The 144179-nt window shown below is 38.3% G+C and overlaps 1 long non-coding RNA gene across 1 annotated transcript; it reads left to right on the top strand.

Annotated features, from left to right (window-relative positions):
- The first annotated feature begins 25464 nt into the window (after positions 1 to 25464).
- On the top strand, positions 25465 to 90583 carry LOC126816500 (uncharacterized). The gene is made up of 4 exons (XR_007678422.2): positions 25465 to 26584; positions 55983 to 56037; positions 86869 to 87061; positions 90480 to 90583. It is a non-coding gene; the product is annotated as an uncharacterized LOC126816500 (long non-coding RNA).
- The last annotated feature ends 53596 nt before the right edge of the window (positions 90584 to 144179 follow it).

The following is a 144179-nucleotide window of genomic DNA, read 5'->3' on the forward strand; positions in this document are numbered from 1 at the left end:
ATTTTGTAAGCGATTTTGTCATTTATTTCGTACTGACTATGAAATCTGTGACATATTGGTTTGACAATAACAACCAGAATACAAACATGAATAACGGATATTGAATATAGTCTAGATTTCATTCAGCGTTTATTAAACAAATTATAAACAGTATACAATAAATAAATAAAATCCTAATACGGCATTTAGTAATTGAACATATAATAAAACATCACAAATTTATATGGAAAACAAGCTCTGATTTTCTTTCACACTACGTTTCAACAGGTTCCTCTTGTCGTTCTCAAGTAAGTACATGTAATAGAAAAAAAACCCCAAAAAACAAGAGGAACTTGTTGAAACGTAGTGTGAAATAAAATCAGTGATTTTTTCCATATAAATTTGTGTTTTTATAATAAATAAATAGTTTATTCCAGTAGTTCTAGGACCTATAGTTACAAAATATAACTATGTACAGCAGTGATTTAAGAAATACGAAAATAGGAGAACTATGTGTATACATAAGGGGAATTCTAAATGTAGTTTGATCTATAATTTTAATTCTAATATTTAGAGAGAGAGAGAGAGAGAGAGAAATGGGGTTTAACGTCCACTCGACACACACTAGATCATTTCGGGATTAATATATGGTTTCATTTTAATTCTATAATTCGCTTGCGCGTAGGGGTCTTTAGCAGTGGGAGGAAACAGGAGGACCCGGAGAAAACCCACGAGGTTGGACAGGCGACCCTACTCCTTGTCACGTACAGTCGACTCAATGATAGACTTTATGATACAGCGCGCACGCTAACCATGAAGCCATCCAACCCCTCTGATCGATAATTAAAAGCGACATTAATAAAATGAGAAACTGAAATTAAATGAGATTTATATTTAGTTGTACATAACTCCAAGAACATTATATCTATTATTGTTCACATTATAACAAATTTTACAGGTATCTATATTTACATCTAATATGACTTGATTTATTACATACACATAAAAAAATGAATATTATTATCTACATCGCTTATCTTACAAAAAGAATTATCTGTCATCTTTCTATTATACAAAGTTGTGGCTAATGGTAAAAGATTCAACCTTAGTTTTGTATTATTCCTTTTAACTTTTAAATTCATATCAAATGTTAAATATTCTTCTAGACAAATAACATATTTGACAAATTGGAATAATGTATTTTCATGTTACCGTAAGAAAGCCCCGTACGTGATATCTGTTATATTAAATTAAACATTAAATCGAGATAAGTATGTTTTTAGATCTGTGAAATAATTATTATAATTGTTATAATTAATATATTTTACAATCTGATTTAAATACCGATCTAGATTTCGTTTCGTTTTTTTATACTTTCGATGGCCTCTACTACACGAAGATCTGACCAGTGGCGGTCGCGTCAGGGGTCATATGAGTGGCTTTTGACCCTATGATGTCAGACATTTGATTAAGCAATCAGCGTTGATGTTTCTAGTAGGATACCCACAGTTCCGTGAACCTCACGCCAAAAACTCGCCGTAACGGACCGTTTCATTGGCTAATCCCTCACATCATCCAGCATGTTGGTTATATAACAACTCTTCCAGATCCTAGTGTAGTACAGACAAGTAAAATGATATTATGGACTATAAAAAACGAAACGAAATAAGATCTGTGTTTTAATTAGAATGGGTATTTTAAGAATTTGATCAACAGTACTGTTATTGAATAGGAAGAGACCATAAAAGTGTTAATTTAATTAAATTTGATGTATTAATTTTTGTTTTATGAAGTGTATATCTGCCGTTTACATTTAAGTTTGTGCTCTACTAATTGAGGGGAGCCACGGTGCCTAAGTGAGCAAATTAAAAAAAAAACAACAAACGAAACGAATGCAGATCTAAAATTAAAACCGGAACGAAATAAAGATCTAGAATCAAAACTAGAGCGAAAAATGATCTCAGATTAAAAAACGAAACAAATTAAAGATTTCAAATTGAAACACAAACCTAAAATTAAAAACGGAACGAAATAAAGATCCCAAATTTAAAAAAAAAGAAGAAAAAAATGCAGATCTAAAATTATAACCGGAACGAAATAAAGATCTCAAATTAAATAAAAAATTAAAAAAAAACGAAACGAATTCAGATCTAAAACTAAAAACGGAACGAAAAAAAGTTCTCAAATTTAAAAAAAAAGAAGAAAAAAATGCAGATCTAAAATTATAACCGGAACGAAATAACGATCTCAAATTAAATAAAAAATAAAAAAAACCGAAACGAATGCAGATCTAAAACTAAAAACGGAACGAAATAAAGTTCTCAAATTTAAAAAAAAAAAGAAAAAAATGCAGATCTAAAATTAAAACCGGAACGAAATACTGACCTAAAGATCTAACAGGTAGATGACTAGTACATATTTATAAATTCACCTTGAAAAAAATCGCCTTGAAGCAGTTTCAGTTACACATAGTATGACTGGGTTGAATACAGAGGAATGTCAAGGAAATTGTTTAAAAGTCATAAAACTTTTGAAAACTGTACACATCAAACTGAAGGTGGAATATTTAATGAAGTAAAAGCAAGGGTATCATAGTACATCTATAGACTGATACACTCTCCCATACCCCGCTGGCTCTTACTAATATAAACCCTGCTTATAGTAAATAGGGATCCGTAACTATAGGGTTACTGGGAATATAGGCTCCAACGACCTACTTGCTGAAGACTGGGACACGTCATTGAATGTGCGAAGAGGAAATATTGCCCGGAAAGAGAAGTTTCCAATTGTTAAGGGGTCTTTTCCGTGCATGCCAATGAGTACACGTATAATCCGAACGACAAGACGCCGTTCCTTGCCATGCACTCCTTTTTGCACTTCTGAGAGGGAGAGAGAGAGAGAGAGAGAGAGAGGTGGGGGAATTAACGCCCCACACCCCTTGTTGTCGTTTGCTACAGAAATGTGGGACGTTAAACCCAATGTATTTTATTTCAAGACACGTAGTTATATGACCCCCCCCCCCACTCACACACACACACCTACCCCCCACACCTGCTACTGCTACCTGTAATCTATAGTTTATCGATAAATCAAACAGATATTTTAAATATCTTCTCACAGGTCGTTCTTTAAAAAAACAACATAGGAGTGCCTACATGATTAAAGAAAGGGGTTGGTTAGCTATTCAAACATAGACTTATCTTATCAAACTGGGCACGACTTGATGCACGTTAAGATAAGAACCTGTCTGCGATATCGCTCAAGGCGGAAGCGGACGTTAAACCGGAAGGAACGAACGGGTGATAGTGAGCGTTAAAGATCCTTCGTAAATGACCGAAGTACTGCCTTGGCGAACACTCTATTTTATTTTCTGCGGGACGTGTCTCGTGTAATGGGAACCACGGTGGCTAAGAAGTGGGCAAGACGCTGGCTCGCTAGCCTGGAGGTGCAATGTCCAAGAAAGTTCATCAGGATTTTCCGGCGTGGTTCTCCTTGTCAGTGATGCAAGCACAGCCGTCTAGTCGCTCGGATGGGACGGAAAACCGAGGTCCCGTGTACACATTGGCGTGAACGTAAAAGATCTCTTGGCAATTGGAATTCAATATAAGAGTAGGCCGTAGTACCGCTACCCGGGCAAAATTTCCCTCAAAGCACACTGTATGGTATAGGTCCATTAGCCCAGTCGGAGCAGAACAGTAGGACATTAAACTCTGTCATTTCAGTCTCATGTAACGGTATAAGTTCCCTTTATATTTGACCGGTGGTCACTGTTACGTCATACTGACTGACCAGTCGAGAAACCATGTGAAATAACTTGACGAAGCGCTCTCTCCGAGGTCAGGTTGTCTGGAACATGTATTAACGTGCACTAACCGGGATTAACCTTTAAGACCAATAAACAAACTCCCAGTTTACCTGATACTCTTCAGGTTTTCATAAAGATTATAACTCTTCACCGGCAAACATTTTTTTGACTCGAGTACAAAGTCGGGAGTTTGCTCGTGGCTTTGGTTTGCTCGTGATGTCTGGATAGTTGAAGGACAATTGTATCGAACACGCCCCTCGTGTACCTGGAATGTTCTTCCACTTTTACATAGAGGATTGGTAAAGAGTTGAGAAGTCTAAATATTATGTCTTGGGGATTTAAGGAAGTTTAAGCGGTTCTTAGATACGGATGTGTGACGGATTCATAGTTTTGTTTTATCTGGCCTTTTAGGGAACGTTTCTTCCACGCTCAATTTTGTACTCAAGTTTAATTGATTTTTGTCTCTGTTCCTTACAAGGTCCTCCGTTCTACACAACTGATCAGACCGGTTTCTTTTGCCAGATCTTCCGTTCTCTCCAACAGACTAGACCCTCTTGTCTCTGGCCCCCCCGTCCTATCCAACAGACTAGACCCTGTCTGGTCCTGGGCCTGTTTGTTAGTGAACGATCGGCCTTACCTCCTGAACCACCACCAGGTGAGCTATGGTTTTAAAATACCAAATGAATTAGTTTAAGACAAATGGGACAAGGGTCCACCTTTTAGCTATCTTTCATTAATGTTGGGACACATTTATCCTAGCACGTATTAAAGGTTGCGTCAGGGTTTAAAATTCCAGCGTGTTGAATAACAGACGTCCACCCCTTTAATCTGTTTAGATCATCAGTTATTCTATACTTAGTCTGACATTAATATTTACTTTTCATAATTTTATCGCCGAGCCTTTTTTTGTTACAAATATATTATCTCGATAATTAGGTATTTCTAATTATTTTGTCGTTAATCATAAGTTAAATTGTGATTTACAATTCACTGGGTGGATATCTCCAGACTCGTCGATCTCGCCTTTATATTTAAACCTATGATAGGGTCTACTATATGATAACTTACCACCCACACATATATACATAATTGATGTAAGGTCAGAATGTAAGTCTAGTGGAAGAACCCGGGAAATCAAAAACTAGAAAGTGGACCTGCACATAGAACTGGCACAAGATGTTCCTCTGCTTCAACAACGACATTGTAACCCCTACGGTTATAGGACTACAATACAACCACGTTGGACAAGATTTTATGGAATACAATTACCAAGCGCGGATCGTAGGGGGGGGGAACTATTTTTGGTGGTGGCGAACAAAGTTTTATCCCATATATTCTCGCGGGAGAGGAATTAACAGTCAGTTTAGGTTGGAAATCGTAATTTACTCAGAAACGAGTCGGTTGGTGACTTGGTTGATTGCCCGCCAGTCCGCCCACCGAGGGCCGGGCTTCGCACTCCCCCCCCCCCCTTTCTGAAAATCCTGGATCCGCCTCTGATTTACTGTATGAAGTCTAATAATATTAAAAGGAACGGGAGCTTTGTTGACCCCATCCTTCGTTATCCCAGTTTAATGGATGCCATTGACGCAGTTCCTCCTGTTACTGTGCCTTACTAACTAAACCATAATTTCAGTTAGGTTCGATCGTGAGATTGACCGAGAAAGTTACTTTCAATTTTTGCAACGCGGTTTCTCTTTGCCAGACGTGTAAAACGGAACAGCGGATGATACGTGTACTCATTGGCATGCACAGAAAAGACCCCTTGACAATTGGAATTCAATGAACAGCAGGTTGAAACGCCCTCTGACCGGGAAATATCCCCCCTCTTAGCACATTCAATGGCGTATCCATGTCCTCACCAAGTAGGACCTTATACCCAATTTCATATAATTTATTTCATTATTATCGAAACTGACGACACCTCAGCCATGTTGAGATTCCCTTTAACTAAAACATTCCGAACCGCCCTTCTTCCTCGAGAATGTTTGACCAAATTTTTAAGATGTGTAAGGGGTCATATTAACACGGAACGCCGAATGACTCATGTCACTCTGATGTTGTGACGGAAATAACACTGACATTCGGTCAAACGTCTAAAACATCACTATTATTATCACTGGACTCGAGAGAGAGAGAGAGAGAGAGAGAGAGAGAGAGAGAGAGAGAGAGAAATGGGGTTTAACGTCCATTCGACACAAACTAGGTTATTTCAGGACCAACATATGGTTCAATTTTATTTCAACAGTGGGAGGAAATCCATAGGACCCGGAAAAACCCCACAAGGTTGGACAGGCGATCCTACCCCTTGTCACGTACAACCGTGGAATCTAAACCACGCCAGTTGAGTCAATGACAGACCTAATGATAAATAATAAACGAGGAGTATTTAGATAGGAACAGATTGGGCAATCGGTAACAATTATTCCTCAAATAAAGTGAATGTTTTACAAAAGAATTTTCTCAGAATTAATTATTCTCCAAAAAATTAATAGAAATGGGGTTTAGCGTCCCTCTTTTTTGTACCATCCGAGTCGGCGTAACCTGTAGTTACGTTACGTCATAAGATATATTATATATAGATATTTTGCACGTGCATTTATGATCGTTTTATATTAAACATGCATATGTCATCTATTTGTGTTGATATACTTGATAAGGACTTGTGAAATCTCGATCACCCCATCAATTATTATCCAATAAAAGTGTTTTACTTGATTATGTTCCAATTACTAAATGTCATACATGGAGGGGGGGAGGGGCAAATGGTTAGTGTGTGTCGTGGTTTCGATCGCCCGTTTGAACTTGACAAGTAGGGTCGCCTGTCCAACCGCGTGGGTTTTGTCTGGTTTCCTCCCACTGCTAAAGACCCCTACACACAAGCAAATTATATATAGAAATAAAATTGAACCACATGTCCCGAAATGTCATGCAAAGAATGCGCACGTCATTGCAAGTCCAACAGAAAGATATATTGAGCAATTCATAACTTTTAAATTCCACCATACTGTAAGACAACCTGTTAAAATATGGTATGTATGTAAATAATATGCTTAAATATGAAATGTATGTAAAATATATGTTTGAGAGTTATCTATCCGTCAACTGATTATCAGATTGTAAACATTGATTAATGGCCATTTTACTCCATCATCATCAGTCAGAGCGATCTATTCCAGTAAGGTTTTGGGGATTTTTTGTTTGATTTTTGAAATTCTTTACATAAATTAAGATGTCATTATAATCATCCATCTAGGAAGACATTGTGGGACCGTTGGTCAAACATTGCTCAGGGACCCAATGATAGGGTCGGTCAGAAGGTGGGGTCGTTGTGACAATGAAAAAAAGTTAATTATTTAAAAGATGAATTGCTTGTAGTTTAAATTGTGATTGTTTAATATTCCTGTTATGTTTTCGTCTACTGTTTATCGAATTCCATGTGTGGGTCTCGAGTTTTTATATCATTCGAAGGACTAGACCTCGGGCTGGAAAGTCCCGGGGAGCTTTCTTAACCAGCACCAGGATTAAACACGTGGCTTCGTTGGTTAATAAGATCGTATCCTACTCACCAAGATCGTATCCTACTCACCAAGTCACCCTGGATTACGACAACCGGGCGGATTAACCGGGTAGCAAAAGTAGAGCATGCTTCCAGCCCCACTTTTTGAAGGCCTGTACAATAAATGCTTGCTAACTGTCAATTTGGATCTTGATGTGTTACCCTGCCTTTAAAGCGTTCACATGAACGACTGCGGGTTTTTTTTTTAATTTTAGAGTATTATCACATTCAATTGAGGTTATTAATATAATACTCTTATTAATGGGGCATTATGCAAGATTAGATGACAAGCTGGCAGTTACCACTATAATAGTTAAAAAGTAGATAATGTAAAGGGAATATGCTGAATATTTCAGTCAAATTGATGCACTCGGAACCGAGATATTAACAATTGAATTTTAGGCCTAGTCTCGATCATCATTACTAAAGTCGGTACGATAAAAACATAGTCTCGATTATCCATTTCTGGATTTAATCACCAATGAGCGTTGGGTAGTGCCTGCAGATCGGATTAAAATCCAGTGAAAATTCAACACATAAGATTGCATCGAGAGTTGATTACGGTCTTCTCGTGTTAATAAATGTCTAATTAATAGTTTACATAAGATTTAAGGCCTAAAGAAAGAAATGGAATGAAATGGGGTTTAACGTCCTACTGTTCTGCTCCGAACTGGGCTAATGAAGACGGGCATACGCCATACAGTGTGCTATGAGGGAAATTTTGCCCGGACAGCGGCACTACGACCTACTCTTATATCGAATTCCAACTGTCAAGGGATCTTTTACGTGCACGCCAATGTGTACACGGGATCTCGGTTTTTCGTCCCATCCGAACGACTAGACAGCCCTCCTTCCTGCATCACTGACAAGAGGGAACCTAAATAGGGACATGCAATAGGTAGATTTAGCTCTAGCATAATGTATATTTAAGATGAGTGTGGTAATTTAGTTCCTCTTTATGATATATGCTACAGGCCCCACAGTAGTTTTATCCGGCCCTGTGTGGTCAAGGTTATGGCTTCAGGAATACAGACTTTATAATGTTTCCCGTGTACTCACCTGGGGTATTTCCTGCTGTAAATATTGTATATAAATGGCTATATGATATTCACCAGGTGTGTGTATAAAGGTGTAATATTTATATAAGTTTGACCTACAGGTAAAAGGTGTTCAATCTCTGTTACCTACACACCTGGTGGGACTCGGTCGTGTTTAATAGTCTTATATGTGTTCATATTGGGACCAACGCGCGGTTTAAAGAGAGAGAGAGAAAGAGGGTTTAAAGTCAACTCGACACAAACAAGGTCATTTCGGGACTAATATATGGTTTTTAATTTTATTTCAATAATTCGCTTGCGCGGAGGGGTCTTTAGCAGTGGAAGGAAACCGGAGGACCCGGAGAAAACCCACGAGGCTGGACAGGCGACCCCACGCCTTGTCACGTACAACCGGAGATGCGAAACCACGCCAGTTGACTCAATGACAGGCCTTATGATACAGCACGCACGTGCTAACCATTCGCCCCCCCCCCCTCGTGGTTTAAAGTCATTTAGTCCCGTACATCCTCGGTATGGAGCGTGGTGGTTAAGTGGGTAAGATGCTGGCTCGCTAGCCTGAAGGTCGCGTGTTCGATCCCTACATTGGCCGAGAAAGTTCATCTGAATTTTCTCATGGGGAGCAGGACGGAGGGCCTGACAAGGACAGCTGTCTAGTCGTTCGGATGGGACGAAAAACCGAGGTCCCGTGTATACATTGGCGTGCACGTAAGAGATACCTTTGCTGTAGGTTATAGTGCCGCTGCCTGGACAAAATTCCCCTCATAGCACTCTGTATGGCGTATGTCTGTTTTCATTAGCCCGGATGGTTAAGAGAAGTTGTACGCTAAACTTCATTTTATACGTGGCAAAAGATATGTATTAAACGTGACCTGGAGTAGAACTGTTGGGAGAGGCTTAATCAGGTATTAAATAATCACAGTAGATGATGTCGTTTTATCGAACACCTGTTTTTATTATTTATTGTTTTATTTCCAATTGGACCTGAATATATTAATACACCCACGTGCGTGTTTGATCGTAAAGTCTGCCATTGAGTCAACTGGCGTGGTTTCGAATCCCCGAACCCCACCGTGTACGAGGCAAGGAGAAGGGTTGCCTGTCCAACCTCGTAGGTTTTATCCGGGACCTCCGGATTCCTCTCACTGCTAAAGACCCCTACGCGCAAGCGAATTATTGAAATAAAATTAAACCATATGTTAGTCCTGAAATGACCTAGTTTGTGTCGAGTGGATGTTAATCCTTCTCTCTCTCTCCCCCCTCTCTCTCTCTCTCTCTAAAAGAAAACAATAAAGGCCAAAGCTCCGTCAATTCGAGTACAAGCGACATAAAACTTAGCATGCTTGTGCTACAGACATTTACACACCTCCCTCTCTCTCTACCTTCTCTCTCTCTCCCTCTCTCTCCCCCTCTTTCCTTCTAGCTCTCTCTCTCTCTCTCTCCTTCTCTCTCTCCCTCTCTCTCTCTCCCCCTCTCTCCCTCTCTCCTTCTACCTCTCTCTCTCACTCTCCTTCTCTCTCCCTCTCTCCTTTTACCTCTCTCTCTCTCTCTCTCGCTCTCTCTCCCCTCTCTCTCTCTCTCTCTCTCTCTCTCTCTCTCTCTCGCTCTCTCCTTCTACCTCTCTCTCTCTCTCACTCTACCTTCTCTCTCCCTCTCTCCTTTTACCTCTCTCTCTCTCTCTCTCGCTCTCTCTCCCCTCTCTCTCGTTCCCTCTCCCCCTCTCTCTCCCTCTCTCTCTCTCTCTCTCTCTCGCTCTCTCTCTCCCTCTCTCTCTCTCTCTCTCTCTCTCTCTCTCTCTCTCGCTCTCTCTCTCTGATTCTCCCACTTTTGGTTGATCTTTGCCGGGGTCTGTGTGTATGTTATCAAAAGATAAACTAAAGATGTAGAATCTTATCAAATATATTTACAACATTATCATAAACCAACAACGATACCTCCCGATTGTCTATAATTAGATTAATCCGACTCACCCCCCTGTTTAAATCTTTGCAAGGGGTGGATGTGTTTATTTACAGATATTCCGGTAGTGATTATCTATAATTTAAACATGCTTACAGGACGTGACTCGCTAAAAAATAACTCAAACAGCAGATGAGTCTAGTCATCAGTAGTTTATAACATACCAAGAAAACAGAGAGAGAGAGAGAGAGAGAGAGATTATCTATATTTTAAACATGCTTACAGGACATGACTCGCAAAAAAAAATAACCCAAAGAGCAGATGGTTCCTAGTCATCTGTAGTTTATACTATATCATGAAGCCTGACATAATCCAAACAGTGTGCTATGCGGGAAATTTGCTCGGACAGTAACGATATATCGAATTCCAACTGCCAGGGTATCTTTTACGTGCACCCAATATGTACACGGGACCATGTCAGGACCTCCGTCCTGCACGTCTGACAAAAGGAAACCACGCTGGAAAATCCCAATGAACTTTCTCGGCCTACACCGGGAGCGAACCCGCGACCTAAATATCCGAAGACAGAGAGAGAGAGGGGGGGGGGGTTGACGTGCACTCGACACAAACTAGGTCATTTCGAGACTAAAATATGGTTCAATTTTATTTCAATAATTCGTTTGCGCGTAGGAGACTTTAGCATAGGGAGGAAACTTTCTTTATACTGACAGTTGGAATTCGATATAAGAGTAGGCCGTAGTGCTGCTGTCCGGGCAAAATGTCCCTCATAGCACACTGTATGCCCGTCTTCATCAGCCCAGTTCGGGGCAGAACAGTAGGACGTTAAACCCCATTTCATTTCATATTCGAGCAAACCAGCGGACTGAGCCTTACCGCATTCCAGGTGAAACTCATATGATAAGACACGACGCATGTACTCAATGAAAGAATAAAGATTCGGATATCCAGTAGTAAAAGGAGTGAATTGGTTTGTTGTTATTAGGCTAAAGGTGCTAGAGGCTTGTGTTATGTTTAATAATCTCTTATAAACGACCATTCCTCTTCCCTTTCCACTCACCCCTTCAACATTCCTCGAGATAATAGACAGCCACAATAGTGATGGGTAAACTTGTATTTGGGGGAGAGTTGAATTTCACCATGTTTTTTATGCATTAAGCCTTACGTAAACCTATCGCTCAGTGTGTTATATTGGTTTAGTTTTGATTTTAAGACGAGAGGAAATTTTAGATGATATTCTGTCAATATTCTCGATTACCCCCGTCCATCTTTGACACGTGAACAATTGAATTCTCGCGTCACACAGAAGAATACATCCGATAAGAAAAACACAAGATGAGATTTTTTATTCTTTGGTAAAGTTTATCAACAATTATTACCCTTAATAATATTAATAATAATAATAATAATATGAAACGGGGTTTACTGTCCTACTTTCAGCAATAACCATTTGTTTGGTGGAAATGGTTTAATTAAACATACATTATACAAGAGCTAAATCTGCCTCTATCAGGGTAGGCCGTAGTGCCGCTGTCCGGGGGGGGGGATTATATTACTATGGCCTACGAGAGAGATGCAGCCAATGCGCCACCGCTGAGACCATAAGAGTCTATGGGGCTCATGAATATCAAAGTTCAGAATCGAAATGGACAGTTATGCATGAGTTTTTTTTATTGTTCCTTTGAAGCTTATATAAGTATGTACAAAAGTTTTCACTTCATCGTAATCTGCTAATAATGAATCATCTAGATATGACTGGAAAGGAAAACGAGGGGGGGGGTCGCCCTAGCACATTTTTTTCCTCTCAAGGAGTAAAGCATGATGCAAGATAAATACATAGTAATATCAGAATTACCATATCCGATACGTGGATTTGAGCTTCCGCTCCCAAAACCCTATTGATATCCCACTTAACATTCGCGTCCGCTACCAAAACCAGAGCCATCGCAGACCCGCTTGATGTGTGCTGTAGACTAGGACTTAATTCATTCCCTTTTGTGAAGTCGACCTTTTTAATGGCTTCCGCTCCCAAAACCTTATTGATATCACTCTAAACATTCGCGTCCGCTACCAAAAACAGAGCCATCGCAGACCCACTTTACCGTGTTCTATAGACTAGGGTTTAATTCATTACGTTTTGTGAAGTCGGCGATAAGTCTTAAGTAATGTGAATAACACTCGAATGTAAACGATGTTGGATTCCTTCTCTTTGATTATTTTAATGTTTCTCTTTAACAGGTAAATGTTACACATATAAACTATACCCCCTAACCTTCTTACTGTTGACAAAAATTGTAAAAAAAACCCGGGCCGTGTTTACTTAGGCTAAATACTTGAAAAGCATCTAGGCCGTGTTACATAAGATATAAGTCTTTTAAGATCCGTCTGCGTTGTCCATCTATTGTATATCTTCAAGTTGTTGGGGTTTTTTTTTCTCATAGAATTAAATTAGTTACAATTAATTGGCACAAAAGAAATATACTGAAGACGGATAGGGACTTAACAATATAATAGTAGCCCCAGGCGCCACTACCCTGGCAAAATGTCCCCCCCCCCCCCTATAGCACACTGCGGGGTCGAATAGAAAGTTTGAAAAGTTTACTCGGCTAGCTATATATTTGTTGGCCGGGTGAAGGATGGGCGAATGGTTAGCGCGTGCGCGTTGTATCATAAGGTCTGTCATTAAGTCAACTGACGTAGTTTCGGTTCCCTGGTTGTGAGTGCCAAGAAGTAGAGTCGTCTGTCCAACCTTGTGGGTTTTCTGCGGCTTTTCCGGTTTCCTCCCACTGCTAAAGACCCATGAGCGATTTACTGAAATAAAACTGAACCATATGTTAGCCTCTCTCTCTCTCTCTCACTCTCTCTCTCTCTCTCTCTCTCTCTCTCTTAGTTGGCCTTGACCTTTATCTATATATATATATATATTTATTTTAGAAAGTTTAGTCGCCAGCTGAATTCCGTACCCTAGTGCACTTTGCAAAAAAAAAAGAAAAATGAAATCCGTTTTAATGTCACATCATCATAATAGTTCGGTCATTTTGACACATACATCCCGTCTTCATTATCCCAGTCGGCCGTTAAAACTCATTTCATTTCATTTCTCTGACTTAAATACATGTTACTTATTAATGGCTATGGGTGCCATGCAGGTAGGAGGATTTTTCCCAGAAAGGTATGTTGTTCTTTCTATCCAAACGACGGTGGCACACTTTTCTTTTCTGTCCTGGAGTCGCGGTCGCTCGGTGAGTAAGACGTTGTCTGGTTAACCTGGGGATCTCGTTTTCAGTCCCGGTGTTGCCGGAGAAAGTGCATGGGATTTTCCGACAGGTTTCCCTCTTGTCCGTGGTACAGGTCAAAGGGTTAACGTAAAGTCGTTCGGATGGGACGAGAAACCGAGGCCCCGTGTACACATTGTCATGCATGTAAAACCCTTGGCAGTTGGAATTCCATATAAGAGTAGGTCTTAGTGCCGCTGTCCGGGCAAAACCTACCTCATAGCACACTATATGGCGTATGCCCGTCTTCATTAGCCCAGTTCGGAGCAGAACAGCAGGACGTTAAACCCTATTTTATTATATTTTTCCGGGGATTTAAAACCAGTGGCTCTGGATTTGTTGTTTTGTTTGTTTTCGTTTGTAATTTTTAAAAACAAAAAAAAAATATCTCGTTAGCTAAATTGAACAAACCGATGAGAAAAATTTAAAATTCTTCAGCCAAATATTTTTGTGAAAAGTGGAATTCGTGTTTCGCATAGCTAATTAGTGAGCTTTGTATTCTTTGAGTAAAAACTTGAAGTTGGTCAACAACAGTTTAACATTTAAACCTTGATGTTAAGGCAGAAAGTCACACCCACTTAAACAGAAACGGATTTAAAAAAAAAACAACAGCAAAACGAAAAAGTCTAATGTTGACGATGTTGCAAATCTCGAGACTATCTTTCGCAATTTGTGTTGTATTATTGGTGACTCTACGACCGTTTGTACCGAGGCTACCTCCAACCGAGTAGATTTGGCGTCTCAAATCCATGTATAAACTGTTATTCAATTTTTGTTAGTGGTTCGATTTACCTTAACGTCATTTTAAGAAAACGAGGGGTTGGATGGCCGAATGGTTAGCGCGTGCGCGTTGTATCATAAGGTCTGTCATTGAGTAAACAGGCGTGGTTTCGATTCCCCGGTTGTACGTGACAAGGAGTAGGGTCGCCTGTCCAACCTCGTGGGTTTTCTCCGGGTCCTCAGGTTTTCTCCCACTGTTAATGACTCCTACGCGCAAGCGAATTATTGAAATAAAATTGAACCATATTTTAGTCCCGAAATAACGCGGGGAAAACCCACGAGGTTGGACAGGGGACCCTACTCCTTGTCACGTACAACCGGGAAATCGAAACCACGCCAGTTGACTCATTGACAGAACTTATGATACAACGCACACGCGCTAACCATTCAACCATCTACCCCCTTGCAGGAAATTAGGCCTGATAAAACATCTTGACAGAAAACCAAGTTACACCGGACGCGAGCAATAATCCTTAATAGACGGAAATCGATGACGTCAGGGCATCACCTCTTGACGTATACACATCTTGACGCATACACATCTTCATTATTCCAGTCGGTGCAGAAACGCAGTCCTTCTTATCTGTGATGCGTCACTGTACGAATTTACAATACTGTTGTGGAATGATCATTTGGTGTATTTCACTGATCGTAGAATTGAGGTAACCATTATTCGAGAACCGACTTTGATAATTAAAATTAGAAACAGTTTTATTACGCTTAATTCATAGAGTGATCTCCCTTATTCCATACATGGCATCGCTAATTGAAAATTGCTGCCTAATTATGTTGACCAGCCATCTCACGTCAAATGTCAACACCTAGTAACTCCCTTTTTTTAAAAACAAAATTGAGTTCGGACCAAATTTGTAGTTACTAGGGTATCTGCTTCCTGTTGTTGTACTAGATATTCCAATCTTTTGATTTTGTAAGTGGTTACACCCATGACACAACCTAGCAACTTCCTTCATTTGCCTAGTATGCCACAGAAAAACCTAGTAACTCAATAGTCAAATCAATGGATAAGCAGGGGTTTAATTTTTATTCATTACGTTTTCCTTTGTTTTCTCAAAATAAGAAAAACGTGAGTTAATTACTAGGTGTTGCCTTTTGGCGGGAGCCATGGGGTAGTCGATTTCAGAACCGCATTAAGATTTTGTCGGCCGGCCCCTGGAGCTACACGTACTGTTAGTCTCCAAGTCGAACGACAGTTAAAATAGCTGTGCGTAATTTCGTTCAAAAAAATAAAAAAACGTTCAAAAATACTTTGATTCGTCCTTCCCAAATGAAATAACTTTTCACCCAATCTCTAAAGTCCCTCTAGTTGTCGGAGGCACTTGCACTGATATGTGAATAATAAATTTAGAAAATTCTGATAAAATCCAGATAATACCACGCCATTCGATATCAACTTCTGATAAATATCGCTCAACAAGCTGTTGACACGGCGTTACACGGATAGGCCCATTCGTCACCTCCGAAACCGGAAGTGGTAGTCCGAAACGAAAGTAGCAGTGCAACGCCACCGGACCTATGTCACTCCATCGTGTAGCCGTTGACCCCGAACAGACAAACGACGGTCACAATTTTACAAAATACCCTCATATGCTTGGTTGAAAATTGGCCGAGGGGTTAAAGTGTTCATGTTGGGTCATGAGGTTTTTCATTGAGACAGGTGTCATGGTTTGGAATCCCCGCTTGTACGTGACAAGGAGTAGGGTCGCATGTCCAATTTAGTCGGTTTCCTTCAGGTCCTTCGGGTTCCTCCCTTTGCTAAAGACCTCTACACGCAAGCGAATTATTGAAATAAAATTGAACAGTAAGCTAGTCCAGAAATGGACGTTAACCCCCCCCCCCCTCTCTCTCTCTCTCTGGCCTTGTTGAAAAAAACAATGAAATACGTTATATTTTATTGAATAATCTATAAGCTCTAGAATTTTAATGTAAGTAAAATTCTTAAAGGGGTATAGTCTTCGATTTCACCGGACACCGTAAATGAGAGTGATTTTAAGTATCAATATCAAACTTCAAACCCTTATGATTATAGCCTATTTACCTCGTCAGACAAGTTCAAATCAAAATATAGAATCGTTCGAGAATCACAAGGCTACAGAAAGTCGGTATTTCAATAATTAGTTACCCCGGATAGTTGTACCGGACTAGGGTGTGGGTTTGCAATGGTCTTTCACCCCCAAAATAACCAGCTATATAAACCTATCACGGTAAATCTCTTTGTTTGATCTTTGGGGTATAGTCTATACCTGGAATAACTTGCCATCTGAAAGTATATACAACGGAATTTGGGGTTATTCTTCTGAAATTTTTTCAAACCTGTAACGGGTTATTCTTCCAGGGTAGGTTTTTATTTTCCATTCGAAAACATGAAATAAGGTTTTTCTTACAGGAATTCTGGGCTATTCTCATTTTACGTAAAGGCCTCGATTATTTCGGTTATGCTTGGGAAGAAAGACTTCAGAAAAACAAACCTCGAAGAAAAACCTCGGGTTATTTTCTTCAGTCTTTCTTTCCTCAATATAACCCCAGTCTTCTGCTTTATCCGCCACTTTTTGACTAAAATATACGCGTGGGATAAGGCACAGGACTAAAATATAGGGGGGGGGGGGAGGCCGAATGGTTAGCATGTGCCCGCTGTATCATAAGGTCAGTCATTAAGTCAACTGGCGTGATTTCGAGGCCCCGGTTGTACGTGACAAGGAGTAGGGTAGCCTGTCTAACGTCGTTAGTTTTCTCCGGGTGCTCCGGTTTCCTCCCACTGCTAAAGACCCCTACGCGTAAGCGATTTATTGAAATAAAATTAAACCATGTGTTAGTCCCGAAATAACCCCATCTCTCTCTCTCTCTCTCTCTCTCTCTCTCTAAAATATACCTGAGACTTCACCTTTAGATAATTTACCGTACATTTACCTTGATGTTGGCCCACCTGTGCAGTAAATCGTCTAGACGATTTCTCATCGATATTATTATTTTTCAAACCCATTTCCTTCAGTTCATATATTTAACCGTTCAAAAAGTTCATACTATTATATTTTAAACGCATTCCCGTTCCGTTAATAACTCGAAATTTCACGTGACGCGATTTTTAAGAGATTGTATCTAGAAACGGAAGTTGAATATCGTCTAGTAGTAATTAGACAGTAATTGATATAGACCCAAGAATCATATCGACAACCCAATACAATGCTATCAAGGCGGGGTTTCGATTAAACCATACTTCATTGGGCTCGTTTCATTCTGGCAGTGACGCGTGTCCAAATACCTCAAACGCGTATTAATAGCGGTATCAATAAATCGGCTTTCAATATTCACTAAGATATGTGTTTTGTGCTCAGTATAAATTTATGAATGGATCCAATTGTAGGTGAAATTATAGTTTGGAGTGTATCTCGGCGCCATCCACATACCGCCCAACACCTTCTCTATTCTCCTCATGTATTATCAATACACAACAATTTTTGTTCAACTTTATAATCGTTAAAGGGGCACTCCCTTTGAATATTTTATGGAAGAAATGAAATGGGGTTTAACGTCCTACTGTTCTGCTCCGACTCGGTTAATGAAGACGGGCATACGTCAGCTGTCTAGTCGTTCGGATAGGGCGGGCAACCGAGGTCCCGTGTACACATTGGCGTGTGCACGTAAAAGATCCCTTGGCAGTTGGAATTCGATATAAGAGTAGGCTGTAGTGCTGCTGTCCAGGCAAAATGTCCCTCAGCGCACACTGTATGGCGTATCCCCGTCTTCATTAGCCCAGCCGGAGCAGAACAGCAGGACGTTAAACCCCATTTCGTTTCCTTTCATTGTGGTCTTTTTCAAGACACCTTCCCTTTAAAACCGAGATCCCGTGTACATATTGATGTGCACGTAAAAGATCCTTTGGCAGTTGGAATTCGATATAAAAGTAGGCCATAGTGCCGCTACCTGGGCCAAATTCCCCCCCCCCCCTTTGCTTACAGTTGCTGGTCTATTTCCAGAAACCTTCCCTTTAAAATATGTGAGTGAATGAATAGCAAGCGAGAGTTTAATGAACCAGTAAGAGAAAAAAATATTTATTAAAATAAAATGAATTGGGAAAAGCGAAGATATGTCAGGAAATGTCTATAATCGCTGTATTTATTTCATATCTAAAGCATATTTGTTTCTTTTCAATATCTCTGGATTAAGGGATAGGCGTTATTTATTAAGTTTGTGGTCTGCCTGTGTCATATTTTGTGAACAAAACGACAAGCTGTTGAGAATTGACAGAGGAAATATTAAATGGAAGATGGATTTTCTTAGTTTCTACTTACAAGCGTAGTTTTTTTTTTTGAAAATTCACACTATGGCGCGCGATGTGGCTTTTAGTAGTAACGAATATCGTGCATGGGGCAGATTGTGCACAGAGAGAGGAGGGGGTAGGGGGTGGGGGACAGATGAGCTGATCTGTTTAAGGACCGTGAAAGTCATGGGGATTGAAACCAGTGCCTTTCTTCCCATCCTACATTCCCTTGCTAAGGACGACACGTTTTTGCAAGAATGGAAACTGTTCTTGGTATAAATGACACGTTTTCGCAAGAACGGTCCTTGGTAAGACCGACACGTTCTCGCAAGAACAAAAACTGACCTTGGTATAGATGACACGTTTCTACAAGAACGGACACCGTTCTTGGTAAGGACGAAACGTTTCGCAAGAACTGTCCCTAGTAGGGACGAGACGTTTTCGCAAGAACGAAAACTGTCATTGGTAAGGACGATACGTTTTGGCAAGAACTGTCCTTGGTAAGGACGATACGTTTTGGCAAGAACTGTCCTTGGTAAGAACGACACGTTCTCGCAAGAACAAAAACTGTCCTTGGTATAGATGACACGTTTCTACAAGAACGGACACTGTTCTTGGTAAGGACGACACGTTTTCGCAAGAACCGTCCTTAGTAGGGACGACTCGTTTTCGCAAGAACGGAAACGGTCATTGGTAAGGACGACACGTTTTCGCAAGAATTGTCCTTGATAAGGACGACACGTTTTCGCAAGAACTGTCCTTGGTAAGGACGACACGTTTTCGCAAGAACGGAAACTGTCACTGGTAAGGACGACACGTTTTCGCAAGAATTGTAAGGACGACACGTTTTCGTAAGAACAAAAACTGCCCTTGGTAGGGACGACACGTTTCTACAAGAACAGAAACTTTTCTTGGTAAGTACGACACGTTTTTGCAAGAACGAAACTGTCCTTGGTAAGGACGACATGTTTTCGAAAGAACAAGAACTGTCCAAGGACGACACGCGTTACAAGAACTTTCCTCGGTAAGGACGACACGTTTTCACAAGAACCGAAACTGATCTTGCCATACTATACTCTTGTTAGATCTTAAACTGACCAATTTTTTTTAGCAATCGAGCGTTGATCGCGGAAATCATTCTAAAACTTAATATCTCCAAAACAACAAATAATAAAAACAAGCCGCCAGTCACAATCAACAACTTGCAACATCGTCAAATTGATCTGATTTAGAATTTCTTTAGAAAGAATTGACAAGCTGTTAAATTATATTAACAAAAACAACTCTATAAAAAGTTAGAAACAATGGCCGCTTGACAAACTGACCTATTTTCTGATACTCGCTGTAGCAGACGGTTATAAATACTGTTACATCAGCAGTTGTAACTATTAATAGAACTTACACATGTTTGTTGACCTAGAGAGGAAGAAGGAAAATAAATGTTTGGCGGTAGGAATCAATATTTCGGGAAATCTGTTACAAATTTTTAAACGTATCGAGAGTTTCAGCTTGTTTGTATTGATTTAGTGTAAAGGGGGTCACGGTTGTCTGACCTGTCTCCATCATCAGTGGTCTATATGTTGAATTCGACTGGGATGAAATTTGTTTTTCAGACTTTAAGGCTTCAGTTTGTGATATTTGTTATCTGTAGAACACTCGATACCAGTTGTGAATGGAGAAATACATATAGCTACCATGTTTGTTATTTGTCCGTCTGTCAGATGACTGTATACGACATGTGGTAATGTCTGTATCGACTGGGCACATTGCGGTTAAGTTTGTGATATAATTGTCAGTGAGGAATTAATTTAATACTATTTCTAGAACATCGGATACGTCGTTTCATAGTTTGTGGCTAGTAGTAAACTGATTGCATACGACAACTGGTTGCGATCGACCGTGGAATTTGTTTTACAGATTCTGTGATAAGATGTGATGAGTTGATTACCCTGAAAAACTTCTGTGACCAATTCCCATTTGACGAGTTCACATAGCTAACAACTGGTACCACTTCTCGTTTGACGAGTTCATATAGCTAACATCTGGTATCACTTCTCATTTGACGAGTTCATATAGCTAACATCTAGTACCACTTCTCATTGGACGAGTTCATATAACTAACAGCTTTAAATCTGTGATATTGCAGTCTCTAGAATGCCTGATATCACTTCCCGTTCGAGCAGTTCACAGGTGTGGATCTTTATCGTTATCGATTCACAGTGTGAATAATTCCTTCCCTAGAACACCTCATTTGATGTCTGGATTGACCGTTATATCGTTTATCTCTAGAACATGTGATACCACTTCCAATTTGATGATAGGTTCAGTTTAAATAATTTGATGTCTGCATTGACCGTGATATTATCTCTAGAACACGTGATACCACATTCAATTTGATGATAGGTTCAGTTTAAATAATTTTATGTCTGGATTGACCGTGATATTATCTCTAGAACACGTGATACCACTTTCAATTTGATGATAGGTTCAGTTTAAATAATTTGTGATATTGTAAGGAGCTGAATACTTGATTTGATATTTGGATGGACTGTAATGTATGGATATTTTACTGTTGAAGTTAGTTATCATAGGGTTAGTTAACTGGAGGGTTTACGTAAACACCTTAACATAATATCTAGTTGTACTCACCCTAAAAATGTTGTTTACAGAGTGTTGTTCGTATGTGTGTGATTTCGTACAGTTTTAATATTAGATATAAATATCCAATTATTGTGAAGTACGTATACAATAACCCCACATCACCCATGGCATGTTGTTGTATAAAATTCTAATTCAATTAGATTATAACATTTACTAGTCATCGACAAATTGTGAAATTTATTGGATAACTTTCATAATTTCAAAAGGTGAACACTGTGAAATAGAATTTTAATGTCAAGCTGAAAATGTATATATACAGAAAATACTGGCAGTTCTCACTATAATAGTTAAAAGCGAGATACTGTCAAGGGAATTTGCTGAAAATTCCAGTCAAATTGATCCACTATGAATCGGAACCTAATACAATAAACATCGCAGGCTAGTGATGCCATCGAGTGTTGATTATGGTTTGGATAAGTTAATAAATGTCCAATTAATAATTTAGATAACATTTCAGACCTAAAGAAAGACATACAATAGGCAGATTTAGCTCTTGTATAATGCATATTTGACATAGAGGAGAATGAAACAAATATTTCTTTGTCGGGGTTACTTGTGCTCCTGATGTTAACACACGTGGTTCTTAACCCTTAAATATATACTTAAATGGCATTCAAGAATATTTTCAAGAAATTTTGGAAGTGACAACAATTTGCTATCCAACTTAAACCTGGCGATTGTGTGATTCCTGAAATATTGTTATTTTCGGAAAATAACCTTGAAACATTGTCTGGAACAGTTAAAACCACTTTCCATTGTGGGTATTTTAACACGGGCCACGCCCACTTGTTCTTAATAGATTATGTCGAATTCGCCCTTTGGATTAGGAGCAGTATGATGAACTTAGAACAATGACAACATCTTGTTATTTGTCAATTTAATCACACGATGCTTAATATATTAACAGAAACCAAGACTGGATAAATGTACGTATTGAATATATTTTAATGTATTTAAAATTTACTAGCAGGATACCCGGCTTCGCTCGGGGGTCATAACCCCGAAACCGGAAGTGGTAGACTAACGCCACCTGGCCTATGTTACTCACCGGTCCGAGCTACCCCTATACCCGAAATTTCAGACTCGGGGCAGACCTAGTGTAGCCGCCAACCCCGAACAGACAGACAGACAAACAGACAGACAAACGACAGTCACAAATATTAGTATATAGAAGATTGTTATGGCCTTTTTCCTTTCTAAATTTTTACTCTGTTAATATGTATTTGGTTTGGGGAACCACGGTGACTCGATGAGTAAGGCACTGACTCGCTAACTATGACATTCTGTGTTCGATCCGAGAAAGTTCCTCGGGATTAGTAGTGCGGGACGGGGGGTCTCTCAAGGAATAACGTCTAGTTTTGCGGATGGGACGAAACGCCACGGTAGCTTGTATGTTAAAGACCCACTTAACAGTTAGAAATCGCTAAAGATTAGGTGTTACGCAAAACTGCATGGCTGAGATCCGTCGTAATTAACTGGTGCAGAACATTTGGACGTTAAACCCCACTTTGTGATTATGTATGGAATTATACAGAAATGAAATGGGGTTTAACGTCCTATTGTTCTGCTGTCAATTGTACTTGACAAGGAGTAGGGTCGCCTGTCCAACCTCGTGGGTTTTCTCCGGGTCCTCCGATTACCTCCCACTGCTAAAGACCCTTACGCGCAAGCGAATTATTGAAATAAAATTAAAAACCATATTATAGTCCCGAAATGACCTAGTTTGTGTCAAGTGGACTTTAAACCCTCTTTCTCTCTCTCTCTTTAAACCGCGCGTTGGTCCCAATATGAACACATATAAGACTATTAAACACGACCGAGTCCCACCAGGTGTGTAGGTAACAGAGATTGAACATATGTTAGTCCAGAAATGACCTAGTTTGTGTCGAGTGGACGTTAAACCCCATTTCGCTCTTGCTTTGTGAACTCGGGGACTGATCTAACACCATCTATGACTTCTAAATTGTTTTAAAAGCTTCACTCCGCAAATCATCCATGACAAATCTGCGCATACGCCTCTGTAAAAAATAAATAAAGCAAAAAAAAAAACAAAAAAAAAAACGAAATTGTTTCCGGTCGCCTTCCAAGAACTTCACCTTTATTTGTATCAAAAATAGAAAAGTTGAAGCAACTATGAAATAATAGACGCATTATGGTTGTCAAGTGTTCAAATGTCAATGTCGTGAACCCGTTCATTTATAAATTGTTGGGGATTTTTTTGTTTTTTTTTTCAAAAATATGTACATATATATAATATACAGTTCAGATCCTGTTAGGGTGCAAGTCATCTTTGAATCGTTTTCATTAGCTCAGTCGTTACAGGACCGTAGGATGTTATATACACCATTTCGTTTCAGATCATCCATGATACAAAAATACACATTATGAATCCGTGGACACATGTGTGCAGCTAGGAAGGACAATTTGGCCGGGACATCGTATCCTTCACCAACGACCAACTCTCAACGAATCTTTTACGTGGACACGGTGGGGCTCAGATTTTCGTCATATTTAAACGGTGACACTGTACTTGTTCGCCCTGCGGGCGCTACCCTCGGACAAGTGGAAACCGTTATTAAAAGGTCCTCGAGATTCTTTGCGACGGCATACCCCAGGATTCAAACCCAGTACAGTTCTGAGTGTTCATGATATGCAGATGTAATGCTAGGTGTAACCGATCCAAGGGGTAAGCTAAGAGAGGGAGAGAGGGAGAGAGAGAGAGAGATGAGGTTTAACGTCCACTCGACACATACTAGGCCATTTCGGGACTAACATGGTTCAATTTAATTTCAATAATTCGTTTGCGCGTAGGGATCTTTAGGAGTGGGAGGAAACTGGAGTACCCGGAGAAAACCCACGAGGCTGGACAGGCGAACCCACTCCGTGTCACGTACAACCGGAGAATCGAAACCACGACAGTTGACTCAATGACATACCTTATAATATAACGCGCTAACCATATAGATAGCCAGCTGAATGGTGTAAAGTGGTGTTTATTCTCTGTTACAGCCCCTAATGTGAACTGAGAGAGAGAGAGAGAGAGGGGGGGAGAGGGAGGGAGAGAGAGAGAGAGAGTTACAATCCCTAATGTGAACTGAAATGAAAAGGTGGTCTAGCGTCCTAAGCCATGCATTGTGCTCTGAGTGGCATTCTGTACGTACAGGGGCGTTTTCGCCGACTGTTCGACTTGGGGTTCAACGCCCTTGGAGCCACAGTGGCTAAGTGAGTAAGACACTGGTTCGCTAGCCTAGAGGTCGCGGGTTCGATCGGGAAAGTTCATCGGGATTTTCCGATATTGTTTCCCCTTGTCAGTGGTGCAGGACGGAGTACAGCTCTCTGGTCGTTCAGATGGGACGAAAAACCGAGGTCCTGTGTACACATTGGTGTGCACGTAAAAGATCCCTTGGCAGTTGCGATTTGATATACGACTAGGTCGTAGTGCCGCTGTCCGGACAAAATTTCCCTCATAGCACTCTGTATGGCATATGCCCGTCTACATTAGCCCAGTTCGGAGTAGGACGTTAAACACCATTTAATTTCGGTTCAACGTCCTGCACCAACCTGTCCAATATTGACGGACGTCGCCTTATATTCGAAATTCCAACTGTAAAGGTATATTTACTACGCTCGGGAAACCACGCTGAAACGTCGCGAGGAAATTCTTACTCAATGTCTTACTCAACGAGCCACAGTGGCTCCCAAATAACTTTCACAGCAGAAAAACATAACATGATATTGATGATATTCCAAATTATGCAATAAACATATTTAGTATTTACCTTGAATAATAATAATATGAATTGTCTTACAAACTTCAATTAGTTAAACTATATCTCAGATACCCGACCATTATACACCCTCTTGATATAACTGTCACCGGACAAAAACTAAAATACGTTTGAGATAATATGTAAATTAAATGATAAATATTCAACAGGATGGTTACAAAATATTATAAATATACCAGAGATATAAATATGGCGGTAAATTATAGACAGAGATTATAACCGAGAGAATAACTGACACTGGCCAACTACTAACTCCATTTCATTCGTCTTCATTGTTATTCTGTTCAACCAATCAGTGAATAGGGCATATCGTGTCGCTAGATTGGTGACGGGTTTACTTCGCCAGTTAATAGTTATCGTTGAGAGCGACTACACGTTAGTTAAAGTATATACTTCGTATCGTCTTCTACCTATTCAAACACGTATTAGTGGATATATACATCGTAATCTTTTTTTAAAAGTCGAGCATATTGGATATTACCATTTATATATCCAATCTCGACAACTCACTCAACTTTTATCGACAAAAGTTTTTTTTTTCTCTATTTGCCGGCTCGTCTCTCACTCAGTATGAAAACACAAATTAGATTATCACCTAGACGTATTTCAAGTTGAACTACCATTAATCAACGTTATATTCTACTTGACGGAGACTTATTTCAAACTTCAAACGGATTACCAGGATTTCTTGCATGGAATGAACATGGATAATTATAATGTGTGGTTAAGTTTGGTTATCATCTAGCTGTGTGGTGTTCCCTTATGCGGTTAAGACGACTTAAGCCGGGTCCGCCGAGACGATTTGTAAAGTTTCTCGGCAATGTCGTTCCTGGGTGGGGTGTAATGATCATAAATTTTAGTGTAGAAAATTCCGAATTTGATGACGATAAAGGATAGACTGGTATAAAGAAAAATCAGAATTAATCCAGTGTATTAGTTGGACAAAGTTTTAAAATGGATTAGATTAGAACACGGTTGTGAACGACTAAGTAATCCCGCTAAAAATTGTGTTCACGTCTTTTTTTGTTGTTAAAGTTTGTAAAATACTTATAAATAACTACTAGTTAAGTAGTGGATGTTTATTTAATATTTTTCTGTGAACTCCGGGTTTTATAAAAAAAAAAGGAGTTTTATCACAAATATGTTTCTGTGAACGACAAGAGAAAAACAAATAAGTGATATTTTTCAGTTTATCGTCGGAGTGTACGATTAAGAATTTAAAGTTTTTCTCGGTGTGTCGCGAGTCGGTTGGTTTTAGAATCACTTTTACCTCAGTGCTTGTGTTATTTTTCTTTGTTTCGTTTCGTTTTGGTTGTTTTTTTTTTTTACTTTGTGTTACGTTTTCTATATCTTCATCATTATTATCTATGGATGTAAGTGAGGGAATTATATTGGAGTTTCTTGTCGCTTAGGATGGATATAACGTCAGCCTACAGTTTTGCGGGCGCATTATGAGGACAGCAGAAATCTCTGTGCAAAACGGCCAATACAGGTTCGTTATTTCATTTTTTTTTATAAAATATCCATAAATATGTTTTGGGGTATCGGAGGACCGAAAGTTCTAACATTTTGCCCTTGGAATATATTTTATAGTATAACATAGTATAAAGGTTTACATTTATGCTGAGAAAAAGAAACTTAAATTGAATTGATGTTATAATATTTTTTTCCGTATACATGTATATAATAAAGTTTCTTTTGGCATCTGTAGATCGGATAACCGAAAGCCCCAGCGGTTTACACGTATGCTAAGAAAGGGGTTCTTTAATTTTAAATACAAGAACGTTTCTATGAATTGAAATGGCTATAAGAAGTTCTTTATGCAATACACGAAGAGCTATAAATGACAGACGAATTCCCACTTTCTAATTATAGACATATATGATAGTAGATAGTTGATATATTGAATATGTAATCAATAAACATTCACGGATGAGGGATGTGCGATTGACACCCTTTGGTGTGTTGCTATACCCGGCTACGTTCTGCATGCCTGTTAACGCTATTATACTGTTTAACAGGAATAGAGAGGGGGACCCGCGTAGCAGTGTTGAACAGTTGTACGAAGGGCGGCGATAAGATGATGAAATTTTAACTCCTTTTTATACAGGTAGATCCGTAAATAGTATCGCTTATCGTGCAGAAAGCGCATAGCAGGGTGACTGCGTTGTCTATTAGCTAGGAAACGAGAGAAACCTCCCTTTTTATTTCTTTAAATAGACAATTTGTTTACCACGCGAATTACAGTCGATCTAGCTGGATAAACGAAAACAAAGTGTCTAGTATTATTATGCACTGGGTGTATATACTAGCCGACTAAATATGAATTAGAATTTGGTAATAGTTTCCATTTAAAACATAAATGAAATGAAATGAAATGGGGTTTAACGTCCTACTGTTCTGCTCCTAACCTGGGCTAATGAAGACGGGCATTTAAAACATAAATCATGAGATTAAATATACCTGGTATCACTTCTCATTTTAGGTGTTCACACTGGTAACAAACTTCCAACCTCGTGGGTTTTCTCCGGGTCCTCCGGTTTCCTCCCACTTCTAAAGACTCCTACGCGCAAGCGAATTATTGAAATAAATATGAACCATATGTTAGTCCCGAAATGACCTAGTTTATGTCGAGTGGACGTTAAACTCTCTCTCTCTCTCTCTCTCTCTCTCTCTCTCTGGTAACAAACTTTTATATATATTTGTAGTGTATGACCACATGCTCTACCAATTCCATTGTTTATTCATTTCTGAATACTAAAACATATCCACAAAGCTACCACAATAGCCTTAAACGATGTCTAGATTATAACGTTTATAATGATGAATAAATGTAGTTGTAGCATCAGAATGTGAACGTTGCGTCTTATGAATGATGTCTTGAAACAAAAACTGCCCTGTACTCGCAGTCCATTGTTGATTTCAATCATTATCCAAACACGCTACAGTTTAACAACACACAATCCGCCGTCGAGGCCTCGCAAGATTTTTATGCTTCGATAATCGTATGTGATGACCCAAGATACTGTTTTGTTTTGCATCTTTGTGAGACCTTATGGTGTAACCTTATTTTTAACAAGGACCCTCCGAGGTTAATCCGTCGCCGAGGCCTCGCAAGATTTTTATGCTTTTACAATCGTATGTGATGATCCAGGACACTGTTTTGTTTCGCATCTTTGTGAGACCTTATAGTGTAACTCTTTTTTTTAACAAGGACCCTCCAAGGTTTATATAATAAACTTAGGACTTCACAAAGTCTGAATAAGACGCTGTAGTGAGAACACTATATCAAGTTATGAAATTTATAAAGCCCATTCGTTCATTCTGAGTGCAAGCCCTGGATTGTACAGCGCTGTGGAGGCTTACAGCCAGCCTTCGCCCCGTGTATGATGTGTCTTGTCCGAATGTTTGCGTTTCTGTTTGTTATGTACGATTCGCTTGAAGTTTACACGAGACTTCGACTTTCTAAAACTGAGCGAATTATTTATATATTCTTCTTAAAGAAGGGTATTTGTTAGAAATGTTTCTTTTTTTATAGTCTTCATTCAATTTCTGAGCGACTGAACCAGGTAGATATTAAGCTAAGTATATAGATATATAGAAATAATATAAACGTTAAGATCAATGCCTTTAAACAGGTGAGATATAGCAATACGAGATTAGAAATCCAGGTTATAAGTTAGACTTTCTGAAACAGACGAAATATATAGAACAATAACAGATTAAAAACCCAAGTTAGGGTTAGGGTTATATATGGTAGACTTTCTGAGAAAAAAAAACGAAAACAAACGAAGAATAACATCTTCTTTTCATTTTATTCACGTGGATTTATTTAATGAATTGAAAAACTTCACGTCCTGGGTAAATTGTGAGCTTAATCAGCGTCTGTTCGTTAAGCTACTGTTCAGTTTACTCAGTGTTTTTAGAAATACTTAGATCCCGGTTAAAGCAAGGGTGAGGTATTTACATACAGACTTGTGGTGTGATGTTCCCAATCTTACAGATAGACTTAACTCGTCTATTTGTTACAGAATGACATAGAACCTAGTTATAGCAAGGGTGAGGTATTTGCATATATTCCTTGTCCATTCTCTATTCTGCCACGGTGGTTAAGTGGGTAAAACGCTGGCTCGCTAGCCCGGAGGCCCCGTGTTCGATCCCTGCATTGGCCGAGATGTTCATCGGGATTTTCTGACGTGGTTTCCCCTTGTCAGTGGTGCAGGACGGAGGGTCTGGCAAGGTCCCGTGTACATTTTGTATACATTGACGTGCACGTAAAAGGTCCCTTGGCAATTCTAATTCGATATAAGAGTAGGTCATAGTGCCGCTGCCCGAGCAAAATGCCCCTGATAGCACACTGTATGGCGTATGCCGTCTTCATTAGCCCAGTCGGAGCAGAACAGTAGGATGTTAAATCCCATTTCATTTCATTTCATTTCGCACACAAAGAACTATCTTCTCTACTTCGAGAATAGATCTCTGTATTAAATGGCCGACATATCAACAATTTATATACAGTTTTGTAATGCAGACCTGCTCCGGTTCACATCTGTTATACACACAAAAGACTAATTAAACCTTTTCAATTTTATCAATGAAAGCAGAATATATAGTTCTCGAAATATACTAAGTGTTTTCGACTAAAATCGTCCATTTAGGACTTAAAAATGTCGGTCAACTAGCTTAGTGTCTGTTCTCAAGCGGAGCTTATTGTAGATAGACAGCATTAGTTTAGTATGATTCCTGCGTAAGTTTAGTATGGTTCCCGATCTATATAGTCATTGATGTGCAAGAGTTTAGTAATACCCAGCGTAAACGCCTGGATTGTATGCCACCAAGACTCGGGAGGCCAAGTACTAAGAAATGTGCGAAAGGAAGACATTTTAAATACAGAAAAGACGTAACCAGGGGGTGTTTTTATTCAATTTTTATCTCTCTTTCGTTTCAATTCACTGAACTTATTTAGAAGTGAAATTCACTACATGCCTTAAACATGCATCGCTGAAGATACAACCCCGAACTTTATCATTCACATTCATCAACTGTCGTTTCTTTTGCAAAGTAATTTTTCGTGAAAAACACCAATTCAAACCACTTATTGAAAATTGCAACTGTCAATTTTTACTTTAATCGTATCGTCCGAGATAAAATCGCATCGTCCAAGATAAAATCGTAAACTTTATACAAAGTAGTTATTCGTTCGTGTTATTATGTAAAATATCGTTTTATGTCTTTTTTTTCAAAATTTCTTTTCATCGGGAAAAATTACATTAATAAGATTTATAGTGCCGTCAGAGACATTCGGTGATGATATTTAGTTTTAGATTTTAAACGTCGACAATCATTACGGTTTCTTTGATGAGATCGGCGCACTTGCTGCACCTCGTGTGTCTTTGTAGTTGCATTTACAGAAATTAAATTGAAATAAATCATGGGCTTAAAGGGACAAAACCACTCCTGTTGTAACAGAATAATATGTCCCAATCTTTATTCTGGTCAACAAATTGTACTATTTTACAATATTTCAATTAATTGATGATACAAATTTCATCTTAACACACCTTATTTAAAAATTTTGAAAAATTCAACATAATGGTTTGAAACGTCTAACGTAAACCTTTTCAAATGAAACTTGGATTTAAAAATATTTTCGAACCCTCTGGACAAGTAAAATAGGATGTAATGGATAATTTACACAACAGGTAGGACACTTAAACATCTAGTACTTAGATAGAGATATTATTTATTTTCTGGAGCTTTCAAGCCAGCAAGAGTGTTATTGTCCCTTTAACGTGCGACTGTTGTGCTTCAACTGGGATGATAACGGCGGGAATACGCAGTGTGATATTGAGAAAGTTTTTCCCGGAAAGCGGCGCTACGACCTACTCTTATTTCGAATTCCAACGATCAAGGGTTACTTTACGTGAGTACCCTCCCATTTAGACTACGTCCCATTTCGACTACAGCTTATGACAACAGATTATACGTGCAGCCAATAAGTCCCACCCGTCTGCGCCAGTGGCAAGGGGAAGCCACTCCGAACAATGCCAAGTACCATTCTGAGCGAAACCCCGAGATCTTCTAATTAGTGGCCTAATGGAATACTCACTGAATCAAGGTGTATACCCATTATTATTGTACATGAATCTGAAAAACCCTAATAAGTAAAATTTGGGTGAAAATTGGGTTAGACCCATATTTGGACTTAGTATATGAAATAGATTTTTCTCCTTCTTTGAAAATGAAACAAATCTCATCGTACGGAGAGGTTGAAACATCGTACTCCTGTAATCTGGAAAAACCCAGTAAGTCAAATTTTGGTGACAATTGAGTTAGACCCATATTTGGACTCAGTATATAATAATAGCGTTTTCTCCTTCACTGAAATGGCTTCTAATGATCTTCATCTAAAAAGCCAAAATAAAATAAAATTTGTTTATATTCAGTAGCTTAACCCTGAATCAAAACAGTTTTCCTTTGTTTTCTCAAATTTGCATTCAAGAGATTACAGGAGAAATGGTGTCACTGGTATTTAGTAAGTTGTACCTTGTATATAAATATATCATTAAATGAAATGTCACAAAATGATCAAGCATTTTTAAAACAACCGTAATATCTGCTTTTTTACATTTTTGAAATTTCCTTAAAAAAAATAGGAAAAATGTCATTTATGAGTCATACGAGTATGTAATATTTGATAGTTTTTTGTATGTTATTTGATGTCAGTGAAGAAATATGTAAATATTTGTAATATTAATGTTTGATATAACGATGGTGTTATGTTTTGTGGGGAAAGCTGTACGTGAGTAAAAGCTAGGTCCAGTTATTAATTCGTCTGTGACCTATTTATTACGTTCATTTATTTAAGTTGAGTGATCAACGTACCATAGTAATATTATATTGCTGTGTTGCTTCTTCAGAAGTAATTTTAGCTCAGTCAGTTGTAATTGTGACCCAGTGATTCGGGTGATGGTTCACTAAATAGAAGATCATAGGTTCGACTCCAAACCTCGTGGCTTTTCTTCAGATCCTTCGTTTGCCTCCCATTGCTAAAGACCCCTACGCGCAAGCGAATTATTGAAATAAAATTGAACCAAATGTTAGTCTCGAAATGACCTGGTTTGTGTCTAGTGGACATTAAATCCCATTTCTCTCTCTCTCTCTCTCTCTCTCTCTCTCTCTCTCTCTCTCTCTCTCCCTAGGTTCGAATCTTCCTCGGGATTTTTAGACCTGGTTCACCACTGAGTGTCTGGACAGGTAGATCATCTAGTCGTTCGGGTGACACCGTCACGTGCCAGATTATCTGATAGTAAGAAACTGTATTCAGTAATTAAACTCAGGGGCCTGTTTCACGAAATGTTAACTAAGATAAAAATCCAAATTTTAGTAATTTGATTGGATAATATTAAATTGATTTTAATGCTTAGTCAATCAAAATTGAAGTATCTACTAAAATTTGGATTTTTATCTTTAGTTAAGATTTCGAGAAACAGGGCCCTGATCGAAAACGAAGGTCGATATCATCATCGTCGTTGTCATCATCGTGTATATTGATGTATGAGTTAGGTTGTCTGGCTGTGTTTTGTTATGATGATATGATAAGAAATGAAACTGTATATATAATAAGTACGCCTGTTATCAGATAAATTACTTATATACTTATCAATATGATATTACTATAATTATACCACAGAACACCTGTTAAATACTTAAATATATATATATATATATATCACGACAGGTCCGTATAAACTTACTGAAATGCCTTGTTTCAAAACTCCCTGGTTGTACGTGACAAGGAGTAGGGTCGCCTGTCCAACCTCGAGGGTTTTCTCCGGGTCCTCCGGTTTCCTACCACTGCTAAAGACCCTTACGCGCAAGGAAATTATTGAAATAAAATTAAACAATATGTTAATCTCGAAATGGCCTAGTTTGTGTCGAGTGGACGTTAAACCCCTCTCTCTCTGTCTCTCTCTCTCTCTCTCTCTCCCTCTCTCTCTCTCTCGTGTTTCAAAATCGATCAGTGTTGTGATCAGTGTTGTGGTCGTTGCTTGCATTGTCTAATAAATATAGAGATGTAATATCATGTATTCTAGACAGTATGCATAACACTCCCTCCAATCAGCCTACGTGTACACAGGATCTCGATTTGTCTTCCTATCCGAACGACTAGGCCATTTCATTTATAACTAGACTACTAAATAATAAGACTTATTACATAAAGCGTTCACCAGTTATCAATTGCACTGTATATATAATGTCATCGGGATATTCCGACAAGGAGAGCTGTCTAGTCGTTCGGATGAAACGAAAAGCCGTGGTCCCGTGTATACATTGGCGTGCACGTAAAATATCCCTTCGAAGATAGAAATCGATGTAAGAGTAGTTCCCTCATAGCACTTTGTATGGCGTGTGTCCGTAGAACAGTAGAACGTTAAACCCCATTTCATTTCACCGTATATAATGTACCTATCATTTTACTTATAGTAAGTCTATTGATTACTAATAATCCAGGTGAAAATATTTACAAATATCTACTTGTAATATCTACCTGTAAAATCTACCTGTATATATACGTGTTTATAGGTCGTGATATAAGCAGGTTTTGTTGACTATATAAAATCTATATATTGTTGTTTTTTGTGTCTTACATCAGTGTGTTGACGTCCCGTGTGATTACTTGATCAGCCGATACAGAGATAGAGAGAGAGAGAGAGAGAGAGAGGGGGGAGCTTATAACAAACACTAATGAATTCTGATCTTCTATAACTCCTGTACACGCTTTACAAAAAAAAAACCTTGAATGTTGGAATTCGAGAGGTGAGGGTGGGAGTGGGGGTGGGAGGAGAGGGGGTCAATCAACTTATAACACTAATGAATTCTTATCGTCTATAACTCCAGTATACACATTACAAAAAAACCCTTAAAAGTTGGAATTCGAAATAATGCCGTTACGTCGCTGTCAGGTCAAAATTTCCCTCACAGCACAAGGTATCCCCGTTTTTATTAGCCCTGTCAGAGCAGAACAATGGGACGATAAACTCCATTTTATTTTCATTCATTTTGAATTGCGATCTTTATTTGCTTATCAGATATTACCGCCTATAATTTCATGCATACAAGTAGTTTATAGAATTCAACAGACCACTACATGTACTTCCAGGCCGATAAAATGTGTAGCCAAGTTTTTAAAATCGATAAAAAACAAATATGTTGACATTCGAGTAGAATATTTACCCAGCTTTTATAGTCACACATGTTTAAATCTTCTATGGGTTATATCAGTTCAAAACGTCTATAGGTTATATCAGTTCAAATCATGGGGGGTTGGATGGCCTAATGGTTAGCACGTGCGCGCTGTGTCATACGGTCTGTCATTGAGTCAACTGGCGGGGTTTCGATTCCCCGGTTGTACGTGACAAGAAGTAGGGTCGCCTGTCCAACCTCGTAGGTTTATCCCGGGTACTCTGGTCTCCTCCCACTGCTAAAGACCCATACGCGCAAGCGAATTATTGAAATAAAATTGAACCATGTGTTGGTCCAGAAATGACCTCAGTTTCAAATCGTCTATAGGTTATATCAGTCTATAGGTTATATTAGATTATATTAGTTCAAATAGTCTATAGGTTATAATAGTTCAAATCGTCTTATATCAGTTCAAATCGTCTATATATAAGGTTCAGTTTTGTAAGTTGGGGTTAGTGTCTGTAGTTGAAAACTCGTAAATAGTTTATGTAGCGATATTGTTATAAATTTATAAAAAACCAAACACTTACAGTCTTTGTATAGAATTCAAACATATTGTATTATGCCGTGATATATGGAAGGAAGGGGATGGGGGTCGTAGGGAAGAGCTGGGTAGGAGATATGGGCGAGGAGGGGTGGAAATGGAGGGACAGAATTGGAGGAGGTTGGGGGATGGGGGATGGAAAGGAAGAGCTGAGACGGGATAAATTATTATTATTATTAATCTTCTAAAGTGCTTCATTATATCCCGTGATTAACAAATGTCACATTACAGTTTGTAATAAGATTTAAATAAGTGTGTTTTTAACTCCGATTTAAATATAACAAAAAGTTGAACTTTCTCTAAATTTTTATGGTAGCTTACTCCACATATGTGGGAGGGGGAGGGCGGGGGTCGGGAAGAAGGGAATAGGATGAATGGAAGCAGGGAATGAAGGAAGGGGTTGGGAGGAGGGAAGAGAAATTGTAGGCATGAAATGTAAATCTACTTTTGCCTTATAGAAGATGTATATAGAATTGACCACGTGACAACATTAAGATAGATATTCACAATGAGCAACAAGTTTAAAAAAAAGAAAAATAGTTTTAAAAATGACAGTTGTCATATTTTAATATACCTGGTTTTATTTAAAAAGACAGGTAAATCTTAAGACAGGTAACCGGTGACCTACTTTCCATTAACTAACTGGGTTTTTTTTCGATATGCAGCATGCGTTTTAACAAGGCCAGCTCTGTATGTTACTGTATGTGCATATTCTACAACCGTGTTTTAAGACGTTCGCAAGATTTATTAGAATATTTTTGATAAAAGATTATGATAACGTTGGTCATTGTAACTTGGCCTGTCAATAAAGACCTTAAAATAATTATGATATTTTACACCTTGCGTGGGTAAAAAACACGTTAAATACCCCTTGAGATAACCCCCAAAAGGAGATAAGATGAATTAATTAAAGATGGCGTCGATAAACGTTTGAACTTCGACAAAGGAAGTCACAATTGAAGTCACAGTCATCAGATTTCTACCCGTGTTCAGTCGATTCAACAAAACTTTAAAAATTTGAAAGATGATATTTTAGACTCATCGTCGCCTCTAGAGTCTCTTCGGTTACTGAAACAACAACGTCGTGGGTTTTCTCCGGGTCCTCCTGCTCCCTCCAACTGTTAAAGACACCCTACGCGCTATCGAATTATTGAAATAAAATTAAACCATATGTTAGTCCCGAAATGACCTAGTTTGTGTCGAGTGGACGTTAAACCCATTTCTTTCTTTTCAATAATTAGGTTTTCTTTTGCTTTTTTTTACCTCTTTTTTACATTTTATTCAGTTTCGTATTATTATTACCAAATTAAACCCTGAACGCACAGGCAGCTCTCTAATGGGAAGTGATATCGGGTGTTCCAGAAAAGAGTATATTGGCCTCGTCAATAACTATATAGGGCTGTATAATGAATAAGAAGTTCGCTGTTTGAAATTCTAAACAATCTACACGAACAATCTTTTATAATAAATGATATTGTACGTTTGCACACAAAAACTAAGGTCATGACGAGTGTTTTTTGTCTAAGAGAAATAGGAATGAATTTTTTGGGGTGTTATTTGCAATGTATTTAGACATATTTGTATCTGTCTCATTTTTACATCGAAGCTTGAAATTTTGATCTTTTTTTTATGAAATAATGAAAACGGGAAATTGAGCATATATCATTGTTATATTATTACAATATATTTATTGTATTGAAATTATTCACAATTTTATTTTCTCTACTTCGGTGCATTTTGTAGCCTACATTTCTTTTTCCTCTTAATAATTTACTTTACATCTTGTTCTGCTATTTACAACCCACGATCTAGTGTATATTGAACTTAATTTCAAAGGGATCAACCCACCATTTAGTGTATATTGAACTTAATTTCAAAGGGATCAACCCACAATCTACTGTATATTGAACTTAATTTCAAAGTGATCAACCCACAATCTAGTGTATATTGAACTTGATTTCAAAGTGATCAGCCCACAATCTAGTGTATATTGAACTTGATTTCAAAGTGATCAACCCACAATCTAGTGTATATTGAACTTGATTTCAAAGTGATCAACCCACAATCTAGCGCATATTGAACTTGATTTCAAATTGATCAACCCACAATCTAGCGCATATTGAACTTGATTTCAAATTGATCAACCCACAATCTAGTGTATATTGAACTTAATTTCAAAGTGATCAACCCACAATCTATATATTGAACTTGATTTCAAAGTGATGAACCCACAATCTAGTGTATATTGAACCTGATTTCAAAGTGATCAACCCACAATCTAGTGTATATTGAACTTAATTTCAAAGTGATCAACCCACGATCTAGTGCTTAGCGAATATGATTTGAAATTGAATAACCAACGATCTAGTGTATACCGAAGTTAAGTTCAAACGTTATCTACCATAAAGTAAAATATGGGGGGGGGGGGGGAACTTAGTTTATTATCTAAAATGGTAGCCCCTGTGGCTTAGAAGGGAATTTCCATCAAAACACAATATGACGTAGGCCGACAATTTAAAAGGAAGTTAAACAAGCAATGGCGCTAGACACCAAAATGTGTTGTAACTGCCATATATGGCCATGTCTGTCAAATCCATTTTTTTTATTCGGTTTTTTTTTTTCCTTAGTAAAAATATGTGGAATATTTACCAAGTAGAAAAGAAAACATATTGGGGACCCTTTTTGTTTTGATATATTTTATAAGTAAACGGATTTTGTGGGTTTAATTCTATTTGTCTTAGTGACCAGTGGTCAGGTGATTTCACACCTGTGTATATTCACATTTACACCTTTAGTATCACCTGTCCGACGTCACCAGAGTCGAGATTTACCGCGGTGATGTTTTCCATTTTTCATGAGCCAGAAAAAGTCGGGAAATGACCTGACTAATGGTGACAGAGTATTAACTAGTTGTATTTATTTCATGATCGTTATTGTCGTGGCTTGTCAGCCCTTATTCAAATCGAAAGTAAAACCCGTGAATTACCGAGTACGAGAGAGAGAGAGAGAGAGAGAGAGCGAGCGAGAGAGAGAGAGAGAGAGAGAGAGAGAGAGAGAGAGATGGGGGTTTAACGTCCACTCGACACAAACTAGGTCATTTCGGGACTTACATATGGTTTAATTTTATTTAAATAATTCGCTTGCGCGTAGGGGTCTTTAGCAGTGGGAGGAAACCGGAGGACCCGGAGAAAACCGACGAAGTTGGACAGGCGACCCTACTCCTTGTCACGTACAACCGGGGATTCGAAACCACGCGCAAGCGAATTATTGAAATAAAATTGAACCATATGTTAGTCCCGAAATGATCTAGTTTGTGTTGAGTGGACGTTAAACCCCATCTCTCTCTCTCGTTGAGTATGGGTTGCATCCTAGCAAGATCATAGGAAATTGTCAACCTGGGTTTCGCTTGTCGTTCCCTCTCTCTCTCTCTCGTTCCCCTCTCTCTCTCTCGTTCCCCCCCTCTCTCTCTCGTTCCCCTCTCTCTCTCTCTCGTTCCCTCTCTCTCTCTCTCGTTCCCCCTCTCTCTCTCTCTCTCTCGTTCCCCTCTCCCTCTCTTTCTCGTTCCCCTCTCTCTCTCTCTCGTTCCCCCTCTCTCTCTCTCGTTCCCCCTCCCTCTCTCTCTCTCTCTCGTTCCCCCTCTCTCTCTCTCTCTCTCGTTCCCCTCTCTCTCTCTCTCGTTCCCCCCTCTCTCTCTCTCGTTCCCCTCTCCCTCTCTCTCTCGTTCCCCTCTCTCTCTCTCTCGTTCCCCCTCTCTCTCTCTCGTTCCCCCTCCCTCTCTCTCTCTCTCTCGTTCCCCCTCTCTCTCTCTCTCTCTCGTTCCCCTCTCTCTCTCTCTCGTTCCCCCTCTCTCTCTCTCTCGTTCCCCCCTCTCTCTCTCTCGTTCCCCCCCTCTCTCTCTCTCTCTCGTTCCCCTCTCTCTCTCTCTCTCTCTCTCGTTCCCCCCTCTCTCTCTCTCGTTCCCCTCTCCCTCTCTCTCTCGTTCCCCTCTCTCTCTCTCTCGTTCCCCCTCTCTCTCTCTCTCTCTCGTTCCCCTCTCTCTCTCTCTCTCTCGTTCCCCCTCTCTCTCTCTCTCTCTCTCGTTCCCCTCTCTCTCTCTCTCGTTCCCCCTCTCTCTCTCTCGTTCCCCCTCCCTCTCTCTCTCTCTCTCGTTCCCCCTCTCTCTCTCTCTCTCTCGTTCCCCCTCTCTCTCTCTCTCTCGTTCCCCTCTCTCTCTCTCTCGTTCCCCCTCTCTCTCTCTCTCGTTCCCCCCTCTCTCTCTCTCGTTCCCCCTCTCTCTCTCTCTCTCTCGTTCCCCTCTCTCTCTCTCTCTCTCGTTCCCCCTCTCTCTCTCGTTCCCCCTCTCTCTCTCGTTCCCCTCTCTCTCTCTCTCTCGTTCCCCCTCTCTCTCTCTCTCGTTCCCCCTCTCTCTCTCTCTCGTTCCCCCTCTCACTCTCTCTCGTTCCCCCCTCTCTCTCTCTCTCGTTCCCCCTCTCTCTCTCTCTCTCTCGTTCCCCCTCTCTCTCTCTCTCTCTCGTTTCTCCCTCTCTCTCTCGTTCCCCCGCTCTCTCTCTCTCTCTCTCTCTCTCTCTCTCTCTCTCGTTCCCCCTCCCTCTCTCTCTCGTTCCCCCGCTCTCTCTCTCTCTCTCTCGTTCCCCCGCTCTCTCTCTCTCTCTCTCTCGTTCCCCCGCTCTCTCTCTCTCGTCCCCCCTCTCTCTCTCGTTCCCCCTCTCTCTCTCTCTCTCTCTCTCGTTCCCCCTCCCTCTCTCTCTCGTTCCCCCTCTCTCTCTCTCTCGTTCCCCTCTCTCTCTCTCTCGTTCCCCCCTCTCTCCCTTACTCTATCTCTCTTTCTCTATCTCACCTTGCCTAGCAACTTAATGTCCTGTATATAGTTCAAGTTAACATATCTCACAGATCGATTTTAATAATTTATCAATAGTTTTACCATGGGGACAGCTCGTGGAGTAGGGTCATATGGGCCAGCACGTGAAGTAGGGTCATATGGGCTAGATTTGATATCTAGCCTGTTCCGAACGTTTAGGCAACTTACTTGTCTTGTCTGTAGTCCAAGCTAAGATGTCTTTAATAAAAAAAAACGTTTGTAGAGGGTTCGGAGTTTTCTATCTTTGAGTCTATTTACTCAGCGATTAGTCATGGCTTTAAAAAGTTTTACATTTTTAGACACAAACCAACATATAGACAAACACATACAAACAAATAAACAAAACTGAAATAATAGGGTTGAACGCCCTTAAAGGTCAGGATGTTCTTTACATTTTAACTAGAAGAAGATTTATTGCTCGGGTTGCCCTGGTGGTTTACCTTGTAGATATTAGATTTACGTACATTTAAAAAAAAAACCCCAAAAAACCCCAAAAAACACTTAATAGACCTAGGACCTTGATACACATAACCTTTTTTTATTCGTCCGTGGGGCTTATCGTGTGATATCGCGGACAATGCCTTCACCCTAAATTATTAAAACTTAAACGTATATACATGTACTAGATCTAAACTTCTATCGTTCGTTAACCTGTACACCGCAAAGATCTAAGTTAACCTAAAGGTTTAGACTTCAGCAAATTAACACCATTTTAAAAAGACGCTTAGCTACTTGGAAACTACTACCATTCTAAATATTGGAATTAGAATTGTTTTTAATTGGAAAGGTGGGTCCGCTAGACATTGCTACTTGGAAACTCACATTAAATTATTAACATTCTAAATATTATAATTAAAATTGTTTTTAATTAGAATGTTAGATCCGCTAGACAGTTTATTTTAAGGATTTTTGGTTAGGTAAGGTCTGTTTATATTTTGTTTAGCTTGTAACCTTCTATTCTAAAAGTACGATTAGTCATTGGGTGGTTATTTATTGTCAATAGAAATACTGTGTTCAATAAGACGATTTAAAATCAGCTCTTGTAACAAACAGTCGACAATTCATACAAACCATTTATACGGGTGTTAGTCGTATCGTCTACTGTGTTGTATTGATTGTTATACTTCTATAGCATATAAAAAGATCCCGTATACACGGTAAACACGAGTTGTCAAACGTAAAATAATATTAAAACATGGAATGAAATGAAATGGGGTTTGACGTCCATTTTTTCTGCACCGTCGGGGGGAATAGCTTACGCCGTACTGTGGGCTATGAGGGACATTTGTCCTGATATGGTAAAATGATCAAAATATGTCAATTGTAAAATGGTAAAAATATGTCAATGGTAAATTGTAAAAACAAGTGTTAACTTGATAATTAAGCCTTTAATATACCGTTAGCCCCCGCCTATCCCAACCCCCGCTCTACCTGTACACGTAATTGATAGTAATTGAATATTGGGCGGACACGCCACTTCCGGGACAAACCACCAGTGCATTATGCACGTGACTATAGTATATATGATTGACCACATGTTAGTCTTCAAATAACCTAATTAGACCGTGGTCTGTTATTGAGTCAAGCGAACTATTGAAATAAAAATTGAACCATATGTTAGTATCGAAATGACCCCTTTCTCCTTTGATCGACCTCGTCTTCATTAGCCAAGTGGGAGCAGAACAGTAGGACGTTAAACCCCATTTTATTTCCTTTGAGCGACCTTGACAGTAAAATAACCGTGACGTATTTTACAGTGTATACACAATCTAGTTTAGGAATCACTGTTAAAACTCGGACCAATAATAGCCCGCAGGTAGACCATAATATATACAGTGTTATTTCATCACGTTATTCAATGGTCCAACATGTTTGTATAGATATTATACTATCATGTATTTTCATATATTCACCATTGACTAACACGCATGTATTATATATAACCCACCAAGCAAGCGTTATGTTATACGTTTCATTAATTTCGCTGCTCTGACAAAAGCATGAAATAACCTTTTCATTTATGATAATGTATTTTTAAACGAGTTTTAATATGGGGAGACGGTGTTTAGAAATGTAAGGTTGTTAGGGTCATATCCACTGCTAATATACAGTTCAACCATTTTGGATCTTACGGGGCTGTTTGTTCTCTCAATATTAAAATGGCAATGTGACTATGTAAGACAGAAAAAAATGATTGTCATTAACAGACCTTTAATCAATCTAATTATTGATTTAGGTGGTTTCCATTCCCCGCTTGTACGTGACAAGGAGTAGGGTCGCCGGAGACTCCGGCTTTCTACCACAGCTAAAGACCCCTAGCCCAAGCGTATTGTTAGTCCTGAAATTACCTAGATTGTGTCGAGTGGACGTTACCCCCCCCCCTCTGTCTCTCTTTCTCTCTCTCTCTCTCTCTCTCGCTCTCTTTTATTGATTTATAAGTTCTTACAGTTTAAACTTATGCACTTGCTATATTACTGATTGATGGTAATTGCTTCCCTCTCCATAACGTCATATACAAACAGACGTAATTGCTTCCCTCTCTATAACGTCACATACAAACAAGCGTTATTGCTTCCCTCTCTATATCGTCACATACAAACAAACGTTATTGCTTCCCTCGCTATAGCGCCACATACAAACAAACGTTATTGCTTCCCTCTCTATAACGTCACATACAAACAAGCGTTATTGCTTCCCTCTCTATAGCGTCACATACAAACAAACGTTATTGCTTCCCTCTCTATAGCGTCACATACAAACAAACGTTATTGCTTCCCTCTCTATAACAATCAAACGCTATTTTGCAAAACTAATTTAAGAATTAGAGTTTTCAAACCATTTATTTGAGTAAAATGAACGTTTTTAGATTGTCTTACTTGTGTATGTAGTTGGTTTTATTTAAAGTTTGATATTAAAAGATTTGACAATCATTAATTATCTAACTATATAAAGAACAAATGAAAGTGATTGGTTGGGTGGGTTTTTTTTGTGGTTTACTAACGTATAGCAATATAAATCGAAATCGTTCGTAAGTTCGCTATTTTTGATTAATGTTCGTTTCCACCGGTTTTTCGTCCCATCCGAATGACTAGACAGCCGTCCTTGTCAGACCCTCCTTCCTGCATCACTGACAAGGGGGAACCCAACGTTGGGACGCGATCTCAGAAACCCTATTTCATTTTCTTATAATGTTGTTTAATAGCGACTGATGTGTGCAGTGTGTCTGTCACGTGATGAAAGACAGACAGATAGATATGTGACCTATATACACCGTGTATTATCTATATGGTATATATTATTAATTGCTTACATAAACCCCTGCTTAGCTGTCATATTTTAACGACGTACATAATATAGAATAGGTAGGTTAATATCTTCACAAATTCTTGGCTAGGGATTATAATTAAATTCAAAAATCGCTGTCCATCTAGCGAGATAAAGTCTCCGAATAAAACTTCTTTGAGCATTACCGGATTACGAAATTCCTAAGTTCTAAAATTACAGAACTGTGAAAATGATTATTAAATTGCGAAAAGGAATTCGATGTTCTCGATTAATGAATCTTCAAGGTTGTGATTTTTTTGATTTTTTTTAAGGATAATCCTAGGTCATATTAAGCCATTGGAACAGTGAAGTTAATCTACGATTTAGTTGTAAATTGTTGTAAGCGGACGTTAAACACTCTGAGTTAGGATAGTGGCTGGTTCTAACACCTTAGAAGTAACACGATTGAATAATGGAAATACCCAGCGTCAATCTCTTAACAGATTATGATAAAATCGGCATTACAACACCATTCCATTGTAGGACTGGATTTATTTGTTTCAAAAGTTCAGGTTAAATGTAGATGACACAGAAGTGAGAAGTGTTATTGGGTGTTCTAGAAACTTATGCGTATTTAACCACGTGTACACTTAAATAAGTTCAGAATTTACTCAAAATTGTTCGCCTTATTTCAACTAAAATATAGCCCTTTATAACCCTACTTTTTTTTTAATGTATCAAATACATCAATAAGAAAATATGTGAAAAGTTTTGTTTTTTCTGGATCAAAGATATTTCTCATAAACAGTGATTGAAAGTTGAATAAATTCCTAACTTAAGTCTGAGAACCTTTATCAACTCGGGGCCAGGTAATTTCCCTGTATTTGCATCATATAAATTACATAAACTGATATTTATCGAGGGTTAGACTTTCATTAAGTCGGGTGTTGTGGTTTCGAACCAAAACCCAAACCGCATCCATAACCTCGTGGGTTTGCTATTGCTAAAGGCATGCGAATACTGGCTTAGTACCAAAGTTCCTAGTTTGTGTTGCGTGGACATTTTTCTCGCTCCTTCCCTTAGGCGGTATATTTGTTTCCGTGTCCTTTGTGTCGGGCGTCGTACACGAGGCAGTATTCGTCTTCACGTGATACAGCGTGTCTCGGGGCGTGTAAGGGAGGGTGATATTACCCTGTGGCAATTTCGCGGATTGGACAGACTTGTGTGTGTCCAGTTATTCTTGAGTGCATTTTCATACTTTTTAGCAGGCATGTGTTAATACCACACGATTTACATAATGTTTACTTAGGTATTCAACTTAAATCATGAACTAAACTTATTTAAAACTAAATTTAATTTTAAATAGAAAAAGATATAGAGTGAGATAAATCGGCGAATCAGAAGGGATTACGGGGGATCACCATAAAACATCCATTTTCTTTACAATACTTGCCTTATTTAGATAAAGATTTAATACACGAAGGGGTGTTTTATACCGCTGTATAGCTGCGTAGTTAAGCCAATAAAACCAATTGTCTGAAACCTAAATATTATTATTAGTATAAGTGAAAGTTATAAAGAGAATAATAACACATTGAGGGGCATGTATCTGGAAGGATTAGCGGGGATTACCTGCAAGAAATAAAAATGGTTTTGAAGTTTTTACCATGTGAATAGAAGGGAGTTCGGGTGGGGATTAGGGTTATAGAACGAACAGCTCCCAACAAGATTTAAACGACTTTAATATAAACAAATGTATCTCAGTCACAATATTTAAAGTCCGATTTACAAATTTGTTTTTGTTTTTTAAAAATTGCTAGTTTGTGATGATCCTTAAGAATAACAGAAAATGTCTTCTCCCCACATTGTGTTAAACAGCATCTTAACGTGTAATTGATTTTTAAAGGATATTAACACTTTCTGTTAATTATTAAGAATAATAGAAGATATATTCCCACGGATCGTCAAAATCGTGTTAAACTGCATCTTGATTAACGTAATTAATCTAAGAAAAATGCTAATTATTAAAAATAACAGCAGATATATTCCCACGGTTCACCCAATAGGCTATAGTTAATAGTATCGGCGTTATTATACAAATATTTTGATTTTCTTAGAAGATATTCAATAATGACTTTAAAATAATTCACGCTGATATCACCCAATCCTCAAGCAGTGTGCTTTAACCAATACAGATAAAGTTTTTGAAAGATGTATCGAAACTCGGAGTAACGGATTATGCTGGTTCATGGTTCCCATATTTTGTCTTTCATCCGATTGGAACTGTCTTGTGATCGACCATTGTACGATGTAAAGATGTACCTTATTTACAAGTTTGTTTATTTTATACAGCTATGCGGACAGAGTAAGTAGTCGGTTTAATTACTTGGTTATAATTAGGTTATTTAAAGGGGCAATATGGACGATTAGATAAAGGGTTGGCGGTTCTCGATTTAATAGTTAAAAATTAGATAACGTAAATAGAATATGCTGAAAATTTCAGTAAAATTGCTCCACTCTGAACTGAGATGTTAGCTTTTGAGTTTTAGGCTAGCCTCGATCATTATTACTAAAGTCGGTACGATAAAAAAAAACACAACAAAGTCTCGATTATCCATTTTTAAGTTTAATTATTTTTCGAAAAATGTATTCCAATCCGATAAATATCGCACGTTAACGATGGCAACAGAGTTGATTATTGTCTGGATAAGTTAATAAATGTCTTAATAATAATTTAGATAACATTTCAGGCCTAAAGAAAGACCTGTAATAGGCAGATTTAGCTTTTGAATAATTCATGTTTAAGAAAGTTTTCATGCCAATTGTTGTTAGTTTATAGTGGATTATGTGTATATGATGACGTATGTTGCGATTTATAGAAATACATGTAAGTAGATTTAGATAGGATTTTACAATTCGTCCATGGAATTATCTTTATGTCGTAACACAGGGTTGGACATCTTTAATTTTATATGAAAACTTAAAAACGAAAAACGAACATTATTAGATATGTCAAATAAATGAAATGAACTGGCGTTTAACGTTCTACTGTTCTACTCGACACAAACTAGGTCATTTCGAGGCTAACATATAGTTCAATTTTATTTCAATAATTCGCTTACACGTAGGGGCCTTTAGCAGTGGGAGGAAACCGGAGGACCCGGAGAAAACCCACGAGGTTGGACAGGCGACCCCACTCCTTGTCACGTACAAGCTGAGAAAATGAAGTGGAGACCCTATACTTTACCGATTGGGTGGGTAGTCGAACGACTGGAACACTGGAATTGAGTATTATTGCATATGTGGCCATAGTAAATAAAATCGAACATTTAGTCTCAAAATAACGGTAGATACTAAACAGCAAGATATGAGATACGGGAATGCATTTGTCGTATTCTTGTCTCTTCCTTTGGGGGATCACGTGGCTAAGTGGGTAAGACGCTGGCTCGCTAGCCTGGAGGTCGGGTGTTCGATCCCTGCATTGGCCGAGAAAGTTCATCCAGATTTTTTCAGCGTGGTTTCCCTTTGTCAGTGATGCAGGACGGAGGGTCTGACAAGAACAGCTGTCTAGTCGTTCGGATGGGACGAAAAACCGAGGTCCCGTGTACACATTGGTGTGCACGTAAAAGGTCCCTTGGCAGTTTGAATTCGATATTAGAGTCGGCCGTAGTGCCGCTGCCGGGGCAAAATTTACCTCATAGCACACTGTATGGCGTATGCCCGTCTTCATTAGCCCAGTTTAGGAGCAGAACAATAGGACGTTAAGCCCCCTTTCCTTTCCTTTCATTTCATTGTTTCTTTCTGTTCCCAGTTGAACGCAGATTGGCACCCATTAAGGTCCAAATCTACATTATGTGCTTCTCGCCATGAGTGATAATAATAATATATGATTTACATCATGTAATAGTAGATGGTATAACACAAACTAGCAATCTCTAGTCTGCACGCATTTTAAATTAGTCAACAAGTTTACGAGCGACAAGAGAAGGGTTCCCGACAATCACATATTTCAAATAGCAACGAATCTGACATCTTAGTTATTTTACTTATGACACGAGCCAGCACTTACTCACTAAAATATAGTTAATTATGGTCTAATCTCCGATAGCAGACTTTTAATAAACAGACTCTTACAGCGAATATTCGGGAGTCGCTAGCTCCACTCCGTCCCGTAACACTGAACATCGAACCTCTTAAACATCGATAATACTTCAACATGGCCATTAGGCAATCAAAACATTTCAATCATAATATGGGAATGTGATAGTGTAATAACATATATATAATACATGTTGTTATATTTAAGGGGGGTTGGATGGCCGAATGGTATCATAAGGCCTGTCATTGAGTCAACTGGCGTGGTTTCGAATCCCTGGTTGTACGTGACAAGGAGTAGGGTTGCCTGTCCAACCTCGTGGGTTTTCTCCGGGTCCTTCGGTTTCCTCCCACGCAAGCGGATTATTGAAATAAAATTAAAACCATTTTTATGTTAGTCCCGAAATGACCTGGTTTGTGTCGAGTGAACGTTAAACCCTCTCTCTCTCTCTCCCCCTCTCTCTCTCTCTCTCCCCCTCTCTCTCTCTCGCTCTCTCTCTCTCTCTCGTTATATTTAAACACTGTAAAACTCTTATGATATATTTATTACTTCCTCGATTACAGTCGTGTTCAAGTTGGTTTTATTTTCACGGATCCGGTAAGCTTACTCTTTCTAGAAGACGGAGTGTAGAACACCATTCCTTTTGTCTATGCGTGTCATAGGTTATGCGAGGTCTACATAATTGTTTTGTTTCAATTTCTTTTATCCGTTATCTGTTGCCATTAAGTGATGTTGTTAGAATCCGGTTTATGTTCCAGTCTCCTTTTCTACCGGAAGGTATTTTTCATCTAAATGTTGCAGCCAGTCCCAGGATAACGTGATGGAGTCAAAATATATAGTTTTAATAAAATGATGCTATTACTGCAAATATTGTAACGTTTTGACTAAATGACTACGTTATTAAGCAACGTTTGTACTAAATGACGACGTTATTAAAGCAAATTTTTGTGTAAATGACGAAGTTATTAAATTAATTAAAATAACGTTTTCACTAAGGACGCGACGTCATTGTGCAAAAATAATGTTTCAATAAATTGCGACGTTATTATAGCAAATATTAAAACGTTTTTAATAAATTGTAACGTTATTATAGCAAACATTATAACGTTTTCAATAAATTGCGACGTTATTATAGCAAATATTAAAACGTTTCAATAAATTGCGACGTTATTAGATCTATGGCAAATATTAAAACATTTCAATAAATTGCGACGTCATTATAGCAAATATTAACAAATTTTAATTAAAAGACACTATACATTCAACTAAGAAATAATTGAATCGACACAACAGTGATATTTTCACTAAAATGACTTTACCGCAGAAAATATAGAGGTCTTCTATACCTTTTGACATAAATGACCTTAGTACCAATCAAATGAAATTTAACATGAATAAGATCAACCTTATATATACCTGTACAGGTAAACCTTATATACCTTTACAGGTAAAACGAGTAAAATTCACACCATTTCTGTTAAATATTACACATAATACGGACAACTTTAGTCACTAGTAGAAACACATCATGATAATTTACGAGGACAGACCATTAATCTAGACGGGACATAGTACTTACACTTGAAACAAATGAGCTGAAATAGTCACCACTAATATTAACATGAATTTTGTCAACTCCAATTAAACTCCAGGGTTATTTTAACGACTAAATCGTAAATTCTAAATGTGGTTATTAAAATGGCGAGTAATTGTGTTATGTTGACGAGGGCGGTATGATATATGATGTTATAACCGAGTATTATTATTCACATTAAATAGTTTTAATAAATCTTTTTTTCGTTGGACACCTGTGACTAGTCTATAGTTCGGAATGTGGGTAATTTGCGTGAAATGTATTTAGAATACAGGTCCATGTCGGCCCTATATTCAGATATCAGTAGGTTGTATTATGTACAAAAGTGCAAATAAGAATACTTCTAGAATACAGGTCCGTGTCGGCCCTATATTCAGATATCAGTAGGTTATTATGTACGAAAGTACAATAGATTGTAGAAAAATGTAGCCATAGTTTGAACTAGGATATTACAGAAGCCTGAGCGACGGGGTAGATATTTGTAGTTACATTTTGGGTCCCATCCGACATCCCGTGTACACGTTGACGTATACGTAAAATAATCCTTGGCGGTTGGATTGCTACAAAGAGTCTTCAGAGACGCCGCTGGCTGCATGGGCAAAATGCCTCTCATCGCACACGGCAAGACATATACCCGTCTCCATTAACCCGTGGCGGGGGGGGGGGGGCGACAAGTTAGCGCGTGCGCACTGTATCATAAGGTCTGTCATTGAGTCAACTGGCGTGGTTTCGCCTGTCCACTTCGTGTGGTTTCTCCGGATCCTTCGGTTTCCTCCCACTGCTAAAGACCCCTACGCGCAAGCGAACAATTGAAATAAAATTGAACCATGTGTTAGTCCCGAAATGACCTAGTTTGTGTTGAGTGGACGTTAAACCCCATCTCCCTCTCTCTCATTTACCCAGTTGGCTGCAGGAAAGTCGGACTTTAAACCCCCTTCCATTTCAATTATATAAAATGGGGCTATCTGTACAAGGATTTTGGGACAAACTTGGTCCTCGAAATTGCAAATGTGGAGTTACATATTTAACAATATCTATTAAGCGTTGTGGCAAAACCGCTTTATACGGGATCTTAACGCTTTGTAATCTATTCTGATACTATCAGGTATTTCATTTGTATTTGAAGATCTAAATACCTATAATAAATGACATACTTATATATCCAACACTTCTCAAATTAGGCAATCATAGTATATAGATTAAAGCTTTGACAGCCTTAAGCCAGATAGATTTCAATCTGTGAATGGGCCTCGTTAGCTGGTCTGAAGTAACAATGTTGAGGATTAGCACGTGAGGAGAACCGAGCCTCGGATGATGTCAGGGCGTCAACGATTCATTTACCTGTAGATGTCACCTGTCACACAACACCTGAGAAATTAGACGTCACCTTAATATCTTAGCTGAAACTTGTTTTGCATAGTTTGTAAGTTTAAGAATGAGAGAGAAATATTTTAATTATAGTTGTCGTGTGGCCTCAATTTCTCAAATGTTGAAGAGTTTTAAAGGCGAAAATGAAATGAAATTAAATGGGGTTTAATGTCCTACTGTTCTTCTCCGATTGGGCTAATGAAGACGGGTATACGCCATGCAGTGCGATATCAGGGAAATTGTTTCCGGACAGTGGCGCTACGACCTAATTTTATATTGAATTCCAATTGCCAAAGGATCTTTTACGTGCACGCCATTGAGTACATGGGGCCTCGAGTTTTCGTCCCATACGAACGACTATAAGTTGTTCCTTGCCATGTCCTCTATCCTACACCACTAACAAGGGGTGGGGGACACGCCGGAAAATCCCAATAAACTTTTACGGTCAATGTAGGGATTGAACATGTATTTAAGCAGATATGTTTATTGCAAATGGCGTTCTGTAGGACCAACATATTACTATTAAACGAACGTCCGGTTTAACTAATAGAAAAGCGCGTCTAGTTGTTCGGATAGTACGACAGCCACTGGTACCAAGTACAAATTCGAATTCACGGAAACAAATTCCTTAGCAGTTGGAATACGAAAAGGGTTAGGCGGAATAAGCCGCTATTTAGGTAAAAATATCTTCTTCGCATTGCACACGTGGCCATAATATTTGGGTAAAACTTGAGTTTGACGAGCCCAAAGCAAAGATAATCCCCATTCATTGGAGTAAAACTTGACGAGCCCTAACAGTGCCTCTAAAACATCCAATTCCTTTCTAATTTTAAGAAGTGGGGGTTGGATGGCCGAATGGTTAGCGAGTGCGCGCTGTATCATAAGGTCTGTCTTTGAGACAACTGGTACGTGACAAGGAGTAGGGTCGCCTATCCAACATCATGGTTTTTTTCTCCGGATCCTCCGGTTTCCTCCCACTGCTAAAGACCTCTACGCACAAGCGAATTATTGAAATTAAAACGAACCATATGTTAGTCCCGGAATGACCTAGTTTGTGTCGAGTGGACTTCAACTCCACTTCTCTCTCTCACTAATTTTAAGAAATTCTTATATTATTGTTCAACCACATGGAGAGACGCATTCTACTATGCTTAATTTTACCAATGAAGTTCGTATAATGTCAACCCATCACACAAATGCCTTTAATGGCCTTGAATTTTGTTTTTTGTTCACGTGTAAAAACTTTGGATATAAATGGAAACAAGAAATGATATATTTAGGAGAAGTTATAGCTGTTGCTGTAAGAGGAAAAATGACTCATATTAAGTCAAAGTTTAGTTAGCAGTGTTTACCCACATCTAAGCTTACATCACCTTCTTAAACATGATTTGACCGAACTTTTTGTCTTGACAACTTCTTGGTGGGCTAAAAACAAAACGTGATAATTCGACAAATCAAATAAAAGTTGACAAAGGACTAGACAGTGTCTTAGTCGTACAAATTGTAACCAAAACAAAGTTTTGACTCAGACTCTCTTGACATAGCTGGTAGTTTGTGTTTTATTAGAATTTGACGCGCCATGCCACTAATTTCGTTGTATATTTGATCGGGTTCCGAGGTTATTTAAAACATTCGACGAAGTATGCTAGAAATAATAAAGGCTGTCAAACAATTGGGAGGATATATAGACATTTTGACATCGATGTGTAGCTAGTAACTGACTGGTAAACATACCCAGAACTATCGCTCCTTCATCGCCATGTTTACGATTAAAGAGAATCATTCTTTCTATTGCAGAAGTCTTAATTCCTTCTGTGGTAGGTTTAACGAACATTTTGTCTCTAGACCATCCTCACATGTATTGCTTGTACTAATTAATAAGACTCTCTTCTAAAGCAGGTTTAACAAACATTTTTATCAAGACTTCCACCATAAGTATTGATGCATTGGACTAATTGATAAAATCCCAGAAAATAGACTTATTTGGTGGATTTTATTTTTTGGTCCATTTGGATTGAGTAATGCCCCCGTTATGTTTTGGAGGCTACTACACGGCCAGGTTATGTTCAGATTCAGCGCTGTATCTTGAATGACCCCCTGTGCGCATTAACAGATAAATTAACAATAGGTTCAAGAGATAAACGAAATATTTCAGCAAGGAGGAATTAATTGCATCTTGTTAGTTTAAGTTGTGAGGTCGAGGGTCGTGCCATGGTCTTGGTAATGATCTGGCGGTATGGTTATTGTATTGTATCGACGGTCATCTCTTCTCTGCGGCCTAAGCAAATACAGATATAATAGAAATCTACTACAACGCGGACAGGTAAGAAAGGTTGGCCTGTCTTTGAAGTCTGGAATATTTAGTTAATTAAAGGTACAGGTTTGGGATTATTGTTTGTGCACCTAGTTCACCTTTCCTTCTGGTCGATCACAGAATTTAAAAGTCACTACTGTGAAGATTTAAAAATCACAAGCATTATGTTTACTGTTAATTATTATGATCTGCTAGATTTAAAAACAAGCTGATGTCAGCACAGTTGCGATAACGGTATACCAATCTGACCACTCGATAAAGACGGTAACGTTTGCTACACCAAAGGCAGTCTTTAGATCATTATTTACTGGTCTTACTTTATCTCTTGTTTGGTGTGGGTTGCATCCTAGCAAGATCCTAGGAATTTGTCAACCTGGGTTTCGCTTGTCATGAGAGCCCGACACCACAAGACACCCAACTCGACCATCTTAAATTCACCAAAGTATGATTTCATCTACAATTAGTGAATGTAAGTACAGTATCTAAAATATATAGCTCTTAGGCGGTGAACTGCCATCATTGTTACAGAAAGTTTTAACTGTATACGGCGGCCCTCGGTACACGGGGACGATTAGAGTTCAGATTGAAGTCAGTCGGTGATTAAACAAGCTAAAATCACATCTTGAGACCTGAGGACCATTGAAGACAGGTGAAGTAGGTGGCTGGTTATTTTAATGTTTTTCGTGAAGGCAGCTTCTGGATAATAAAATATTACAGTGATTATTATTGTTACATTAAGGTTGGTATTGACGTAGACCTATTTCACATCTCTTATCAAATATTTTTACAAGTTTTAAAATATACACAGGATCTGATTAAGGGTCATACAAACTCATGAAGGGAGAGAGAGAGGGAGAGAGAGAGAGAGAGAGAGAGAGAGATATTAACGTCCAGTCCACTCGATACCAACTATGTCATTTCGGGACTAACATATGGTTCAATTTTATTTCAATAATTCGCTTTCGCGTGGGGGTCTTTAGCAATGGGAAAAAAACCGGAGGACCCGGAGAAAACCCACGAGGTTGGACAGGCGACCCTACTCCTTGTCACGTACAACCGGGGAATAGAAACCACGCCAGTTGATTCAATGACTGACCTTATAATACAACACGCACGCGTTAACCATTTGGCCAATCAACCACCTAAAAAACTTAGAGGAATAGCCCAACCTTGTGTGTTACAATACTTGTTGGGATATTTTTCAGTGCATGCTTTCTTGAACATATACGATTTAAAGGAGCTAAATCGCTAATATTTGGGACCTAGAAATTGACAAAAGTGGTTCGCAACACATATAATACTGTAATATGAATGTATATAAACTGATTTACATTCAATGATTTCCGTTTTTACTCCAATTTCAAATCAGTTATGTTCGGCGAAATACGCCAGCAGTCTCAAGCGAGTGCAAATTTCTAGCGTCTGGTTATTCCCGTCTACATACGCCGTTTGATTTGGTACAATGTGTCTAGCCTCGTCCCTTGAGTCTCTTGATACAACTGGGGCTGAAGCGCATCATGGTACACGATTCGTGTACCAATGGTAAAATGTTTATTTTGTCTTAAATATTGGATATCAAAAGCCCATCATTTTCCGGTAAGATCATAGCATGAATGTTGATTTAATTTGACAAATAAATCGTGTTTTCAATGTTGAAGATTTTGGATGATATTGAGTTAGAGACTTAGCTACTTTAATACACACTGCTTGCTTGTTCTTAACACAGCTCATGATTTAAATTTGCGTGATCACTTATACTTTCGTTTTGTCGAATCCTCTTCTTTTTTTTGGGGTCCATTGGAAAACATTTAGTTGTTAAATACCACAAGAATGAAACTGGTTGTAATTATAGAGCAGAGCCAGTAGAAATCTTGTAGAAATTCCGTAATACTACTTATTACCCTAAGATTTGTAGATACTGGATTTACAAATGTAGTGATTACATTCTCACATAAACCACCTAAAAACAGTTAAAATGATTCATGTTGCGGTTTCTTTGTCATTTATAGATTGTATCATTGAACACAATGGTATTTTGCAATAATATACCGTATTGAAAATACAATAAAAAGGGTTCATTGTAGTGTGTTTTTTTTAAAATACGTAGCGTGTAAGTAAAGGAACCCTTGGCAGTTGTAATTGTTATCCGGGCAAATATTCCCGCTGTATGCCCATCGGCAGTATCCCGAATGGCTTGGCAAAATGACATCGCCTAGTCCTTCGAAAGGGACAGAAACCAGGAGTACCGTTTACCCGTTGGCTTGCACGTAAGATCTTAATAATAGCACACGGTATTCAACAAGAAATTCTTCTCAACTTTTATCTATTGCACAGTTTTCTGGACGTGTTTAAAATGTTCAATCCCCGCTCCGCTCTGCTGGTGGTCGGGATGTCATCTAATAGTTTATCTATCATACAATTCGCTGGTGATTTCATTCACACGATGAGTCCCAAATCGCGGTGGTTTCACAATGAGACGGGCCTCTAAGTACATGTAAGTGCCAAACTATTGTGTAAACATGTTTGCGCAATACGGCGTCCAGTAAGTGTGAGGAATCATTGAGACGAGCCCCTTAACGCACCATCAAACAATCATGTAGCTAACATTACATAGCGAAAACCCCCAAAACTCGTCTTTTGTCCATTGAGAGATATTTAACACGGGCCTAACAAACCCACGATTCATCCCTTGTTTATCTAAGGTATTGAGGTTCTTATCACAGTCCTTCTACACAGAATGACCTCGACCAACTCCTCTCAATCAACCAGTGTTCTTCAATCTTTTAATTAGCTTCAACAAGTCTATGATTGGTAGTAATACTTGTTTGATAACAAATATATTGTGAACTATAGATAGGTCCTCATACAATTATACCAGCACGTTTCTAAACTTCAACAATACCCACGTATATCCATCATATCCCCGGTGTTCGTATCTCGCTTCGTCTACAACAATACCCAGTGCATGATGTCTTTAAGTTTTTTTTACTCCTGTTAAGGGCCTCCGTGAGTCAGTCTATCGGTGCTATTTATTGTATTAAATTGAATGATCCAATGTTGACAGAAACTCGACATATAGTTTTCGTTTATTTTATTCAATTGTCCCCTTTTCTCACAAATCACATATATGATATAAGTTTTATATACAACCTATGTAGTTGACACTATGACTAGGATCACCATCAAGGAACGATCTGGAATACACGACCTCTTGCTCACAGAACACCATCAAACATGGCTGCAGACATAGAAAACCAAAAATGTCTTTTTAAACAACTTGTGGTGAAGATATCTTTTAGTTGCTCTCCGGAGGAGGAAATTACGTGGTGCTGCTATAAAAGTTAAGAGAAGTAGTCATCTTTTTGTTGTGTCATGGCGGATGGGGTTAAGATTCAGGGCCTATCCACTGTTCCAACAAGTTGCGGACTAAACTGCGAATTATGCGGCCTTTATCAGAAAATGTTCATACTAAATGTCTTAGATATTTTTCTCTGTCGTTATAACATGTAAGGATTCGGGTATTCTTTACATGTTAAACTAGCTTAGATAATATTGTTTATATTCGTTTTGATAAAATTATTCACGAATCTTAATTTTTATTTTCAGGTTGTCGACGCTACTACTACTGCTCATACTACTACTAATATTTGGTGCTGTTACAGTAAGTTCATTTAAAATATACCTTTTATTAATATTTCTACCTTGTTACAGTTTACACACAATACGATACAATGTTCACATGGCTTACTAAGTTTAAATACACGTATATGTACTTCCACTTGGTTCTAAAGATGTCCCCAGGAATACAATTGCCCTACCAGGAATATTATGAAGTCACAGGGAATATTATGAATTCACGGGGAATATTATGAACTAGTGGATATTATGACGTCAATAGGAATATTGTGATGTCACTGGAGATATTGTGATGTCACCAGTAATATTCATTCTGCATACTGAGATCCATCTGCTACATTCTTCGAGAATAGATCTCTGCCCTAAATGACCGCCATATCCAAACATGAGTATACTCTTCTGTAATGTGGTTCTACACCTTTTCTCATCTGTCATACACATAAAGACTAAACTTTTTCAATTGTATTAAATGGAAGCAGAATAAACAGTTAAACAAAATTATCGAAGTACACTTAGTGTTTTCGACTATAGGACTTCAAATGTCGGCCAACTAGCTTAGTATATGTTCTCAAGCGGACTAAGTTTAGTATGCAGTAATACTGTGAAATAAAACATTTACTGGTTTAGCAATACATATAAATTTCAGTACACTATTATCATGAAATGATTATCACATGCATTCCAAAAATAAAAAAAATCAATGACTTGCAAATTATGATGTATTACCTTTAAGTGGCAACGGGAATATAACGATACGGAAGACTAACAAAGTTTATATCTCAAAAAAATAACATAATACCTTCTCATACAGCCACATCCTAGCATTGAATCAATATAGAATATACAAAATTGAGATATGTCTAAACTCCACATGTAGACAGCGAATTATAAACATACATATATTATTCCGTAGTAAATATATACGACAGTTCACGTTTATAGACTATTAACTGTCCTATTGCTTCTGCGTGCCAGGATTTATTCAAAATTTGTCGTCAATTTGTTGTAGTTTTACGATGTTGATATGACCACCGTGTGATAATTATTGGACTGGTGTCAGACGTTGGATGTTATCTGGTTTTATTGTTGTACAGATTGCTTCATCCACCAACAGTTTAGAATTGTGTTATTGGTTTTTACGATATTTGTCGGATATAGTTGACCATAGTGTAACGCTAAGATGTTTTGCCTCGTTTTATTGCTGGTAAAATTGATGTATTTCTGAGATATGTCTAACTATATGACTTGTATATATTTTATTCTCGAGTCTCCTGCTGGGGTAAAGAATAATATCTATCTATCTTTATGGTGGTCCAAATGTTAAAAGAGAATTACATCTCTCTATATGAAGTAAAGGGTTACATACCGCCGTGAATATAGGGACGGGTTACATTCAATCGTGAATATAGAGACGGGTTACATACAATCGTGAATATAAGGTAGGGTTACATACAATCGTGAATATAAGGTAGGGTTACATACAATCGTGATTATAAGGGAGGGTTATATACCATCTCGAATACAGGGTGAATATAAGGTAGGGTTATATACCATCGCGAATACCAGAGTGAATTTAAGGGAGGGTTATATACCATCGCGAGTACCAGAGTGAATATAAGGTAGGGTTATATACCATCTCGAATACCGCCGCGAATATAAGGGAGGGTTATATACCATCGCGAATACCAGGGTGAATATAAGAGAGGGTTATATACAATCGCGAATACCAGGGTGAATATAAGGTAGGGTTATATACCATCGCGAATACCAGAGTGAATTTAAGGGAGGGTTATATACAATCGCGAATACCAGAGTGAATATGAGCGATGATTACATTCAAGAGTGAAGATAGGGTGGTTATATACCATCGCTAATACCAGAGGGAACATAGAGGGGAGGGGAGGGGTGTAACAATCAAGCGTGAATATAGGGAGGGTTACGTATCAGCGTGAAGGTAGGAGGTAAATACCCTCGTGAAAATACAGAGGGTTAGATAGTCTCAAAATATTTGACGTAATCTGTTGACAAGACCTTCCGCGTCGTTCCTTTTAAAATATGCTACGCCATTGCTCCAAAAGTCTTGATTAATGAAAATATCAAAAACGCTATATTATCAATGTTCAAATGTTGAAGAGAAACACGTGTATAATCTTTAAATCGATTTAATTAATTTTCCTTCTAGTGAACTATAGTATCCCACGCCTTGGTTTGGGGGTTGTACAAATAATATAAAACATTTGTTATAAATAATAAGTTTTTTTTATATCTGGTCATGTATGATGGTCATTTAGATATGAGTGATTTGTAGATGTACAGGGTATGATAATGGTTATAGTTTAATATGATATGTTATATTACTCTATGTTATAAAAACTCTATTGTATTCCCTGATCACTGAATAGATCTATATGGTCTTATAAGTAATGGGGTGCAGATTGCTTTTACCAATATCAATAGCGTGGCTTTTCTATGGCCATTTGGTCAGCATTATGTCCGCCTGAAATGACCATTAAAAGTGAACCCGAACACCTATGGTCGATTTGTAACAATCTGATATCAAATATAAATTAATTTTTGTGGGCAGTTAGTTGACCGTTAGTCACGCACCCATTTCTGTCGGTACGGCCATGGGAACAAATTATTCTCTCACATATGCATTATTATATATTCTTAGCCATCTTCATTAGTCTTAGTCCAGTCGGAGTAGGACGTTAAACCCCATATTTCACTTCATCAATTCTTAACTTTATTATAATGCAGTATGTAATTTTAAGCCCAATGTCTATTGACTTTTAAAAGACATTAGCTGGAACTTCTGTCAACCACTCACCAGTGGTGTACGATCTATTCACTTATATGTTGATTGGGGGGGTTGGGTGGCTGAATGGTTAGCACGTGCGCGCTGAACCATAAAGTCTGTCATTGAGTCAACTGGCGTCGCCTGTCCAACCTCGTGGGTTCTCTACGGGTCCTCCGGTTTCCTCCCACTGCTAAAGATCCCTATGCGCAAGCGAATTATTGAAATAAAATTAAACCATGTGTTAGTCCCGAAATGACCTAGTTTGTGTCGAGTGGACGTTAAACCCCATTTCTCTCTATATATATGTTGATTGGACGTTAAACAACATTTTTATCCTAACTCAGTATATTTTGGGCTGAGTTGGTATGATCTATTTACGATGCTGTGGAAGGCCGATGTAGGATATTCACCTGTACTAACAATCTGATTATAACAAATTTCCTATTTCGTTTCGTTTTTTATAGTTCAAAATTTCGTTTTACTTGTCTTCACAACACTAGGATCTGGAAGAGTTGTTATATAACACGTGGTCTAATTGTTGTGAGGAATTAGTCAATGAAACGGCGAGTTCTTGGCGTGCTCTGCACGGAACTGTGGGTAAACCCCTCGAAACGTCAATGTTGATTGATAAATCAATGTCTGACGTCATAGGGGCAAAAGCCGGTCGTATGACCCCTTACGCGAACTTCCAGTAAGATCTTCATGTAGTAAAGGCCATTGAGATTATAAAAAAACTAAACGAAATATAGATCTGTATTTTAATATGATTGTTGTTCTAAATCCCAATTTCTTAAACTGATTGCGGAAGTTCAGAAAGCGAAACGTTTACCTCTTGATTCTGTATTGTATATATTAGTTGTGACCTCACTGACCCTCTATTACAATAGTCATCCATATTTTACAGTATCACGTAGTCCACGTCTAGATATAAGACGATCAAAGTTTTTCTTGCCTTAAGGCGACTTGTACTTTTTTTTAATGTTATTTTCCTTTCAAGAATTAATTAATTCGAGGTCTCTGTCGCCATCTGATTAGATTTCTGTGATTACATACTTGTATTTATTTATTTTTTGAAATATATCGTTTCGGGTATAATATAAGATTCGATCTCATAGTCTTATAGCCGTAGGCCGGGGAAGGCTCATTCATAATGGCAAACCTATCATCCGGGAACTGAGGTAGTCGAGTCGAGCGTTAAGGAAACTTGTCTCGTGTGTACAATATCAAGACTCATTCATATTGGCTAGTAGCAAACCTATCATCCGGGGACCGAGGTAGTCGAGTCGAGCGTTAAGGAAACTTGTCTCGTGTGTAGAATGTCCAAGGCACGATTGTCGGCGTGGACCTAGAAGACACATTACGTATTATTTGACTACCACAATATCTGAATATCTGAAATCTGTATCTACACAATGGTGTGTTGTTATTTAGCTGAATTCCATGTTTTATAAATGAGCTAATGTATCATACACCGTACTGTTAGCCCATTGTGTAGATTCATGTATCTGATGATCTTCAGCATCAACAATAATATGCTAGATCTTTTCATCGCTTTATTTGATAACTCTATAACATCGACAATGAATTGTTTTTCATTTATTCCTGTATCCGATGACCCACCAGCATCAACAATATGCTAGATCGTTTCGTTCCTGTATTTGATAACCGTTTAGCATCGACAATGAATCGTTTTTGTTTTATTATTCTTGTATTTGATCATCCTTTAGGATCGACAATTTAATAACCGTTTGATAAAGTTTTGTTGTTATTATTTCTATATTTGACGACCCTATAGAATCAACAATCAACTATAGTTGTTATTATTTCTATATTTGACGACCCTTTAGGATCAACAATTCGACGACCCCTGCGGTATAGACAATAAACTATAATTTGTTTGTTTTTTCAATTACTCTTTAAAATCGATTACATATCATGTCTTATTACATATTTCATCTTGTTAGATATACTTTTAAATAATGAAATACGAGCACTTAAATATAAACGACTAGAATTATAAAGATGTTCAGCGAATCAATAGATAAGAGAACATTAAATATATGAACACCAGCTGATTTGTGTCAACATATTTGAAATATTTGAACATTGTAATGTCGAAAATATTTGAAATGATTAAATAGATATAAAGATATATATATCTTGACTGTATGTACATCATATATTTATATATAGTCTTATCGTGAGCTTATTAATATTAAACAACCTGTATTCCTAAACATTCGTCGTGGCTGAATAAACTGGGCCTTTCCTAATAATCAAGTCATTCAATGATGAAAACTTTGATTTCCATTGGTCCATCCGTTTCTGGGGGGTGGCGGGGTGGATGGCCGGATGTTTAGCGCATGCGCTATGTATCATAAGGTCTGTCATTGAGTCAGCTGGCGTGGTTTCGATTCCCCGGCTGTATGTGCCTGCCTAACCTCATTGGTTTTCTCTGGGTCCTCCGGTTTCCTCCCACTGCTAAAGACACGTACGCGCAAACGAATTATTTAAATAAATTGAACCATATGTTAGTCCCGAAATGACCTGGTTTGTGTCGAGTAGACGTTAAACACCCCCCTCTCTCTCTCTCTCTCTCGCTTTTGCTTATGTACACCCACCGAACCAGCCTTGAATACTTTTGTCTAGTTTGATAGTACGAATTACCTGATTGGCAGAAACTCTATAAACTCGTATAACCAGGCTTATAGAAGAGACAGGCTTGTGGTTTGTGGGCTCTAAATGAAGATTTATTACTACTTCAAGTCGCGTGAACAAATATTGGTTTTTAATTTCTATTTAAGTCAATATAACACGGCCTTAACCGTGTTTATACAATCGTGTAATGAAGTACCTATACATGTATTTTGTGGACGAGAGTGACATCTAGTTCGTATCACACTCCCTCGTTGTTGGTCGCTGTCCCCACGGTTTCCGTCTCACCGCGTCATGCTTCTTCGGCTTCTGAAATCCAAGTCGAATCTGTTACCCACATTTAGTTGTATTCAATGTGACGTGTATCGTGCATGATACAGTTTGTTTACAGATCTGCAATGTGAAAATAGTGTTTAAGGTTAAGTTTATCAGTTGGGTTTTTGTGTTTTTAAATGTACATGTTATGTATGCATATCGTGTGCTTTGTATAAATTGCACTTATTTCAACATAGACTGATAACTTGTTGGGGGGATTAAATTTGACTTCATGACATATATATACATTTATACACACTCAGATAACCCCTCTGCTTCAATGCATTTAATGTCAGGGGAGGTGATAGTTGAACAAGTGGCCCAGGGGTCTTCCGTTCGTTCGTGGAGTTTTACGTCCACTTCCACCAAGGGTGATATCGTAGACAAGTGTTTCCTAACAAACTTGCCAGAGGAAGCCACAAAAATAGGCTTGATCCAGCTTTTTTGGATAAGACACAATGTCTTTGCCGGGAAGCGCCCAGGGTGATATTCATCCAAAGAAGAATCTTTGGGTGGGCCCAGCGTCTTCTTCACCTATACTTAAAGTTAAAATTTCATATTTTCTAAGAAAGTCAAAACATAATTATTTCTATGTCTGTTGCTCAATAGGTTGTCAACTCACTATTATACGATCATAGGTGTCATTCTCACACTTAAAACTCATTTACACCGGAAATAATAACACAATTACCTCCCAATTACCTCCCTTGTTTTCTATTCTCCACAATGGAGTAGCTTTTTTCAAACGTTTGAATTTGAAGAGGAAAATGATATTTTTGCCAATTTCTCAACTGGCAATAGTGAATTATAGGATTAATAGGATTATTCTTTAACAGGGTAGGACTGTTTATAGATACTATCTATTTTAAGGCTTTATTTTAATAAATTTTAAATATATAACTTAAAAATATGAAATTGAAACTTTAAACCAAAATGTTTTAAGAATGCAGTCTTTTCATTGGCTAAGTCCTCGGGGATTTTAACTCTCGGCAAATGAAGATTCAAAATCCGACCATTTTTAACTCCGGAAATAACGTAGTTGTGTTGAGTGGGAATTACGTAATTTTATTGATTGATATGACGAAGTGTTATTGAATGGAATGACGTAGTGTTAGTGAATGGTATGACGTAGTGTTATTGAATGGAATGACGTAGTTTTATTGAATGAAATGACGTCGTTGTTATGACTGGACATTCAACTCTCTGTTTTGAATCATTGTTAAAATGTACTGTGTCTGTTTCACCTCGTGTTGTGTATCTCTTATCAACTAGTATAACAATGTTAATTGAGACAGGTATTAAGGCTATCTAATATACTACATACAACAATAACACTTATAATATAGTTTGTCTCTCTCTTCTTAACAAAAACTATAGACAGAGTTGGGATGAAACCTTCTACTCACAGAGCGGATACAAATTGGAAATATTTATATTTTAAGGGAACACCGCTGTCAGGGGAAAATTTTCCTCATAACCAACAGCATGGCGTATGCTCTTCTTCATTATCCCGGTTCATGCATAAGCGTAGGACGTTAAACCTCATTTCATGCACTATTTTAAAACGTCTGTTTGCATGGTTCACACACTGTTTCATTTTCTACGCATTGGATTTTGTTTTTAGACCAGCTACTCTGCTTCGTCTATTCAGATAGTAAATATACTAACTATTGATTAACATCCACAGTTTATTAACGGTCCTGTACACGTTTTCACAAAACATTCTCAGACTTAAGTTAAGAATTTACTCAAATGTCTTCACCTTATTTTAACTACAATATAGTTCTTTATAAAACTTTTGTTGTTTTAATGTATCAAATACATCAATAAGAAACTATGTGCAAAGTTTTGTGTTTCTGGATCAAAGATATTTCTCATAAACAGTGATTGAAAGTTGAGTAAATTCTTAACTTAAGTCTGGGTGAAGTATTTAGTTTTTGATGTTAACAATATTAATCTTAATATGATTTTTATAATCGATTTAAAGGATGTATGGCTCTATTCATTGGAACCTTAAAAGAGACGAAAATTGTTCTAACAACATATATTAATGTAATATACATATAATGATTTACATGTATATTCAATTTTTAACACATTTATTGTAATTTCTAATAAATTGTGTTCGGTGAAATATGTGAGTAGACCAAACTGAACGGTAGTCGTTTACGCCTGATTAATCCATTTTTTATGATTATTTTATCGTTTTAAATCAGTCATTACTAATTACTTCCGTGTTGTCTTTGTTCTATACAAATTGAACCATATGTTAGTCCCGAAATGACCTAGTTTCTGTCGAGTGGACGTTAAACCACATCTCTCTCTCTCTCTCTCTCTCTCCCCTCCTCCTCCCCTCTCCCCCCCCCATCCTAAAGTGTACAAAAAAGCCTTAGGTTTATGGCCATACCCAATCACAAATTGTATTATACCTGTATTTATACCTAGCTTAAATAAACACAGGTACATTACATATCTATATATTACAGAATTACACGCATGTTGGTATTTTAATTAGCGCGTGCAACAATGTCTTCTGTACCTTGTAATGTCGTCGTGTATAAAAGGGATATGTATGACGGCGCACAGAACCTGGAATAATTTAATTACAAACAAACAGTCCGGTGGTGATATTATATGTCTATAGTGATTATATAATAACAATAAAAACCTAACATAGGTCGTCTTAATAATTAATTAAAAAGCAACCGATAATATTTTCAAGAAGATAACGCTTTTAAAGCAGCAGTGAAAATGCGTAGAGTAACAATTAAAAAGCAAATAAACATGAAAAAGAAATATTTTCAAGAATATGGCGATTTTAAAGCAGACGCGCGTGGCACCATTCATTCGGCAGGCCTCGTTGGGTGAGAATAGTTTACGTGACAAGGAGTAGGGTCGCCTGTCCAACCTCGTGGGTTTTCTCCGGAACTTCCGGTTTCCTCCCACTGCCTAAGAAATAATATTGAAGCATATGTTAGCGCCGAAATGACTTAGTTTGTGTCGAGTGGTCATTAAACCAAATTTCATTATCGTCATCATCATCACCACCACCATCATCAATATGATCATTATGATAAAGCACTTTGTGTCCTTTTTTCTAGGAAATATTATCCGGTATTGGAATGTAAATAAGATAATAGTAAACAATGAAGTTTATTATCTCAGATATTTTTTTTAATATTATTAAACTCTGTAAGATTGATAATCGGGTCAGGTGCGTGTTTATCTGTCATATAAATATAGATATAGATATATATAGGTTGATATGAACGTATATTCAAGGTAGGATTAAAGCGAGGAAATGAAATGGGGTTTAACGTCCTTTGCTCCGACTGGGCTAATGAAGACGGACATACGCCATATAGTGTGCTATGAGGGAAATTGTACCTGAGCAGTGGCACTACGGCCAACTACTCTTATATCTAATTACAACTGCCGAGGGGTCTTTTACGTGCACGCCAATGTATACACGGAACCTCGGTTTTTCGTCTCATCCGAACGACTAGACAGCTGTTCTTGTCAGACTCTCCGTCCTGCATCTCTGACAAGGGTGAACCACGCCTAAAAAGGGATTAAAGCAGAACTTTCACACTGCCAACATGGCTGTACAACTCAATCAGACATGTACAGATTGGAGGTCATGTCCAAATTTTGAGACAAATCTCCCTATCCATTTATGAGATATAGACGTTTAACAATTTTAGGGTGCGTACTAAATTTATTGTGGATTTAGCGAACCCTTCTCATCTAAAGTGCTTTGCTAAAGTGTGCACGCTTAAGGTCTTAAGATCTGTCATCGAGTCAAATGGCGTGGTTTCGATTCCATGTTTGTCGATTTTCTCTGGGTCCTCCGGTTTCCTCTCACTGCTAAAACACCCCAGCCAATTATTGGAATAAAAATGCTTGATATGTTAGTCCCGAAATGACCTAGTTTGTGATAGGTGGACGTTAAACAATAATCATGTCGGTAGTTCGACGAGGGATGGGTTATTTTAGGTATGGTACATGAAACATATTTTTTTTTTATCGGAAATGATAATGTTCCTTTAAATTGATAATAATCACATCATAAACATCTGGTCATATCAATGCCCGGATTTAGAACGTCAAATGTAAACAAAATGACACGGTAACATTTTTTATATATGGCGATTACTGCAAGGATTTGCAACTATTTAAACTCAGATTGAAAAGTAAAGAAAGGGATGGAATTTATTGGCGGGATATTCTGGATAAGTTCTTAATATCAAGGATGGGTGGTGTGTGATGGGATATCGCGGGTGGGTGTGATGGGATATCTTGGGTGGGTGTAATAGGATATCCTTGGGGTGTTATGGGATAGCCTGGGTAGATGGGATGGGATATCCTAGGTAGATGGGATGGGATATCCTTGGTGGACGTGACGGGATATCTTGGGTGGATGTGATGGGGAAGCCTGGGTAGATGGGATGGGATATCCTGGGTAGATGGGATGGGATATCCTGGGTGGACGTGATGGGATATCCTGGGTAAAGGTGATGGGGTATCATTGGTGGATGTGAGGGGATGGGATGTGATGGGGTATTCTGGTTCATTTGGATGGGATATCCTGAGTAGATGGGACGGGATATCATTATTACATTGTAGCTTGTGTTGGGATAGAATATAAAACGGTCTTTGTGATAGCCTTGAGTAGGCTATCTTGTTTAAAATTTTGATTTAAAAAAGGATTTGTGATTTTCTGGACGCAACCATGAAGACAAGGTTGTTTTTCAAGCAGACCTCAATTTTATGCTGATGTTAAAGGGGTTATTATGTCTTGAATTTAGTGTAACCCCTGTTAAATAACACGACCCCTTTATCAGTTATTATATATACCAGTTTCTAGGAAACCCAAATATGTCTTACCTTGTTATATAACCTTAATACGGTGACGCGATCGATCCCATTTATAATATTTACATCGCTTTTGGTGACGTAGACAGCACGTCGGAAGCAAGAGGGTGACGCAATGATTGAATAGAAAGATAATCAGAGGCACAACGAATTGCAGTATAAGAAAATGAAAATGAAATGTGGTTTAACGTTCTACTGTTCTGAACCAACTGGGAAGGGAGACGGGTATGTAATGTGTGGCGAGGGACATTCCGCGCTATAATTAAACAAGGTCTTGTTAATAGTACAAAGGCTTCGACAAATCCCTGTCTGATATTCTTCCGCAGATATTCTTCCGCTGTGTTGTCCGGGACATCCTTTACACGACTCGTAAGAAGAGTAAAACAAGATGTCGTACACCGTGTTAGATATACGAGACTTGTAAAATTACCATGGTAACTACTGTATTATCAGAGATTGTACTATTGAGTATGGGAACTCTGTGTGGGTCTACATTTTAAATAAGAGATACAAACCAGTCAACTGATAACAAGATCATCTATCCCCCCTCCGCCCTTCTGATTTTAATTCTTCGTTTGACTTCGGCACTCTCCGATACTCTTCGTTTGACTTCGGCACCCTCCGATACTCTCCGTTTGACTTCGGCACTCTGCGATACTCTTCGTTTGACATCGGCATCGTTGACGTCGGCACTCTCCGATACTCTTCGTTTGACGTCGGCAATCCCCGATACTCTTCGTTTGACTTCGGCACTCTTCGGTACTCCACGTTTGAGCATGGGGGTTTATTCGTTAAGCAACAATGTACTGATTTCCCTAGTAAATTTACTATTACTTCGGAAAAACGTATATCATACGAGGATATGGCGTCATAAGAAGACATCTTCTTCGACGACCTTCACATGGTCACTATAATAATGTTCATATCGGCAAAGAACATGTTGAACGATATGAGACTGCAAATACTTGGTCTTTGAACAAATGAGTGTTGTAAAGCCTAGCTCATCACAATTAGGTCCCTCTGTCTGTCTCTCTCTCTCTCTCTCTCTCTCATAAATTATCCCATAATGCAAGACGTGCTCCTCTCTCTCTCTCCCTCTCTCTCCCTCTCTCTCTCTCTCTCTCTCTGTTGAAAGTCAATAGAATATTACATGTTATAAAGCGATGTTCAAAGGTTTTCTGATCTCTCTCCATCTAACGCCCCCTCCCATCTCTCTCTCTCTCTCTTTCTCGTTCTCTCTCTCTCTCATCGATCATTATAGTATATACATGTTAATGTCTAACACCAGTTGTAATGATCCATGTTTATAAACGTAATTTAATAATTTACAAGTCAAATGTCAAACTCATTTATCTACATTTATTACACGTTGATTGACAGGTCTCGTGCTGACTACAATCATATGTCATCAATCACATAGTCGAGTAGATTGACTGATGAAATAAAATATCAAACATCCCTGCTCTTTTACCTCACATCAAAAATAATATATAAAAGGGGGGGGGGGGGGGTCGGGGGGGGGGGTGAAATGAGTAATTCCCCCCCCCATCCCATTGATTGCTAAGATTGCGCAGATTACCTTCATGTAACGAATTGAAAAAGGGGCTGGATAACTATTATGTAATGAAGTGAATATGAGGCTGGATAACATTTATACAAAGTGCATATGGGCTGGATTGATAACATCCACGAAACGAAAAGTGCCTAACGGGTAATAAAAGATAAAGTAAAAAAAAATGGTAGATTACCTTAGAATCAGCAAAACTATCAACTTATGAGAGGTTGACCTTGTACCTATACCCAAATTCTTCGATTTATTTTCGTTCATACATAGCTCTTTCATTTATTAAATCAACAGCTTACCAAACGTATAATCTAGTTCCCACTATCAGGATTCGTGCTACGATTGAAATCCTGGTTTTAATCGTGGGGATCCTATCAAGTCTTATCATATATTGAGGTCAGTCGTAGCAATTGTGTTGACCGTATCGAAACGTATCCGAACGTATCTGCACGTACTAGATCGTGGACTCCATAGGGCCAATCCTATTCTAACGACAGCGGGAACATCTATAGCATAACACACAGAGAGCGAGGGGGAGAGAAGGAGAGGGAGAGATCAGAAAACCTTTGAACATTGCTTTATAACAGAGAGAGAGAGATGAGAGAGAGAGAGAGAGAGAGAGGGGGCGTTAAATGGAGAGAGTGAACAAAAAACCTTCGAACATCGCTTTATAACATATAATATTCTATTGACTTTCAACAGAGAGAGAGAGTGTGAGAGAGAATGAGAGAGAGAGAGAGAGACAGACAGACAGACAGACAGAGATGGGAGGGGGCGTTAGATGGAGAGAGATCATAAAACCTTTGAACATCGCTTTATAACATGTAATATTCTATTGACATTCAACAGAGAGAGAGAGAGAGAGAGAGAGAGAGAGAGAGAAGAGACAGAGAGAGAGAGAGACAGAGATGGGAGGGGGCGTTAGATGGAGAGAGATCATAAAACCTTTGAACATCGCTTTATAACATGTAATATTCTATTGACTTTCAAACATCCCAAAACTTGACATTGTTGAAACGTTTGTCATTCTCTATAGGCTACCGGTAGAAGGTCAGAGTAGAATTCGTCATATAGAATCCATACATCGTCACAATATATAACATTGATATTCAACATGGATAAACGACTTGATAAGTTACAATTATGCTCTGAATTTCATTTTACTTTCTGTAATCTTAGGAATCAAAGCCATGTTGACATTTTAAATATTTTATTTTGGATATTTGATCGGAAAGTGTCTTGTTTAAGGTATCTGTGGTATAGTGCGTGGGAATATCTCTCTCTTTCTGTCTTACGTTAGGAAATGAAATAAAATGAAATGAAATGGGGTTTAACGTCCTACTGTTCTACTCCGACTGGGCTACTGAAGACGGGCATACGCCATACAGTGTGATATGAGGGAAATTTTGCCCTGATAGCGGCACTACGGCCTACTCTTATATCGAATTCCAAATGTCAAGGGATCTTTTACGTGCACGTCAATGTGTACACATGAAGGTGGATAAATCTATTTGAATCTACCGACAACAATATATATGGATTATGTTGTATTTTATTCACCAGGTGAACGTTGTCGTTAATCCCAGGTGTTATACAGGTGTAAAACATCAACAATGATAAATCTATTGTATATATATACAATCAAATAATTTAAACGCATTAATCCACCGCTAGTTAGTCAAGTCGAAATTTAAATGAAATGTGGTTTAATGTCCTACTTTTCTGCACCAACTGGGATAATGAAGGCCATGGAAAGCGACATTCTGCCTGGGCACTGGGCAGTGGTGTTGCAGTCAATTCTTCATTGAAATTCCAACTGTCAGTGGTCCGTTTACGTCAATGTCGATGTCTACACAAGGCGTCGTAATTTTTTTTTTTTTTTGGGGGGGGGGGGGGGAGGGAGGGCAGGAACTGGTCGTTAACCGTTACTCATCGTGTCCTTGTTCTTCTTCTTGTTCAAAAAATCCTAAGGCTCCGTCAAATCAAGTCCGATCGACGCGAAAATTGGCATGCGTCTTCTTTGAACAATTCTGCATCGATTTGGTGACATTCGCTTTTTGAATTTCATCCAACAACATGGTCAGTTTCTGGTCCATAGTACGATCGTACTTCTTTTCATAAAGGAACTTCCTCGGTAAAGGACGGGATCGAACCCCGACCGCCTTATTAGGTAACCGACGTAACTCAATGGTCAAATCGAGCTAATTGAAACGTAATAAAGGTCTATTAGCCGTGTTAGTTTTTTCTAAGTAGATTTGAGTAGGATATCAATGTTTTCAGTTGTCTGTTGCTTCCGGCGTTTGCTGCGGGACTGATTGAGTAATCAACATAAACACCTTGTCACCTGATGGGGTCGATTATGGCGGGGTTTATAATCAATTGATATGGCTAATAATCAATACTTCAAACGATTTCTTCACTTTTGTTTCTCATTCACCTGTTAAAATGTAAATCTCAACACAGTCAATTTATGACGGCATTAATTCAAAGATTGTTTGATCATTTAATAAGTTCTCATCAGTTCCGTAATAATGCAAATTCTGAATAAAATATACAATTTACTTTTATTTCAAATCTTTGTTTTCTGGTGTTGGACGTTCTTGAAATATGATTCCTTAAAGGGACCATCCCGTTGTAAACGGTGGCTAAGTGGGTAAAACACTGGCTCTGTATCCTGAAGGTCGTGTGTTTGATCCCTACATTGGTCGCGAAAGCTCGGCTAGTCGTTCTGATGGGATGGAAAACCGAGGTCCCGTGTATAAATTGGTGTGCACGTTAAAGATCCCTTGGCAGTTGGAATTCGATATAAGAGTGGGCCTCATAGCGCATGTACATGTACGTCTTCATTAGTCCAGTTGAAGCAGAACAGTGGGACGTTAAACCCCATTTTATTTCCACTCCAGGTAGTAAAGGGGATTGTAACGATTTGAAAGGTGTTAAGATAAAAAAAACACCTGTCCTATAATAAATCTATGTATATTCAATGTTCCAATCGACCGCTGACACAAACACTCTTGATTTTCTCACCTGGCCAAAGCAGATCTTATTAGTGAGTGACCTCGGGGCACGGCCAGTGAACCACGCCCTCTATAACCCATCCTTGAGCCTAGTGGATTAATAAGATGTTATTGTTGAACATGATCCACACTGACGAGTTAAAGACACTTCAATGACCACAATGATAAAGGGGGGCCGTAAATTGACGAGTATTTAAAAAAAAAAACAGTGGCAATATTTGATTCAACCTCTTCCATTAGTAGCTCGCAATTCAATGACATGTTTTACAATAGTTAATAAAGACGTCCACTTTCAACCAAACACAATAGAAAACGTCCCCATGTTTTTTTTCCATCCTATCCAATAAACGGCGGCTTAAATAAAGTGACGGGAGCCTTAGAGACTTTAAAAGGATTAACCACGGTTTGAGTTCGATTGCCCAGAGGCTAGGAAAAAAGGGGCTTTGATATCTTGAGAATACGATGGACAATGTCCATTTGGTGGGACTTAACGAAAACCACAGAAGCTTTTCTCGTGGCTATTCAAATCTAATTCACATTGTAGTGATTTCTTGAGAAAGTGTAATTGTGAAAAATTTGGAAGCAAAATGATTTCTGAAAAACCGGCTCTCACACTATTTACTCGAAACTTTATTTCATTCAGGTAAAACGCTTTGATGTTTTGCCGACAATACCTATACCTGTGTGTCTATAACAATCATGGGTTAAGTAGAGGAAACAATGGCCAACTGGTCAATAAGAAATGAAACATATTCAGTCAGGTTTTAAAATATGAATGGTCACAGCGTACAACTGTCAGAAATGAGTAAGCGTCACGATATTAGAGCGTGTGGAATGATATACGATACCTGGAGTAAAGGTGTATAATAGACCCCTAAAATATGAATATAAAATATTACCTGCACAATGTAAACCCTATTATTATATTTTATCATAAAAAAGGGGAGCACCTATCCCAAGCCCTCTTCTAGTCAATGGTAGGCTACGTTTCACACTATTAACTCGTCTACGTTCATTGTCCAAATATAGTTTAGCATGAAACATGGACACATGAGCTTAAGACGCTAAATAGACACTACACACCGTGAAAGTTCGATTTAATATCAAATTACAGTTCAAAGATCTTCACGAAACGTAGATAAAGAGTGAATACATGAGCCATGAGACTGTGTTATATTTCTTATGTTACCTCTTCTTCATAGTTATCGGTTTTTTGTATCTTGACAAACGTGTCGAAATATATAGCCTTTGTCTCCCAGATGTACAATAGAATTCTGAAATATAATGTCCAAACTATCGCACTGTATAATTATTTGTTTGCCTATGGCACAGTTGACAGATTCCTGACTCTTTGGATTCTTTAGGGCGAAAGTCCTAGAGCTCCATAGGGCTAGTTTCTTGTTCGAGAACGTCTTTTTTATTCAAAAGATTTATGTCTATAAGAACAGTAGATGCGGTTAAAGATGTTCATTATGAGATCTGAGAGGAAGTCATGAAGCTTGCTACTTGAATAAATAGGGACTACATATTATATAAAATATAGTTATAAGTACTTATGGATGTCTGTTCAAGAAGGTAGTCTGTGCTTAATTAATGTTACCACAAAGGTAACGCAGCTTTGGTTGTACGTTTACAAACCATAAAAAACTTACAATATTTGAAATATGTGCATTAATTACCGTGATACGATATACCTGTACATATAGGTGTATTATTCACCTGTATCGGTATTAATTACTGTGTAAGGGTATACCTGTACATATAGGTGTATATTCTTCACCTGTAATCTATCACCAATAGCACTGTGGAGCTTGTCCTTGAATACATGTCGGAAAGTAAACACAGTTTTTTTTTTATTTCAAATTTTTTTTGAATAAATTGTTTAGTGACTTGTTAAATCCGTTTACGTTTTTATTTATTTATATTTATTTTTCGGAATATTTATGAACTATTGAACGAGGAGATAAATCTGTCTTCTGTTTATTTAATTTTTTTCTGGGGGTGACATAACTTGTAACCTTTGTCCTGTTTAAAATTGTAACCAGGAAGTATCATTAACTACAGGATTTGTTGCTCACTGTTCGACATATTTTCGTACTGATTTTGCATATTCTCGTACACTACGCAGCATATGCTTATCAATTTATGGAACACGTGAATACGTCTTTTTAATTTGAATTGTAATAAAACAGCTTCGTTTATCGTTTTGGGGAGCCATGGTGGTTAAGTGGGTAAGACGCTGACTCGCTAGCCTGGAGGTCGTCAATCTGTTTCACAGAGAATTACCAGTCTTGTATAATATCTCTGTCATAGATGACTGCCTTAACACGTGCTGTCACAGCACGCGGTGTGAATCATTGGCTGAATGGCGCGTGCATTGTTTACATAAGACATAACTGCTTCGGAGAGAATGCTGCATTTTAGTCATTTTAATACCCATTTACACTAAATCGGAAATAATTTTTAACTACAAATACGTCAAACGCCTTTATTTATTTTTCCAATATATACAAAAAATGTTTTAGAATTTAATTTGCCGCAGGAAAATAGTTAATATTTCTAGCTCATTAAGCCGCATCAATGTCATCCTTATCAGTGATTGTCGCGGCCAAGCAAATATTCACTGCGGATCAGTGTGGGAGGTCGTGTGTGCGATCCCTGCATTGGCCGAAAAAGTTCATCGGGATTTTCCGACGTGGTTTCCCCCTTGTCAATGGTGCAGGGTGGAGGGCCCGTTAAGGAACAGTTGTCTAGTCGTTCGGATGGGGTTAAAACCAAGATCCCATGTACACATTGGGGTGCACGTAAATGATCCCTTGGCAGTTGGAATTCGATATAAGAGTAGGCCGTAACGCCGCTGCCCGGGCAAAATTTACCTCATAGCACACTTTATGACGTATTCCTGTCTTCATTAGCCCAGTCGGAGCAGAAAAGTAGGACGTTAAACCCAATTATATTTCCATTTTAAGATAGTTCAATATTGTCTCTAACTAAAATGAATTCACAAATTGACGTTATGTTCATAAGTCCTGTCAACAGAAAGTCATCTAAATAGTATTTATGTTCGTTTTAAAATGTCACTTACAGTTCTGGTACCTTCAGGTCAATCTACAAGTACATGTAGATTACAGCATATTATGATACCTTTACCTCTATTACCTGTATGTTACCTGTTTAGGCATAACGAACAAAGGTGTGTAAAAATGTGACAATGACCATCACGTAATACTGGAGAGATATGTATCACTCAAACCGGAAACTTGAGTGCAATATTGTGTAACAGGTGCGACTTGTGATATATATGAGGCTTGTGGGGTCAGGATATTTTTTAATGTAAACCGTACTAGAATATTGTCTTAAACCTTTACTTTTGAAAATTTGAAAATACTGACACGCTCTAAAATTGGATCATTAAATAATGTATTTTTTTCCAACAGAACCAAACACGTCTCGCACTCGGCAAACCTCAGCAGATTCCAGTCCGCCATTGAAACTGCTTTCAAGTTCCCGGATTACCAGCTGCGTTGCCCATGACGACGCCTTTGAAGAATGTTTTATCATACAAATATTTCAAAGTCTGGAGCTATTTTTCTTTCAAGTTTATCCAATTTTCTTCAAACAAGGGCAACTTTTCACTACACACGCTTCGAACGACGCAATTTTGATAATTTATTATTTAAAAGCGGCAAGTTTTCCTAATAAGTAAACTGGTGCCGCATCGCAATTGTATAGGCGTAGGTACATGTCACTTACAGTCATACAGCCGAGGCTAGATGTAGAGAAACGGAATCTGCCGAGGTTTGCCGAGTAATACGCCTCGGTGCGCATTGGTTGGTTCCAAGGTCGTGAAATTTCATGAAAGAATCTGGTAGGCTATATCGGTGACATTTAGCTTAGTATCAATAGCATACCGTTATTATCTTGTAAAGTTACCTGTAATGTTTTATGTTATCATGTTTAAAATTGTGAATTTACCCCCCCCCCCCTCAACACACACACATACTCCACCCCAGAAACGTAGCATATTAATTTCGTTTGTTTTTTAAGAACCTTGAATTATCTTCGGTGATTTGTTCAAAATATATTCCATTAATGGATGCATTTTTTTGTATATAAAAAATAAGCAAGTTAATTACAGGTGTGTATTTTATTTTCCCCGTGAGATAATTACAGGTGAAATAATTTCAATCAATTCATTCACTAAATATATCTACAGGTAAATAAAAATGTTGGCCTTCATTTTTTTTAATAATACGACATTTGTAAAAAGACTCTTACAAAATTACAGGTAAAATCATTACAATCAATTCATTCACTAAATATATTGAAATAAAAATGTTGCACTTCATTTTTTTTTTAAAAATACAACCTTTGTAAAAAGATTTTTTTTTTTTAACAAAATTGCGTATTTTGTATTCTCTTGTCGTTATTGAAACCATAAACGCTGTATTTGTAAGGTTTACAACTAAAGATCAAAGAAAAATATTGAATAGCGTGATTCCAGAGGATGTGGGCGGTTGACCCGGAAGTAATTATTACATAATAGTTAATGGGGGAGGGTGTGTGGGAGGGTTAGGACGATTATCGCATGTTAACATCAGACGTCATTCCTAAAACATTTTGTTAGTCGTAGAAGAAAGCGACGGGTGAACTAAAAAGTTTATAAATTATTGAACGTTGAGAAATGGTAGTGGGTGGGGTTGAACCGGAAGTAGTAAGGAAAAGCGAATGTGGGAGGATTCGGGCCGCCGAGGCCGCAATTTCCGAACAACTTCCAAGTCAAAGAATGCTAATTTCCTTTCCCGCTCCTTCAAACGACTATTTTGTAACCAATATCGAGTTGTAAATAATATATGTAGTTTTATTATATTTAGTAAGGACACTAAATAAGGATTACTTTTCTCCTCTCCATTTCCTTTCCCGCACCTTCAAGCGGCCATTTTGTATCTAATATTTTTGTAGTGGTATTATATTAAGTACGGACCCTAAAGATAGTAATAATTTTTTTCCCCTTTTGTTACCAAACTGGCATTTGTGTGGTTTCTGAAGTATGATGGCTAATATATGTCCAACTAGCAGATGTCATGCAAGAGACAGGATGTGCTCTTATACTCTCTAGAACACGTGACACTACTTCTCAATAAAATGGCTCAGTTCAAACTTTATTAATAAACACTATAGTTGTTTCTATGAATAAGTGTGCCCTGTCTAACAAAATACTGTTTCATTACTACGCCATCTCACAATCAGCCGTTTTTGTAATTATATTAAACCCGTGTGAACATCATCATCAAGATGAATAGAAAGGGGTGTAAGAGAGATAATTAGGTTTACTATTTGATTTTATAATTAAGTGTATCATATTGTAAACGCCTTGATGTGAAATGGGAATCTGGGTAGCGCATTCATCACATGTAATTAGCTTAACCCGCAATAATTACAGGGCAATAATTAAATATATTTCTCAAGTTGAGGAGTATAGATGAGTTATTTTGTGATTTTAATTTGTCTACATCTGTAAATAGATCGACTGGGTGCATCAATGATCTATATATATATTGATAAATTATGTGAGACGTACTAAGCAGAATTTTCCCATGTGGCGAGCACCCTTGATTGATTGTATACCGAATCCGTTCGTTGTTTCAGTGGCGTGTTTATGTTTGGGGCCTGTCCCCTAAATAACAGTTTAAGAATCACTTTTTATGCATGTATGTATGAAACATGTACATTTGACCCTTTCGTTGGTCAGGGTTTTGATAAGCGCACAAATCAACACGCACACCACGATTTTTCAACATTTTCCCGTAGATGGATCGAGTACGACGATCTACATATACGGCAACCTTTACAGGCCGCGAATGAAATCGGGAAACCGCTTCCGAATCAACCTGAAACAATTATTCCCACCAAGATTGTTCGCGCCGTGTACAGTGTTGGCTGCCGCCATTTTGGCCCCCCGTGACCACTGCACTGGAAAACGCAGGGAAGGAATTTGTTAACAAACTCGGAACGCACGAGCAATTTACAAAAACACAGATAAGCCTGTCTGACTGTAAAACAACAGCTCCACAAATGTGCAACGGTGAAATTCACTAAATTAAAACCACAAAAATTTTATCACAGTAGCTCGCTGCTTGAAAAAATTTCCAGGAATGCATTCACCGGAAGTTGAGATTGTCGCGCACTCGTATGTCGGTCAAGTGCCCGTATGTATCTAAACCGCATTTCATCAACACAACTTTGATTGCGTACACGTAATCTCTATTTTATTTATGAAAAGAATTAAAGATCACATCTCTAATCTTACGTATTTCTACTAAATAAGCTATCTTCGTGGCTCACTGGTAAGGTACTGAACCACAAACCAGAAAGTCACAGATTTGATCCGGAGAAAATTCCGTAGGATTTTCTGGCTTGTGATCCCAGACGGGCCAGCTGTGCTGTTTAAAGGCACTGTATAAGTGATCCCGGAGGGGTCCCAGCTGTGCCGTTTAAAGGGAAGGCTCATTTCGCACATAACACACTGTCTTTAATAATCCAGTTGGAGCAGAACAGAGCATTAATTGTTGGCTAATATGACTACTTTTTTTAATTTAGACGACCCTTTTTTCACCAAGATGATATCAGAAATGGAAAATCTCTTTGAAATGAATAAACAATGGTGATTTTTCAACCCCATGTTAAAGTTGCAATTGCAAATTTTTAAGTAATATTTTTAAAATGTATTAAAATAAAGCCTTAAAAAAGATGGTATCTATAAACTGTCCTACCTTGTTAAAGAATAATCCTATTAATCCTATAATTCACTATTGCCAGCTGAGAAATTGACAAAAATATCATTTTTAACTTCAAATTCCAACGTTGGAAAATGGCTGCCCCATGTTGTCAATAGCAAAACAGGGGAGGTAATTGTGTTATTTCCTGTGTCATAGATTTTTAAGGCTGGGAAATAATGCCCATGATCGCATAATAGTGATTTGATAACCTATTGAGCAAAAGACATAGAAATAATTATGTTTTGACTTTCTTAGATAATTTGAAATTCTCGCTTTAATGGGCACTAACCCTAACCCATAATGCACATGCAGTGTACAAAGGATAAAAGAGAAGAAAAACAAATGAAAAGATGAATGAAAAAAGTAGTCAGATTAACCAACAGCGCCCAGAAGAGTAGGACGTTAAAACCCATTTGATTTCATTTATTGTTTTAGATCATAAGGTCCGTCAGCGAGAGCGGTGTCGATACTTTATGCTTGTAGTAGTGTCACCTAGCTGTCTGACCTCATGGATTTTCTTCGGTTTCCTCTCCCCATCTAAATTCTTGAAATAAACGTTCACTACTGACATTGATTACGAGGCAAACGCCTACAAGCGGAAACTACATTTTGCCATTTGATATATATTTTTTTTAATTTTAAAAATGTTATTTGTAATATGTTTATAAGAGCCTGAGGGTTGTCAGGAAGTAATATCAGTATTTTATGATGTTGGTGATGGTTTTATGGTGATATATGTTGCACCACCTGTACAATGGTCTAACTATAGATCACATCAATTTAATGTCCTGGGAATCAAATTAATGTATGGCACAGAGATACCGATTGGTTCATTTGTTAGTCTAAATATAACCTAGAGGGGTTGGATGGCCGTATGGTTAGCGGGTACACACTGTATCATAAGGTCTGTCATTGAGTCAACTGGCATGGTTTTGATTCCCCGGTTATACGTGACAAGGAGAAGGGTCGTGGGGTTTTTCTAGGTCCTCCGGTTTCCTCCGACTGCTAAAGACCACTAGGTACAAGTGAATTATTGAAATAAAATTGAACCATATGTTAGTCCCAAAATGACTTAGTTTGTGTGAAGTGGGAGGTTAAACCCCATCTCTCTCTCTCTCTCTCTCTCTCTTCTCTCTCTCAATATAACCTAAGAAGCATTGGCCGAGATGAAAAAGTGGCTCAGTCTTTTTCAATGTGGCTCTTGATATTTGACAAAGACTTGGCTTAAACTCTTTGTTATCTCGGTGGGTGTATGAATATTAAACCCTATTTCATTCAATAAAAAAAACAAATTTATGGATTTATTGCTTCTTTTTTACTTTATGCAACTTTTTCAATACTGTTACAGGTATCTTGATCATTTCAATATTTCGTGATCCAACTGTAAAGTAGGTTGTTAAACCCTATTTCATTCCATTTCAATATTTCATGATCTATAGAATTAGGATAAACTATAAAGTTATATAATATAACAGCTACTTGTTTTCATGGCCTGAAATCCATCTAATAGAGTAGTTGATTTGATAACGAGACAATCAATGGGAGTGATTGTAGTTAGAGAAATTGAGTGATAAAACCTGCATTGAAGATGTTTTGTTCTGGATGACAACATCACACACCATGACCACATTCAGGTCCAAGATAAAAATCACATTTGATCCCCTTAAATTCAATTTAAATAGGCTATAAAAAGGGGTCTAATGATAGTCCTTAATGCCTCCATTAGCCTCGAGGCTGATGACTTCATTTTACACTTCTGTTAATTATTTGGTAACTCAAGGACCTGCTGGGGGATGGGATAATGGAGTCTATGGGATTGTGAAGATCTAATGAATAAAGCTCGGATTTTTATCTTATTTTAGTCTGTGATTTTAAGATAACAACAGTGTTATAGATGAATATGGGTGCTGAAATTACTCGCACCATTTCACCGACAGAATAAAAGTGGGATGGCTGAAGCTTCGGAAAGGCCCTTGAATGGCTTTGGATCACTGAATTGCAACCATATGCTGGCTGTTAAAACACATGACCCCATTTATTATTTGATTTTACAATTAACTTAACAATGTCGGACTTGACAAAGCATTGAATTTTGGCTGTTTTCATAGATTTAATAATTGTCGACTGCCTTGGCGGAGTTCTATGATGAACATTTTCTGTTTAGACTAAGTGACAGGGATAGTTTCATTACCTCAAAACATTTTTTGCGCAGGTATAAGAATTTAATTTGTCGATACTTTGGAACATTAATACCTTGACTAAGTTCTATAATTGAGCATATTTCATTACATTAATACCTTGACTAATTTCGATAATTGAGCATACTGGTATTTCATTACAATAATACCTTGACCAAGTTCGATAATGAGCATATTCCATTACATTGATACCTTGACCAAGTTCGATAATGAGCATTTTTGCACATTTTGCTGACCGGGGATTAAAGCAGAGTACTGTTGGCTTGACGATTCTCAACAAGAACAACAGAGATTCAAGAGAATTCAAATTTGTATGGATGTCAGACATTTCCATCACGAATTCTAACAGTACATAGCTGTATAACTATTGTTTAATATTGTTGAATTCTGTTCGATTCCTATGTCGCCTATTGTTGTTCAATTCAGTATGAGGGTTTATTTACAAGTACAACAGGGATTCAACTTGAATCATTCAAGACAATTCAATTTGTCTAGATGTCTGACATTTCCATCACAAATTCCAACAGTACATCGGCGTATAACTATTGTTTATGTTGTCGAATTTTGTTCGATTCCTATGTCGCCTATTGTTGATCAATTCAGTTCAAGGGTTTATATATATACAATGTAGCATCCAAACTGCCATTTTAACAATATATGAACTCCAACTCAAGTACGCCATTAGGCCTGTGTATTGTTACTATTTCTAGATAGATTCAAGAGCACCCATGACATGTCAAGTAGCCAATGGTCCTTTCTTATTATCTTAAAGTGGTTTTCCTAATGTGACATGCCTGTCGTGTATGCTCCCAACCAGATAACAACTCAGTTTACCACGTATCCAGCTTCTTATGATAGTCAATTCGATAACACCCCCTCCCCTCCCCCGAATCAGAGCAGTCTTCAAGCTAACCTCTGCTAACGGCACTGTTTACCATGTACTGGGCTCCTTCTTCTTATAGCCAATTCGATACCCCCCCCCCCCCGAATCAGAGCAGTCTTCAAGCTAACCTCTGCTAACGGCACTGTTTACAATGTACTGGGCTCCTTCTTCTTATAGCCAATTCGATACCCCCCCTGAATCAGAGCAGTCTTCAAGCTAACCTCTGCTAACGGCACTGTTTACCATGTACTGGGCTCCTTCTTCTTATAGCCAATTCGATACCCCCCCCCCCCCCCGAATCAGAGCAGTCTTCAAGCTAACCTCTGCTAACGGCACTGTTTACCATGTACTGGGCTCCTTCTTCTTATAGCCAATTTGATACCCCCCCCAAACCAGAGCTGTCTTCAAACTTAACGTCTGCTAAACTATTTATCACGTACCAAGCTTCTTGGTATGATAGCCAAATCGATGGTCTTCCCACACCCCTCCCTTCCTCCATGAAAAGGATCACATGTTTATTTGGGTTTCTGTTAAAAAATAAACAACCCAATTGATTATTGATGTATAATGTTTAATTTTTTAACAGAATCAGGAAATTAAATAATCCGTTAAATTTAAATTTAAACAAGTACAAATTAGATGATTTTTGGCGATCTTAAATGATTTCTATGAATTATTAAACAAAGATTTGATATTAAACAAATGCGAAAGAAATTAGTGCTAGATACACAAGATTAAATGATATCCTGGTTATAGTGTATTATTCATAAGCACCAAGGAAGAATTGACATACATTAAATAAATATTTCAGATGACCATAAACTGTATAGAAGGATCGGTCAGTGTGTTGGTTATCTCAACTGTTGGGTATGGAAACAGATGGTACTTTATCTTATCAGACCATTGACCATGGTCACTCTTTAACATTTCAAAATTCCTAGATTACACAAATTTTAGTCCATGTACTAGAAAAAGAGGTTTCCCAGGTTTTAAACACATTGTTATCTAACCTTGATTAAACAAAAAATGTCATGACCCCCTGAGGCTAGGTCACATAAAATACAGGCAATATGCCGATTTTGCATATTCTCAATGCCATTTTGCATTATGACATACCCCCCTGCTGGCAGTTATGTTTAATTGTAACCAACATTATGCTAATTGATGGGCTATTGTTTCAAAAATAGATTGTCATTTTTATCATAAAATTAATACTTTAAACTGCATTTTTAATGGAAATGTATTTTTTCATCAGATGTGATGAAGTTTGAGGGTTCCTTCTAGTGCATGAGAAGGACAGGTTAATACAGGTAACCCTGGTGGTTGCTGAATACAGGTTGATTTCAGGTGTTTATACCCAAGCATGATATCAGTCAAATTAAGCATAGACATGTTAATATTAACATGTTTTTCATATCACAGTGGGGGAGGTATACTAACAATAAAAATACACACAAATGTAATGTTCGTATTCTAGGCAGGATATCAACATTGTATAGCACTAAGTAATTCATTCTTTTATAGTCAAAACACAAAACACAGCCATTTGATGATTTGACAAAATGCTCGTGTGAAAGACGAGGCTTTAATGAAAATCCTAAATTTAGATGGAAGGGCATGTTTGTTATTAATGATAATAATTTATGTTCAATGAGGGCCAATTATTAGTATTTGGGATCAAGGTAGATTGTTCTATTGTCGGGATGTATGACAACAAAGAAGGGAGTTTTATCGAGTCATATGTGGCCAGTGAGATGAAGGGAAGGTTTAGGTGTGGAATTTGACAGTAGTTAAGAAAATGAGTTGTCATGAAGTCGCGAGCTAACCCCTGTAAACTTGACAAGTTATTGTTAAAAATTAGCTCATCTTGACTCAGAGTAAAAGAAAAGTTTGCGTTCTTTGTTTGTGGGTGTGCGTTAGTTCATATAGAGTTGCTTATTGCAAAAAACTTTCAACAGAAATGAAATGGGTTTTAATGTCCTACTGTTCTGCTCTGACTGGCTAATGAAGACAGGCATACACCATACGGTGTACAACCCGGGAATCGAAACCATGGCAGTTGACTCAATGACAAAACTTATGATGCAACGCGCATGCGCTAACTATTCGGCCATGAATGGGGGGTTGGATTGGCCGAAGGGTTAACATGCAGGCGTTGCATCATTAGGTCTGTCATTGAGTCAAGTGGCATGGTTTCGATTCTCCGCTTGTACATGACATGATGTAGGATCGCCTGTCCAACCTCGTGGGTTTACTCCTGGTCCACCGATTTTCCCCCACTGCTAAAGGCCCCTATGCACAAGCGAATTATTGAAATAAAATTGAACCATGTGTTAGTCCCAAAATGACCTAATTTGTGTCGAATGGACGTTAAACCCCTCTCTCTCTCTCTCTCTCTCTCTCTCTTTCACTAATTATATACAGATGGATGTTTTGAATGCGAACTTGTCACTTAAAGACACATTGCGTTCCGCCGACGGTTTACTTGTGTATAGGTATTAAAACACTGCTAAAGTAGTTTTAACCCTGCAATGGAATTTAATATATTTTCACCCTGGCATTGTACACCCCACCCGCTTTTTATATAACATTTTTATTAAACAACCTGTCGTTAATCCATCTATATTCATCTGTCAAATTACCTGTATAAATAGAGAAAAGGAAAAAAAATAAACGACACCGGTCAAGATGACAAAATAGAATTTTATTATTACAAATTCTAATATACGATTTATATATAATAGTGATGATAATGGCCGAATGAATGGCGAATAATTTGAATCGTTCAATGACAAAAGATTTTATTGTCAATAGAAATGTTTTGCTCGAGCAGGTATCTTTGAAATGCATTCCGTCTAAGTTATGCCCTGACTGTGTAACCTATATATCTATATATGTTCTGAAGATGGAAATTACTTATATTGAATCGAGAAATTTAAACACTTCACATCTTCCCCTCTTGGGTGTTTTTCATTTCATTTGAAGGCGGGTTTCGCAGTCATGTCAAAACATCTTTAGATTTTTGTATTTTGGTTGAAATATTTCTACTCTTTATGTATAGAAAGTTTTCGTTTTTGTTTGTCTCTTCAATGTTGAATGTAAACACGTGAAAGTGTTTGTCAGACGGTCGTTTGAATATTTTATCATGATCAAATTATAACGTAATCCACTTCAAATACATCGCACTCGCTAATCCTTTTACAATTTTTCCCTTTTTCAGGCATTGCACCGTTTTTGAATGGAAACATATTACATGCCATTACATGTGAACAGATGTTTGAGTTTACATATACAGTAAAAAAAACGGTTAGCTCTGTGAATATTTGGGGGGTTGAATGGCCGAAGGGTTAGCGCCTGCGAATGTATCATAAGGTCTATCATTGAGTGAACTGACTTGGTTTCGAGTCACTGGTTGTAGGGTCGCCTGTCCATGCTCGGGGGTTTTATCTGGGTCCTCCGGCTTTCTTCTACTGCTAAAGACCCCTATGCCCCAAGCGAATTATTGAAATAAAATTAAACCATACGTTAGTCATGAAATTACCTAGATTGTGTCAAGTGCATATTACCCCGGTCTCTCTCTCACTTTCTCTCTCTCTCTCTCTCTCTCTCTCTCTCTCTCTCTCTCTCTTTCTTTGAATATTTCAATCAGTTGAGGAGTGACATCAGATGTTCTAGATCGGTGGCTCAGCAAGTAAGGTACTGGCTCACTAACCAGAAGGTTAGGGTTTGATCCTGGCATTGGCTGGGAACTTTTTTCAGGTTTTGCCAACATGGTTTTCTCTTGTCCAGTTGGGGTTTAACAAAAGGCCTTAGAAGGAACGGTGTTTAGTCATTCCAGTAGCGCGAAAACAACTGAATTTACATAAACATCATGGTGTGCACGTAAAAGAACCCTTGTCGATCTGATACTTCCACTGCAATCCCAAGCAACACGGACATGACAAATTAATCTAGCCCAATGCCTTAATTTTATATACCTTTATTTCTTGACTAAAATTAATATATCACCCTTCTCTGTACATTCCCAACTCAAGTATTAACCCGCGGTTATGTATTTTGTTCCAAGATGTTTTTGTGAGGGGGATCTCCTGGCCTATGTTCCAAGTCGTTCGTTTGTTGTGAATGAGACCAAAGAGTATTCAGTCCCATTAACCTCCCCACTTCAACCCTTTATTTGTCATCTTGCTATAAGATGTTTTACCCCCATTCAGTCTGAACATCTCCTACTGCGCCTAGCAGGGGTTTCAATAGCTGTGGTAAACTCCTTCAATACCACTCAAGCCATTTAAACATGTTAGCCCGGAGGCCATCGTTTCTCTCCTAAATCTATTGTTTGTCAGATCATCTAGGTTCTAATATACCAACGATTAAAAGACATTCTGGAGTTTTATAGGTGGAAATTATTTGCCTTTTTAAAGGGGTTTCAACTCCTTGTATTACGACAAACATACTTAGATCTATTTGTTATGAGGGGGTTTTTTTTGTTTATGGTAGACATTAAACATAGTGTAGTAGAGAGAAAGAGATTATCTATATTTTAAACATGCTTACAGGGCGTGACTCGCTAAAAAAAAAAAAAAAACCAAGAGAGAGGGGGTTTAACGTCCACTCGACACAAACCAGGTCATTTTGGGACTAACATATGGTTCAATTTATTTAAATAATTCGTTTGCGCGTAGGTTTCTTTAGCAGTGGGAGGAAACCGGGGGACCCGGAGAAAACCCACGAGGTTGGACAGGCGACCCTACTCCCTGTCACGTACAACCGGGGAATCAAAACCCCAGCAGTTGACCCAATGACAGACCGTATGATACAGCGCACACATGCTAACCATCACACCCCCCCCCCCCCCCCGAAAGAAAGTAGTGCTAGATACATAAGATTAAATGATACCTGGATTACAGTGTTATACACCACTTGGTACTACTTTTCATTTAGATAGGAATTCACCCATATTTCATTAAAGGGATTATTACATTGCATTATGATATATCACATTATTGCATTATGATATATCACATTATTGCATTATGATATATCACATTATGATGTCTCATTTATTGCATTATGATATCACATTATGATATCTCATTTATTACATTATGATATCACATTATTACATTATGATATCACATTTTTTCGATTACAATAATTGCATTACATAACATTACTGTATAACATTTAAAACAGGACATGACATTAATATATTACAGATGGAAACACAGATAGTGTCATATACATTTAATTAAGTACATTGTTTTCAGATGGTACTAAATATCAAAACTATTATATGTTATAGAATTTTCAGGGGGGTTGGATGGCTGAATGGTTAGCGTGCGCGCGCTGTATCATAAAGTCTGTCATTGAGTCGACTGGCGTGGTTTCGAATCCCTGGTTGTACGTGGCAAGGAGTAGGGTCGCCTGTCCAACCTCGTGGGTTTTCTCCGGGTCCTCCGGTTTCCTCCCACTGATAAAGACCCCTACGCGCAAACGAATTATGTAAATAAAATTAAACCACATGTTAGTCCCGGAATGACCTGGTTTGTGTCGAGTGGACGTTAAACCCCATTTCTCTCTCTCTCTCTCTTATAGAATTTTCAACTTTAACTCCCGACAATTTAATTATAAATTGTTATAGTACGATTCAACTTTAACTCAAGACAATTTAATTATTTGTTATAGTAAGATTCAACTTTAACTCCCGACAATTTAATTATTTGTTATAGTACGATTCAACTTTAACTCAAGACAATTTAATTATTTGTTTCAGGTTCATGGTTCGCCAGCAGTTAATGATATTATATTCAGAAAGATTAAAGAACAGAAGATAGTGCTGCCACCAGGCGACTCTCTCAAATTCAACTATCAGCTTATTAACCAGTGTAGTAATAGACATGTTCAAATGAAGTACGGAGGAAAACGGGGTAGAGTCAATGGTCGGGGTCGCCCCTCAAGTAATTTCAGTAAGTTTCAATCAAATCATTATGGCTTTTCATCTTTCACTTAAAGAGGGTGAGAGGGGGTGTTGGATGGCCGAATGGTTAGCACGCATGTAGCATCATAAAGTCTGTCATTGAGTCTACTAGCGGGATTTCAATACCCCGGTTGTACGTGACAACCGTGTGGCTTTTCTCAGGTTTCCTCCCACTGCTAAAATACCGGCTATACGCAAGCGAATTAATCAAATAAAATTGAATCATATGTTAGTCCCAAAATGACCTACTTTGTGTTTAAACCCCATTTCTCTCCATCTCTTCCAAACCCTTCAAAAGTTATATATTACATTAATAATATGATACTATATTATAAAGCCCTTATTTAATTTATGCAATACCGTAAATACTGTCTCGTTATCAAAGTATGACATCGGGCTATGGTTGTGAAACACTGCAGACAACACTTGTCATCTTTACCCTAAACATCTGATCAAAACCAACTCAATTGACAAATTTCTATTCATCGTTCTCATTCAGTTATATCTTCTTAAAATCCAGTGTTTGGTAACCCGATACTCTGACTAGGGGTATTTATCAAACTGTATTCGTTATGAACTGTACGACATGACAGTTTTCAATAAAGGGCTCAGGAACACAGTCGGATGTGAATCTGTGATAAGCTTCCAACCCATCCTATTCATCATCAAGCTTTACATCTTAATCTCAGTGCAAAAAACCCCAACCACACTAAAAAAAAAAAAACGCAAAATAATTTAGGTACATTAAATCTATTAATAATTTGAAGATAGTTTGCGTAAAAGATGAACAAGGTGAATAAACAATGCGGAATATCCATTTGAAAAAAAAACCTGTGTCAATGATAATTCTTCCTCAATGACTGTAGTTCTGATAAAAAAGATCACAATGCAATTTATATTAAAACAATCACTGATTTCTACTCATATTATATCACAACGTTTCTGCAAATGTCCTCTTATCAATTTCAAGCATTTTCAAGTGTTTTCAAGACCATGCTTTCTTTCACTGACTGGGCTAATCATATCTGGAGGTGGCACAAAAATCGTTGAATCATATTCCTATGATTCGCGTATTGAATCGTGAGACGCTGAATTGATTTTTCACAATTCTTTTTTTGTCACTCGTAATTATCCATGTCACACATTATCCATAGGTACCACGGTCCTTATTTTGATCCACATCAATGTCATGATATAAAACAGTTTTATTTCATGACATTTGTTAGGCCAAATTTTATTTAGCTATATTTTGTGACTAGTGTTGTGTACAAGACATACTATGCTTACCGTCTTTAATAGCAGGGGTTGGGGGATAGCCGAATTGTTAGCACATGCACATTGCATCATAAGGTCTGTCATTGAGTCAACTGGCATTGTTTCGATTCCCTGGTTGTATATAACACAGAGTGTCGTCGCCTGTCCAACCTTGTGGGTTTTCTCCGGGTCTTCCGATTTCCTCCCACTGCTAAAGAACCCTATGCGCAAGTGAATAATTGAAATAAAATACAACCATATGTTAGTCCCGAAATGACCTAGTTCATGTCGAGTGGACATTAAACCCCATCTCTCTCTCTCTCTCTCTATATATATATATATATATTTGATGCACTTAATAACATCTGTGATGTAATAGCGAGATTAAGTAACGGCTACAGTTTTATTTATTACTTATAGCCAGGACACGCAACACGAGAAACTGATTATGTCAACATAAATTTACATAATAGGAATTTTAAATTGACATAAACAGGTTTGGAGAATTTTTAATATTAAAAATCTTACGAGATTGTTTCCGAAAATATCCCAAATATGACACAGGAATAGACATCTGACAGATTAAATAGAAACTAATATAGAAAACTTGAATTTCAAATTACACGTTCAGCTCAAGTAATAATGGGTGTTCTGTGCCATCATGATGCAGGACGGAGGGCCTGACAAGGACAGCTGTCTAGTCATTTGGATAGGACGAAAAACTGAGATCCCATGTACACATGTGTGTTTATGTAAAATAACCCTTAGCAGTTGGAATTCGAGACCGTAGTGCGCTGCCCAGGCAAAATTTGCTTCATAACACACTGTATGGCATATGCCCCTCTTCTTTAGCCTATTTGGAGCAGACGAACAGTAGGAGGTTAAACCCCATTTCATTTAATTTCTAATTACCGGTATAATTTGAACAGTTATTTCACCCACTTGTTCCGTGTTTTATTGATGAGGAAAAGAAAATGTTTTAAAGTTTTCTAAATATTTAAAACATGAAATTATGATTTATGTGTTTTAAAATTTAATTCAGTTTTACTCATTTACATATGTTGTATACTATTTACGTATATAATGCCCAATAACGTGAACACATGGTTCTGTAAATTACCACAGACTAAACGAACCCGCCCTAGTGGCAATTGCATGACAGCTCTTCAAATGTTGCTCATAAAAAATTGAAAACCGAAAAGATATTTTTAATTTACGTGCCAGGTTTGTCATATCTCTGGTGTCTACTTCATTCATTGTCTCAAATTTCAAAGTATGAAATTTGCATAAAAAATTAATTTGACATGAATCGACTGTTAGTGAACGGTAGGTGTGCTTTGTTGGTCGGAAGCTATTAGATACAAGTATACGATTAAGCTATATTGTAAGAAAATCTGATACACCATCTTTACGTCCTGTTTTGATACTGAACATAATATACAACGCCTTAACATTTACATTATAATATACAATACATGCTTGTCAGCTGCAAGGTTTCTCTTTTAGATGGGGTGACAGACAATAACAAGGTAATGTGTCTAGTTTTTCCCATGGGATGAAAAACCAAGGATCCCCTGATTAGGCCGTGATATACAATACATGCTTGTCAGCTGTGAGGCTAGCAAGTAGAGTTTCTCTTTTAGATCGAGTGAGAGACAAGAAACCCCTTGCTAAAGGTAATGTGTGTAGTTTTTCCGATGGAACGAAAAACTGAGGTCCCGCACATATACCCTAAAGATCCCCTGAATAGGCCGTTGTTGCAGGACAAAATTGTCCTTCTGAATTAGTCCAGCCGAGAAAATTCATCCAGATTTTCCGACGTGGTTTCCCCCCTTGTCAGTGATGCAGGAAGGAGGGCCTGACAAGAACAGCTGGCTAGTTGTTCGGATGGTACGAAAAACCGAGGTCCCGTGTACAAATTGGCGTGCACGTAAAAGATCCCTTGGCAGTTGGAATTCAATATAAGAGTAGGCCGTAGTGCCGCTGCCCAGGCAAAATTTCCCTCATAACACACTGTATGGCGTATGCCCGTCTTCATTAACCCCATTTCATTTCATTTCAATGAGTCCAAGTAGTCTGAGACGTTCACGGCAAGTCCCATACATATTTATTCTCTATAACTGTTCAAATGCTGTTTTTTTTGTTTTTTTCAGCCCATTTAACTTTTATCTCCTTATCAGACGGAGTAATTCGTGTTCGAGGGGCCGAAACCAAAAAATATCTCTGTTTCAACAGAAAGGGCAGATTAGTCTTAAAGGTAAGCAGGTTAATGTTTGTTTATCGCAGTGCAGGACTAAGGGCCTTGAAAGAACAAATGTCTAGTCGTTCGGATAGGACGGAAAAAACCGAGGTCCTGTGTACACATTGGCATGTAAAAGATCCCTTGGCAGTTGGAATTAGATAGAAGAGTGGGCTGTGGCATAAAATTTCCCTCATTGCACACTGTATGGCATATGCCCATCTTCATTCGCCCAGACGGAGCAGAACAGTAGGACGTTAAAACCCCATTTCATTTCATTTTGCTATTCAGGTTGACGACATTCTGTTTGTGTTATTAACAGAAACTGGTATGACCTGTCCTCATCTCATGACGGCATTCATCTCATACTTTACATTCACTTTACTTATGTAATAATATATCTGCCGTCATCTTATATCACCTACATATTTATTTCCTTAAATTTTAAACTTAATTTGCAATTCTATTTAAAGTATCATAAAGTGTATGTTTGGTAGTGGTTTCACATGTTTTGCCTATTCACAAAAAAAAAAAGAAATGTGTTTTAAAAAAAAATATACATTTAATTATTTCGCAAAAAATATAATTTGTTACCGAAAACCTGATTTCTAGGATTTCCCACTGTCAACAGCAAATTTTAAACTCTAGATGAGAGAAATTCTGCCCAATGAGTGGCGCTATGTTATTCTTATATCAGTTCGATTCCCCGGTTGTACGTGAAAAGGAGTAGGGTCACCTGTCCAGCCTTGTGGGTTTTCTCTGGGTCCTCCGGTGTCCTCCCACTGCTAAAGACCCCTACACACAAGTGAATTATTGAAATAACCTAGTTTGTGTTGAGTGGACGTTAACCCCCCCCCCCTCTCTCTCTCTCTTATATCAAAGATTCTGTTTGGTTCACACCATTGTGTACAGGGGACCTCTGTGGTTTTTTTTGTCCCATCCGAACAACTAGACATTGTTCTTGCCAGACTGTGCTCCCTGAACCATGCAATAATTTCTTTAACAAATATTCAATATCAAATCTTTGCTTGAAAATTTGTAAGAATCATCCAATTCAACAGCGTTTAATTTCCCAATCACTGTTAAAAAATAAACAACCCACTTGATTATTGATGTATAATTAAAGATTTTTGAACAGTGGTCAGGAAATTAGTTGCTTGTAAATTGGACACTCATTGGTGATTTTAAATGATTTTTACGAATTTTCAAACAAAAATTTGATATTGAATGAATGTGAAAGAAATTTATGCTAAATACACAAGATTAAATGATACCCAGGTTGCAGTGTTAATCATGGGCTCTTTTAAACAAATTGGTTTGTTATTCTTATTTGGATGAGCTGTGGTGACGCAAACATACACAAGTAATTACATTTTTAACCAATTGAGGAATTTAGTTTGAATTGGAGTAAAATCCTATTTAAGCTAATACAGGCCTACATAATGATTGTTGAATATAATGGTCATGGATCCATCTTTTAGAATAAGTTCCTAGATACCGTGTAACACATTATAAACAGTATCAGTCAATAACTGAGTAAAATCCTCTTATTACCCAATATCAAATGAAGTGTGTTTATTTTGTTGTGTTTTGGTTTCACCTTAGGTTTAACTAATGCTCCTGCATCCTTTCAACGTTCACACGTTTGTTACACAATAATACAACTGCAGATAAACTGCTTCTCACCTCGGTTTCTCACCACAATATATCACAGGATGTAAATATCAAATTAACTTCGGTTGGGAATATATCAGTTGAAGACAAACTGAATGTTCACGTACAGTAAAGTTAACCTATAACGTTCTTCATTTAAAAGCCATATAACACTGTAACCCAGGTATCATTTAATCTTGTGTATCTAGCACTATAACGTTCACATACAATAAACTTCATATATAACGTTCTAGTTTAAACAATATTTTATTCAATAAGGCAAAGGCCTATATAAGTTTTTTGGTTTTAACATCAATTTACAACGTAACAATTTAAAACCAAGGGGGCCTAACAAGGACAGCTGTCTAGTCATTCAGATGGTATGAAAAACCGAGGTCCCATGTACACATTGGGGTGCACGTTAAAGATCCCTTGACAGTTGGAATTCAATATTAGAGTAGGCTGTAGCGCCGCTGTCTGGGCAAAATCTCCCTCATAGCACACTGTATGGCATATGCCTGTCTTCATTAGCCCAATCGGAGCAGAACAGTAGGACGTTGATTTCGTTTTATTTCATTTGTAATATTTAGTAATTGAATTAAAGTACTACAGTGACTTTTCCGTTCCCTTTGAAGACTACCCTGATGCACTATGTAGATAACACATCATAAAAACATATATATATTTATCAATAAAACCCATGAATCATTGACTCAACTGGTGATTCAGTCCACATCCAAATAATACATGCACCGGAAACATCTACGTTTTTATTTTACAAAAGTATCATTGATAAAAAATGTGCACTATTCTTTCGAACTCTGATTGGCTTTCAGTTTTTTGTTGAAGGTGGGGATATTTTTTGCGAATTATCCCGATATTTCTGATTGTTGTGTGTTTCTTTGATTGTGAATATAAAGTGTTTTATTGTGATGGCATTTAACTGTTTTTTTTTGATTGTCTTGGTTTAAATCATGGTGTTCAGCATCACCTTGTATAAAAAAGATTAATATTCATGCACAATTGCACAACTATTTGATTGAAGTCGCTAAAATGGTTTCAATTGTTCTTCATTAACTTTTTTTGTAAAGGAGCCAAGTCTGTGTGCAGTTCTCTAGTTCTTACGATTGGGTAAATTAGGGTGCAAATAATAACCAAGTTTCATTATAATACAATATACAAATGCATGGTTAAACACGAGTAAGGGTAAATGGAAAGATATAATGACCAAGTCATGGGTAGGGGGAAATGGAAATGAATTGAAATGCTGTTTAACATCCTACTGTTCTGCTCCTATACTGGGCTAGTAAAGATGGGCATATGCCATACAGTGTGCTATGAGGGAAATTTTACCCAGACAGCAGCACTACGGCCTACTATTATATTGAATTCTAACTGCCAAGGGATCTTTTACGTGCACACCAATGTATACAGGAGACCTCGTTTTTTCGTCCCCATCCAAACGACTAGACACCTGGCCTTGTCAGGCCCACCATCCTGTACAATTGACATTCTATGTATAAAACCGTATTGCATATTTATAATTAAGAGAGAGAGAGAGAGAGAGAGAGAGAGAGAGAGAGAGAGATGGGATTTAAGTACACTCGACACAAACTAGGTCATTTCGGGACTAACATATGGTTTTAATTTTATTTCAATAATTTGCTTGCGCGTACGGGTCTTGGGAGGAAACCGGAGGACCCAGAGAAAACCCACGAGGTTGGACAGGCGACCCTACTCCTTGTCACGTACAACCAGGGATTCGAAACCACACCAGTTGACTCAATGACAGGCCTTATGATACAGCGCGCGCATGCTAACCATTCGGCCATCCAACCCCCTTTTATAATTAAGAAAAGACTGGTAGACAGTTAGTTATTATGACTGGATGATAGGGCCTATATATGGGAATAAAGTATACATATTACCTTATTTTAATTGAAAAATAAAATCAACATGGTTCAAAGAATCCATTTACAATTTTATTGTGGTTAAAAGAATTTATTGGATTAATTTTTTTTTAAAAAAGAATTAAATAACAAGGTTTTAAATTTACTGAGGCAGGTATGTGTAGTGGTATGTGTGCAGCTTTGACCTAAATAACACGTCAATCTTAATGTAAAAGGCATATTGTTAAAGTGTGGTTGATCATGTTACTTACCTAACAATAGAATAAACGAGAAGGTGTAAATGCATACCTGTATCTATCTACCTCCGTTTTATTTCACTTCTTACAAAAATAAAGTTTAATGTTCCCGTCAGTAAAGAAGAACACTGTCTCCCGAGTTCACCCATACTTATAACGTACAGTGCATACAAAGGTACAATGATTTCGATTTCCTAGTGTTTCAATTTTACACCTGGGAACGACACAAACTAGGTCATTTCGGGACTAACACATGGTCAATTTTATTTCAATCCTTCGCTTGCGCGTATGGGTCTTTAGAAGTGGGAGGAAACCGGATGACCCAGAGAAAACCCACAAGGTTGGATATTTGAATATGATTTTGCAGTCTTTCTATAGATATGGGGTGATTTACTTTTATTGCTATATTATTAACTAAAAACAACATAATCTACTAGATTATTTAGCAGTGCAGATTAGTTGCATTTAACCGTGAAAGGTGTCAACAAAGTTGCATGTCAAACCCAACATTTTTGTCAGAAATATGACACTAATAAGAGTATTCACAGTTTTCACAATAGCCGCATGTAGATTGCACAAAGCAACAAAATGACAATATTGATAGCACAAGCTTTAATATAACTTATGTTTCTAAACATTCAATAACATTATAACCTGCCTTCAAGGAGTTGATAATAAAACTGATAATATTGATGTTTTGGTTGTACGATTTCAATAATCAACTCCCAGTGGTCTACAGAGTCAATGTTTTCTACCGTATTTATCAGTGTTTTTTGTCACCTGTCTAACCTTGTGGGTTTTCTCCGGGTCCTCTGGTTTCCTCCCACTGGTTGTACGATTTCAATATTCAACTCCCAGTGGTCTACAGGGTCAATGTTTTGTACTGTATATATCAGTGTTTTTTGTCGCCTGTCTAACCTTGTGGGTTTTCTCCGGTTCCTCTGGTTTCCTCCCACTGCTAAAGACCTTAATGCGCGAGGGAATTATTGAAATAGAATTGAACCATATGTTAGTCCCAAAAATGACCTAGTTTCTGTCGAGTGGACTTTAAACCTCATTTTTTTCTCTCTCCCTTTCTTATTGGAAATCTGTTCGGAACATTTTAGTTGTATTCTGCATTTTAAATAAAAACGGATAGTTTATCTACAGCGTACATTAATATTCACCATCTCACTTTGTATATAATTTGTTCTGTATATGGTTTGTAAACTGTGCCCCTATATTCGTTGTCACTGTGAATTAAAAATCTTACACGCACATATAACGATATGGGTCGTTTACTAAGTGCATTATTTGCACTATACCTTTGAATGGTTTGTGTTAAAGGAATTGAAAGCGACAAATAAACTCTGTCATTCCACTCCAAACACTTCATTGTATTGTGTCAAATTCGAGTACACGGTATTGAAAATAAACTGGGCGTTATGTTTGATAAAATGAAAAATTCAGTCTTGTCGTGAAATTTAGCCAGTTTGTAATATGAATAGGAATTAGTATTTAAGACTAATCGTAGTCAATAACAATGGTATGGATAGGAAACCATGTGTTAAAATATGCTATTCAGCAATTTCTGCTATTTATTTATAAACCGTTTTTGATATTGCAAACAGCTCCGGGACACATTCGGTAATGTCATAGGCGTACGAGCTGGGGGGGCTGGGGGGGGGGGGCAGCCGCCCCCCCCATTTTGGGCACCAAATGCTGGGAAAATTTGGGCACACAATTGTACTTTGTAAAAGTTGTATAAAAAAAATATTATGTTCTTGAATGTGTCCAATTTAACAGCGAATTTATTATTATTATGTAACATACTAAAAACCTAACTACATTTTTTGGGCACCAACCACCACTGCCCCCCCAGTCAAAAATTTCCCTGTATGCCTATGGGTAATGTTATAGCTTGAGTTTAATCCAGGTTACTGAGTTTTACTGTGGAACGTCTAGTCATTCGGATGTGACAAAAAACTGAGGTCCCGTGTACACAATCGCGTGCACGTAAAAGATCCCTTGACAGTTGGAATTAGGTATAAGAGTAGGCCGTAGTGCCGCTGTCCGGGCAAAGTTTCCCTCATAGCACACTGTATGGCATATGCCCGTCTTCATTAGCCCAGTTCGGAGCAAAACAGTAGCACGTTAAACCCCATTTCATTTCATTTCATTTCATTCCTGAATATGCATGTTATTGGAAGTTTTCATTTTTATTTTCTCTCAATTTTGTTGTCATCAAGGAAGGTTTTGTCAGTAGTAAGTTTCCTGTTGTGTGTAGATGATTCAGTCGAGTGACTTTGTTGGGCTTGTCTCTTGTTTTCACCTTTAGCGGCTTCAATTTTTGTACTGTAAATGTTACTTCAGCCCAAATAGTTTATTATTATGACAGCTAGAAACTTCTTAAAGGGTCGAGGCCAAATACCTCTATGTCGGAAATTTAACAAATATATTGTGTTTGTCTTAAAATAATCTAAACTGCATATTTTAATCTCCCTTTTGGCACTAGATTTAAACTTTTTAAAAGGTATGTTCCATCATAAAATATAAAATATCAGGGGGGTAATCTGAGCACGGAGGGTCCAAGGTGGAGACAATGTCCAGTCTGGCGTTAGGTCGGGGGAAACTACCCATGAATTTGATCAATTCCGAAGTTTTGAGACAATATTTCTGCTCCTTTAGGTTCATATATGTATAGGATTACTGTGGAGTGAGCTAAAACGGGGTTATTTCCATAAATGTAGGGGAGACAGAATATTCTCTGCTCCAGCAGAGGGGGGAGCAGGGGGAATGGGAGTCTGGATGGAGGACAGAGAGCCTGACAAGGACAGCTGATTAGTTGTTCGGATGGGACAAAAAACAAGGTTCCTTATACACATTGGCGTCCTTTAAAAATCCCTTGACATTTGGAATTTGATATAAGAGTAGGCCATAGTGCCGTTGCATGGGCAAAATTTCCCTCATAGCATACTGTATGGCGTATGCCCGTCTTCATAAGCCCAGTTCGGAGCAGAACAGTAGGACGTTAAACCATATTTCATTTCATTTCATTCTTTATATGATAGGGCTTTTAGTCATGTCTACAGGTAGGTAACCAGCCCATAACAGGTGACTACAGATGATATGTCGATATAAAAGTCCTTCAAACTAACAATTTATACACAGTAGAGCGATGGGTGGTCAGCACTCTGAAAAACCACCAACAAAAACAACTTTCATGCTTACACATTAAGTTCTGACAATCTTTTAAAATTATAATAAGCTCCCATTTACCTGGGTCTATTCTTCTTCTGACAAATCTCTGTCTACCTTGTCTGTTTAAACTTAGAAAACTTGAATACATCGGGTATGAAAAACGTTCCATCTAGATGGGGGGGCTTTTGTTACCATGGCTGTGTATTGGATATTAGTTTTAACAAGATATTTAGAATATTCATAAAGTCCTCACATCAAAGGACAGGTTTCGTAGTCGTGGATACATGTTACACCTTGGAGAACAAACTAATGACGTTACGTTTTCTTATTAGTTGTAACAGTTACACTGTTTTGTTATTTCTAGCTAAAAGGTGCAATATTATGTTCTAATTTGTAGGGTTATAGTCAAAATTTCGAATCTTTATGTGAAATGTTTACTTTATTTATCAATAGCTAAGTAATGTAAACTCCCTTAAAATGTATAGTTAGCCGTAGTAAACATTATGTACTGGTTTTAAAATAGTAAAATTAACCGTAGTAAACATTATGTACTGGTTTTAAAATAGTAAAATTAACCGTAGTAAACATTATGTACTGGTTAGAAAAATGTAAAATAAACCATAGAAAACATTATGTACTGGTTTTAAAATTGTATAGTTAACCATAGTAAATATTATGTACTGGTTTAGAAAAATGTTAAATTAACCATAGTAAACATTATGTACTGTGGGGGATTGGATGGCTGAATGGTTAGCACATGTGCATTGTATCATAAGGTCTGTCATTGGGTCAACGGCATGGTTTCGAATCCCTGGTTGTACGTGACAAGGAGTAGGGTCGTCTGTCCAACCTCTTGGGTTTTCTCAGGGTCATCTGGTTTCCTCTCACTGATAAAGATCCCTACGCGCAAGCAAATTCTTAAAATAAACTTGAACCATGTGTTAGTCCCGAAATGACCTAGTTTGTGTCGAGTGGAGTTGACCCCCATCTCTCTCTCTCTCTCTCGCTCGCTCACTATATAGATTGAGTTTTTTTCTCTAAGATATATAATCCAAGCACTTAAATAAATAATCTAAAAATAATCTAGAATTATTGCTTTCCTCATCTTTTCCTCATCTCTTCCGTCATAGCTGGAATGTGCAACGTGTATTTTGGTGTCTCATCGCTCAAGTTACCTGTAATAGTTGCCACTTGATACATATTTGAGATCTCTCCGTCTTGTTGACAAGACTCCTACCTGCTTCTCTAGTGTTTCATCTGACTTATTACATTTTAAAGTGACAACAAGTCGAATAATCAGCTGTTAATAATACTAATTATTGAATATGTATATTAATTTATAATTTCTAACCCTTTAACCTCGTGGGTTTTCTCTGGGTCCTCCCACTGCTAAAGACCCCCCACGTGCAAACGAATTATTGAAAAAAATTGAACCATATCCTGGTCCCAAAATGGCCTAGTTTGTGTCGAGTGGACATTAAACCCCATCTCTCTCGCTCTCTATCATCCAAGTAATTCCAACTGTAATCCAGCAGACGGGTCATCCATCTTGATTTTAAAAAAAAATATGGAAAGTATATATTTTATTTCCGATTACACAATACCAATGCGGAAGGCCTTTTGATTTCACTGGGAAAAAACCCCGTAAAATTTCATATTTTATTTTAGGACAGTTTGGTTTAAAATCTTGAAATTGATATTGAAATGTAACATGTTGGTAATCTAGGATTAAAACTTACTTAAATACGATGAAAGACATCTGTATATTGAGATAATTGCATGTGCTAAACTAAAGTATGAATAACATAATATAGTGAAATGCGAGCATGTATTATATTATGCACGAGGCAATAAATATAGTGAATTGGACAGCTATTAAATTAACACAGTGTCACAGGACAGGAGTTGTATTATTATTTTTTGATTCGGCTTGAATTTTATTAGATATTTGATGCTATCTTCTGTAGTTGAAGAGAGAGTTCCTTTCATCCCAGAGGAAAACACCCATGGCTCAAAGGGCGACCCAACACCTGTTACGCAATTAAACATTTCTGAAATTAATTTTCTAAATGCCCCAAAAGGAATAAATACGAGAATTTCAGTCAAGAAGGCTGCTCAAACTAAATATGATACATGTGTCATCTCGATTCTCGACTAATCTTCAAACGTTTTATTACCCTACTATTCACACTGTAACCCAGGTATTATTTAAAGTAGCTAAGTCCGTAACTCAATATCATCCAAAATCTTTGACATTGGAAACACAAATTTTTTTGCAATTTAAATCAGCATTGGTGTTGTGATCTTACCTGGAAAAGATGGGCTTCTGATATCCAATATTTAAGACAAAATAAACATTTTACCATTGGTACACGAATCGTGTACCATGATGCGTTTCAGCGCCATTTGTAACAAGGTGCTCAAAGAATGAGGCTAGACATATTTCACAAGTCATGTCAAACGGTGTTATCATGTTCTTATTAATATCGGTGTTGACTGGAATAACCAGACGCTAGAAACTGACTTGCAGTTGAGACTTCTGGCATATTTCGCCGAACATAACTGATAATAATTCACAGTAAAACAGAAACGATTGAATGTAAAACAGTTTATATAAATTACTATTACATTATTATAATGTGTTGCGACCCATTCGTGCCAATTTCTAGGTCCAAAATATTAGCGATTTAGCTCCTTTAATCTTGTGCATCTAGCACTAATTTCTTTCGCATTCGTTTAAAATCAAATCTTTGTTTAAAAATCATTTAAAATCACCAAAAATCATCCAATTTGTACTTGTGTCCAGTTTAAAGCTGATCATTCAATTTTGGTAATGAGTGTCCAATTTACAAGTGTTTAATTTTTTCAATCACAGTTAAAAAATAAACAACCAAATTGATTATTGATGCATAATGACTAATTTTTGAACAGTGGTCAGGATATTAAATTTTTGTAAATTGGACACTGTCCCTCGCCAGACTCTCCGTCCTGCAACACTGAGAATGGGAAACCACGTCGATAAATTGCAAGGAACTTTCTCGGGTAACACAAGAGACCTCATGTTTAGCGATCCATCGTCTTGGGGATCACGTGGCTAAGTGGGTAAGACGCTGGCTCGCTAGCCTGGAGGTCGGGTGTTCGATCCCTGCATTGGCCGTGGTTTCCCCTTGTCAGTGATGCAGGACGGAGGGCCTGACAAGGACAGCTGTCTAGTCTTTTGGATGGGACGAAAAACCGAGGTCCCGTGTACACATTGGCGTGCACGTAAAAGATCCCTTGGCAGTTGGAATTCGATATAAGAGTAGGCAGTAGTGCCGCTGCCCGGGCAAAATTTCACTCATAGCACACTGTATGGTGTATGCCCGTCTTCATTAGCCCAGGTTAGGAGCAGAACAGTAGGACGTTAAACCCCATTTCATTTCATTTCATTTCATTTCCATCGTCTTACTCACGGAGTCACAGCGACTTCTGTGAATTGAAAGGGGTGATATTATATGATGATGTTGGTTAATGATATAAGGGTTGATAAAGTTGTATATCAATGTATCAGTGGTTATCTTGGATCTATATCAGATTATAATAAACTTAAGTCACGATCTCACCTCAAATATTTCAACTATTTTTAAAGCGACTAGTTCACGAGAACTCCTTTACTTCTGTAATCACGGAATGTGGGGGGGAAGGAGAGAGAGAGAGGGCGGGGAGGGGGTAGAGAGAGAAAGAGGGGGGCAGAAAGAGAGAGAAGGGGAGAGAGGGAGAGACAAATTGAGTTAAGCCTCTACTGGACACAAACTAGGTCATTTTGGGACTAACTTATGGTTCAATTCTATTCCAATAATTCACTTGCCTATAAGGTGACTTTAGCTGTGGGAGGAAACCGGGGGACCAGGAGAAAAGCAGTGAGGTATATGATAGGCAGGAATATCGAAACCACGCAACTTGACTCGATGACAGATCCTGTAATCTACTGTACATCAGTTATTCCTGGAAGTGACACATTAGAACCTGGGTTGTTTAAATTTGACACTTTGTAGTGGGAGAACCCATATTTGATATGCATTGTGTTAATTTCTCTTCTAATCAATGACACTTCTGGCTAATGTATGACTCTTTTTTTTTCGTGCCTTATATTAAAATAAACGAGCTTACGCATCATTGCTATAGTCATATTTAACATATAGGTAATATTTCTCACCGTCATGGATCTGGTAATAAGCTGTATATCTATTTCTGAATTATTTGTTTCTATTTTAAGAGTCAATTTGTATGTGATTAGAGGTGGTATTGAATATTGGAATTTCTTTTTAAAGGTCGCCACTAGACCTTTTTGACGTAGCTTACGTCATGAAATTGAAAGTAGAAATATAATTAGATTGAAGCTGGATTGATTAATGACGTATTTTGTTCAAATGAACCTGAGAACAATTTGAATCACCTGTGATTCACCTGTAATTACCTGTATTTTTATTCAGTCTATAAATATACTGTAGACTGTTAGTTTAGAAAACTACCGACTTTTATTGCTGGGTATAATAAAAAGGTGTAATGTATTTGCCTGAAAGTACTTCGGGCTATTTTTAACCACGGCAGTAAATATACGAGGACCAGTTTACCTTCTAATCCATGTGACCTTTCCTCGTGGATGCAACTCACCCTGCCTTGAGTCACTCCTCCTCGTTTGATTAACATTAATTCACAAGCCGTCTTGTGAAATAAAAACAAACAGTTTGATTGGTGCGAAGACGAATCAGCTTGATGATGTGGTTTTATGTGCACGGCCATGCCGACCTGAGTACGCACGAACTAATGTCGAAAAGTCCACGAAGAAAAGGTGGAAATGCCACACAGCTGCCCTCACAAAATGTCCATCATTGCAGAAAAACAGGATGTTAAACCCCATTTCATTTCAATGTTTTATATACTGATGGATGTCATGTACAAGGCATGATATGCTCAAGTCTTTTCACACATGTTATTTGTTCTGTTCATAGATTTATTCTCTACTAGTTGGTGGTCGATTTATACCATAAGGTCTGTCATAGTCTCGGGTGTTGGGTGGCCGAATGGTTAGCACGTGCGTGCTGTATCATACGGCCTGTCATTGAGTCAACTGGCGTGGATTCGATTCCCTGGTTGTACGTGACAAGGAGTAGGGTCGCCTGTCTAACCTTGTGGGTTTTCTCCGGGTCCTCCGGTTTCCTCCCACTGCTAGAGACCCCTATGCGCAAGCGAATTATTGAAATAAAATTAAACCATATCTTAGTCCCGAAATGACCTAGTTTGTGTCGAGTGGACATTAAACCCCATTTCTCTCTCTCTCTGTCATAGTCTCAATATCATGGTTTTGGTCACAGCTTGTACGCACCAAGGAGTAGTGAGTTTTCTCTGGGAAGAACTGGTATCCTCCCATTGCTAAAGACCCCTATGTGCAAGTGAATTATTGTGTCTAACACACCTTACCCTCTCTCTCTCTCTCTGTCTTCTCTCTCTCTCTCTCTCTGTCTCTCTCTCTCTCTCTCCATTATAATATTTAAAATGATGCTATAAGGTACTTCCCCTGGACGGCCAAAATCGTTGAATTGTTTACCTTTCCAACATAGTTTTTAAGATTATGATGTTGCTGTGGGTCTACAGATGATAATAATCAGTGTGTATTTGAATTAACACTTTAACCTTGTGAAACACATCACCATTAAATAAATACTAGACGGAGACGTTAACTTGAGATTAGACCACCAGCATATTACCATCTCAAGTACCCCAACAGACCAACGGCGTTATTTAAGTGTGAATATTTTAAACTTAATTCAGTCCGGGGGAGTTGAAGCACGTGATCTGACACCTTTCTCGCTGGAAAGGTAAAAAGCATACACTTTTGAAATATAGTCCACCTGAAATTATTTATTGGGTTTGAATCACAGGCTGTATTGAATTTCAAGTAGTTTAGAGTAAGTCTGGCCATTAGTTGTTCGATGGCGATGTTTCCCTTTGCCAATGGTGGAGAGAGAGAGAGAGAGAGAGAGAGAGAGAGAGAGAGAGAGGGAGAAATGGAATTTAGGTCATTTCGGGACTAACATATGGTTTAATTTTATTTCTATAATTTGCTTGTGCGTAGGGGTCTTTAGCAGTGGGAGGAAACCGGAGGACCCGGAGAAAACCCATGTGGTTGGACAGGCGAACCTACTCCTTGTCACGTACAACCGGGGAATCGAAACCTCGCAACTTGACTCAATGACAGACCTTATGATACAGCACGCACAAGCTGACCATTCGGCCATCCAACATCCCCAGTGATGCAGGAAAGCAGGGTCTGACAAGGGACTGCGTCTATTGTCCCCACGTTCATATAGGCTTAAAGGTTGGATGGAAACCCAGCTGCATGGACAAAAAGAACCTTCATAGTACACTGTGCAGCTTATGCCCCTATTAATTTATTAGCTCAGTTGATGCAGAAATCAAACCCATTTCATTTCATGTCATAATTCATTTGTTTTAAACTCTAAGCTCGGGTGTTTGAAATGTCAACTTTTTGGTAATATAGAAATAACATATCCGTTCATTCCATGGCGACATCTTGTCTGTAAAAATGACGAAGAAAGTTATAATTTAACATTGTTAACAAGATTTGACTGTCACAAAGGGTATCAACTACATGTTTACCTTGATGGATAATTGCATACAATTATTCAGACAGTAACATACAATTATACCAGTAGCGTGCATAACTCTACTTTAAAGTGGGGGGGGGGTGGATGGCTGAATGGTTAGCGTGCGCACGCTGTATCATAAAGTCTGTCATTGATTCGACTGGTGTGGTTTCGAATCCTTGGTTGTACGTGACAAGGAGTAGGGTCGCCTGTCCAACCTCGTGGGTTTTCTCCGGGTTTTGTCCAACCCTGTTTCCTCCCACTGCTAAAGACCCCTACGCGCAAGCGAATTATTGAAATAAAATTAAACCATGTGTTAGTCTCGAAATGACCTAGTTTGTGTCGAGTGGACGTTAAACTCTCTCTCTCTCTCTCTCTCTCCCTCCCCCTCTCTCTCTCTCTCCTCTCTCTCTCTCTCCTTTAAAGCTGCATTATGTAAGATTTAGATACAGAGCTGGCCACACTGGCTCGCTAGCCTGGAGGTCGGGTGTTCGATCCCTGCATTGGCCGAGAAAGTTCATCTGGATTTTCTGACACGGAGGGCCTGACAAGGACAGCTGTCTAGTCCTTCGGATGATACGAAAAAAACAAGGTCCTGTGTATACATTAGAATGCACGTAAAAGATCCCTTGGCAGTTGGAATTCGATATAAGAGTAGGCGATAGTGCCGCTGCCCGGGCAAAATTTCCCTCATAGCACAATGTATAGCGTATGCCCATCTTCATTAGCCCAGTATAGGAGCAGAACAGTAGGACGTTAAACCCCATTTCATTTCATTTCAGAGCTGGCCGTTCTGGTTATTATAGTTTCAAAATAGGGGATAGAAAAATGAATACATTGAAAATTTCACTCAATTAATTTCGCTGTAATAACAGACAGATTTACAAAATTTATATCGAATGTTTATATCGGTGATTTGCATCAAAGAATTTTCGTTTTTCGTTCCAGTGGAGAACTTCAGCAACAGCGTAATTTACCAATGCGAGTATCGATATTTGGTCTCGATGCATTCAAGCGTACATATTAAATGAGATTTTATTAATAGGTCACTCGTGTTAAATGGTCAGCTGTGAAAATTTTCTTGATTGGCTGCTGAATTCAGGAGAGATTTGATTGACGATCAAAAACCCAAGATTTTGGTCTCAGTATAGCAATGGCTATATAGGGATTTCTCTGACCATTGCTTCAGGAAAAGGATCAAATTCAGCAATGAATATTCATATGCATACCGCATCCAAATTACAGATGAACCTATATTATAATATGGAGGGTTGTATGACCGAATGGTAAGCATGTGCGCGCTGTATCATAAGGTCTGTCATTGAGTCAACTGGCGTGGATTCGATTCCCTGGTTGTACGTGGCAAGCAGTAGGGTCGCCTGTCCAACCTCGTTGGTTTTCTCCGGGTCCTCCGGTTTCCTCCCTCTGCTAAAGACCCCTACGCGCAAGTGAATTATTAAAATAAAAATTGAACCATGTGTTAGTCCCGAAATGACCTTGTTTGTGTCGAGTGGATGTTAAACCCCATTTCTCTCTTTCTCTCTCTTATTAAAATGTCTTCCAGTGATCTTAATAAGAACCATGGCTGACAAGTTTGAGCAAATAGCTACATCACTATATGGACTTAACCTGTTTATTGTATTGCTTTTAATAAACTGGCTCGTTCAGTTTAATTTGTCTGCCTGCCTAACTATTCTGTCCTTAATCTCTTTTCAACTAGCGCCATATTGAAAACATTCCTCAAACAGTGTGGAATAAATTTCACGCTTCAACGCTGTTTTATATTGGAGTAAAGGAAATATTTGTGATGCAAGAAAGACATTTTTACTTTAAAGGATCTGTCACATGTTTCACAGTTCATCCATTCATATTAAAGGTTCCCTTTAAAAATCAAATGGGGTTTAACTTCCTACTGTTCTGCTCTGAAGATGGGCATAGGCCAGACAGTGTGCTATGGGGGGAGGGAGAGCACTACAGCCTACTCTTGTATCGAATTCCAACTGTCAAGGGTTCTTTTACATGTACGTTGTCTCTTGCCAGGCCCACTGTCCTGCATCACTGATAAGGTGGAACTATGCCAGAAAATCCTGATGAACTCTCTCGGCCAACGTAGGGATCGAACAGGGACTTCTAGGTTAGCGAGCCAATGTCTTACCCACCGGACCACAAGACAGACGAAATTAAAATTAGTAAAGAAACATGGTTCCCTTAATATATATTTCAAGATTTCTAGAATTTTGTCCCCAAAAAGACACCCCCTACAATCAAAGCCAACAATTTGTTTTTAGGTTTAAATCAACTAGGTCTAGTTCCTTTAAAGTAAAAACTGTGGAGTTAAGAAGATAAAAGGTGATTTGTTATTTCCAATACAATAAACTTGACTCAGTGTATTCAGTGAACGCTAATATTCAATGTTATAAAGTCATATCTTTACACAGACAATAATTGGCTGACTGACTGTGTGTGTAATAAACCGAGATAGAGAGAGAGAGAGAGAGAGAATTAGAATGCAGATCTTGTAGTTTGATTTTGGGGATTATTGATGAGAGAGAGAGAGAGAGATAGAGAGAGAGAGAGAGAGAGAGAGAGAATTAGAATTGCATATTGTTGGTGAAGTGTCAGATGGGTGTATTTCGGGAAATTAGTCAAATACACTTTTTTGCATTTTTAAAATCTCCCAATTAATATGCACATTTATGTGTATCTCTAGGCCAATTAGAAGTGTTCTGGGTATCATGTGTCCAATTGTTGTATGTTGATTTGTGGAATTTTTGAAATGCAAAAGGTGCTACTTCTTAATCTTTAGAAATTCTTAGATACACCCTTTTGACACTTCACCGACCATATCTTCTTATATTTTGGAATTATTTATTATTTATCCTTGAGTGTCTTTTTAGTTCAACATTACTTTACTAAAAACTTACATAATTTGACAGGCTAACCAAACAATATATACATGCCATTGATATAATTTTGGAATTATTTATTATTTATCCTTGAGTGTCTTTTTAGTTCGACATTACTTTACTAAAAACTTACATAATTTGACAGGCTAAGCAAACAATATATACATGCCATTGATATCCAAAAAATGGTCTTTCTATCCTCAATTCAGCTGGCTTTATCTAAATGACGTCTGAGCAGCAGCACGACTGCTATCTGTCGTTCATCAAATGGAGAACTATAATATCAATTTGTCTGTCTGTAACGACCGCAAGCCAGACAATGACTCCTCGTTCTTATGACTTATGTCAACGGTTAAAGTCCTTACGAGGGGTTTTATCAGTAAAATTAGGGGTTATTTAAGAGAGGTGATTATCTCGTGGGTTATGGATTAATCTATTAATATGTTCATATTTCTTGGTTCCACGATTCAACACTGATTTTGTGGTTTGACTTAACCTCACCTACTGGCAGTTAGCCTACTTGGGTCGACATCATCTGCATAACACCAGGAGCTGATGATATACACTCATGACCAAAAGTGACTTGGTGTTCGTCGTGCTGCAATGTTATCGATGGTCCGATGACTTGCTGGTTTTTTTTTTGGTTTTTTTTTTGGGGGGGGGGGGGGATGTGAACGCCTGATACATATGACTGCATGCTCAGGCAAAACAGCTTCATGGTCACAAGAGACTTGATGATCATCGTGATGCAATGTTATGACCCAGTGACAAAATTAGCATTCACCGATTTTTTTAAACCTCATTTTATATCAAACGTTTCATGCTTATTTAATAAATTGTATTATTAATTATTTTTTCATTTTTTTTTTCAGCATAATTTTCATAAGAAGCGGTGTGCGTTTCGAGAGCAAGTGAGTAGAGGCGACTATATCAGACTTCGGTCGGCCGAGCAGCCTGCTTGGTTCGTGGGTTTCCGGCCAAATGGCAAACCATTGCCAGGTTACGCAATACGGAACACTCGAAAGGAAGTGTGCTACGACTTCCTACGGAAACGTTTGGTTAAATCTCGGACAAACACAAACTCGCCTATTCAAGGCATCGATATGAAAAAACTTCTTGAAAGTATACAGAGAGGAAAAGCCAATCGGTGACGTAATGTGACCACATATTGTGAGGTTTAAAAAATCATATGTAAATGTAGCCCCGGGGACGTGTCATGTGGGACAAGTTAGAGGGCATTGGGCTGTGTGCGGATCACGGGACTCCATGTTTAATGTCAGTTCGTCGTGTTCGCCATTCGCCACCACAAGCTGTGATAGGATTGTCGACAATAGTCTGTACGAATGACAGAAGTTCGTCTTCTTTACAACTTCTACCATCTTTATGACGCGTAAATATACTACCGTCAAGTTTCCCGCCAACTTGTACTTTAAATTAAAGTAATGACGTCATCAACATATATCCATAAGATTTACGTCATCAAACTGGATTTTAAATGGTGGACGTACGTCATCAAATTGTGTGTAAATAGTGTACATGGTTAAGAATTTTGGAACTGTAAAGGAATTAGTGAATCATCCGGGGGTCTTCTTCCGAGAAGATTAATTAAAGGATATGCCTGGATTTATTAATATTATTATTATTTAGAGAAATATATTGTGTAAGAGATGCACGTGCATTTCATGAGTTATGATAATTATATACCTGTATACCTAATATATACATATATATATATATAACTAGCAATTCTTATTTTCAACCAGGAACGCGTGTGACGTAATGTGTACGTGCTGAAATTCCTTGATAACGTAGACCATCGGCACGTGACTTTAGTTGCCGTTATGCGCATGTGTTGTTAATGGCTTCTGTTGGAGAATAGATTTTAGCCCTTTAGGAATTTATTTACATTTAAACGGATCTGTAAAAACGCTGAGGTTCAGCAGATAAAAAAAAATATATATATTTATATATATATATATTTATATATATATATATTTATATATATATATATACTACCTCTTAAAAAACCACAAACAAGAAAAAATACAAAATTTTGTAAACATCAGACATTTTTTTTTTTTTTTTTTTTTTTTTGTTGAATTTGTTTGGTCTTAGTTCTTACCGTGCTAGAAATCTTTCTGCGACAATATAACTTAAACTTTAGAGACACACATTATTTACAGAACGAAGCCAAACAGCTGGTGAACAAATATGTGAACACTTTTTTTTTTGTTTTTGTTTTGTTTTTAAGGATTTTTTTTTTTATTATTGAAATAAGTGTATTTATGAGAGCATATTTTTAGTAAAAGATACGATTATATTATGTATAAAAACTTGTTAGTTAATGGGGCGAAATCTCTTACCGTAAAGCGAGTAGCAAAATGTCCAAATTGATCACACAAATTTGCTTACTTTCATTTGTGACTCTTGAGCTCTAAGAATCAGTTGAATTTTAACATCCTGTTACTCTTAAACAAACAGCTCAAAATTGTCATAAAGCATGGTATTTGGCTAAAAATTGGACAATTCACCCTGATAATACCATTAAAACACACAAAATGGTATTTGTGTTGACTAATGGTATTTGGACAGTTCACCCTGATAATACCATTAAACAGCACAGCACAAAATTTTCGTAAAGCATCCACCCTTTCTAAGATGTCAATCGAAATGAATTGAACATTTTTACCACATTACCTTTGGCTGATATAACGAACACTTTATTATTCGCTTTTAGATCAGAGATACCGTCCCTTTAAAACACAGTATGTTCATATCAACAAGTATAAATAATGGTAGAGACCCTTTAATCGTGGTATATCTAATATAATTACCTTTCTATACGTCATCAACATTTTCACGTCATTAACAAACATTGTTATATTTTTGGTTTACTGCCCATAGAATGAGATTATGCCCCCTGCCCCCGCCCCTTCACTTCTTCTTTTTTCCACGTACAACCCTTATTATTTACCTCATTTATCGATCTATTATTAATCAGGGGAAAATAAGATCGGTCCAAATATTAAACACCCCTATAATGCAAAATGAACTAAACCAAAACTATATTATTTAGTGCATATAGAAAAGAATTGTAATTAATGATTAGAATTAGGGTTTGGGTATTTACCGCTGAAGCAAAAGTCTAGCTCACAAACCGCCGCACGTGCTACTACGGTGACAATTTTACTAAACCCATGCGTGAGACTTGCGCCACTCGGCAAACTTCAGCAGACTCATTAGGCCTACCTTACATCTAGCTGTAGAATAACGGAATTTCCCCGAGGTTTGCCGAGTTTGACTTACGCGTCACTTTGCATGTATTTAACACCGTAGAAGATCGCAGAATGGCCGTAGAGACTTTTGGTCCTGCAGATACAAAATTGTCACCCTGTTTCTTGCAGCTGTTCTGCGAGCTAACACACCCTCCGACCTGTGCGTGTCACAACACGTATGGTGGGTTGAGAGCTAGGCTTTATACCAAAATGTAACACATTTAATTAGTGAATTTAAGAAACTGTGTAAAACTTAGTCTGTCAAGTAGAGTAATGTAGTTCAAATTGAAATGAATTAGAAAAAAAAAACCAAGGTACCCAAGAATAGTTTTTTTTGTAATGCATTCACTAAATATAGATCTGTTTTCATTTATACTAGATTGCCCTTTTACTGGCTAAATCTATTTGTTAAGGCCAGCTCAATTTTTGTCAAGGTCGCTGAGATGTAAATAAGGTTTAGGGCACGTGATTGTTTGCGAGATTGTAGGTTAGGTTTAGGGTAAGCATTGGGGATAGGTTTAGGGTGGGATTAACGCTAGCCCTGTTTACATCTCTTGACCTATGACGAAAAATTGAGCTGGCCTTATCATTTAGCACTAATCCCCTCTTACCTCCTAATTCCACGTGATTTACATACGATGTATTGCATGAACGTATTTTTGAAACAGGAACTGGTTTCATCCTCCTTCGTCTTGAGGCATCACCCATTAAAAACAATTATCTAAGGTTCGGCCAAATTGTCATGCTTGTTCGTAATTAGGTTAAGATTCAAATTCACATGAAGGGGGCCAGTGGTGTCATGTGGAGACGAAAAGGAATCAGAAATTAAGTTTGAAAAATTGTTCTTATGGACGATCGCGCATCAATATTTGACATGACGTCAAAATTCCAAAATGGCGATAACGTCATAAAGGACAATGTGCTGTTCCTGGTACGTGTAGTAAGTGTCGTACTTGTAAGTTGTAACGTTACAAAATGATATTAAAGTTAAAACTTATTGTTGATTTTAAGTTCTTGTACCTCATCATAAACAATTTATTAAAGTTTATTAATACCTGAAATCACCATAGTAGTAGGCTAATTCCAATATTCTCTGCTTTAAATTTGAAAATAGATGTTTTAACGTAGGCCTACGTCTGATATAGTTCCCTTTTGATTTGCTATTGATATAGGGGCTCTATTTGGTGTTTCAACTGGTATGGACCATTCTTGATATAGTTGCTTCTTGGCGTATCGACATTATAAAATAATTTTATTGATGTTATTAACGTTTTGTTTCAACCGGTACTGACTTATATTTCGAATTACATTGGACTCGGATCCGTCTCCGTGTTTTGACTGTTTAAGACTTTCATTGATGTTTGGACTTTTGGTTCGTATAGAGGTTCTGCTTTATATAAATTTGACTCGGATCCGTTTTCGTGTTTTGACTGTTAAAGACTTTCATTGAAGTTTGGACTTTTGGTTCGTATAGAGGTTCTGCTTTATATAAATTTGACTCGGATCCGTTTTCGTGTTTTGACTGTTAAAGACTTTCATTGAAGTTTGGACTTTTGGTTCGTATAGAGGTTCTGCTTTATATAAATTTGACTCGGATGCGTTTACGTGTTTTGACTGTTAAATACTTTCATTGAAGTTTGGACTTTTGGTTCGTATAGAGGTTCTGCTTTATATAAATTTTCGCTGGAGGAGTCCGTAAAATATCAACGATGTGTGGGTGGTCTGGCAGAACAATTTAAAATAAAACACAGACCAATCCATACGGAACAGTGATCCTTTATTTCCTATGTTGACCATCGACCCCTGTTGTATAGAAGGGAATTGTTGCACCCTGTAGGGGACTCCCCATATCATTATTACACGACTGTTTTGTAGTCGAGTATTTCGCGATCATCAAACGGTCCACTTTCAATGGAGGTGATTCAACAGTTGTGCACAGAACTATAAACCGTTTCACGAAATCTAAACATTGAAATTAACACTAGGCATTGAAAACTGACCCCCTTCTTATTCCGTATTTTAAGGGTGGCTTTTGTAACCGCCGTGACGTGATACCCTTGTTGTAAAATTGTCATTGGTTTCTACTAAAACAGACCCTCTCTTGTTCTAACCCCTTACTCTGAAAATTTCGTTTGAAACAGTCATTAAAAACTTGGGTCTAACGTATATGTGCTATTCTGACATTATCTTTGTTATTCTTGGGTAATTTAGTAGGGTCGCCTGTCCAACCTCGTGGGTTTTCTCCGGGTCCTCCGGTTTCCTCCCACTGCTAGGGTTAGGGTACCCCTACGCGCAAGCTTAAGGAACGGCATCTAGTCGTTAACGTGCACGTAAACGTAAAAAAACCCCAGCTATCTAGTCGTTTGGATGGCACGAAAAAAAATCGAAGTCCCGTGTGCACGTAAAAGATACCTTGGCAGTTGGAAATCGATGTAAGAGTAGACCATTACGCCGCTGTCTAGGTAAAATTTCCCTGGTAGCACACTGCATGGCGTATGCCCGTTTTCATTAGCCCAGTTGGTGCAGAAAAGTAGGACATTAAACTTCACTAGCCCGGTTGGAGCAAAAAAGTAGGACGTTAAACTTCATATCCCGGTTGGTGCAGAAAAGTAGGACATTAAACATCATTAGCCCAGTTGGAGCAGATAATTAAGACGTATTTAAAATACCAAATGGAATCTTCAAAATATGTAGCTCAAGTCATGTACATACATTGAATATAAGAACTGTTTGTTTGCTATGTGGACTCCTCAGATAAGGAAGGGTGCACGTCACGTACATATCTCAGTCTCGTCTCTTAAAGGGCAGTATTAATTAGATGCATAATATTGGAACTATTAAATACAGCCCAGCATAATAATAATAATAGTAATAATAATATACCGTATACGTGATACCTCTTAAAACTCTTCCCACCCTTGACTTTAACATAAAATAATTCAATTTTCACAATCGCCCGCAAGCTAAATACAGACATGACAGTTTTTGGTGTAATAAATCTAAGGATATAAAAACCCTGCGCATTCTTTCTGTCACAAATAACACCAAACAATTCAGTACAAAAAGTTGTCCCAACCACGGAATAGCCAACAAATTATGCCCTGTCGTCATATCTATAGTCATGATTATCCAGGTACTTGTCACATTGTTTAAGGGGGGGGGGGGAGATTCTTTATTAAAGTAGAGCAACCCCCACTCCCGATTGTTAATAAAAAGCTATATAGTTCTAAGCGATTCGCAACTGTTCTTTCGGTTGTTTGTATTTTAAAATAAAACGGATTTGTGTCGAATCTATTTAAGACTCTATGAATGTAAACATTGGGAATCCGATAATGGTGAAATACATTAGAGGGTTAGGGTTATTGTTACAGAGTGGCGTTGAACCCATTTTCTTTAATTGGTCTTAATAGTGAAGGGTACAGATTTGATACAATGCGGTCGTATATGTGAGTAGTCCGTTATACGAAGGAGGTCTTTGACGCGGATTTCACATTACAGCATCAAGGAGAGATCGGATTACCCTGTTATTCGGACCGTATGCCCAGTGGGACTTAAATGCAACCCAAAGTTATATCACAAATTTATATATACACGTATGTTGTATAGTGTAAGTAATCGTATGGAAATTGCCACGGATTTCTAGCAGTAAATGTTCTATTATTAAAGGTCACTGGCTCTACTTTTGGGAAATTTAGATTAACTTTAAAAGACATTATCTAAATTATGATTTTAATTTACGTGGGAACATCCGTAAATAAATAAATAAATAAATAAATAAATGAATAAATGGGACAGTGCCTGAGTATAAATTGTACTCATTTAGTTAGATCCTTCCTCCCACTACTAAAGACCCCTACGCGCAAGCGAATTATTGAAATAAAATCGAACCATGTGTTAGTCCGGAAATGACCTAGTTTGTGTCGAGAGGACGTTAAACCATGCCCCCCCTCTCGCTCTTAAATCTTTCAGGTATTGGTATATTCATAGAAAGTCTCTCAAGACCTTTCCGTGGGATAACTTTCTGGGATTTCAGATTCAAATATCATATATTTCTCAACAGTCTACCTAGTTCCTTCCAATAGTATGAGCATTAAACACTGTTAGATTCCTCCAAAAATTAGAGATTTAGCTACTTAAACCCAATCTGATTAAAACACAGATCCTATTCCATTTCGTTTTTTATAGTTCAAAATTTCGTTTTATTTGTCTGTAGTGTAGTCCATCGAAAGTATAAAAAAAACGAAACGAAATATAGATCTGTATTTAATCAGATTGCTCCAAACTCTGTTGTCTCTCGTTTTTATTACTACTTTTATTAGAATGATATATAAAGTCAGATTATACATCAATGAAAATAAAATAATTATGCTAGTTTCCCACTATCACGATTCGCGCTACGATAGAAATCATGGTTTTAATCGTGGAGTAATTGTCGAAGCAATCGTGTTGATCGCATTGAAACGTGTTCGAACGTATCTGCACGTAGCAGATCGTGGACTCAATAGAGACAACAGTGGGAGCCTAACATAAGAGACCAGTAAATGGTCGTTATAGGAACGATATGTGTCACATTCTACTGTTATTTAGTTGTATTATGTATAAACTGTTTCACTGTGACCTTTTGTGGTCCCCCATGGATCCGTACTGGGCCCATTTATTACAGGTCTGATGTGTGTGTACTGTTGTCAGGTCCTACTATCATTAGTTTGTAAATAGATTATTACTTTAAGTTTAATAGGACGAGGTACGAAACCAAAGATATATAATTTATTGGTCCACATGGTTCATATGATGTGATGTTAAAGTTCACGTCTTTTCTTTATCATTCTATTTAAGCACATAGTGCGTTCAGTAGCCATTTCAATAAAACAATAACAATTAAATAAACATATAAAAATATAAATACCGTATTTGTCTTTTTGTTTTCATGACAGCGTTGTGTGGCCAAGTGGTCTATCGCATGCGCTTTAGATCATAAGGTCTGTCAGGGGGGGGGGGGGTGGAGCCACGGTGGCTAAGTGGGTAAGACACTGACGCGCTAGCCTATAGGTCGAGAAAGTTTATCGAGATTTTCCGATGTGGTTTCCCCATGTCAGTGGTGCAGGCCAGCTTACAGGGCCGGCTGTCTAGTCGTTCGGATGGGACGGAATCCGAGGTCCCGCGTATACATTGGAATGCACGTAAGGCCCTGTATCCATAGGCTGTTCCCTTGTGGCGTGTTCCCTTGTGGCATTGTGACCTTGTGACCTGACCCTGTACCCGCCCGTATCCATAGGCTGTTCCCTTGTGGCGTGTGCAATGTACGAATTTCAACAGTGTAGATGTATCTGCATACAATATCGTACTCGTAATGGCATGTTCCCTCATGTGCAGCTGCAAAAGAATGGACAAGTTCATTGTCTGTGTTCCCGGCCACAAGACCACATGTCCCGTGCGCGAGACCACATGTTCCCTGGGTATAACCTATGGGAACAGGCACATTAAAAACCGAAGGTTCATTGTCCTTTTGGTGTGTCACAAGGGAACAGCCTATGGATACAGGGCCTAAAGTATCCCTTAGCAGTTAGAATTCGATATAAGAGTAGGCCATAGTGCACACTGCATGGCGTATGCCCGTCTTCATTAGCCCAGTCGGAGCAGAACAGTAGGACGTTAAACCCCATAGATTAAATGTTGAACAAACTAGGAATGATTACATAGACTTCGTAATCCTCATCTTGTTCTTGGCACGTCTCTCTTCAAAAAGATTGCCGGACTTGTTCATATGTCGTCCCAATTCCAAGATGCGATTCCTGCATCATATAGCTTGTACGAAAAAAGAAAGAAAAGGTTGAGTTGCATGGGGACTATAACTATATACATCAGGCGTAATGCCAAACAGGTTGAGGAAAAACTGTAGACCTACAACTTGTGGTCCACTCCCTGAACAACAACCACCACTTGACATAGTTCGGTCCAGTGTAATATTGATATTTACAATCTACTTGGCACAAGAATGATTTGTGACATCCACGGACGGTTCTATTAATCACCGACAGGAACCGACAAGGACCGATAAAAGTGTTTCATTTGTCAATAGCACCTTTATTATTCCAAAATTAAAACCAAAATTTATTCGAATTTATAAAAAATTATTCGAACTTTTAAAAATTTATTCGAATTTATAAAAATTTATTCGAATTTATAAAAATTTATTCGAATTTATAAAAATTTATTTGAATTTATAAAAAATTATTCGAATTTATAAGAATTGACAATTTATCGAAAATTGAAATTGGTACAAAGAGCGTTTTCATGTCAGTAGCGCACCAAGTATTGATCAAAATTGACCATCTATGAAAGATTTGTTTATGCACATTCTACAAACTTGTAAATACTGAATGGTTAACGCGTACGCGTTGTATCATAAGGTCTGTCATTGAGTCAACTGGCGTGGTTTCGATTCCTCGGTTGTACTTGACAAGAAGTTGGGTCTCATGTCCATCCTCGTGGGTTTTCTCTCGGTCCTTTGGTGTCCTCCTACTGCTAAAGACCTCTACACGCAAGCGATTTAATGAAATAAAATTGAAACATATGTTAGTCCGGAAATGACCTAGTTTGTGTCGAGTGGACATTACGCATTACGCACTGAGCCACGGTGGCTAAGTGATTAGGATGCTGGCTCGCTAGCCTGAAGGTCGCGGGTTCGCTCCCAGTGATGGCCAGAAGGTTCATCTGCAATTTCCGGCTTGCTTTCCCCTTGTCAGTGATGCTGGATGGAGGGTCAGACGAGGACAGCTATCTAGTCGTTCGGATGGGACGAAAACCCGAGGTTCCGTATGCACGTAACAGATCCCTTGGTAGTTGAAAATCGATATAAGGGTATATCGATATATAGCGCCGCTGTCCGGGCAAAATTTCTCTCATAGCACACGTATTCATTAGCCCAATCGGAGCAGAACAGTAGGACGTTAAACCTCATTTCATTTCCTTACTCACTGATCCACCGTGGCTCCTAACTTTTAAACAAAAATTCTTAGAGATTACCTACTCATCCAGATATACTCCAACAAGTAAAATACAATAAAACCCTATACATACGGTATGATCAAAACAAGACACGCCCACCAGCCCCACCCAAGTCGCATGTGGTCGAGTGTCACCTGTCTCCAATGAAGAAGGATATATTTAACTCCCCCGTGTCGAGTGATTAATTATACATCAGGTATTTAGAGTATTACCTTCATTATAAGAAAAATACCATCTACACAAGATTCTCAAGTCACCCGGAAAATAACCTTCCAACGTTATTTCTTTTTTTCTATGGAGAAAAGATGGTGGAAGGATGGTGAATGAAAAGGAAAGGAAACCTGAACATATGATTAAATGATAAAAGATGAACAGAAGCCATAATCACCTCACACCATGCATGAAGTTCGCCATTAATAGGGGGCCGGTCATCATATTCAAAATCAGTCTCTTTAAGAGAAATGAAAATGAAATGAAATGGGGTTTAACGTCCTACTGTTCTGCTCCTATACTGGGCTAATGAAGAGGGGCATACGCCATACAGTGTGCGATGAGGGAAATTTTGCCCGAGCAGCGGCACTATCGCCTACTCTTATATCGAATTCCAACTGCCAAGGGATCTTTTACGTGCATTCCAATGTATACACGGGACCTCAGTTTTTCGTCTCATCCGATGGACTAGACAGCTGTCCTTGTCAGGCCCTCCGTTCTGCATCACTAACAAGGGGGAACCACGTCGGAAAGTCTCTTTAAGACCAATCTGATTAAATTCCAGAACTATATTTCGTTTCGTTTTGGTTTTTTTTTATACTTTCGATGGGCTACCCACAACTCCGTGCATCAAACGCCATAACAGACCGTTTCATTGGCTAATCCCTCACTTTAACCAGAACGCCGGTAATATAACAACTCTTCCAGATCCTAGAATAGTAAAGACAAGTAAAAAAAAAATTGAACTATAAAAAACGAAACGAAATAGGATCTGTGTTTTAATTAGATTGCTTTGCGACATTGTTGACACTTTCAATCACGGTATTGACCGAAAAACATCCTCTGAAAATGAAATGAAATGGGGTTTAACGTCCTACTGTTCTGCTCCGACTGGGCATACAGTGTGCTTTGGGGGAAATTTTGCTGGGACAGCGGTGCTACGGCCTACTCTTATATCGAATTCCAACTGCCAAGATATCTTTTACGTACACGCCAATGTGTACCTCCAGGTTAGCGTCATACTCACTTAGTCACCGTGGTTCCTAGTTACTCTGTATTCTTCCGCTTGGTTTCTCCTTGTCAGCGGTGCAGCACAGATTTCCTTCATTATGCCGGTGCGTGCAGAAAAGTAGGACGCTACCCCCAATTTCACTTTTTTAAAGCCATACATAACCAGGTATTGTCTGCTAAACAGTTTGAAGGATAACCACTGCCTAAAACCACATATCCTAAACGCTATACTGCAGGGCTAGTAATTAGAACTTTCTTTTCTACCGCAAGGTCTGTGATGTTTTCGTATACTACCAAAGCGTTAGGTGCATGGATCGAGTGATATAAGGGTAGGTTACTGCAGATGGTAGTTTTTTTCTTTTTGTTCCCATTTGCGGACCCCGCCCCACCCCACCCCACCTCTCTCTCTCTCTCTTTCTCTCTCTCTCTCTCGTGTTTCGTATAGTTTACAGACAATTTATAAGCGGGGCACGACGCTTTACATTCGAAAGAATAAGCAAACCTAAAATGGTTTCTAGTGTACCTAGAAAATCTTACCAATTGGACAGAAGTTCACAATTCGATCCCTGCATTGGCCGAGAAAGTTCATCCAGATTTTCCGGCGTATTCCCCTCCCCCCTTGTCAGTGATGCAGGACGGAGGGTCTGACAAGGACAACTGTCTAGTCGTTGGGATGAGACGAAAAACCGAGGTACCGTGTACACACTGGCGTGCACATAAAAGATCCCTTGCCTGTTGGAATTCGATATAAGAGTAGGCCGTAGTGTCGCTATCCGGGCAAAATTTCCCTCATAGCACACTGTATGGCGTATGCCCGTCTTCATTAGCCCAGTTCGGAGCAGGACAGTAGGACGTTAAACCCCATTTCAGAAGTTCACAATTAATAAGAAGCAATCGAACGACTGTCGTCTAGAAGAAATACACACACAATAGATCCGAATAGTATAAAATATGTATGGTATTCTAAACACACTCGTTTATTTTTGCTTCACTAATCACGATAATTTATGAATCTGGCAACAGACCAGTGTCTTGTACACAGATAGGTCGTCAATACCGTGTACGGATGAATAAAGAAGCGGCGAGATTGACTATTTATCTTGAACTAATATTAAAGTTCGTTTTATGATTGTCGTAAATCTTCTCCTTGTCTTGTACTATCTCTAACCTCTACAACACCGAGTCGCCATAGATGTCTTTGTTCTCTTGCTCGTTGTAGTCTACGAGTGATTCTAATCATATTAATTCTCTATTTAACCCGCGCAATAAATTCTCCCTGCTAGACTAATTATGACATGTATAGTTTGACTACTTAGATGTGTACGAAACGTCCCCAGACCGGCGCCACGCCACATAATGACGAACGATGTGGACACTTTACTTTATTGTTTTTTAATCCACCTGCAGTAATTGAACGAGCTCATTCTCTAAATTGCTACTTGAATACCTTTTGGATGAAACACTTTAAACATACAAGATCTAAATCTGCCTATTGCAGGTCTTTCTTTAGGCCTGAAATGTTATCTAAATTATTAATTAACTTATCCAGACCATAATCAATTCTTGTTGTCATCGCTAGCCTGCGATATTTAGCGAATTGGAATACATTTTATGTAAAATAATTAAAGGTAGAATTGGATAATCGAGACACAGTAAATTTTAAATACCCGAATTTGCAAAATCACTGAGAAATATTATTAAAAACTGTTTCCAACACGTTGTACACTAAGCAACAGGGGCATGGTGACTCATGATTTTACATAAGGGACAAGATCCAATCCGGGGCCCTTATTCACGAAAACTTAAACTAAGTTACAACCGAAATTTTAAGAAATACTGCAACTTCATTGGATATATGCAAATTGTATTTTTACTGGTCAGCCAATCGAATTGCAGTATTTCTTAAAATTTCGATTGTATCTTAGTTTAAGTTTTCGTGAATAAGGGCCCGGCCTCAAGAAAACATTATTTATATGTGGGGGCGGGGGTGCTTCCAGTGCTGCCGAGTAATATTGGGCTGTGTGGAACATGCTAGAGTCGATTTGTAGAATATTTGACCCACGGTATATGTTTGACACTGGTTAAGCATTATGATTATAATGTTGAAAACCGCATTGAAACCGTCTGAGTTTTGGTCACTTGCGAGGGGCGCAAAAACTCAAGGGGACGCAAAAACTCAAAACCATGACGCTAAGCTCATCATTGCGTCTCTCTCACTTAGCCCATGCTAAGTAAGCGATGAGTAGGGTGTTAGATCGCTAACCTGGGGTCCCGATCACCGAGTTCCCTGAGAATGTTCCTCTGGGGTTTTCAGTTTAGGTTTCATTTTTCAGAGGACCTGACCAGGAAATGAGGTTTAACGCCCTACTGTTCTGCTCCGACTGGGCTATGAGGGAAATTTTGCCCGGACAGCGGCACTACAGCCTACTCTTATATCGAATTCCATGTCTCAAGGGATATTTTACGTGCACGCCAATGTGTACACAGGACCTCGGTTTTTTCGTTCAATCCGTAAGACTAGACAGATGTCCTTGCCAGGCCTTCCGTCCTGCACCAATGGCGACAGGAAAACACGCCTAAAAATCACGATGAACTTTCCCGGCCAACCGCCTGACCAAGAACAGTGTCAAGTCGATCAGATGGTATGAAAGACCGAAACCCCGTTTACACAATGGCGTACACGTAAAACACCTTGGCAGTTTGTGAAGAAAAAAAGGACGCTAAACCCCATTTCATTGGGATTAATTGTACTCCTGACATATTCGGTAAACAGCAACTCAAATAAAATCACCACAAATCAAAATTTGGTTTATCAAACATATTCCACGCCCAATCTGAATTTTAACACTTTTTATTTTACGTTAAAGGAATAAAAGGTGTCATTTCTAGGAATAATGTTTTTCTTTAGAATTTTATCTATTTCCCCAATAGACAGACATCAGCCCAAAAGCCGATCTTTCATGGACAATAACGTGTCGTCTTTACTATCGTTGAATCATGTATTTTTTTAATTTATTTTTTAACTTCCAAATTATACTGAATTTGATAACATTCTTATGAATTCTTATGCATACTAAATTTTAGTTGAATTTTATCACTCCCGATATCGCATCAAAAAATTACAGGCAGTCAGTGTGTTTTTCTCTTTTTTTTTTCTTTTTTTTTATCTTCAAAACATACAATCATTGACAGAAACAGATCTCAATTTGATAAACAAAATTCTCGATCCTTTAGAAATATAAAAAGCGGAACGACATCGTCAATAACTTTACGCCTGTAATGAACTCTATAGTTTATATTATTTGTCAGGATATCATACGCCTTAGATAAAATCACTCTTCAAGCATCTCAGATTAGCGGCGAAGATTTCACGCGTTTTAAATGGTAGGCCTAAATTCAGGCTTAATTAACTATGAAATATAATAGATTCATTCACGAGATGTCAAATCTGTTATCACTCGGTAGGGATAATTATTGAAAGGTTTGGTTATTTACATATTTTTGAGGTGCGATGAGTTTGGCATAACCGTTTAATGACCGCTTAGTTTTGTACCGAGTCATGATTTAAAGGAGCTAAATCTCTATTCTTTGCACCTAGAAATGGACACAAATGGGTCGCAACGCATATAATAATATAATATGAATGTATATAAACTAATTTACATTCAATCGTTACTGCTTTTACTGTAATTTTTAACCAGTTATGATCGGCGAAATACGCGAAGAGTCCAAATTGATTGGTCGTCTTTGGCGTCTGGTTATTCCAGTCTTCATTAGTAGTATTCTCCTACATTGAATATGTTTAGCCTCATTCATCTAGTAGGTTCATACAAATGGCGCTCGAAATCATTCTGACACGCGATTCGTGTGCCAATTTTACAATTTTTATTTTGTCTTAAATATTGGATATCAGAAGCTCGTCTTTTCAAGGTAAGATAACAACATCAATGTTGATCAATGTTGATTAAAAATGACCAATAAGTCGTGTTTGCAATGTCGAAGACTGTGATTAATATTGAGTTAAAGACCCAACTCCTTTAATTGAGATCAGTGAGCGTGGCGAATAAATAAAATACCCCGACTTTTCTCCAAATTGAATCATATTTTTGTATACTTATTGATAATCTAAATGATATATATTTTTGTATACTTATTGATAATCTAAATGATATATATTTTGTATACTTATTGATGATCTAAATGATATATATTTTTGTATACCTATTGATGATCTAAATGATATATATTTTTGTATACTTATTGATGATCTAAATGATATATATTTTTGTATACCTATTGATGATCTAAATGATATATATTTTAGGTGTGGTTTTTCCCTTGTTTCTGTTCGGTCTGTCATGTCATTTTTGAAAATTTTGGGAAGGGGACAGAGAGTGCGGCGGTGGGCATCCGATTAAGCAAATTAAAATGACGTTTTATTTTTAAATTTCTAATAACCGTTTTAACTTTTTTTGTACATGTAGAAGCTGTACTGTTTAATTTTAATAGAAATTTTTTACATTTCGAAGTACATGTACTACGCCCTGTGCTTGAGTCTTGGGGGAGCAACGGTGGCCGAGTAGGTAAGACGCAGGCTCGCTAGCCAGGAGGCCAGGTGTTCGATTCCTGCATTGGCCGAGAAAGTTCATCGGCATTTTCCGATGTGGTTTCCCCTTGTCAGTGGCGCAGGACGGAGGGCCTGACAAGGGCAGCTGTCTAGTCATTGGGATGGGACGAAAAAGCGAGGTCCCGTATACACATTGGCGTGCACGTAAAGGGTCCCTTGACAGTTGGAATTCGATAAAAGAATAGGCCGTAGTGCCACTGTTCGGGCAAAATTTCCTCATAGCACACTGTATGGCGTATGCCCGTCTTCATTAGCCCAGTATAGGAGCAGAACACTAGGACGTTAAACCCCATTTCAATTCAATTCAATTGAGTCTTGGACGTATAAAATCTATACGTCGGGTCCGGGCACCACCAAACCACTGGGCGTATTTCATGTCGCCAACTCTCATAACTGTTTTTCTACATGTATATTAATAATGTTTAATCATTTGTAAGTTATAACTGAGTTAGTAATTATGTTTCGCGGGGAGGCTGACTCCATATTAAGAGTAGGCCTTACACCCGTCTTCATTTTCCCAGTTGGTGCAGAAAAGTAGGACGTTAAACTTCATTTCAGGCAATCATTCATTTTACAAATATCCAGAATTAGAGGACTTCGCGAGGGTAGGCCGTACCCTAGCGTACGCCTGTCTTCACTGGTCCGGTTGGTGCAGACAAGTAGGATGTTAAACTTCATTTCAGGCATTCCAACCTCGTGGGTTTTCTCCGGGTCCTCCGGTTTCCTCCCACTGCTAAAGACCCCTATGCGCAAGCGAATTATTGAAATAAAATTAAACCATATGTTAGTCCCGAAATGACCTAGTTGTGTGGAGTGGACGTTAAACCCCATTTCTCTCTCTCTCTCTCTCTCTCTCTCTCTCTCTCTCTCTCATTTCAGGTATTCATTCATTTTACAAATATCCAGAATACGAGGACTAAAGGAGAACGGGACGTGGGTGGTGGGAAAAACAAAGAAAGACAGAAGTAAATCAAATAGTCAATGTTAAAGAAACATTTTATAGTGATAAAATAAACTAGTTAACGTTAACCAACTACTTCAGCTAGTGGTAATTATCCAAGTTGAGACGTGGTTTCAAGTACTGGGGTACTATAAGGACCTACTATACAACATTTTATTTACTTTATGGTCGCGAACTCTGAAATATACTCACAGCAAGAGTGAGAGAGAGAGAGAGAGAGAGAGAGAGAGAGGGGGGAGAGAGAGAGCTACTATATCACACTATTTTTACTTTATGGTCGGAAAATCAGAAATATACTCGCAGTAATTAATAAAACAATCTTAAAGTCACTGATGTCATTTAGGGTAGTGAGGCATTCCTTGTAAAATAGGGAGGGGAGGGGGCGAATGGTTAACGTCTGCGCGTTGCATCATAAGGTCTGTCACTGAGTCAAGTGGCGTGGTTTCGATTCCCAGCTTGAACGTGACAAGGATTAGGGTCGCATGTCCAACCTCGTGGGTTTTCTCCGGGTTCTTCGGTTTCCTCCCACTGCTAAACACCCCTACGCGCAAAAGAATTATTGAAATAAAATTGAACCATATGTTAGTCCCGAAATGAATTAGTTTGTGTCGAGTGGGCGTTAAACCCGTTGGATCGTTCTTGGAGTTTTACGTCCACTTCCACCAAGGGTGATATCGTAGACAAGTGTTTCCTAAAAAAGACATGTCAGAAGAAGCCACTAAATAGGCTTGATCCAGTTTATTTGGGATAAGACACAATGTCTTGGCAGGGAAGCGCCCAGAGTGATATTCATCCAAAGGAGAAGGTCTGGGTGAAGTTAAACCCAATTTCTCTCTCTCTATCTCTCTCTCCCTCTTTCTCTCTCTCTATATATCTATATAAAAGGGAAGTTAAACCCCATTTCCCTCTCTCCATATCCCTCTCTCTATCTCGCTATCTGTATAAAAGGGTGAAGTCTCTCTCTCTCTCTCTCTCTCTGTATATATATATATATATCTATCAGTATAAAGGGATTAATCATATCTTCTCATATCACATCAATCTTCTCCCGGTGATTAATACAACTGTGAGAAATTCAATTCTATTCTATAAAAACGAAAGTAGGTAACCAAAACATCAAAGAGGAGATTACTCTCATATTTACAATCTCTTTAGTCTTTTATTGATTACTATAGAAACCAATAACCCACGAGCAAACCCCGCTTTCACTGACCATTGTCCAGTCTTAATACAGTCTTACAATGGCTGATGAATAACAGGCGCCGTTTGTAAGTGTGTTTAGTGATAACGGGTTGATTGGATCTCGTCAAGTTGTAAGTTATAGTGTTGTTTTCCTCGGGAGATATAAATCACACGAGTATGATGGGTAAACATGTCTATATTCCGATCTGTCTTTTTGACTGACATGTTACTACATAATTTTAATCCTTTATCCGATCGTTCCCGATATTGGGCGAAAAGATCCCTCGGGATTTTCCGGTGTGGTTTCCTCTTTTTGGTGAGGGGAGTTGGATGGCTGAATGGTTAGCACGTGCGCGCTGTATCATAAGGTCTGTCACTGAGTCAACTGGCGTGGTTTCGATTCCCCGGTTGTACGTGACAAGGAGTAGGGTCGCCTGTCCAACCTCGTGGGTTTTCTCCGGGTCATCCGGTTTCCTCCCACTGTTAAATTATTGAAATAAAATTGAACCGTGTGTTAGTCCCAAAATGACCTAGTTTGTGTCGACTGGACGTTAAACCCATATCTCTCTCTCTCTCCCTCTCTCTCTCTCTCCCTCTCTCTCTCTCTTTTGTCAGTGGTACAGGGCGAAGGCCCTGACAAGAAACAGTGTCGATGGGACGACAACCGAGGTACCGGGTATACGTTTGCGTGCACGTCAAAGATCCCTTGACAGTTGGAATTCGAAGTCAGAGTAGGTCATAGTGCCGCTGTCTGGGAAAATTTCTCTCATAACACACTGTATGGCGTATGTCCATCTTCATTATCCCAGTCGGAGCAGAACAATAGGACGTTAAACCCCATTTCATTTTCAATTCAATTAGTGGATAATGTATTACTACGAACAGGCGATGGTTAAAAGATGTATTTAACACTGGTAAGGATATCAACTATTTTCTAACTATAGCCATGTCTTTGTTCAAGGTAATATATAATACTACAGTCCTTAATCCGGCGGTATTTTTTTTACCCTGGAACATGATAGGGGCGTGCGAACATTTACTACACGATTTTAAAAAAATGTTAATTAAATTGCGACTAGTTAGTGAGATTGTGTGACAATAACGCGGGGGTTTATTTATCACCCTAGGTGAACACGACAAAGCTTAACTTAACGTGTCTAAAAGGGTCCCAAGTCATATTAAGATAATCACTGAATTCAGGAGAGAGAAAGAGAGAGAGAGAGAGAGAGATGGTTTAACGTCCACTCGACACAAACTAGGTCATTTCGAGACTAACATATGGTTAAATTTTATTTCAATAATTCTCTTGCGCGTAGGGGTTTTTAGTAGCGGGAAGAAATCGGAGGACTCGGAGATATTTTGAGTGTATGACATGATCTCTAGACATACTAATCTTAGGTTGTCTGTCTACAGTTAGCTTCGTTTGATGACTGCCACAAGCATACTAAACTTACGCTATCTGTCTACAGTTAGCTTCGTTTGAGAACAGACACTAAGCTAGTTGACCGACATTTTAAGTCCTAAATCGACGATTTTAGTCGAAAACACTATGTATACTTCTAGAATTTTGAGAAGTATTTATTCCGCATCCATTTAATAAAATTGAAATGGTTTATTTGTTCTTTGTGTGTAGGACAGATGCGAAACGGAGTAGAACCGCATTACCAAACAATATACTAATTTTTGGATATGGCGGCCATTTAGGACAGAGATCTATTCTCGAAGAATGAAGTATAGATGAATCTCTGTGTGCAGAGTGTAATGAGAGGAGCTAGTGTTTCTACCTTAGTTTCTTCGAATTTCCAACTGTCAAGGGGGTTGGATGACCGAATGGTTAGCACATGTGCGTTGTATCATAAGGTCTGTCATTGAGTCAACTGACGTGGTTTCGATTCCCTGGTTGTACGTTACAAGGAGTAGGGTCGCCTGTCCAACCTCGTGAGTTTTCTCCGGGGTCTCCGGTTTCCTCCCACTGCTAAAGACCCCTACGTGCAAGTGAATTATTGAAATAAAATTAAACCTTATGTCAGTCCCGAAATGACCTAGTTTGTGTCGAGTTTGGGTAGTTTAGAAACAGATCATGCCCCGTGCGTTTTTCGCCGGGTGCTCCGGTTTCCACCCACTGCTAAAGACTCCTACGCGCAAGCTAATTTTTGAACTGCCAAGGGATCTTTTCAATTCTCGACCGACTAGGTTTACTCCCCGTGACATAAGCCACATGCACCAAGTATGAGAAGCGGAAACCGGGCTTGAAAAATTTCAAAGGACGTTACACTTTATTTCATTTTATTTCACAAAAGTTATGTTAATTTTAATTGACGGGGGCAGACTCAAACATGACTAAGAACGAAGCCATTTCCCCGAAAACCGCAACAACACGAATATCGTGTTAAGAGTTCGTCATGCATATCAAATGTAAGATTCTTAAATATGCTTTGAGATGAGATACTGTAGATGTTTCGAATGAAGATTGTGTGAAATATGCTTTATTTAAAAAGTTTATATTGGGAGTAAGGTCGGCAGGTGCGCGGGGGTTTAAGATTACGCGATTAGCCCCCACTGCCCTTCGTTTACTAAGCGATCCATTGATAGTAAAATAATATATTCGAACTCACTTATTTCACTGTTTACTCCTAGGTAAAGAATAAGACTTGTAGGATTAGTGATAAATTTATGTACGAGGCTATTTATAAAACACACAGACAGTAACGGGTCCAATTGGGAGCCCTAGGGTATTCCCCGTCCCCAAGCATAATTATTATGTTTAAATTTGAGGATTTACTTGGTTGGGGTGATGTAGATTTCAGATTTTTGCCACAAATCGCCGCTGATATACTGATTTTTAAAATGTTTCTTAGGGAAAACCCATCCCCCCAACCCCCTTTCGCAATATATCAGTACAATTATTAGAACTATGAAAAGTGTAAATTGGGGCGATGCAGCTGATAAAATCGGATTTTTGCCACAAATCGCCGCTGACACCCTGATTTTTAAAAATTTTCTTGGGGAAACCTCCTCCCCGCAACTCCCGCAATGCAGAGATCGAACACGCGACCTCCAGGTTAGCGAGCCAGCGTCCTACTCACTTAGCCACCATGAATCCCTCAACTATCAGTATAATTATAATGTTTCTATGAAGTGTGTTAAATTGAGGTTTTTGTAAGTAATGTTTGGAGTGATGTAACAGGTGAAAAAGAATTTTACATTCAGGTGTACATACACACCACAGATCACCATGGAAATCCGATTTTTAAAAACTTTCTCTAGGGCGTGGGAATATCCCATCGCCCCCTTCCCCTTCCCGCAAATAAAATAAAATGAAAATTAAAAAATTGCGGTCCGCCACTGCTCACAGAAGACCATTCAATAATATACATGACACCATGGTTGTTCTTCACGAGTTGGTGGTGTAACTTGATTCCCGCGGTAGTCAAATCAATACTATTAGATGCTTGTTCTTCACGAGTTAGTGGTGTAACTTGATTCCCGCGGTAGTCAAATCTTATATTATTATGTATTTTGTGTTTGTCTGTATGTATGGGTGAATACATGTACATGAATATACTCTCTGTTTCTAGTATTGATTCAGTCTGTGCCGGTTTCACGCACAAAGACGACGAAGCGAGTTATACATATTGATATCGTCAATCTATTAGCTTGGTTTCATGTTGACAAATATACCAGCTTAGTAGGTGGTAAGCTATGAAACATACCCATAAACTTATTGTTAACATAAATTTGTCCCCTTTTTTCTAGAAAAACTGAAAAACTGTGAAATTTACTGTTAAAATAAAGCTGTTGTCCTTTTATGTGCATGTTTTTAAGATACAAGTTAGATGTGAGTAAGGCATGGATTATTTTTAAGGTTTTTTGTTTAATGTTCGAGATTAGCACATGAATAGATTGGCTTAAAAACGACGATGCTTGTAAAATTTTAGTACCGGTGGTCAATGTCATTAATACAATAAACATGGGTATATCATTATTTTCTAACTTTTGAGAAAAACACAACATAACGCTAAACCAGATTTGAATGAAGGCAATGGAATGTGATTTAAGCCTTTCTTTCCAGCATCCATACAGGCTAATGAAACGAGGTCATTTCGGGACTAAAATATGGTTCAGTTTTATTTAAATAATTCGCCAGTTGATTCGATGACAGACCTTATGATACAAAGCACACGCGCTTACCACACGCCCCCGGATGCTCTAGAAGCAGTAAGCATAACCCACTAGTGCACCATGCACGATACCCATCACATCCTAAAGTCAAATGGAGCATTGGTTATCACCTGGATTTCACAGATAAAATCACATCAGTACATAGCTATATCTATTTGTTAAGGCCAGCTCAATTTTTGACAAGGTCGCTGAGATGTAAATAAGGTTAAAGGGACAATAACACTCTTGTTGGCTTGACAGCTCCAGAAAATAAAAAATAGCCTTATTCTAAGTACTAGATGTGTTAGTGTCTTACCTGTTGTGTAAATGATCCATTAAATCCCATTTTACTTGTCCAGAGGGTTCAAAAATATTTTTAAATCCAAGTCACATTTGAAAAGGTTTACGTCAGGCTTTTCAAATCATTTAGATGAATTTTTCCAATTTTTTAAATTAGGTGTGTTAAGATGAAATTTGTATCATCAATTAATTAGAATATTCTAAAATAGTACAATTTGTTGACCAGAATAAAGATTGGGACATATTATTCAATTACAACAAGAGTGGTATTGAGCCTTTAAGGCCAGCTCAATTTTTGACAAGGTCGCTGAAATGTAAATAAGGTTAAGGCACGTGATTGTTGGAGAGAATGTATGTTAGGGTAAGCATTGGGGCTATGTCCAGGGTTAGGGTTGGGATTAGCGCTAGCTCTGTTTACATCTCCTGACCTATGACGAAAAATTGAGCTGGCCTTATCATTTAGCGCTAACCTCAGTACATCAAGCAGCAATATAGTGCGGACATGTCGATATAGACAGTCGCACAATGCCAGTTGTATAATGCACCTTTTACGCTATACATACCGTGATAATACCGCTCATATAACAAACCAACAGCCTTATTATATACCCATACCAAATCTTACCGTGAATATCACATGTCTCGTACCCGGGGTGAGGGTAATACGAAACTATCAATTGCCCATATGAGCTGAATATTTATTCAAAGACGGTTCCCCAGGTAACAAACTGTGCGACAAATTCCAATAGTGGATTATGTCAGTTGCTGAACAAAGGACGAGTGGATTAAGGTGGTCAAGGTTCGACAGCGGATATAAATGTTTCAATTAAACTAGGGAATGAGTTTGAATGGTCGACACAGTTATCGTCCATATTGTATTTTGTTCTGGTTGTAATACGGTTACAGCCTGCTGGGTTGATGGAGAGTCTATGTCCTTGACGCCTTCCTCAGCGGTGAATGAATTCATGTCGAACGTCTCTTTCATATAGTCCTATATTATAAACATGCATTAAGCAAGAGCTAAATCTGCCTATCGCAGTTTTTTCTTTAGGCCTGAAATCTTATCTAAATTATTAATTAGACATTAATTAACTTATCCAGACCATAATCAACTCTCGATGTCAAGGATAGCCTTCGATATCGACTGGATTAGAATCCTATATGCTGCAAACGCTCATTGATAATTAAATCAAAACAATGGATAATCGAGACTATGGTTTTTAACGTACTAACTGTTGTAATGATGAACGAGGCTAGGCGGAAATTTACAAAGCTGATATCTCGGTTCATAGTGGACCAATTTGACTGAAAATTTTCAACAAATTACCTTTACATTATCTAGTTTTTAACTATTATAGCGAGAACTGTCAGCTCTTTATCTAATCTCCCATAATGTATCTTAATAAAACGATCCTGGTGTAAAACTTTTATTATTAATATTATGGGCTAGATATTGCCAGCCATTAGTATTACCAGTATCATGGACCTTATAATACATGTATTATAAGGTCCATACCAGTATAAAAAGTTCATATTGTTCCAACCAGAACCGATCGTGGTCAGCTGTGGTCATGGTCGCCATATTGTTACCTAATCTGTATGTTTATTAGACCAACATTGGAATAAAGAGAGAGAAATGGAGTTTAACGTCCACTCGACACAAACTAGGTCATTTTGGGGCTAACATATGGCTTAATTTTGTTTCAATAATTCGCTTGCGTGTAGGGGTCTTTAGCAATGGGAGGAAACCGGGGTACCCGGAGAAAACCCACGAGGTTGAACAGGCGACCCTACACCTTGTCACGTACAACCGGGGATTCGAAACCACGCTAGTTGACTCAATGACAGACTTCATTGTAATAAAACAAATACCAATCTGATTAAAACACAGATCCTATTTTATTTCGCTTTTTTATAGTTCAAAATTTCGTTTTATTTGTCTTTACTACACTAGGATCTGGAAGAGTTGTTATATAACCCGCGTTCTGGATAGCGTGAGTGATTAGCCAGTGAAACCGTCTGTTACGGCGACTTCTTGGCGTGTGATGCACGGAACTGTGGGTAAACCACTAGAAAAGTAAACGCTGATTGATTAATCAATGTCTGACACCATAGGGTCAAAAGCCGCTCGTACGACCCCTGAAGTGACCTTCCAATACAATTGGTTAGTTCTTCATGTAGTGTAGGCCATCGAAAGTATAAAAAAACGAAACGAAATATAGATCTGTATTTTAATCAGATTGAACAAGTGCCAGAGAAACTAAAATGAAATGAATTGGGGTTTAACGTCCTACTGTTCTGCTCCTAACCTGGGCTAATGAGGACGGGCATACACCATACAGTGTGTTATGAGGGAAAGTTTGCCCGGACAACTCATATCGAAATGAAATGAATTGGGGTTTAACGTCCTACTGTTCTGCTCCTATACTGGGCTAATGAAGACGGGCATACGCCATACAGTGTGCTATGAGGGAAATTTTGCCCGGGCAGCGGCACTATCGCCTACTCTTATATCGAATTCCAACTGCCAAGGGATCTTTTACGTGCATTCCAATGTTTACACGGGACCTCGGTTTTTCGTCTCATCCGAAGGACTAGACAGCTGTCCTTGTCAGGCCCTCTGTCCTGCATCACTGACAAGGGGAAACCACGTCGGAAAATCGGGATGAACTTTCTCGGCTAATGTAGGGATCGAACAACTCTTATATCGAAATCCACCCCGAAAGATGTACCGACTAGCCCTGAAAGGGTTAACGCTCGACGTATAATGTACAGAATGCTACAATATAAAGAGTGTGGTGAAGTGCATATCAGTTAGAACGAATACTCAATAACTTGCTAAATATCACTGTAGAGACACGTAATGAGATATAGCAGGGATTTATCATATGACCATTTTGAACCTTAACTACATAGAAACCTATTGAGCTGAGTGTGCAGTTTCCCTTTAAGACGACAATGAATGGACTATCTAAGACAGGTTCAGTCATTGTTCATTCTGTACTCTAGTTGGTGTATATTTAAAACATTGACTACCAATTCTATTGGTGACCTTTATCCAGAGGTTATGTTTCCTTAAATAGCTTGAGATTCTTTTGTTGGCCTTTATCCAAGGGTTACGTGTCGTTAAATAGCTTGGGATTATTTTGGTGGCCTTTGTCCAGAGGTTACTTGTCGTTAAATTCCGAGATTCTTTTGGTGGCCTTTATCCAAAGGATGCGTTTCGTTAAATATCCTGGGATTCTGTAGGTGGCCTTTATACAGAGGTGACGTTTCGTTAAATATCCTGGGATTCTTTTCTTTTGATGGCCTTTATCCAGAGGTTCCATTTCCTTAAATAGCCTGGGATTCTTTTGGTGGCCTTTATCCAGGTGTTACGTGTCGTTAAATTCCAAGATTATACTTGTGGCCTTTATCCAGAGGTTACGTTTCATTAAATAGCATGGGATTCTGTTGGTGGCCTTTATCCAGAGGTTACGTGTCGTTAAATTCTTAGATTATTTTGGCGGCCTCTATCCAGAGGTTACGTTTCCTTAAATAGCTTGAGCTTCTTTTAGTGGCCTTTGTTCAGAGGTTACGTTTCGTTAAATAGCTTGAGATTATTTTGGTGGCCTTTATCCAGATTTTACGGTTCGTTAAATATCCTGGGATTCTATTGGTGGCCTTTTGGTGGCCTTTATCCAAAGGTTATGTTTCATTAAATAGCTTGAGATTCTAAAATCTAAGAACAGACAATCATATTTTAATATTTGGTCATCTCCATATATGGGAAGAACTATAAATGACGTCACTCCGATAATAACAGAGGCTACGACCATTTTAACAGAATTCCATTTTCCTACAATGAAAAACTAAGTCTGTCTCCGCGAAGAATGTATTTAGGCCTATAATAAGTTTGATAAAATATGTCCGTACAGGTAATTACTTCTTTCATCTTACCGACATTATTCTATTGTAAAGGTGTAACATTTACACGTGTATGACACAGCCACCATATATATCATAACCTTTTGTATCCCATTATATTTATCAACTCATCCGAATAACTAGACCTATTCAATCAAAACATCTGAAAATCATGTCAATGGTATTAAATGACAAGAGTGTATCATTATTTATTAGACATTATTTTCAAGAATTATATTTGTTTCCTGCGAGTCGATATTCATATTTTAAGCAAGACATTGCGTAATATGTTGAAAAAAACGTCTTCGTGTTGTTTCAATATATTACTTAACGTTTCGCTCTCCACCATTAAAGGGACAATAACACTCTTGCTGGCTTGACAGCTCCAGAAAATAAATAATAGCCCTATTCTAGTGTCTTACCTGTTGTGTAAATTATCCATTAAATCCTATTTTACTTGTCCAAAGGGTTCAAAAATATTTTTAAATCCAAGTCACATTTGAAAAGGTTTACGTTAGGCTTTTCAATTCATTTAGTTGAATTTTTCCAATTTATTAAATTAGGTGTGTTAAGATGAAATTTGTATCATCAATTAATTGGAATACTGTAAAATTGTACAATTTGTTGACCAGAATAAAGATTGGGACATATTATTCAGTTACAACAAGAGTGGTATTGAGCCTTTAAACCACACTTAATGCTGATACATTTATGGTAAATATTTTTTCTTTGTAGATTTTGAAGTTGAATAGATAAGACGTATCTGTTTTAGCGGGGGTGGGGTGGAAGGGGGTGAGGGTGGTCGAATGGTTTCAATTCCCCGGCTGTACGTGACAAGGAGTAGGGTCGCCTGTCCAACCCCGTGGGCTTTCTCCGGGTCCTCCGGTTTCCTCCTACTGCTAAAGACCCCTACGCGCAATCGAATTATTGAAATAAAATTGAACCATATGTTAGTCCCGAAATGACCTAGTTTGTGTCGAGTGGACGTTAAACCCACCCCTCTCTCCCCCTATCCATCTCTCTTAGCAATTGACACATGTAATAAACACAAAAACATTACATGGAAAACAATTACTATTTTAATTGAAACGACGTTTCGTTTAGGGTTGTCTCGGAGTTATTCGGCGTTGAATATAATACACAGAAGGAGTAACAGCTAATATTTCATTTCAGTAATAAACCGACTGGCTTCAAGGATTTCTAATAGTTTAACCCTTGTGTGGACACGTCGCACGAATAATATTGTCGGTAACAAGGGGTAATCTAAGACCCCAGAGATAAACTGACCTCATATTTTTGTTCTATCCAAACGACTAGGTCCTCCGCTATCCACCGCCGTGGCTTCTCTCTATTTCTAAAAGTACACCGAACCAACGTGGCTCCCTCTATATCTAAAAGTACACCGAACCACCATGGCTCCCCTCTATATCTAAAAGTACACCGAACCACCGTGGCTCCCCTCTATATCGAAAAGTACATCGAACCACCGTGGCTCCCCTCTATATCTAAAAGTACACCGAACCACCGTGGCTCCCCTCTATATCTAAAAGTACACCGAACCACCGTGGCTCCCCTCTATATCTAAAATTACACCGAACCACCGTGGCTTCCCTCTATATCTAAAAGTACACCGAACCACCGTGGCCCCCCTCTATATCTAAAAGTACACCGAACCACCGTGGCTCCCCTCTATATCTAAAAGTACACCGAACCATCGTGGCTCCCTTTTTATCTAAAAGTTCACAGAACCACTGTGGCCCCCTTTTTATCTAAAAGTACACCGAACCACCGTGGCTCCCTTCTATATCTAAAAAGTACACCGAACCACCGTGGCTCCCCTCTATATCTAAAAGTACACCGAACCACTGTGGCTCCACTCTATATCTAAAAGGACACCGACCCACCGTGGCTCCCTCTATATCTAAAAGTACACCGAACCACCATGGCTCCCTCTATATCTAAAAGAACACCGAACCACCGTGGTTCCCCTCTATATCTAAAAGGACACCGAACCACCGTAGCTCACTCTATATCTAAAAGAACACCGAACCACCGTGGTTCCCCTCTATATCTAAAAGGACACCGAACCACCGTAGCTCACTCTATATCTAAAAGTACACCAAACCACCGTGGCCCCCCTCTATATCTAAAAGTACACCGAACCACCGTGGGTCGCCTCTATATCTAAAAGGACACCGAATCACCGTGGCTCCCCGCTATATCTAAAAGTACACCGAACCACCGTGGCTCCACTCTATATCTAAAAGCACACGGTGAATGTTCTATAGACGGAAGTTGCTGACTTTGCAGTATTTGTTCAGTCACATATCAACCCACATTCCAGTGACCCGAGTGATCGCCGTCTAATTTTAATATACAACCAATTTAAAATCAGACCGAACGGTCACCCTCTAATTTTAATATACAACTAATTTACCATCAGACGAATAAATACATACTAAATACCTACTTTGTTGTAATTGATCTTAGTTTAAAATTCAGCCTCAAATACCACAATAATAGTACATTCATTCCTAACTTAACGTCAATGGTGGACGCACGATATTTGGCTAGGGGGGGGGGGCACGGGGTCCTCCTCCGAGCAAATGTTGAAATAACGGGGCGTGGAGCATATACTGACCCTAATATATAGCATTCAATTGCATCAGTATAGTCCATGATATTTATTATTGAGTGAATATTTTGTACATTAATTACTCGGGGAGTGGGGGTGGGGGTTCTATGGCCCCACCTAGATCCGCCACTGTGTAACGTTCTATACCTTTGTTAGATGTAAGCCCGTCGTTACCACCCATCAATTTGAACAAACTGTTTCTAGTCTCGTCTCCCTTATCTTAATATCAAAATATCTTTGAATAATGGACTGTTTGGAGGTGGTTTTAAGTTTGATGTATGGACGTCTCATGTAGTGCGTTAATAATAGGTAACTCTATTAACATATGTGGTGACCAATGGTCCACTGGTCAACTGGAAGGACTCCTGTGGCGGCCTGAATTTAATGTACTCTGTTTTCCGTGACAATAAAAAGATAATAATATTTATAAATAAACATATTTTGATTCAACTTGTTTTTTTCTTTTTATAGTGAGGTGTGGGGGGTGGATGGCCGAATGGTTAGCGTGTGCGCGCTGTATCATAAGGTCTGTCAATGAGTCAGCGGGTGTGGTTTCGATTTCCTGGTTGTACGTCCTCGTGGGTTTTCTCCGGGTCCTCCGGTTTCATCCCACTGCTAAAGACCCCTACACGCAAGCCAATTGTTGAAAGAAATGAAATGAAATGAAATGGGGTTTAACGTCCTACTGTTCTGCTCCTATACTGGGCTAATGAAGACGGGCATACGCCATACAGTGTGCTATGAGGGAAATTTTGCCCGGGCAGAGGCACTATCGCCTGCTCTTATATCTAAATCCAACTGCCAAGGGCAATTGTTGAAAGAAAATTGAACCATGTGTTAGTCCCGATATGACCTAGTTTGTGTCAGTTGGACGTTAAACCCCATTTCTCTCTCTCTCTCTCTCCCAATCCCCCGCCCCCACCACAAACCCCTCTCTCTGTTTTCCGCCCCCCCCCCCCCCATGTCTCTCCTCCCCCCACCCCCCGTCTCTCCCTATACTCTCTCCTCCTTTAAGAGGGGTACTGTACGATTATCAAATTTCTATTCCGAAATACGACGCGGGAGTCGGATTGTTTACTAATTGTAGTTTACCATTTACATTAAATCGGTTCATAAAACTCGTTTTTTGCCTAGACGTAAAACCAAACGCTTCAACGAAAATAGATCATCATGTAAGATTGTGAATTGTATTTCTGAATCAAATGAAAGAGGTCTTGTCATTTTATTTAAAATAGAGTTTAACGTTTACTGTGTGCTGAATGCGTTTTTTTTTTATTGTAGAAGCTAAGGCTAATTGGTAGAATGGACCACCCTACCAGACGCGTCGTCAAATTCCTGAAAATAGGCCTACACCATTTCTAAAATGGCTGTCACTAATTGTTTAATCAAGACTAGTATTGTTGATGATCTATTAAATCCCATCTCGGTCAAACTAAAACAGGTGTTTGTTGTGATCAGGTAGTGTAGTTAATACAGGTGAGGTTAATCAATTTGATATACCTACTTCAAAGGCCCTTTTATCACCTTTAAATACAGGTAAAAATTGTAGCAACGGCATGAACCAAATCTTATAACAGACAAGTTACCCTTAATCTGAAGTGTACGGACAAGTTACCTTTAATCTGAAGTGTACGGACATGTGGACACCTGTAGCTGAGCTCTGAAATCAAATAAACAGGTGAAATATTTTACATATTACAACAATCTCTACATACCTGTAACTCCACGTGGACCTTTCACCTGTACGGACATAACCATTTGTTGTGCTTACGTATGGAGCTACAACACTGACAGGTGGCATTCAAGAGCGTAGTGTCGCTGTCAAAGCCCAGCTCAGACATGGGCCTGAGGGACCCAGCGGTTTAGGGGCCCGGTGGTTCATGGCAAAAAGAGAAAAGAATTCAAATTCCAGATGAAAGTTTCACGGTAATCGATCTTGCGGCGCGAGAGCGGAGACTGATCTATCTTTTAACCTTTTCTGTGAAGTTCCACTCGGTGACCGGTCTAGGCTTTTAGCGGCGCGATGGGCGGGGACTGGGTGAGTCTGCAATCCCACAACCTTCTCTAGGCTTCTAGCGGCGCGATGGGCGGAGACTGGGTGAGTCTGCAATCCCTCAACCTTCTCTGCCAAGTTCCACTCGATGATTGATCTAAACTTCTAGCTGTGCGATGGGCGGAGACTGGGTGAGTCTGCAATCCCTCAACCTTCTCTGTGATTATTCGTGTATTACAGACCGTTTAATTGTGTGTTACGTATGCGTGCCATTCATTAGGGGCCCCGCTCCGGTTAAGCTGGGCTTTGGTCGCTGTTCGATAGCCTGCACCCAGTTCTCCAACGTGGTTTTCCACTTGTGAGCGGTAAGGACGGCGAGCCTTAGGAACCGATTGTAGTCGTTAGGATGGGACGCAAAACTTAGGTCCGGTGTACATGACAAACTATTTTGATTGATTAAGAATTTTATAAAATTCCATAAAAGAAAATACAGTTAAACATGCATTATGCAAGAGCTAAATCTGCCTATTGCAGGTCTTTCTTTAGGTCTGAAATGTTTTCTAAAGTATTAATTAGACATTAATTAACTGATCCAGGCCTTAATCAACTCTCGATGGCATCAGATTTCTCCGATATTAAATAGATTAGAATGGTTCAGCGATACTTTGATTTAATCAAATATGGAGGACCGAGACTTAGCTTCGATCAACCAGTACGGTGGTTGAAATTATTGCACACGTCTGCCAAACCTTCAAAGGCTAATATCTTCGCTTGAAATAGAGTAATTTGAATGAAATTTTCAAATTATTCATTTTACATCACATACTTTCGAACTATTATAGCAAGAATGGCTAGCTCTTTATCTAAATCTTACATAATGTGTCTTTAATTAACTATACTTCCGATTCATTTTTCAAGTCATCAGTTTTTGTCACCACTGCCCGTCACTTGAAAATTTGCGTTGATGTTATAATTTATAGGGGGGGTGGATGGCTGAATGGTTAGCGTGCGCGCGCTGTATCATAAAGTCTGTCATTGAGTCGACTGTCGTGGTTTCGAATCCCCGGTTGTACGTGGCAAGGAGTAGGGTCGCCTGTCCAACCTCGTGGGTTTTCTCCGGGTCCTCCGGTTTCCTCCCACTGCTAAAGACCCCTACGCGCAAGCGAATTATGTAAATAAAATTAAACCATATGTTAGTCCCGAAATGACCTAGTTTGTGTCGAGTGGACGTTAAACCCCATTTCTCTCTCTCTCTCTCTCTCTCTCTCTCTCTCTCTCTATAATTTATAGAAATACAGAAATATCTATTATAGTTAATTAAGGATCATTTTGAGTTTCATTTTATAGACAGAAAAATAAGGTTGTCTTCTTAATTTCTATGAAAATGTTGGGGTTTTTTTGTTCATAGTCATAAAGTAATGGGTATAAATGGTAATTAATTACTTACACTGTTATGGGTAATGGTAATTAATGGTAATGGTAATTAATGGTAATGGTAATTAATGGTAATGGTAATTAATTACTTTCAATGTAATGGGTAATGGTAATTAATTACTTTCAATGTAATGGGTAATGGTAATTAATTACTTTCAATGTAATGGGTAATGGTAATTAATTACTTTGAAAGTAATGGGAAATGGTAATTAATTACTTTCAATGTAATGGGGAATGGTAATTAATTACATTGCTAAAAATGAGAAAGTAATTGTCATGATTGTATGTAAAAAGTAATGGTAATGTAATGGCCCCAGTTACCAAGAACCCATGACAATTGGAAAATGAACTTAGAGTAGTCGGTAGCACTGCTGTACGGTTGGCGCTAAATAGTAGGTCGTTAATTCCCGCCCCCATTTCCTCCCATTCACTGACCAGCGGTAATTTCCTCTTCTGAGATCGTGTGTGGTACGCCACGAGCTTAGTTTTAACGAAATTCCACCTGGCTATGACGTTATTTTGATCATATTTCGTTTCGTTTTTTTTTATGGTTCAAAATTTCGTTTTACTTGTCTTTACTACATTAGGATCTGTTTGAAGTGAGGGATTAACCAATGAAACGGTCTGTTACGGCAAGAGTTTTGGCGTTAGGTGCATGGTATTGTGCGTAACCCACTAGAAACATCAACGCTGATTGATTAATCAAACGTCTGACGTCATAGGTCAAAAGTTACTCGTATGACCTCTGACGCGACCTTCCACTACAGCCTGTCAGATCTTCATTTTTATCAGATTGAGACATTTTGTTGAATATACATGCACCTGCAAAATAATGAGGTTTGAAAAAGTGACGCGTTAACTCCAAAATGGCGACGTTTTAAACAATAACGTTTTACTCAAAAAGAATGACGTGTTAACTCCAAAATAATGACGTGTTAACTTCAAAATAATGACGTCTTAACTCTGAAACCAACATAGTTTGTGTCCATTCCATCCATATCCCCTTTAACATTGCCCCCCCCCCCACACACACACACACACCTAGCCCGTGTTCTAACCTAATACATATTGCTATACAATAACCGTTGGAATTTGATATAACAGTAGGTTGTAAAACCACTGTCCGTGCAATGCAAAATGTCCCTATATAGGACACCGTATAGCGCGCATCCACGTCATAATTAGACCAGTTGGTGCAGAAATGTCAATTCATTTGGGTCCGGGGGGGAGGGGGAGGGGGCGATTGGTAAGCCGCCTTGAGTCAACTGGCGTGATTTCGATTCCCCGGTTGTACTTGACAAGGGGTAAGGTTGCCTGTCCAACCTCGTGGGTTTTCTCCAGGTCCTCCGGTTTCCTCCCACTACTAAAGACACCTACGCGGAAGCGAATTATTGAAATAAAATTGAACCATATATTAGTCCCGAAATGACTTAATTTGTGTCAAGTGGAGGTTACCCCCCCCCCCCTCTCTCTCTTTGTCTCTCTCATTTTATTTTGCTAAACAATGATAATTATTTTGTTTTACACAAGACATATAACCGACGTCTGCAGCAAAAAAAAAAGATGTGTCTAGATAGCGAAATATATACCATCACATAAATTCAATCAATTTTCCACCTGGTTAAACACATATTACCTTTAATCATTACCTGTATAACACCTGGGCTATAAACAGACATATCTACCTGGATATATGTCTGACTACCCAGCATTAAAGGGGTGTGCACATCAATATATAGCCAGCTGTCTACATGACATTAAATGGGTATGCACACCAATATATATCTACCTGTCTATACAGCATTAAAGGGGTATGCACATCAATATATATCTACCTGTCTACACGACATTAAAGGGGTATGTACATCAATATAACTACCTGACTATACAGGGTTGAAGGACTATACTCTCGGTGTAAATAAACGATGTTTCACAGAAATGAAATGGGGTTTAGTGTGCTACTCTTCTGAACAAAACTAAAGACGTCGTAGAACTCAAAAATGAAATGAATTTGACGTCCTACTGTTCTGCTCCGACTGGGCTAATGAAGACGGGCATACACCACACAGAGTGCTATGAGGAAAATTTTGCCCGGACAACAGCACTATGGCCTACTCTTATCGAATTCCAACTGCCAAGGGATCTTTTACGTGCACGCCAATGTGCATACAAGACCCCGGTTTCCCGTCCCATCCGAACGACTAGACAGATGTCCTTGTCAGGCCCTCCGTCCGCTTCCACCGAAGTTGATATCGCAGACAAGTTGTCTTATTTTCATTTTTATTATCTCAGGATCTTTCCAGTGGGAGGAAACCGGAGTACCCGGAGTACCCGGAGTAAACCCACGGGGCTGAGCAGGCGCCCCTATCTCCAAGCCACATACTCTCACACCAGGGATCGAAACCACGCCCGCAAGCCAGAGGTGACCGGCCAGCTAGAGGTCGAAGCGTGACACTCCAGAACACTAGGCCACCCCAACCTCCCTCCACGGGCAGAGGTTAAACTCCAGTTTGTACCTAGTAGCTTTTTATCACTACCCAGGTCTCTGAGAAACCTCCGTCCCAGGGCAGAGTTTAAACACCAGTTTGTACCTAGTGGTTTTTTATCACTACCCAGGTCTCCGAGAAACCTCCGTCCCAGGGCAGAGTTTAAACACCAGTTTGTACCTAGTGGCCTTTGATCACTGCCCAGGTCTCCGAGAAACCTCTGTCCCAGGGCAGAGTTTAAACACCAGTTTGTACCTAGTGGCTTTTTATCACTACCTAGATCTCCGAGAAAGGTTTTTAGTATTTAAATGAGAAAAAAAAATATTTGAAACATTATCTATGATTTATTTCCATGTCCATATCAGCAAATTATTTATCACCGTTGTCGACATTATCAATTTCATTCCAGGTGTTTATGTAATTAGGGCATGCCCACTTTAAAGGTAAACGCTACATGTATGTGTTTTATCTAGACGTGGGAACTGATCGTCAGTCACACCTACCTGTTATTGATACTCTACCTGTATTCTTACATAATTATTCTCATTTATTACATCAAGGTTAATTTAAATTGCAGACAACAAAACGCGAACCTGAAAAGAAATTACTCAATTACTCAAACCATACCATTTCTGATAATCTTTACACACTTAATGGGAGGAAGAAGGGGGGGGGGGGGCGTTACAAAGTGACAATGTAATCATAAATAAACAACAAAATTATGGACATGTTAACGATTGTATATAGGGTCAGTTAAAAGCCAGATTAAATAAATGTGTTTTAAGTTATTTTTTAAAAGAATATAGAGATGTACAACATCTTAAACTTATTGGTAGATTATTCCATAAAACAGGTGCTTGATAACTAAAAGAGCGCTGACCATAAGATATCAGTTGAACAGTTTTGGGCTTTAAATGTAGTTTGTCTGATGTACGTAATTTGTATTATTGAAAATACGGCTTAATTTTGTAAGCGGGATAATCATATTATATTGTTAGAGGAATTCCACAAGGTTATGTTATGGGGTCATTACTGTCTGTATGTTCCCTATTAATATACGGAAACTACAGAGCTAAAATGTTGAAATCTATGGATGCGCCTATCACCATAACCCGTCTTCATTAGCCCAGTCGTAGTGGAACAGTAGGCCGTTAAACCCCTTTTCATTTCATTTGTCCATAAATGATATCTTAGTTATTTACGGGACCACGTGACACTCCAACTTGAAGGTTAAATTAAATCGTTATCTAAAAGATAGAGTATATTCAACTTGTGCGAATTGTACTAATGAAGAGCCCCGGGAAAGAACCCCAGTTAATGGCTCCATCTGGTAGCAAATTGTGTAAGCTTTCTGTGGAACTATCAATTTCAGGTAAAAACGACCGGAGTCACATCGAACCAAGGCCCTTATGAAATGGCCTCCCGGACAAATACAAGTCCATCGTATTTTTTTGACCGTAATGTGGCTGAAAAGTGGAAGTCAGTTGTTGTACTGGTAATTATGATTCGTATCAAACATCATTTTAAAGTTGTAATTAAACCCACTCGTTCTGTTGACGTCAAGCATTCTCTTTCAAAAGAAAGTCTGTTTTGCCTTTTATGCGAAAAAACAAAAATGTGACTTAGATCGTTCTATGGACTCTTCAAATACAATGAACTAATTTTGTCAGAAAGATTTCAATAGTTTGGGTCTCGTCTTGTTTATCTGTACTTTTGTATGTAAAACAGAAGCCAGATAACGAAACTTTTTGCGGAAAACGCCTCAAAGACAGAAAGGATAGAACGTTCCTATAGCGAGTGAAGTGAAATCGGTTTTGGCCTTTATCTCCCCTCAAACCACCCAAATATTTATCGACAAGTAAAGGATACATTTCCTATCTATGAAGCGAAATT

Source organism: Patella vulgata, chromosome 3, assembly GCF_932274485.2.
Source record: "Patella vulgata chromosome 3, xgPatVulg1.2, whole genome shotgun sequence".
Lineage (NCBI taxonomy): Eukaryota > Metazoa > Mollusca > Gastropoda > Patellidae > Patella > Patella vulgata.